Source organism: Lagenorhynchus albirostris, chromosome X (genome assembly GCF_949774975.1).
Source record: "Lagenorhynchus albirostris chromosome X, mLagAlb1.1, whole genome shotgun sequence".
In the NCBI taxonomy this organism is placed as follows: Eukaryota; Metazoa; Chordata; class Mammalia; order Artiodactyla; family Delphinidae; genus Lagenorhynchus; species Lagenorhynchus albirostris.
The window spans coordinates 1,731,801-1,864,888 of record NC_083116.1 but is presented as its reverse complement, the minus strand read 5'-3'; the positions used below and the strand labels follow the sequence as shown (position 1 = coordinate 1,864,888).

The 133,088-nt window shown below is 59.3% G+C and overlaps 9 protein-coding genes, 1 non-coding gene and 1 pseudogene across 24 annotated transcripts in view; 7 read left to right on the top strand and 4 right to left on the bottom strand.

Annotated features, from left to right (window-relative positions):
- Positions 1-1,055, top strand: part of DUSP9 (dual specificity phosphatase 9) — a 2,652-nt gene extending 1,597 nt beyond the window's left edge. The window contains exons 2-3 of the mRNA XM_060138166.1: positions 24-473; positions 730-1,055. Of these exons, the coding sequence (XP_059994149.1) occupies positions 24-473; positions 730-1,055 (776 nt within the window). The remainder of the gene's footprint in view (positions 1-23; positions 474-729) is intronic.
- Positions 1,056-13,606: 12,551 nt separating this feature from the next.
- Positions 13,607-20,591, bottom strand: PNCK (pregnancy up-regulated nonubiquitous CaM kinase). 5 transcript variants are annotated; one of them, XM_060138668.1, is made up of 13 exons: positions 20,515-20,591; positions 19,521-19,631; positions 16,488-16,557; positions 16,141-16,272; positions 15,843-15,917; positions 15,632-15,770; positions 15,367-15,490; positions 15,114-15,189; positions 14,906-15,018; positions 14,737-14,815; positions 14,558-14,645; positions 14,266-14,405; positions 13,607-13,930 (listed from the first exon to the last, which is right to left on the bottom strand). In XM_060138668.1, the coding sequence occupies exons 2-12, from the start codon at positions 19,561-19,563 to the stop codon at positions 14,268-14,270; spliced, it is 1,077 nt and encodes a 358-aa protein (XP_059994651.1). In that variant the 5' UTR covers positions 19,564-19,631; positions 20,515-20,591; the 3' UTR covers positions 13,607-13,930; positions 14,266-14,267. The 5 variants fall into 5 exon arrangements, with proteins under 5 accessions (XP_059994651.1, XP_059994656.1, XP_059994655.1 ...); XM_060138673.1 differs by lacking the exons at positions 19,521-19,631; positions 20,515-20,591 and adding an exon at positions 18,317-18,345; XM_060138672.1 differs by lacking the exons at positions 19,521-19,631; positions 20,515-20,591 and adding an exon at positions 17,305-17,349.
- Positions 20,592-25,424: 4,833 nt separating this feature from the next.
- On the top strand, positions 25,425-25,538 carry LOC132514153 (small nucleolar RNA SNORA57). The gene has a single exon (XR_009538645.1). It is a non-coding gene; the product is annotated as a small nucleolar RNA SNORA57 (small nucleolar RNA).
- Positions 25,539-29,902: 4,364 nt separating this feature from the next.
- SLC6A8 (solute carrier family 6 member 8) lies at positions 29,903-38,852 on the top strand. Of its 2 annotated transcripts, XM_060138667.1 has the most exons (14): positions 29,903-30,224; positions 31,696-31,827; positions 32,913-33,162; positions 33,586-33,718; positions 34,710-34,844; positions 34,936-35,039; positions 35,128-35,252; positions 35,892-36,004; positions 36,137-36,274; positions 36,354-36,456; positions 36,548-36,648; positions 36,738-36,908; positions 37,315-37,458; positions 38,295-38,852. In XM_060138667.1, exons 1-13 carry the CDS (start codon positions 29,963-29,965, stop codon positions 37,453-37,455), a joined length of 1,908 nt encoding a protein of 635 aa, XP_059994650.1. In that variant the 5' UTR covers positions 29,903-29,962; the 3' UTR covers positions 37,456-37,458; positions 38,295-38,852. The 2 variants fall into 2 exon arrangements, with proteins under 2 accessions (XP_059994650.1, XP_059994649.1); XM_060138666.1 differs by having other exon boundaries at positions 29,904-30,224; positions 37,315-38,852.
- Positions 38,853-43,110: 4,258 nt separating this feature from the next.
- Positions 43,111-68,350, bottom strand: BCAP31 (B cell receptor associated protein 31). Of its 4 annotated transcripts, none has more exons than XM_060138527.1 (8): positions 68,253-68,350; positions 67,153-67,287; positions 65,594-65,694; positions 61,104-61,251; positions 46,526-46,661; positions 45,529-45,649; positions 44,646-44,746; positions 43,111-43,467 (listed from the first exon to the last, which is right to left on the bottom strand). In XM_060138527.1, the coding sequence occupies exons 2-8, from the start codon at positions 67,242-67,244 to the stop codon at positions 43,429-43,431; spliced, it is 738 nt and encodes a 245-aa protein (XP_059994510.1). In that variant the 5' UTR covers positions 67,245-67,287; positions 68,253-68,350; the 3' UTR covers positions 43,111-43,428. The 4 variants fall into 4 exon arrangements, with proteins under 4 accessions (XP_059994510.1, XP_059994508.1, XP_059994511.1 ...); XM_060138525.1 differs by lacking the exon at positions 68,253-68,350 and adding an exon at positions 67,802-67,990; XM_060138528.1 differs by lacking the exon at positions 68,253-68,350 and adding an exon at positions 67,878-67,981.
- On the bottom strand, positions 62,650-62,750 carry LOC132514131 (U6 spliceosomal RNA; annotated as a pseudogene).
- On the top strand, positions 68,330-86,294 carry ABCD1 (ATP binding cassette subfamily D member 1). 2 transcript variants are annotated; one of them, XM_060138524.1, is made up of 10 exons: positions 68,368-69,995; positions 72,788-72,968; positions 77,841-77,983; positions 78,074-78,242; positions 78,760-78,854; positions 81,641-81,786; positions 82,230-82,375; positions 84,548-84,632; positions 84,954-85,079; positions 85,179-86,294. In XM_060138524.1, the coding sequence occupies exons 1-10, from the start codon at positions 69,087-69,089 to the stop codon at positions 85,384-85,386; spliced, it is 2,208 nt and encodes a 735-aa protein (XP_059994507.1). In that variant the 5' UTR covers positions 68,368-69,086; the 3' UTR covers positions 85,387-86,294. The 2 variants fall into 2 exon arrangements, with proteins under 2 accessions (XP_059994506.1, XP_059994507.1); XM_060138523.1 differs by lacking the exon at positions 78,760-78,854 and having other exon boundaries at positions 68,330-69,995; positions 81,641-82,375.
- An 11,235-nt stretch (positions 86,295-97,529) lies between these two features.
- PLXNB3 (plexin B3) lies at positions 97,530-111,657 on the top strand. Its single transcript, XM_060137827.1, has 35 exons — positions 97,530-97,601; positions 99,061-100,104; positions 100,522-100,701; positions 101,315-101,443; positions 101,529-101,629; positions 102,089-102,218; positions 102,391-102,547; positions 102,636-102,744; positions 102,824-102,938; positions 103,051-103,176; positions 103,271-103,387; positions 103,696-103,789; positions 103,872-104,041; positions 104,287-104,438; positions 104,717-104,822; positions 105,537-105,667; positions 105,921-106,097; positions 106,212-106,404; positions 106,526-106,756; positions 106,842-107,003; positions 107,085-107,236; positions 107,400-107,500; positions 107,579-107,802; positions 107,919-108,097; positions 108,360-108,426; positions 108,690-109,017; positions 109,129-109,232; positions 109,319-109,457; positions 109,779-109,957; positions 110,079-110,239; positions 110,443-110,590; positions 110,739-110,803; positions 110,872-110,947; positions 111,069-111,143; positions 111,427-111,657. Exons 1-35 carry the CDS (start codon positions 97,530-97,532, stop codon positions 111,529-111,531), a joined length of 5,799 nt encoding a protein of 1,932 aa, XP_059993810.1. The 3' UTR covers positions 111,532-111,657.
- Positions 111,658-113,305: 1,648 nt separating this feature from the next.
- On the top strand, positions 113,306-117,891 carry SRPK3 (SRSF protein kinase 3). 2 transcript variants are annotated; one of them, XM_060138553.1, is made up of 15 exons: positions 113,306-113,414; positions 113,500-113,630; positions 113,765-113,873; positions 114,004-114,091; positions 114,390-114,477; positions 115,028-115,134; positions 115,216-115,381; positions 115,485-115,510; positions 115,927-116,056; positions 116,140-116,379; positions 116,471-116,571; positions 116,872-116,979; positions 117,051-117,120; positions 117,201-117,293; positions 117,434-117,891. In XM_060138553.1, exons 1-15 carry the CDS (start codon positions 113,362-113,364, stop codon positions 117,616-117,618), a joined length of 1,695 nt encoding a protein of 564 aa, XP_059994536.1. In that variant the 5' UTR covers positions 113,306-113,361; the 3' UTR covers positions 117,619-117,891. The 2 variants fall into 2 exon arrangements, with proteins under 2 accessions (XP_059994536.1, XP_059994535.1); XM_060138552.1 differs by having other exon boundaries at positions 117,051-117,293.
- Positions 117,892-117,926: 35 nt separating this feature from the next.
- IDH3G (isocitrate dehydrogenase (NAD(+)) 3 non-catalytic subunit gamma) lies at positions 117,927-126,146 on the bottom strand. Of its 3 annotated transcripts, XM_060138554.1 has the most exons (13): positions 125,992-126,145; positions 122,398-122,436; positions 122,037-122,048; positions 121,681-121,778; positions 121,243-121,355; positions 120,054-120,114; positions 119,824-119,956; positions 119,561-119,694; positions 119,199-119,301; positions 118,961-119,107; positions 118,529-118,623; positions 118,386-118,446; positions 117,927-118,132 (listed from the first exon to the last, which is right to left on the bottom strand). In XM_060138554.1, the coding sequence occupies exons 1-13, from the start codon at positions 126,070-126,072 to the stop codon at positions 118,031-118,033; spliced, it is 1,179 nt and encodes a 392-aa protein (XP_059994537.1). In that variant the 5' UTR covers positions 126,073-126,145; the 3' UTR covers positions 117,927-118,030. The 3 variants fall into 3 exon arrangements, with proteins under 3 accessions (XP_059994537.1, XP_059994538.1, XP_059994539.1); XM_060138555.1 differs by lacking the exon at positions 122,037-122,048; XM_060138556.1 differs by lacking the exons at positions 118,961-119,107; positions 122,037-122,048 and having other exon boundaries at positions 125,992-126,146.
- Positions 126,147-126,360: 214 nt separating this feature from the next.
- SSR4 (signal sequence receptor subunit 4) lies at positions 126,361-130,260 on the top strand. Of its 3 annotated transcripts, none has more exons than XM_060138557.1 (6): positions 126,362-126,520; positions 128,366-128,484; positions 129,270-129,344; positions 129,499-129,588; positions 129,846-129,911; positions 130,105-130,260. In XM_060138557.1, exons 1-6 carry the CDS (start codon positions 126,454-126,456, stop codon positions 130,207-130,209), a joined length of 522 nt encoding a protein of 173 aa, XP_059994540.1. In that variant the 5' UTR covers positions 126,362-126,453; the 3' UTR covers positions 130,210-130,260. The 3 variants fall into 3 exon arrangements, with proteins under 3 accessions (XP_059994542.1, XP_059994540.1, XP_059994541.1); XM_060138558.1 differs by having other exon boundaries at positions 126,370-126,520; positions 128,369-128,484; XM_060138559.1 differs by lacking the exon at positions 129,499-129,588 and having other exon boundaries at positions 126,361-126,520.
- Positions 130,261-133,088: the final 2,828 nt, after the last annotated feature.

The following is a 133,088-nucleotide window of genomic DNA, read 5'->3' as shown; positions in this document are numbered from 1 at the left end:
ATCCTCCCCTTGTCCCCTCCCAGGTGGCTTCAGCAGATTCCAGGCCGAGTGCCCTCACCTATGTGAGACCAGCCTTGACAGCCGTGGGGGCCCAAGCACAGCTCCGGTGCCCAGCCCAGTGGTGGGGCTCGGTGGCCTGTGCCTGGGCTCCGACTGCTCCGACGCGGAATCCGAGCCTGACCGAGACTCCATGAGCTGTGGCCTGGATTCGGAGGGTGCCACGCCCCCCCCAGCAGGGCTGCTGCCATCCTTCCCGGTCCAGATCCTGCCCAACCTCTACCTGGGCAGTGCCCGGGATTCGGCCAACGTGGAGAGCTTGGCCAAGCTGGGCATCCGCTACATCCTCAATGTCACCCCAAACCTGCCTAACCTCTTCGAGAAGAACGGCGACTTTCACTACAAGCAGATCCCCATCTCGGACCACTGGAGCCAGAACTTGTCCCAGTTCTTTCCGGAGGCCATCGCGTTCATTGGTGAGGCCGCTCTGCACTCCCCCCTCCCTCCCCAGCCCCGGCCCTGGCTGCTGGCCTCTCCCACGTCTTCCCTGTCCCTCACCTGGGCTCCTCCAGGCTCAGCTGCCTCCCCAGAGCCCCGAGCCGGGATGGCCCTGCGGGGGCCGGGCACCACTGGAGCAGCTCCCCAGCTCGGAGGATGGGGCGGGGACTGCCAGGGACCCCCCGGAAGGCCACCACCCGCACCTCACGCGGGCCCCCCTCTGCCCCCACCTAGACGAGGCCTTGTCCCAGAACTGCGGGGTGCTCGTTCACTGCCTGGCCGGCGTCAGCCGCTCCGTCACCGTCACCGTGGCCTACCTCATGCAGAAGCGCCACCTCTCGCTCAACGACGCCTACGACCTGGTCAAGCGGAAGAAGTCCAACATCTCGCCCAACTTCAACTTCATGGGGCAGCTGCTGGACTTCGAGCGCAGCCTGCGTCTGGAGGAGCGGCGCGCCCGGGATGGGGGCAGCGGGGGGCAGGAGTCGGCCGCCTCCGACCCGCCCTCCTTCTTCACCACGCCGACCAGCGATGGCGTCTTTGAGCTGGACGCCACATAGGGCCCCGGGCCGTCCCCCAGCGGGTGCGCCCAGCCCAGCCACCCGCGTGCTGGGGAAGAGGAGGGAGGGGGCTCGGCCTGGGGGGGCGGGGAGAGCACAATACCTCATGTGGAGCTGTGGGACGAGGCAGGAGCCGGGAGCCCCTCCAGGGTGGCGGTGGGGACAGGCCTGTCCTACCCACTTGAAACATCCACAGGAATCCTATTAAACGTGCCTATGGGCCGGGCCTGGGGCCGCCAGCCTGACCCGCGCTGCTTGTGGGCGGAACCCCGCTCCAGAACCTGCCTCTTCTGCGACTGTTCCTTTTTCCTTCGGGGGGGTGGGGTGGGGATTCCCATCCCCAGAGACCATTCCAGGTGGCTGCACTCGGCCGAGCTGGCCGGGCGCCGAGCCCCCTGCGGCTTCCCTTTCGGGAGGGCCGTGGGCCCGTTCCGGCCACCTCGTCTGCCACAGGGACCCACTCCCTGTCCCATCCCTCTTCCCAAATGGCTACTTATGGGGAGGGGTGCACCGCCGACACCAGCATAGTCACCCACTGCTCCTCCGCAGAGGGCTTGGGCTTCCTGGGACTGGGGGCCTCCCTGGGGACATGGCCTTGGAGGCGCAGCGGCCACCCAGCGTCCGCAGGGACAGCCCCTTTCTGGGTGGCTCCTTGCTGGGCAGCACTAGAGGGGAGGGCGCCGGCCTGGGAGCCGCTGGGCGGCTCCCGGCCGCACATCTGGCGCCCTGACTGTTTATCCACTTGACATTTGAAAAGATGCTTTTCTTCCTCTTCCCCCAGATGTCCTGACAGGATCACTGGGGCTCTTTGTGACTGAGGGTGGTCAAACTGCCGCCAGAGGAGATGGGGTCTCAAAGCAAGAGCTGGGGTGGGGGAGGGGAAGAAGCAGGCCTGGATTTTGCTGCTGTGGGTCCCACACGGCCGTGGTGGGTTTGGGGGGCGGGGAAGGGGCCGAGCTGCACACACACACAGTCATTCATTGCAGTACATACCCCTCATGGGCGGCGTGTGTGCGTGTGTGTGCGTGTGTCTATGTGTCAACACTCACACACACACCAGCCCGCTTACGGACCCGGCCCAGGGCCAGCAGTCCCTGCAGCAGGGCCATCTCACCCTTGGGAATGCACACCACGGCTGCTTTCCTTAATTGTTCCTGAATAAATGGTTTCTGTAAGATCCTAAACAGCAGGAAGCAGCTTCCTGAGCACCTTGGAGAGTTTGGGGGAGAAGGCAGGGAGCAAGACCTGGGGAGTGGGTGTGCTGGGCTGCTCGGGCACTCACGCACCACCCGCCCCCATGTCACTTCCCACCTGGCATCCACACTGCCTGTCGGCCCAACCTCTGGCTGAGCCGCCCATTCACTCATTGAGCTCCTACTCTGTGCCCCATGGTTCAGGACCAGGACCCTGTGAAGCAGCAGAGAGGGGAGCAGGGACCCAGAAGTGACCATGGGGGGTTGGTAGCTGAGCCCTGAGAGCGCAGAGTCCAACCCAAGCCCCAGTGTGAGGAGATGGAGCTGCAGAAGGACCCAAGCTGGTGAGGGACACGGGAAAACTACACATCCAAGCATGTGTCCCTCCGGCTGACACTGTGGAATTTGGCCTCCAAAGGCTGGGTTGGGGGCAGGGAGAGCCTGCGGAGGCCACTGGGCCACCTGCAGTGACCTGCTCCTTCCAGCCTCCCAGCCTCAGCTCTGGCCGCCTCCAGTGCCTTCTGCGCACTAGCCGGGGCGGTCGCTCTAAAGACATGATTCCCGGTGATGGAGACACGGCAGGAAGTGACAGGAAGCTGGAGGGTGGGTGGAGACAAGCACAGTGTGAGAATGCAGTGGAGGCCTCGCGAGCAATGTGGACCACGCGTCCAGAGCAACCCTCCTGGTCCAGAACCTCTAAAACATAGGATGAAGTCTAAAAACATTTTTGAATGAATGGCTGAGCTCGTGGGAAAATAAGAGAAAGTCTCCAAGGTCAGAAACAATGAGGATACTTGAGATGGGGAAATAGTCCTGGATTCTCCAGGTGGGCCCTAAATGCCATCATATGCATCTTTATAAGGGAAAGAGAGAGGCGGGAGAGTGAGATGAGATGTGGTGATGGACATGGGTCGGAGCCAGAGAGATCTGAAGATACTACACTGCATGGAGGTTCTCCCAGGACAAGGCAGCTCATGAAGGCCAGCAGCTTCTCTGCCTAGGTTTGCAGGTGGCTAAGTCAATTTGGAGTGGTGGGTAATATCCACACCAGGGGGCATTGTCAACTGAAGTAACTTCTCAGGGGCAGACAACAGGGAAGGGCCAACAGCTCAGTTCTACTAGACAGGTTGTGCAAGTGGTTCATTGGGACAAGCATATTCCTGCCTAGCTGGAGAAAGGAGAGGTCCCAAGCCATCCACACTCTCCTGACTGCCTTGAGGCTGTGCACAGGTATGTAGGAGACTCAAAAGGGTCAGTGGAAAAAACCCCGGGAAGGCCTGAAAATAACCTGAAGATTGAAAGAACTCCCCCTCCCACACACAGATCCATCAGCAGAGCACACAAGCCTTAGTGGCTTGAGATGTTTGAGCACAGTTTCTGTCCAATCATTGTCTGGCCTCTAAGCTAGGCAGATACGGGGGCAGCCCCTAGAGAACCAGGCTTAAATTTTAAACTGGACTATTTCTTTTTTAACTCAGCAGAGACACCACTGACTGCACAGTGTGGGGCGGGGAGGGGACAGATTTCACTGACTTAGCCCAGAATAGTCACACAACAAAGAAACAAACAAGTTAAAACACACACACACACACACACACACACACACACACTCCAAAACAACTACTTCTAAGGGGAAAGGGAATATGAGAATCCAGAGTTGATGAAAAATATTATCTAAAATGTTCAATTTTCGGACTTCCCTGGTGGCACAGTGGTTAAGGATCCACCTGCCAACGCAGGGGACACGGGTTGGAGCCCTGGTTTGGGAAGATCCCACAGGCCGTGGAGCTACTAAGCCCATGCGCCACAACTATTGAGCCTGCACTCTAGATCCCGCGAGCCACAACTACTGAAGCCTCCGCACCTAGAGCCCATGCTCCACAATAAGAGAAGCCACCGCAATGAGAAGCCCACGCACCACAATGAAGAGTAGCCCCCGCTCGCCACAACTAGAGAAAGCCCGAGCACAGCAACAAAGACCCAATGCAGACAAAAATAAGTTAATTCACTAATTAATTTTTAAAAACTATGAAATGGTTTTTAAAAAATAAAATAAAATGTTCAGTTTTCAGCAAAAAAAAATTACAAGACATGCAAAGAAACAGCAAAGTGTGACCCACATTAGGGAAAACAGTCAATAGAAACTGTTTGTCTCTGGGGACTTCCTTGGTGGTCCAGTGGCTAAGACTCCACGCTCCCAATACAGGGGGCCCGGGTTCAATCCCTGGTCAGGGAACTAGATCCCATACGCTGCAACTAAAGATCCTGCATGCCGCAAAGAAGATCCTGCACGTAGCAACAAAGATCCCGCATGCCACGGCTAAGACCCGGCGCAGCCAAATAAATAAATAAATATTTTTTTAAAAAAGAAAGAAAGAAAAGAAACTGTCTCTGAGTGTTCCCAGATGTTGGAATTAACAGATGAAAACTTCAAAGCACTTATTATAATTACGTTCAAAGTGCTAACAGAAACCATGTTTAAAGAGTTAAAGGGAAATGGGACTTCCCTGGTGGTCCAGTGGTAAAGAATCTGCCTTCCAATGCAGGGGACACGGGTTCGATCCCTGGTCAGGGAACTAAGATCCCCTATGCCGCGGGGCAACTAAGCCCACGTGCCACAACTACTGAGCTAGTGCGCCTCAACAAGAGAGCCCGCGTGCCGCAAACTACACAGCCCACACACCCTGGAGCCCATGCGCCACAACTAGAGAGAGAAAACCCGCACACCACAACTAGAGAGAAGCCCGCACGCCACAATGCAGAGCCCGTGCCACAATGAAAGATCCTGCATGCCTCAACAAAGATCCTACATGCCGCAACTAAGACCCCGTGCAGCCAAAAATAAAGAAAGTAAATAAATATTTTTAAAGAGTTAAAGGAAAGTAGGACAACAAAGAATCAATAGATAGAGATTCTCAACAGAAATTATGAAAGGATAACTAAATGGAAACAATGGATTTAAAGAGTACAATAACTGAAATGAAAAGTCCTCTAGAAGTATTAAAGAGTAAGTTCCAGATGTCATAAGGAATTATTACTGAACTTGAAAATAGATCAATAATATAAATTATACAATCTGGAGAAAAGAGAGAAAAATGATTGAGCTTCGGAGACCTGTGGAACAACATCAAACATTCTAAAATATGTGTAATGGGAGGTTTTGAAGAAGAGGACAGAAAGGCTCAGAATAAATATTTGAAGAAGCAATGACAGAAATGTCCAAAATTTTATGAGAAACATTAATCAGGTCCAAGAAGTTCAATGAACCCCGAATAAGATAAAAACAAAGAGAGTGAGTCATAGACACTTCACAAATTGTTGAAAGCCAAAGATAGAAAATTTTGAAAGCAATAGGAGAAAAATGACCCACTTAGAAGAAAACCACAATAAAATTCACATCAGAAACAATGAAGGCCAAAGACAGTGAAATGACATAATCAAAGAGCTGAAAGAAAAAAACACTGTCCATCAAAAATTCTATATCTAGCAAAACTATCCTTTAAAAAAACTGAAGGTTTAAAAAAGACATTTCCAGATAAACAAAGACTAGGAGAATTCATTGCTAGTATACTTCTTTACAAGAAATACTAAAAGAAGTCCTTCAGGCTGACACCAGTTAGTGACTTGAATTCACAAGAAGAAATGAAGAGCAGCAAAAATGATTAATATCTGGGTTAATATAAGTGTCTCTCTTAATATATTTTTCCTTATTTCTTCTCAACTTCTTTAGAAGACATAAGATTGTATAAAGCAATAGCTATAACACTGTATGGTTGAGTTTATATTATAACATATATAGATGTAATATACATGACATTAATAGCACAAAAGAGGAAGGAAGGAATGGAGCTATACTGGAGCAAAGTCTCTACAGTTTACCGAAAATTGTATGAGTACTAATAGGAAGTAGATTGTGATTAGTTAAGATCCGTATCGTAATGCAATTGTTCTTTGTGGGGTTTTTTAATATTTATTTTATTTATTTATTTTCCTTATTTTTTTGGCTGTATCAGGTCTTAGTTGCTGCACACAGGATCTTTGTTGAGGGATGCGAGATCTTTTTCGTTACAGCGCACAGTCCGCTCGGGTTTCTCTCTAGTTGTGGCCTGTGGGTTTTCTCTCTCTAGTTGTGGTGCATAGGCTCCAGGGCGCGTGGGCTCTGTAGTTGTGGCACGTGGGCTCCAGAGCGCATGGGCCCTGTAGTTTGCGGCACGTTGGCTCTCTCGTTGAGGCGTGTGAGCTCAGTAGTTGTGGTGTGCGGGCTTAGTTGCCCTGCAGCATGTGGGATCTTAGCTCCCCGACCAGAGATCGAACCCACGTTCCCTGCATTGGAAGGAGGATTCTTTACCACTAGACCACCAGGGGAGTCCCTGTAATGCAACTGTAATTCAAAAATATATAGTTAAAAAATCAGCAGCAGAAATAAAATGGTACACTAAAAAATATTTAACACAAGAGAAGGCAGTCAAGGAGGAAGAGAGGAACGAAAAGACAGGCAATATAGAGAAACCAATAGCAAAATGGCAAATGTAAATCCAACCATATCAATCACTACATTAAATACGCAGGGTCTAAACACCCCAATCAAAAATCAGAGATTCAAAAAAGCAAGATTCAGCTAGCTATATATTGTTTACGAGAGAAATTTATCTTTAAATGCCTAGACCAACAACAACAAGAAAAGGTCTCAAATCAATGGCCAAATGACATACCTTAATAAACTAGAAAAAGAAAAGCAAACTAAATGCAAAGCAAGCAGATGGAAGATTAGTGCAGAAATGAATGAAATAGAAAAGAGGAAAACAATACAGAAGATCAGTGAAAAGTTGGTTCTTTGAAAAGACCAGCAAAGTTGATCTTACTTAGACTGATCAAGAAAAAAAGATTACCTGTTCTTTTCTCTGGCGGTCCAGTGGTTAGGACTCAGTGCTTTCACTGCCGTGGGCCAGGGCCCAATCCCTGGTAGGGGAACTAAGACTCCACAAACTGCACAACACGGCCAAAAGAAAAAAAAAAAAGAAAAAGATTACCAAGATCAAGAATGAAAAGAGAGGGGCTTCCCTGGTGGCGCAGTGGTTGAGAGTCCGCCTGCCAATGCAGGGGACAAGGGTTCGTGCCCCGGTCCAGGAAGATCCCACATGCCACGGAGCGGCTTGGCCCGTGCGCCATGGCCGCTGAGCCTGAGCGTCCGGAGCCTGTGCTCCGCAACGGGAGAGGCCACAACAGTGAGAGGCCCGCACACCGTAAAAAAAAAAAAAAAAAAAAAAAAAAAAAAAAAAAAGAATGAAAAGGGGGGGCTTCCCTGGTGGCGCAGTGGTTAAGAATCCGCCTGCCAATGCAGGGGACGCGGGTTTGAGCCCTGGTCCAGGAAGATCCCACATGCCACGGAGCGACTAAGCCCTGGTCCAGGAAGATCCCACATGCCACGGAGCGACTAAGCCCGTGCGCCACAACTACTGAGCCTGCGAGCCACAACTACTGAGCCCACGCGCCTAGGGCCCGTGTTCCACAACAAGAGAAGCCACCGCAATGAGAAACCCACACACCGCGACAAAGAGTAGCCCCCACTCGCTGCACCTAGAGAAAGCCCGCGCACAGCAACAAGACCCAACACAGCCAAAAATAAATAAATAAATTTAAAAATAATAATACTGTAAAAAAAACAAAAGAAAGAAAGAAAAAAAGATTACCTGTGAATTCTCTGGCGGTCCAGTAGTTAGGACTCAGTGCTTTCACTGCCATGGGCCCGGGTTCAATCCCTGGTTGGGGAACTAAGACCCCACAAGCTGCACAGCACGGTCAAAAAAAAAAAAAAGATTACCAAGATCAAGAATGAAATGAGGGGACTTCCCTGGTGGCACAGTGGTTAAGAATCTGCCTGCCAATGCAGGGGACATGGGTTCGAGCCCTGTGCCGGGAAGATCCCACATGCTGCGGAGCAACTAAGCCTGTGCACCACAACTACTGAACCTGCACTCTAGATCCAGCAAGCCACAACTACTGAAGCCCGCGTGCCACAACTACTGAGCCCACGTGCCACAACTACTGAGCCCAAGTGCCTAGAGCCCGTGCTCCACAACAAGAGAAGCCACTGCAATGAGAAGCCCGCGCACTGCAATGAAGAGTAGCCTCCTCTCGCCACAACTAGAGGAAGCCCGCACACAGCAAAAAAGACCCAATGCAGCCATAAATAAATAAATTTATTTTTTTTCAAAAAGAATGAAAAGAGGGACATTGCTACTGACCCATAAAAATGTTAAGGGTTATAAGGCAATGTTTTGAACAAGTTTATGCCAGCAAATTAGACAATTCAGATGAAATGGGCAAACTCCTGGAAAGACAAAAATGACCTCAATTGACTTTAAAAGAAAGAAAATCTGAATAGACTTATAACAAGCAAATAAGTTGAATTTGTAATTGAAAATCTTCCCACAAAGAAAATCCAAACCCAGAAGTCTTCACTGGTGAATTCTATCAAATAATGCAACTGAAAACGTATGTCCACACAAAAACTTGCACAGAAATAATCATAGCACACAATAGCCAAAAGGTGGAAACAACCCAAATGTCCATCAGTGGATGCATGGATAGATAAAACATGGTCTATCCATACAATGGAACATCGTTCAGCTATAAAAATGAATGAGGCACTGATACATGCTACAACATGGATGAACCTTGAAAACATTATGCTTAATGAAATAAGCCAGACACAAAGAGCCACATACTGTGATTCCATTTATATAAAATAGCAGAATAGGGAAGTCCACAGAGACAGAAGGTAGATTAGTGGTTGCCAGGGGCTGGGGGGTGGGGGCCGGATGGGGAGTTACTGCTAACGGGTACAGGGTTTTCCCTTGGGGTGATGAAAATATTCTGGAATTAGATCGTGATCACGTAAACTGTAAACACAGATCTTCCTCAACTTCTGATGGGGTTACATCCCAATAAACCCATCATAAGTTGAAAATATCCTAAGTCGAAAATGCATGTAATACACTTAACTTACCGAACATCATAGCTTAGCCTAGCCTACCTTCAGCATGCTCAGAACAGCCATATTAGCCTACAGTTCGACAAAATCACCTAACACAAAGCCTATTTTATCATAAAGTGTTGAGTATGTCACGTACTTGAATACTGTGCTGAAAGTGAAAACCAGAATGGCTGTCTGGGTATAGAAGGGTCATAAGTGTATCCATCGTTTACCCTCGTGATCAAGTGGCTGAGTGAGAGCTTCGGGTGGCTGCCACGGCCCAGCATCACAAGAGAGGACTGCAGCACATATTACTAACCTGGAGAAAGATCAAAATCCAAGATCCGAAGCACAGTTTCTACTGAACGCGTACTGCTTTTGCACCGTTGTAAAAGTCAAAAAATCGTAAGTCAAACCATTGTAAGTCAGGGACATTTGTATACCAAAACAACAATAAATTGTACATTTTAAAGGGTGAGGTTTATGGCGTGTGAATTATATCTCAGTAAAAAAATTTAAGTTTGAAAGAAAAAGAATTGAACAAGATATGACAGGCAAGTATTCACGAAAAGAAAGATATAGTTGCTATGCTACTATCACTGTATAAGTCGACTATAAGGCAAAAGCATTACTAGTATTAATGCATGTTGCTCCATTTTGACCAAATGTGCAACTTACAAAATACGTAGCAATCCTAAACTCATCTGCACTTAATAACCTAACTTAAAAATACATAAGGCAGGGGCTTCCCTGGTGGCGCATTGGTTGAGAGTCCACCTGCCGATGCAGGGGCTGCGGGTTCGTGCCCCGATCCAGGAAGATCCCACATGCCGCGGAGCGGCTGGGCCCGTGAGCCATGGCCGCTGAGCCTGCGCGTCCGGAGCCTGTGCTCCGCAACGGGAGAGGCCACAACAGTGAGAGGCCCGCGTACAGGAAAAAAAAAAAAACAACATAAGGCAATAATTGAAAGAACTAGAAGGATAAACTGAGAAAAAACAACTGGGCCTCTACTCGGGACATCACTTGAGGCAGGCTGGGCTCCCTGGCATGAGGGGAACTATTGAAATCTCTCTCGGGCTTGGGTGGGGCGGCATCTAGAGATGAGATTTTTGTATTCATCAAGAGGGGCCAGATACGGTTGAAAAATACTTGGAAACTGTCTTAAAGCAAAAATCTCATCTGCCCACCATCCTCCCTACAGCCCTCCAGTGGCTCCCCAGTGCCGTCTTGAGAAAGTTCACCTTTCTGGGCAATCTCTAACCACTTGTCCCAACAACCCTCAATCAACCAAATCGGGTTATTCGGTTTTTTCCCAAACACTCCGTACTTCGTGTCTTGCCCACCTGAAGAGACAGGGATGGAGACAGGGGTGCCTGGGCGGAGGTGGGGTTGGACGGAGAACATGGCTACCATGGGCCCTGAATAGGCCTGCTTCTCTCCTAGACTCCCTCACAGTCCCCCTGCTCAGTCCACCACGACCAATGTCCATCTTTCCAGTCCCTCTTCAGCTCCCTCCGTCAGCACATCTCTCTCACTTGCCCTCCAACATGGCCCCCAGACGTGCCCCTGCCGTCAGCCCAGGCCCTCACACTGAATCGCAGAGGGGTTCGCCCCATCAGCCAGGTTCCCGTTTCACAGGGAATTGACTCAATGATCTAGAGGCACAGGGAGTGTCAAAGGCAACAACACCACCTGCAAGGCTGCGCTCAGCAAGAGAAGGGTGGAGAAGAGCTCCCCTGCCTTCTCCCCAAGTCCCCACACGGCCTTCCTGTTCCCAGCGAGCCCTCCTCACTTACACAGAGACCGGCAGGAGGCAGAGCCCAAGGCTGCGTGGCCTTGGCTCAGTTATGCGGCCTCTATGCCCCGCCTCCTAGTATCCAAAGTGGGGATGACGATGATGAGAGTCGCTACCTCAGAGTCGAGGCTGGAGTTGATACGGGTGCCTGGCACACAGTAAGTGCTCAATAAACACTCACCACTGGGCCTTCCCTGGCGGTGCAGTGGTTAAGACTCCGCGCTTCCACTGCAGGGGGCAGGGTTTCAATCCGTGGTCTGGAACTAGATCCCGCATGCCACAGATTCGCTCCAGGACAGAGCGTGTGGCCCACCCTGTGTGACCCAGAATGAGGGAGACAGCTTCTTGTGATGCCCACAGGGCTCCCCCCTCAAACCCAGTCTGGTCCCTGACACCTGGGAAGGCCAGTCCTCTGGCCCCGGCTCCAGACTCAACAGCAGCTCAGCACCTCCCCAGCCCGGACAAGGGCGCTCTCAGGCCCCCACGCCGCCAGCGGCTCATCGCAGCTCAAAGACCGAGGCCCAGCTCTCACCTCACCAGGCTCCAGTCTGACCCGTCCCTCCGGCGCAGCCTCAGTACCGGAGCACCTGCTCTTCCCTGAGCCCGAAATGCTCCCACGGCCTGGGTCACCCAAAGCTTTCTTCTCGCAAACTGCCCCCCCCCAGATGGGAAGGGCTCGGAGGGATGAACGGCGACGCCGCTGCCCGACCTGGGGGTCCCCGTCTCCCTGCTCCCAGATGGGCAGGATAGGCCTCTCCCCCAGGCTAGGACGTCCCTGGGGCAGGATTTGGGAGGGGGGAGGAGAAATGGTTTTGAGCAGCTGCCCCAGGTGCTGAAGGATCAACAGGTGGCTGATGGACGTGGAAAATGTGACTGTGGCGCCTCCTGCTGGCGGAAGATCAAATTGCGCCCTGTGTCACTGCGGCCGGAGCTGGGGCCGGACTCTGACTCCGCAGCGAGGACGTGGCTGCAGCCTGGGCTGGAAGAGCTGGCTGTCTCCGAAGGAGTGTGGTTGCTTCTGGAAGGCTGGCTCTGGCACTCCTGATCAGGCCTCCCTGAGCAGCCAGCTGCTACCTTCCCCGGGCGGATCATTCCCACCGCCTGAGTAAGCCCACTCCCTCCACTGCAGGACCTCCTGCGTGACGGTGGGCACCTTGGCCGGTGGGCTCGGCGCCTGGCACAGAGTAGAGGCCCAATCAATGTTGATGGCAAAGCGAGAAAACGTGAGTGTGCTGGGAGGCCAACGTGAACAACCAAAAGAGGGGAGGAGAGCCAGAGAAGGGGACGTCTGAGGTGGCAGGACAGGAGATGACAAGGCCCCGCGTGGGGGGCTAAGGGGAGGCAGGACAGGTCGTTGGAGGTGAAGAGGCCAAGCTGTAGAGACCGGGCCAAGGTTATGGCAGCCTGAGGTCCCCCGGGCTATGGACAGAGAAAGGGGAGCTGGCGTGGTGGGACCACATTGTGTGACACCAAAGCCTAGAGCAAAGGATGGCCTAGAATTGGCCGTGGGGACAGAGGGGGAAGCTGCCTACCCCTCGGGACTTGCCCCGGGCTCAGGGGCCTGCGCGGCTGTGCACGGAAGGGGGTGGGAGGATACTGGGAGGAGAACTCCGGAGAGGGACTTGTGCGTGGCTACCCTCCTCAGCGGAAGCCCGGCCCCTGCTCCAGCCCCACCCCCGAGACCCAGGCCAGCCCTGCTCTGGGCCTCGCCATCTCCCTTCAGATCCCAAAGGTCGACGTGGAGAGGTGTCTTCTCCAGCAGGCTCTGCGATGAAGGCTGGAAGGGACCAGTGGGCAGGGGTGACGGTGGGACAAAGGGGTGGCCAGCTCAGCCAGAACCGTGAGGGTGTTGCTTCTGCCCTGACCGGGGCCGAGGAGAGGCCCTAGGAGCCTTCCCCTCATGGGCGCAGGACAAAAGCCAAGCGGAGCCAGTAAAGGCCTGGTGCCCAGCAAGGCCGGGCTCTGGAGCCCTACCCGATCCAGAATGGGGGTGTGAGGGGCAGGGGCTGCACAGACCAGAACACCAGCCACCGTTCTTCACACCGGAAGCCACGACCCACCCAGCCCGGGGTCCCCAGGGCCTGGAGCCCAGCGGTGCCAAAGCCACGACCCAGCACAGAGATTGAGGCCCCAGCAGCGCCCCCTCCTGGACGAGGGGCCCCTCCTCCAGCCTCAGAGACGGGCTGCAGAGCCTTTCGGTGCAAGGCGTGCTCTGGGAATGCTCTGTCCGGCCACGGCCACGGGAAGCAGGGGAAGGAAGGGAGACGGAGGGGGGGCGGGGAGGGGGGTGAAGACAGCCCGGAACTCTGGTTGCCCTCCTGGCTACAGCACCCGGGGCTCCACTCGCCCCTGAGCCCGGCCCAGGGCCCCAGAGCCACACGCAGGCCAACCTCGAGGGTGGCAGAGCTGGCCAGCTCGGCTGCCTCTTGCCGGCACGTCGGGGAGTGGGGACAGGAAGTTCTTGGACAACCCGGAGCTTGTCTGCTGTGATGGGGGGAGCAGAAGTTCGGGTGGTGACGGGCGAGGTGGCCTGCCTCCTTGGTTTCCTTCCCAGCCCTCATCCCTCCCCCCAGCTCACCACTGCCCATTGCTCTGTCTGTCTTTATTGATTTGGGGAAGACTGGAGGGAGGTTGGAGGGCCACGACACAAGCAGGACCACCCACAGTCAGCAAAGCACAGAACAGCACGGGAAGGACAGCCCCTGGGCCTCTTGGTCTCTAGACGGGGTGTGGCAGCGACAGGGGAGGGAAATCTGTGGACGTGCCCCAACAGCGCCCACCCCAGTGCCCTGCACCACACCCACAGGGCTCAAGCTCTACCGCAGAGGTGCCCTGGGGCGGGAGGGGGAGGTGGGGGGGACTGAAAGGGTCCATTGGAAGGGAGTCTGGGGGTCCGTGCGCTCAGCCTGGGGTGGAGAAGAAGAGAGAAGCACAGGGAAGGGGGCAGTCAGGAGGCGCCCCTGGCCTGCCCTGCACCCCCTGCTCCCGGCCCAGGCTCTCAGCAGAGGTGCTCACTGGGCCCCTCGAGGACCCTCACGCCAGCGGCACGGCCTGCCCCCCACCTCTCTGTCTCATCCACTTCTTGGGGACCCCGGCTCCTCCCCTCTTTCGGTGCTCTCCGCCCTCAGCCCGCTACTCTGTGGGGCCCACCCTGCTGAGCTCTTGGCCACACGGGGCCTGCCACCCCCTGAGCTCAGCGAGGAGCCAGGTCCCCGCGGGCGCAGGGCTCACCCCCACGCACCTGAGTGTCACCACTTGGGGGGCTGGCCAGTGCGGAGGCCCGGGTGGCCGTGGCTCATCACCCTCCGTCCCGAGGCGTCCTCCCCCTCCGGGGTCTGCCCCAGCTTGCGGATGTGGCGCAGGAAGGAGGTAGCATTGAACGCTCGCTGCAGGGAGAGGGGTGTCAGGCCGTGTCCCGGCCCTGGTCCCAAGACTTCGAGGACCGTAAAGACCACTGGCAGCCCAGACCATCCTCGTGAGGCTGACGGACGGGGCGGGCAGCCTCGAGCCGGGTCCCCAGGCCCCTCCCCACACTGACCTTCCAGTGGGTCCGGGCAAAATTCTTCTGGATCTGCTCACTAACTGAGCCCAGGATGTCCTTGTCAAAGGCTGTATCCCCGGAGATCCTAGGGCAAGGCCAAAGGTCAGTGAGGGGTGGGGGTCTCTGAGGGTGTGGACCCTCTGGTCCCAGGACAGCTCAGCAGGGGTCCCGCTCACCAAAGATGCTGTAAGGCCTGCTGGCAGGTGAACCTTTTCTGGGGATCTCGCTCCAGAAGGTGCCGGATGAAGTCTTTGGCTGGGACAGGGAAACCAGGTCAGCCCGCCCCATCCCCACGGCCCCACGGCCCTCCCCGCTCCCTGAGCTTGGGGTCAGCCTCAAGTTCACCTGATTCTGAGATGTCATCCCAAAAGGGAGAGTCAAACTCGTAGCTGGCCCTCAGGATCTGGCTGAAGAGTTCGGGGTCGCTCTCATCATAGAAGGGGGGGTACCCACACAGCCTGGCACCCACAGATGAATCACCCAGCTGTCCAAACCTCCCCGACCCAGCAGGGGGCAGGCAGGCAGAAGAAGAGCCTTCCCAGTGGTCACTCACAGGATGTAGGAGATGACACCCAGGGCCCACACATCTACGGCCTTCCCGTAGGGTTTCTGCTCCAAGAGCTCCGGGGCTGGGGGCCAGAGACAGACAGACGCACGCCCGCGCACACGCACAGCACGCCTTCAGTGCTGCCGGGCTCAGCCTAGTGCACCCCAGGAGTGGCCCACCGCCTGCCCTGCCCCTGGCACCTCGGCTCCCACAGGGTACCCCGGCCCCCGGCGAGCCTCGGGGCGCCCCCCTCACTTACCCACATAGCCCGGGGTCCCACAGGCGGTGCCTAGCATGTTGCCAGCCTGGATTTTGGAGAGGCCAAAGTCAGAGACCATGATCTTGGAGTCCTCGAAGGGCGTGGCATAGAGGAGGTTTTCAGGCTGTGACACACCGATGTCAGAGAGAACACCAGCTCAGCCGTGGCGTGGTCCCCGGGGCTGGGCGCCCGCAAGTCCCCCAGACCCGTGGTGCACAGGGACGCGGGGCAAGGCCTGGGTGGGCGGGCAGGAGGGCAGAGGCACCTTGAGGTCTCGGTGCACGATGCCCAGGCTGTGCAGGTAGGAGACGGCACCAAGGACCTGCCCCACCAGGTGGCTGGCGTCCTTCTCCGTGTACGAGCCGCGCTCCATGATGCGATCGAACAGCTCGCCCCCCGTCACCCTGGGGGGGCAGGGGCTCAGCTGACCCGGCCCCCCGGCCCCGCCCACCCCCGCCTGACCCCGCCCTCCTCACAGCTCCATGGCCAGATAGAGGTGGGAAGGGCTCTCGTGGACGTCCTCCAGAGCCACGATGTTGGGGTGGCTGACCCTGCAACGGCAAGAAAAAGCCCCTTACGGGCCGCCACGGCCCCCTCTGGACCCCCAGGGAAGCCCTTCACCCTCTTCTCTTCCTCCCGCCCCTGCCCCCTACCCTACCATGGGCCGCCCCTGCCGGTCCAGCAAGGCAGAGCCCCCGGCCAGGCCTTTCTGGGGACACGGAGGAGGCAGGGCGCTCCACCCCAGGAGGCTCCCAGCCACTGCGAGGCGCACACCTGCGGAGCACCGCGATCTCGTTCTCCACCAGGGCCTCCTTGCCTCGAAGGGCCTTCTTGGGGATGCACTTGAGGGCGACAAGGTGTGAGGAGCCCCGCTCCTGGGCCAGCACCACCTCGGAGAAAGCGCCCCTGCGGCAGAGGGGGAGGCAGGAAGGGAGGGGAAAGGCGAGGAGGAGGGCGGGGCGCGAGAGCAGAGGCGGGGAGGGAGAAGGGCCCCCTTAGCCGAAGGAGATGGGGAAGCCCTCCCCGTCCCATGCCACCCATCCCCCCACACAGATACACACATTCACTCTCACACGCGCGCGCGCGCGCGCACACACACACACACACACACACACACTCACGAGCCGAGCTTCTCCCGGATCTCATAGACGCTGCTGATGTCCTCCGTCTGTTTCTTGAGCAGCAGCATGTCTGGGGGTGCAGGGAGAGGTGGAGGGAAGCTCCCTGAGCGAGGGGCAGCCCCGTCCCCCAAAACCCAGATCCGGCAGTGCCTCAGCCACCCTCAGCCACAGCCCCACTCAGGAACACAGGTCCCACACACCCTCCCCCAGCCCGTTACATCTCGCCCCTCCCCCACTGTCCAGGTCCGCACTCCCAGGTGGACGCCTCCAGCGAGGCCGCCGCATAAACTCCTCCCCCTCCCAGATACGGCCACGATCCGACGCCCCGCGACCTAGCACCCCGACGACGATCAGCGCCCAGAGACCCCCTCTCCGCCCCCACACAACCTAGTCAGCCGCGATTGGCCGCCTTCCAGAAGGCTCCGTGCCCCCCCCCCGGCCCCTCCAGGCTCACTCCCATCCGCAGCGCCCAGAGGCGCCCCCGGTCGCCCCCAAGCCTAGACCTGCCACCCACGGCCCAGCGCCCACAGGCACGCGCCCCCCAGGCCACCGACCCGCCCTAGATGCACCTGCGACCCCCGCGCACAGCCGCCCGCCACGGCCACCCACGCGGCCGCCCGGCTCAGCCCAGCCCTCGGCGCCTCGCGGCGGGAGGGACTCGGCAGCCCGGGCCTCCCGCGTCCCGAGCTGCGTGAGCCGCGCGCGTGCCGGCCGGGGGCGCGCCGGGCGTGACAGGTGTGCGCCGGGCCTGCCGTGGCCCGGGACACTGCACGCCCCCGCCAGCGCGCGCCCGCGCCCCGGAGCGCCGGGTGCGGACCTGGAGCCGAGGCGAAGCCGCAGCGTCGCCTAGCGCAGTAGCCACCGCGCCGAGCCCCCCGCCCGCGCCCCGGCGGCCCCGCCCCCCTCCGCGCGCGCCCCCGCCGCCCGCTGGCGGCCGAGCACGCGGTGGCCGAGCGCGGCCGCGGCACTGCAGGGCGCCTTGTAAGGCAATCGGCCGGCGCCGGCCGCCCCCGCCTCTCTCCTTTGTCATTCGTGCGGGTTCCCGCCGGCTCCAGCTCCTCCCGGCGGCCTGACTGGGCCGGCCCCAGGGCCTTTGCACCACCGGTGTCCTTCACACAGAAGTCTCTTCACCCCCATGTTGACCTGGCTCTCTGGGTGCCTTCGGGTCTCTGCTCTAATGTCCTCTCCGCAGACAGGGCATCCAGGCCACTTGACCTAAAACAGCCTCCTTCCCTAGCCCCAGCCCTGCCACTGCCACTTCTGCCACCTTGGCCTGAACCCCCATCAGCACTCAGTTGGAGGACAGCAAAAGCCTCCTCGCTGGGCTCCCCCTGCCCTCTGCCTGCACCCTTAACCTCTCCAACCGGCAGTTTCTTCCCCACCGAGCAGCCAGAGCTTCCTTTTATTGAGATCATGTCACCCCTGAGCTCCAAACCCTCCCACGGCTCTTCGTGTCACTCCAAACCAAAGCATGAGTCCTTACAGGGGCTTAAGAGTTCTGCGTGATTGGTCCCTCTTCCCCATCATTGCTTTGGCCCCTCTCCACCCACTCCCCCACCCCCTTGCTCAAGCAGCTCCAGCCACACTGGCCTCTTAACTGGTCCTCAAGCACACCACACATGCACCCGCCCCAGGGCCTTTGCACTCACTGCCTCTCTGCCTGGAACACTCTTCACTCAGGTATCTGTTTGGCTTGCTCCCTCACTCCATCAGGTCTCAACTCAAATGTCACCTCTTCAAAGAGGCCTCAGCTGTCCCCCTCCAACACATTCTATATAGTAATCACCCCGCCTGCCCTGTCTGAAGCGCCTGCACCTCTGCAAAATCACCTTCTTTGGCTTGTCTTCCTCAGCAAAGCATCCACTCCCAGGGAGTGTCTCTGTCAACTTGGCCCAGGAGAATCACTCAGGAAATAAGTGCTTGGTGAATGAATCCAATCCTTCATCCAACAATTAGTGGATTTGTCCCATCCAGTCTCATCTCGGTTCTGGTGCCCCTCCCAGGGAGTCCAGGTCCCACCAAGGATGGGGGCAACAGGTGTCCTGGCTGTTACCAAGAGTACATCCACACAGGCCATTGTTGGAGGGGCTCCATGGAATCTCAGGGCCCGGGAGTAACCTGCTGGCTCTATCTTTGCAGGGGTCTATAGGCCCCCGGCCTGACACAAAGTCTTCAAGAGGGTCTACGGGGCAGGCAAAGGTTTTTAAAAATCATCTCTCCAGACCTCAGCTCCTACATGTCCTCTGTTCAAAATGGCGGGTCTGAGAAGGCCCCCTCAGGTTCCCTTTCCCAACCACCCCTCCCAGTTCCTTCGAGAAGGCTCCAGGGGCCTCAGCACTCGGAAGCATGGGCCCCACTCCCAACTGCTCAAATCTGTGAACAGGGTTTCCTAGATCTTACATCTAAAAGAGAAAAAAAGATAGGAATGGAACCGACAGTGAACCCCATCTCATGCTGGCGGTAAGTCCTATTTGTTTATGGACACTTGGACAAATTGACACAAACCAAAGCCCCATCTTATTTGCTTGTTTCATAATTATGCATCCACATGTCGAATCCACTGCCCTGTGGTCACAGGTCCTAACAAGAAATGTAATTGGTGTTTTGGAGAAGTACGATGATGCATGAGTAATAAAAGGCTTCCCACGTGGAGAAGGACAGCAAAGGAGACTGCTCTGGGGGGCAGCAGATGGAAAGTGGAGGCAGGAGGAAAAGGACCCACTTCCAAAGTGAGCCTGTGGCATCAAAATCAGGAAGTGGAAGTGTAAAAAGTGATCTCACAGTTTTTGTTTTAAATCAGTATTTACAATACACTGGAAATGACACCCTTCACGACTGTTGAAACATCCGTTGAAATACTGTAGATGTCAACTTCAAAAAACACATGTGTGTGTGTTAGAGGGTGGTGGATGCAGAGCTTTTCAAAATCCTTTCAGGGGATGCCTTACAGAAAAATGAACGCAAAGTGGATCACAGACCTAAATGTAAAATGCCAAACTTCTAGAAGAAAACATAGGAGAAAATCTGTCTTACCTTGGGCTTGGTGATGAGTTTGGGGATGCAATATGAAAAGCATGGTCCATTAAAGAAGAAATGATAAATTGGACTGTATCACAATGTGACATGTTAGCTCTGTAAACAACACTGTTAAGAGAATGAGAGAAAACGAGAGAGAATGAGAAGACAAGCCACAGCTTGGGGAGAAATCTTTGCAAAACACATATCTGATATAGGACTGGCACCTAAACTATATAAGGAATTCCTAAAACTCAATAACAACACAAACAACCCAATTTAAAAATGGGCCAAAGCAATCAGAGAAGAAAAAGAACTAAAAGGAATACAAATTGGAAAAGAAGAAGTAAAACTGTCACGGTTTGCAGATGACATGATACTATACATAGAAAATCCTAAAGATGCCACCAGAAAACTACTAGAGCTAATCAATGAATTTGGTAAAGTTGCAGGATACAAAATTAATGCACAGAAATCACTTGCATTCCTATACACTAACAACAAAAGATCAGAAAGAGAAATTAAGGAAACAATCCCATTCACCATTGCAACAAAAAGAATAAAATACCTAGGAATAAACCTACCTAAGTAGGTAAAAGACCTGTATGCAGAAAACTATAAGACACTGATGAAAGAAATCAAAGATGACACAAACAGATGGAGAGAAATACCATGTTCTTGGATTGGAAGAATCAATATTGTGAAAATGACTATACTACCCAAAGCAATCTACAGATTTCATGCAATCTCTATCAAATTACCAGTGGCATTTTTTTACAGAACTAGAACAAAATATCTTAAAATTTGTGTGGAGACACAAAAGACCCCAAATAGCCAAAGCAGTCTTGAGGGAAAAAAACGGAGCTGGAGGAATCAGACTCCCTGACTTCAGACTATACTACAAAGCTACAGTAATCAAGACAGTATGGTGCTGGCACAAAAACAGAAATACAGATCAATGGGACAGGATAGAAAGCCCAGAGGTAAACCCACGCACATATGGTCACCTTACCTTTGATAAAGGAGGCACGAATATACAATGGAGAAAAGACAGCCTCTTCAATAAGTGGTGCTGGGAAAACTGGACAGCTACATGTAAAAGAATGAAATTAGAACACTCCCTAACACCACGAACAAAAATAAACTCAAAGTGGATTAAAGACCTAAATGTAAGACCGGACACTATAAAACTCTTAGAGGAAAACACGGGCAGAACACTCTATGACATAAATCACAGCAAGACCTTTTTTGATCCCCCTCCTAGAGTAATGGAAATAAAAACAAAAATAAAAAAATGGGACCTAATGTAACTTAAAAGCTTTTGCAAAGCAAAGGAAACTACAAACAAGATGAAAAGACAACCCTCAGAATGGGAGAAAATATTTGCAAATGAATCAACCAACAAAGGATCAATCTCCAAAATATATAAACAGCTCATACAGCTCCATATTAAAAAAACAAACAACCGAATCCAAAAATGGGCAGAAGACCTAAATAGACATTTCTCCAAAGAGGACATACAGATGGCCAAGAAGCACATGAAAAGCTGCCCAACATCACTAATTATTAGACAAATGCAAATCAAAACTACAATGAGGTATCACCCCACACCAGTTAGAATAGGCATCATCAGAAAATCTACAAACAACAAATGCTGGAGAGGGTGTGGAGAAAAGGGAACCCTCTTGCACTGTTGGTGGGAATGTAAATTGATACAGCCACTATGGAGAACAGTATGGAGGTTCCTTAAAAAACTAAAAATAGAATTACCATACAACCCAGCAATCCCACTACTGGGCATATACTCAGAGAAAACCATAATTCAAAAAGACACATGCACCCCAGTGTTCATTGCAGCACTATTTACAATAGCCAGGTCATGGAAGCAACCTAAATGCCCATTGACAGATGAATGGATAAAGATGATGTGGTACATATATACAATGGAATATTACTCAGCCATAAAAAGGAACAAAATTGGGCCATTTGTAGAGACGTGGATGGGTCTAGAGACTGTCATACAGAGTGAAGTAAGTCAGAAAGAGAAAAACAAATGTCGTGTATTAATGCATATATGTGGAACCTAGAAAAATGGTACAGATGAACTGGTTTGCAGGGCACAAACAGAGACACAGATGTAGAGAACAAATGTACGGACACCAAGGCATGAAAGTGGCGGAGGGGGGCTGGTGGTCGGATGAATTGGGAGATTGGGATTGACATATATGCACTAATATGTATAAAATGGATAACTAATAAGAACCTGTTGTATAAAAAAATAAATAAAATAAAATTCAAAAAAAAATTTTTTTAAAAAGGGGGCCAAAGATCTGAACAGATACCTGACCAAAGAAGAAATACAGAGAGCAAATAAGCATATGAAAAGAGGTTTAACATCATATGTCATTAGGGAATTGCAAATTAAAACAACGATGAGACACCACTACACACCTCTGAGAATGGCCAAAATCTGGACCACTGACAACACCAAATGCTGGCGAGGATGTGGAGCTACGGGAACTCTCATTCATTGCTGGAGGGAATGCAAAATGGTGCGGCCAGTTTGGCTGTTTCTTACAAAACTAAACATACTCTTACCATACAGCAACCGCGCTCCTTGGTATTTTACTCAAAGGATTTGAAATTTTATGTCCACAGAAAAACGAGCACAAAATGTTCATAGCAGCTTTTTCAGAATGGGCAAAAACTGGAGCAACCAAGATGTCCTTCATTAGGTGAATGTGTTCGTTTCTGCTGCTCAAAATGTGCATTTTAAAGAGATGGCAGAGCTATGGGCTCCTGGAGAAGAACAGGTAGAGCATTTGTATCTCAAAGGCCTGAGGAGCAAAAGGCAAGTTCCTTCTAGGATGACTTTGTTCCCTTAAGGCCAGAAAAAAAAATTGTTTTCCCTCCGTACTTACAAGCCTCTTAAGATAAGGAGGGGAGGTTTGAGGAGTGGTAAAGGCTGGTGGGATGTGGATTCTTTCTGGAGCTCCACCTCTGATCCTGTACAGACTAGAGTTATAAAACAAGGAGGTTTTTTTTTCCTCAAAGAATTGAGTGGCCACCTCAGTGATATCAAAAGACTGACACACTCATTCACCTCATTCACCTATGTTGGAATGTTTTACTTGCCCTCATCTAGCTTAGGAGAGAAGGCCTCCTTCACCCCAAATTCCTATCAGCGATGGTTAGTTTAGTCAGACCAGTGGCCTCCCATTTTGGTAATTTATTTATAAACACTTTTGAGGATCCTCCCTGGGTTTAAGAAGCTCTCTGATCGTGGCCCTCGAGGCTGGCCTACAGCTTCACGTGGTCCCATTTCTAAAGGTAGCCTGACGAGAGCAGCTCCGCCAGGGACCTCTGCGTCCCAGGCAGCGGGGTTCACTTGAGAAACAACCTGGGGTGGAGGGGAGACCCCCTCTGGCTTGGGATTGAGGCAGGCTCCCACGGGCAAGAGCAATCATTTTTCTTGGCGGGTGCCTTCTCCGTGAGGGTCTCCAGCTTGGACTATTGTCTGGAATTCAGTGAGCAAGTTCCTTCCCAGCAGGGGGACGGGGCACTGAGGGACGGGGCACTGAGGGACGGGGCACTGAGGGACGGGGCACTGAGAGACGGGGCACCCAGGGACGGGGCACTCAGGGACGGGGCACTCAGGGACGGGGCACTGAGGGACGGGGCACTCAGGCATGAGCAGAGCTGATGTGTGAAGGTCCCACTTCCTAGCAAGCAGCTGCGGGGGGGCACGCTGAATTGCTTGGTCTTATCATACACGATTGGGAGGACGCGGGGCCTGAGCCATCAGTCAGCACAGACTAGGCGGCCCCCATAGCTGGTAAGAAAATAACCTTCCTACCGTCCGCGTCAAGGTTACCAGAGGCTCTTTACCGAAAGCTCAGTCTCTGTGCACCGGTGCCCAATCAAATCTTGGAGACAGAGTTTTGGGGGAAGTAGAAAAGGAGAGCTTTACTGCTCTGCCAGACAAAGGGGGGCACAGCGGGCTCCTGCCTCGAAAAGCTATGTGTCCCCCGCCCACGAGGATTTGAGGAGGGGTTTTATAACAACGGTTCAAAGTCAGGGTTCCTGACAAGATCGGGGTGTGCGTAGGGCTTTCACTCCCTTAATCTCGCCTCAGGTGGTGTGTCCTGATCTGGAGGAGCTTCTCGGGTCCCTTTAATCTCGTCTCAGGTGGTTTCTTGGCCGCTTCTCCCTTGATCAGCAACTGTTCAGCTCTGCCCTTTGGAACCCAGGGAAGGTCACGGAGGCTGGACTCTTGCCTACAAGAAACGGGGGACAAAAGTGCCTCCGTGCCCGGGAGCCCCACAGGGCCCGCTCACTTTCAGCTCCTCCAGAGAAAGGACCAGGTGTCCTTGGGGAGCCAGGGAGGGTCCCGGGCCCCAACAGTCTTAGGTCCTCTCGGCCATCATTGGTTTGGGGGCTCAGAGTCCCCATCGGGACTGGGGGTGGTCCCACTTCCGGTGGCCCTCTCGTTTGCATGTCAGGCAGGATCCCAGTGGACTTTTCCCATACAGGGAGCATTTGTCCTTCCAGTGGCCGTCTTGGCCACACTTAAAACAGATCCTTTCCTGGCGAGACGGTGGCCCTGATCCAGGCTTCCTGGATCCTGTCCCCGTCATGGGCTTCTGTAAGGGAGGGTAACCCTGAGGTGGTGCAGGGGTTAGGGCTGCCGCCAATAACTGTGCTTTTCGCTGAATCCTTTTTACCTCTTCAACCTTATCTCTATTGTTGAATACTCCAAAGGCCAAATCCGTGGGCTGATTCAGGGGTGTTTGGGGTCCCATAGCTGTCCAGATGTGGCGTTAGGGGTAAACAGGCCGGAAGACTGTCCCTCCTCAGAATTGGTGGGGGGGGCCGGGTAGGAGTTCCTGGTTGTGGACCTCGGGGAGGTGGTCTCATAAGGGGATCACCTAAAACATCAGGCTCCCGTGGGGGAAGAAGGCACTTTGAAGGGATGTGAGCCAGGCACACCCGGCAGGAGTTCTTTAGACCTGGATCTTAGAACAGGGTCATGAACATTTGAACATATGGGACTCCCACCCCATCTACCTTTCCTTTACAGAACAGGTCCAGCTGCAAGACGGTATTGTCATTCAATGACCCATTTTCTGGCCAGATCTCTTGGTCCCCTAGTTTGTACGGGGCCATGCAATATTGCAAAAGAAAATTAATTATTTTTCTTAAACCATCCTGTCTACATTTTCCCCAGCTATCTAATATGCATCTTAGTGGGGAGCTCTTTGGGAGTGGGAGGGTTGTCCCAACTATTCTGGAGAAGGGGTGGAGAGCAACAGGAACTGGGCCATCGCCCTCTTTTTGGCCTTTTATGGTCAGCCTGGGAACTGTCGTGGCACCTGTGGGGTGTCATTTAGCATGTTAATGCATTACAATGAGGCTCGAGGTCTACTGGAAGTGAGTCTTCCACCATCTTGGGCCTAACTGGCTCTAACCAGTTTTTGTCGGATCCTGTTTTTCTCAATGGCTCCTCAGGCGTGGGCCATGGCTAGTGACTTTGTTCCCAAGAGGACAGGATGGGAAGGGGGAAGATTAAATTCAAAGTGGAGACACCTGGTGAACAAACAGGACCTCAGCCAGGTGACCCAGGTCGACACGGACAGTGGGAGTCGTGTTCAAAGCACGGAGTCTTGCTGGGATGTGATGAGAAGGGCACTTCGCCTCCGTGGTCCTCCTCTCAGTAAGCATCACCCTGTCTACTCATGACAGAAAACACCAGAAAAACCCTGAGGGGTCCTGCAGGACCTTCGCCACAACACCAAAAACGAGGACAGTCACGGCCCAGAGGAGCCTAAGAAGACACAACGCCGATGCAGTGTGGGATCATGGGGCAGAAAAAAGAGGTGAGGGGAAAGTCAAGGACATATGAATAAGACTCTGGACTTTAACCCTCCTTTTGTTGGCAGGGATCAGGCGTGTGGTCTTGGGCCACGTAATGTAAGGACTCTGGCCCCCTCGGTGTCATGTCTTCAGTACTGGCAGCTTCCAAGCTCCAGGACACAGGGCAAAAAAAAAAAAAAAAGACTCTGGATTTTAGCTGCTGATCATGTATAATATTGGTTGATTATTTTAACAAAGGGACCACACGATGGAGAGTGTTAGTAACGGGAAGCTGTGTGTAGGTGTGTGGGGACTCTCACTCCTATCTCTGCAGTTTGTGCATCTAAAGCTATTCTGTTAGAAAAAGTTTATTTAAAACATAAAAACGGGGACTTCCCTGGCGGTCCAGTGGTTAAGACTCCGCGCTTCCAATGCAGGGGGTGCGGCCTCGATCCCTGGTCGGGGAGCTAAGATCCCACACGCCTCGCGGCTAAAAATCCAAAACATAAAAAAAAAAACAAAACCAGAAGCAATATTGTAATAAATTCAATAAAACTTTAAAATGGTCCGCATCCAAAAAAATCTTAAAAAAGAAAAACATAGAAAACGAATTTCAGAACCCTGTTGGGGGTTCTGCGTGGATGAACACAGCTGGCGGACCAGGGGTGCTGTGCAGGGGCCGCGGTGAGCAGGCCCCGGGCCTCTCAGGTTGCCCGCCCCCCAGCCTCCCGGGCAGCCTGCGCCTTTCTCCCCTTCCCAGCGGTTGGAAGCACAAAGCCCTTCAAGGTAGACTCCAGCCGTCCCTTTGTTCCCAGCTAATTCTAATTGCAAAGCTCCCCAAGCCTGGCAGCCTCCAAAGAGGCCCCCCCACCCCCACACCCATCTCCAGCTGCGAGGTCCTCTAGGCATAACCAGTCGACCCGGGGCCGGATGCCCTCCCACCTCGCCCACTCCGAGGTCCACGGTCGCTGCAGGCACTGGGTCCAATCCCCAGCCCAAATCCCCAGGCCTCCCTGGACAATGGGAGCCCTCCCTCCCTGCCCCCCTTCCAGCTCTCCCCTCCCCTTCCTCCTCAGCTCCTACTCTCACCCCCAGCCTAACTGTGGCTTCTGCCTGGGCAACGCTTTGCTTCTCACCGGGGAGCGGCGGTAGGGCACACCCACCCCCTCGTGCACGTGCTTGGGAACCAGCCTCGAAGGGCCATCAATACCGGGGCCCGGCGCGGGGCAGCCTCCTGCCCTCAGCTGAGGGTCTGCCGCAGGGGTAGGGGGTGTTGGCAAATACACCTTTGCGAAGCCCTGAGAACCCACCGAGGGCTGGAAACCCCTCTGCCTCTGTTGGAACACTGTAGACGTCCCTATCAGTTGAGACACTCCTAAGGACTGCTCGGGTCAACACATCAGAGGCCAGAGTTCCGACCCCAGCTCCCACTTTGAGAAACTCCTGCCTGATCATCCCGCCAGAGGCGAGGATGTGTTCGTGAACCTCATGCATCTCCAAAGCCCAGCTCACCCCGTCTGGACACGGGAGGCGGTGCAGCTTGTGTGCAGGGGTCGAGGGCTCCCGAGTCTCCCTCTTTAGCCTCCTGGGCCAGGTGGCGGGTGAGCTGAATCCCACAGGATCGGAAGGAGGTGCGGGGAGGCGCAGCGCCCTCCAGCTCTGGAGAGCCCGTGGGCCAGCTCGTGCCTGATCGCAAACGCCTTGGAGGAGATTGTAGGCTGATCTTCAGCAGAGAGGAAAGCACAGGGAAGAGCGTATAGGGGAGGAACCGGTCAGATCTCTGCTGCTGAGAGAAGCACGTGGTGCCCGGGCCACAGGAGGAGACCACACGGGGGCTGGGGAGGCAGGGGGTGGTCTCATCGCCCACTGGGGCAGACTGGCGAGGGGGAGGGAGCGAGGGTGTGGCCCTGTCGCACCCCCAGATGCGGAGGCCCGTGCTCCGAGCGGCTGGTGGTCCCTGGAGCGGCAGTAGCCGCTCTCTGCAGCCGGCTGGCCCTTCGCAGCTCTCTTCAGCCACCTCCAGCGAAGCCACCTCGCTCTTAGCAGCCTCTGAGCCCACAGAGACAATGGCAGCCGCAGGTGGCAGTTCCCCCCGCCCCGGTCCTGCCACTGGCCTTGGAACATGTCCCCTCCCGTCCTGGGCACGGCAGCCGAGGTCCCCACCCTTGCTTCTCAAGCTCCCTCGGCCTTGCTCGGTTCACCCTCTGCCGTCTTCAAAAGTGCCATTCCCAAAGTGCAATCAGCTCACCACGTCCTTCCCCAGCCCCTGCCTTCTCTCCCCACCGAGCTCCTCGGACAGGCAAGTTCTTAAATTCTTGAGTCTCCTGCCCCCGGCCACGGCCTCACTTCCCTGAGCTTCCCCTGGCGCCATCCGGCCTCTCCATCGAAGCCAGCCCTCACCCAGGTCACCGCCAGCTAATGAACGCCCTCCCCTTGCAGGCGTCACACCCTCGGCCGCAAGCACGCCCTGCCCCTTCCCCTCCACTTACTCCACCGGATCCTCTTTCCCCTCTCAGACTGCATAGGGGTGCCTGCGGTTCACTGGGCCAGGCCCCTTCCCCCTGTCCTCGCCCTGAGGGTGGCCCCTGCTTCCCCAGGCCATCTACGGGTCACTCGTAGGCTGGGCCAGGGAAGACTCGAGATTGGGTCTCCCGAGGAGCACCGGGACCCCGCCCCCTCGAGGGTCCCCGAGCCCCCAGTGCCCCCGCTCCACCTAAACACTGGAGACCCCGCCTGTCTCCCACACAGGCCCGTTAAGGCTTGCCCCTCCCTCACCTAACAGGTTCAAGCTGGCTCAGGCCGGAACTGCTTTTCTTCCTAAAGCCGCCCGGATGGCTGAGGGTTTAGCTTAACGGGATGAGCCATCTGGGGACTGCAGCGTGGCGACTGGGGAGCCTGGGACTGGGGTCAGGGGTGGGGGCGGGCACACTTCACATCTCCAGCCGGGATAATGACCCCTTCCTTCCCCATCCTATGGCTACTCTTGGCCCTGGGAAATTCCGAACAGGCTGCTCAGCTGCTGATGGGGAAGCAGCTGAACAACCTTGCCCTTGCCGGGGAGGCCTGCAGGTCCCTGGGGAGAGAAGCACAGAGGGTGCGGAGCTGGGCCCTCTTAGCTGAGGCCTCTGGGGGAGGGTCTGTGCACCTACCAAGCACCAGGGGGCAGCCTTACCCTACTCCTGCCAGAGTCTCACATAAGTCAGGCAGGGGTAGGGGTGGCAGGAATCCCTACCACCCTCCACTTTGGTGAAAAGGTGTAGCATTGTCCCTCGGTTGGGCAGGCTCCCCTCTGCCTGCTTAGGAGACTCACGGAGACCTGTCACTCCAAGAGCTGGGACCCTGACCCCCAGCTACCAGTGCTGTGTCCCTCAGGGAGGGCCGAATGGCAGGAGACAGGGTCTTGGCAAAGCCCCACAGCACACACCTGGAAGCATACCCACACCCCCGCCCCAGCCGTTCCATGATTTGGCCAGCTGGGCCCAGCCCTGCAGGAGGCGGAAGCACCCTGCACCCCCTCTGGTGCAGGGGAGCCGGAAAGCTGTAGGCCTTGGTACCCAACAGTGGCCCAAGCTGCAGCTGGGAGTCAGAGAAGGGACCGAGATGGGACAGGCTGGAAGGAGGAGGAGGGAAGAGGTGGGGCAAGGATGTCGAGAAGGCAGCCAGGGTAGTGGCTGGCCTAGAACCGGGAAGGGCAGGTTAGGAGGGTCGACGTGAACCAGGCCCGGGTGAACCTGGGGTCAGGGGCGGTTCGGCTCCTGGGAAGGAGGTGCTGGCCGGCGCCCCAGGTAGCAGCCATCCAGCTTCCCGCTGGAGCGGCGTCGCCTCCTCGGGAGGAGGGCGGGAGGAGGTGGGCGGAGTGACGAGGAGGGCAGGCGGGAGGGAGGGACGGAGGAGGGGGAGGGGGAGCAGTCCAGTCGTGGGGGTGGGGCGACAGTGACATCATCCCGAAGTCGGTTCTTAAACGGCAGCCGGTCGGACCGGGGAGGAGAGGCAGGATCGCAGCGCAGTGGCGAGTCGCTGAGCCCGCCGCGGCCCCGAGAGCGGCTGGAGCCGCCGCCGCCGCCGCCGCCGCCAGGAAGGAGGGGCGAGCGCGCCTAGGCCGCCGCCGGGAGAGCCGCGGGCGAGCCGAGCAGCCGCGCGGGTCCGGGCCGGGGCGGGGGGCGCGGGCCGTAGGCCCCTGCTCCGGCCGCAGCTTGCAGACAGTGGGCTCCGGTGGGCTCCGGCTGCCACCCGCGCCCCGTTAGGCTGAGCCTCGGGCCGGCCGAACAACCGCCGCCGCCGCCGCCGCCGCCGCCGCCGCCACCGCGGGAGCTGCGGGCAGGAGCCTCGGGAGCCGCCGCCGCCGCCCGGCCGGGCCCCGCCGCCGCCCGCGCGCCCCCGGGCCCCCGACACACATGAGATTCTTCAGGCTCACTTTCAAGTGCTTCGTGGACTGCTTCTGACCGCGCCGCCCCCGCCGTCCCGCACCCCGCCCGCCGCCCGCCCGCCGCCCCGACCCCCGGTCCGGCCGCCCCCGGCCCCCGGCGGGCCCACGCCTTCGGGCCCCCCCCAGTGCCGCCAGCGCCCCCGCCGCCCGCCCGCTCCCGCGGGGCGCCGCGCCCCCGGCCATGGCGAAGAAGAGCGCCAAGAACGGCATCTACAGCGTGTCCGGCGACGAGAAGAAGGGCCCCCTGATCGCGCCCGGGCCCGACGGGGCCCCGGCCAAGGCCGACGGCCCCGCGGGCCTGGGGGCGCCTGGCGGCCACCTGGCCGTGCCGCCGCGCGAGACCTGGACGCGCCAGATGGACTTCATCATGTCCTGCGTGGGCTTCGCCGTGGGCCTGGGCAACGTGTGGCGCTTCCCCTACCTGTGCTACAAGAACGGCGGAGGTGAGCGCGGGCCCCTCCCCCGCCTGCCGCCGGCCCCGCCGGGGCGCCCGTGCGAAGTCCAGGGGGTGGGGAGGCCCCCCCGGGACGGCCGGGGGCGGCCCCTCGCCCGCCGTCGCCGCGCGGTGGCCCAGCCGGGCGGTCTCCGCCCCCCCCCCCCCCCGGCCGGTCATGTGCCTGGCAGCGTGTGGGGGGAGGGGGCCGGCGAGCCTCCTGCCGAAAACGCCGAGCTGCCCCCACAGACTCTGGGCCCGAAGTGATTGGCCACCGAGGTGGCAAGACGAGGCCTCCCCCTTGGGGGGGCTTCCAGAGGTGAGGAGCCCTGGCTGCCCCCACAGGTCAGGCACACAAGTGGCACATTGTGTGGGCCCCCCACGTGTGCACACACGAACACACACACAATGGGCCACTCTGTCCCTCCCTCTGCTTTCCCCTCCCTTCCCTCCTCTCTTCTCTTCCCCTCTCTCCCCTTCCCTCCCCTCCCCTCCCTCCCCTCTAGCCTGGGCCTGGAACACTGGGTGCCTGAGCCAGGCTTGGGAAGCCTGCAGCCTGGGCCGCCTGGCGCCGCCGCTGGACACACTGCATGCACACCCCATGCCCGCCCCAGCCCAGCTTAGCAACAGCGATGGGCACGCGTGTGTCCTGTGACTGCAAAGCAGCACCAGGGTTGGTGGGAAGCCGCAGGGACTAGATGACGGACGGGTGGGAAACTGAGGCCCAGAGAGAAGGCCTTTGCCCAAGGTCACAAGCAAGAAGGATGCTGAGACCTGAAGCCAAGCTCAGCTTTTGAGTAGTGGAGAGTGCCGAGCGGGGGCAAGGGTAGGGGGCCTGGAGAGGAGAAGGGCTCCCCCACCCCCAGCCTGAAGTCCCTGCCAGCCTCCCCCAACCTTGTCTCCTGTCCTTGCTCATATGCCCTTTCAGACACCCTCCACTCTGCCCACTGGCAGACGACTGCTACCCACCTACCCACCCACCCGCTCCCCTGCACCTTCACACTTGCAGGAAAGAGTCTGGGTGCCGGCACAGTCCAGGGCTCCCTTCCCCTCGCCCAAGCTCAGCACGTCCCCGGGCCTGAGCACCGGCCACGGAGTGGCTTGTGTCCACAAGTGCATGTGTCCTCCGTGCCCGTTAGTTAGGTCACCGTAGGTGAGTAGGGGCAGAAGCCTTGTAGGGGACCCCCAGCCCAGGAAACAGGGCTCTAAGGCCCAGGGGCTGCCGTAGGCCCCTCGACACTCCACCTCCCCAAGACTGTTCACCTTGGGCCCCTGAGTCAGCAGCCACCCCTTGCACTGATTCACTCAGTGGGAAGTTATGATGGGCTCTGGGCGGAGCCTGAATCTGGGGCTCCACCCGCCTCCCAGGGCTTCTGAAAGCCAGGCTGGCTGGCCTGGCCTGGCTGAGGAGTTTGGGTCAAGTCCCCACCTGGCTAAGGGGCCACCCTGTGCAAGTGGCCACCTTGAGCTTCATCCCCCAGGTGTGTTCCTCATTCCCTACATCCTGATCGCCCTGGTCGGAGGAATCCCCATTTTCTTCTTGGAGATCTCGCTGGGCCAGTTCATGAAGGCCGGCAGCATCAACGTGTGGAACATCTGCCCCCTGTTCAAAGGTGAGCAGCCCCAGCTAGCCCCTCTCACCCTCTCCCTCCGGGACCTCTCCCCTTTCCCGCCACTGGGGCAAAGCTGGTACCCACTTGAGAAACCTCAAGTCTGAGCATCTCCTGTCTGAGCACCAGGCCTGGGATGCCCCCCAAGCTGTGAGGGAGAACCTGGAGGACATGCAGACCACCTGGCTGACCTTGGGGAGGTGGAGACTAGAGTGGGGGATGGACCTCTCCACCAGGGCGAGAAAGCCCAGTCCCAGCAGCACCCGGGACAGGCCCTGCCGAGTATACTTGGCTCGCTGGGGCTGAAAAGAGGGTGGCTGGGCATGAGACGCGATGGCAGGAGAAGCCAGAGGGCCAGCCTAAGGAGCTGGGACGGGAGCCATTGAAAGTTCAGGGTCTGAAGGGAAGGACCAGTGGGCAGGGTTACCACCAAGCCCCTTCTGTGTGTGAGCAGTGTTCCCCCATCAGCTTAAGGCCCTAGGAGGTAGGTCCTACTGTTACCGTCCTCGTTGGCTGGGGCACAGAGAGGTGAAGTAAGTGACTGGCCAAGGTTGCCTCCTGAGAGGGTGACTGTCTCCCACGCTGCCCCAGGTCCCCAGAAAACCCCCAGCTGCTGGTACGGAAGGCCATTGGGTGGGGGGCAGGTGGAGGCATGGCCTTCCTTCAACCGTCATGGTGGCAGTGGGACCCAGAAGGGGACAGGTATGTGAGACTAGGGAAACAAGAGGACTTGACTCTCAGACCGGGGCAGGATGTGTGCTCTGCTTTGGGGCTGGGGAGGATGCAGGAGGTGAAGCAGGGCGGGGGCAGGGAGCAGGGGCTGATTTGGGGGGACAGATTGAGGAGTTAGCCTAGCGCTGGGGACACAGTGCAAGGGAGACTCCAAGGGGACTTGGAGAGGTCTGGTTGGACAGCAACAGAGAAGGATTTAGTTGCACGGATGGCGGAGGAGGGGGAGGACGGCAGATGCAGGGAGCAGGATGTTGGGGTCCAGCAGGGACCGCTGGCAGTGCCTGGCCATGTAGATAGTGGGGACGATGGGGAACTGGCCAGAAAAGAGCCTGCATGGAAACTCTGCTCTTCTCCAGGCCTGGGCTACGCCTCCATGGTGATCGTCTTCTATTGCAACACCTACTACATCATGGTGCTGGCCTGGGGCTTCTATTATTTGGTGAAGTCCTTCACCACCACGCTGCCCTGGGCCACGTGTGGCCATACCTGGAACACTCCCGACTGTGTGGAGATCTTCCGCCACGAAGACTGTGCCAATGCCACCCTGGCCAACCTCACTTGTGACCAGCTTGCTGACCGCCGGTCCCCTGTCATCGAGTTCTGGGAGTGAGTCAGGCACCTCTGGGCCAGGCCCCGCCTGTCTCTCTGGTCTCCCACACGTAGCTCAAGTCTGCATGTGTGTGCGTGTGCACGCGCGCGTGTGTCGGGGCCCGCCCTGGGGGGATGAGGCCAGGGATGCGGAGCGGGCGGTGCCTGCCCACCTAGGGAGGGAAGCGGGGGGCTGCTGCTGGGCCTGCTGGGGACGGCGTGGGGCCGGACCGCCAGGGGCTCCAAGGCTCCGGGGACACAGACTGCAGCGACTCCAGGCTGCAGGCTTGGCCCGGGCTGGCCAGGTGCATGGGGGAGACCGGCTGGACGCAAGGGCTGAGGCAGCGGGGGTGGGGGGAGGGCGGGAGGCGCCACCCCAGGGACACCCCCAGTCTCCTGGCCGTTTGGTGTCACAGACCTCATGGGCTTTCCCTCCCCCAGGAACAAAGTCTTGCGGCTCTCCGGGGGCCTGGAGGTTCCGGGGGCCCTCAACTGGGAGGTGACCCTGTGTCTGCTGGCCTGCTGGGTGCTGGTCTACTTCTGTGTCTGGAAGGGGGTCAAGTCAACAGGAAAGGTACAGCCGGGGTGACGGCAGGCCTGGGGGCAGCACTGCCTGGGGGGGTGTGGGTGTCTGCCAGCGACCACTGCTGCCACGAGAGGGAGGAGACGGCACCAGGGCCAGAGCCCGAGGAGGGGCAGGGACTTCAGTCCGGACCACTTGATCCCCAACCCTGGCTGGAGAGTCCTCTCCACCCTGCGCCTCCAGGCCCGGCAGCCTTCCCTCCCGAGTGGAGGTGGAGTGGCCCCGGCAGCGGCTGCCCCTTCCCTGGGGTGGGGGGCATCCCTGGCTCGCTTTTCCTGTCTTGCCTTCCCTCCCTTCCAGTTCCTCTCGGTTCTGGCTCTGCGTCAGCTTTTGACCTTCTCGGTCTGTCTCTCTCACCTGCCTGTCTGCCCTCGGGGACCCAGCGGGGAGCGTGGACCCATCCCTCCCTCAGGGGCTCCCTGTCAGGTTGTGGGCACAACTGTGTGAACAGACACACAATAAGACAGCCTGCCGGTGGTTGCGGGACACGCAGGACACGGCCAGGTCTCTGGAGGGCGGGAGCGTTCCAGCAGGGTCCGCAGAGCAGCCGCTTGGCGCTGCTTGCGTGGGAGGCAGAGGCCTTTGCTGCCGTCTTGATCTTGCCTCTGTCTCTGGCTAGGTGAGTTCTAATCCCCGGCACCAAGGACCCCCGCCTCTCTGCAGACCAGGACCTGGAGTCGGCACGGGAGGCGTGGGACCTGCGTGCGGGCTGCGGCCTCGCTCCCTGCCAGGGGAGGGCCCTGCCTCTCCCTCCCTCTGCAGCTGACCTGTGCTCGCCGTGGGGCTGCTGGTGCCCCAGCCAAGCACCCAGCTTCCTTTGGGAGGAGTCATGGCTCTGATGAGTAGAAGGGGGTGCCACTGGGTGGCCTCCCTCCTCACCACTGAGCACACTGGCCAGCAGGGACGGTGGCCTTCCTGGCAGCCCTGCGCAGGCGGGGGAGGTGGGTGCCACAGGACCCCTCTGAGCACCCCCGTCCCCCAGGTCGTGTATTTCACCGCTACATTCCCCTACGTGGTCCTCGTTGTGCTGCTCGTGCGTGGAGTGCTGCTGCCTGGAGCCGTGGACGGCATCATCTACTATCTCAAGCCTGACTGGTCGAAGCTGGCGTCCCCTCAGGTGAGGCGGAGGTCGGGTGGGGGGACACTGTGCGGGAGCAGGCTGGCCTAGCAGCGCTCCTCACACCTGCTCTCCCCTCGCTCATCTCCAGGTATGGATAGATGCCGGGACCCAGATTTTCTTTTCTTACGCCATTGGCCTGGGGGCCCTCACGGCCCTGGGCAGCTACAATCGCTTCAACAACAACTGCTACAAGTAGGCACTACAGCCCTGCCACCCCTGCCCTGCCTGCCCGTGGGCAGCAGGCAGTCTCACCAGCCCACACGGTCCCCTCTGCCCCCAGGGATGCCATCATCCTCGCACTCATCAACAGCGGGACCAGCTTCTTTGCTGGCTTCGTGGTCTTCTCCATCCTGGGCTTCATGGCCACAGAGCAGGGCGTGCACATCTCCAAGGTGGCGGAATCAGGTAAAGACGCCCCAAGCCCCAGCCCGGCCTCCGGAGCAGCGGCAGCTGCTGTCGTAAGGGACCGTGTACGCGAACGCACACAGAATGACGTTCTGAGAAATGAGAACAATTCAAACTCAATTTGTCACATCACTCTGGGCCAGGAGGCCTGGCTGAGCAGCTGCGAGGCACAGCTGTGCAGCCACCTCAGGCCAGGCCACGTGGAGCCCCGAGCCCCCATCCATCTGTATCCAGGGGCCTCGGGGTATGTCCTCACACTTGCCTGAGTGTTGTAGAGGGAAAGCTCGGCCTTCTCTGGGTCAGTGGTGATCTGCGACCACAGTAGCTGCCGGAACCCAGGTACAGAAGGCTGAGCCAGACACGCCACTCACGAGTACAGGTCTACCAAGGGCTTGCGGGGACCTTCCAGCCCCTGGTATGGCGCGCGCGCGTGCAGACACACGCACACGCACACGCGCACACGCACACACACACACGAGGGCCCGAGTGGCCCGGCAGTGTCTTGACAGAAGTGGAAAGGCCCTTGGCCACAGGGTGCCCTGGCATCGTCCAGTCCTCTGGTACCGTGGTGCAGGGTGGAGGGGGACAGGTCGTGGGTGGGGGGCTCCAGGTGTCCACACCCTGCCCCTTCCCCCTCAGGGCCTGGCCTGGCTTTCATCGCCTATCCCCGGGCCGTCACGCTGATGCCTGTGGCCCCGCTCTGGGCTGCTCTGTTCTTCTTCATGCTGCTGCTGCTTGGCCTTGACAGCCAGGTTTGAGAGGGGGGACGCAAGAGAGGGGGCTGGGAGGTGGGGGGGAGGGGGACTGGCGAGCAGAGGGCACACTGGGCGACGGGAGATGGCAGGTGGGTGGGGAGGGGCACGGCCTGAGTTGCCCGGCCACAGTTTGTAGGTGTGGAAGGCTTCATCACCGGCCTGCTGGACCTCCTCCCGGCCTCCTACTACTTCCGTTTCCAAAGAGAGATCTCCGTGGCCCTCTGCTGCGCCCTCTGCTTTGTCATTGATCTCTCCATGGTGACCGATGTGAGTGGGGGCAGGGTGAGGGATGCCCCTGGCCTCAGGCTGCCGGCTGCCACCTTCCCTGACCTGGCTCCATCCCCAGGGCGGGATGTATGTCTTCCAGCTGTTTGACTACTACTCAGCCAGCGGCACCACCCTGCTCTGGCAGGCCTTCTGGGAGTGCGTGGTGATCGCCTGGGTGTACGGTAGGTCTGGGCCGACAGGCAAGCCGGGGGTGCGGCACGGTCAGGGGTGGTACATCTCTAGCCCTGGCCCTCCGGCCTCACGTTACCCCAGGAGCCGACCGCTTCATGGACGACGTGGCCTGCATGATCGGGTACCGACCTTGCCCCTGGATGAAATGGTGCTGGTCTTTCTTCACCCCGCTGGTGTGCATGGTAAGGGCCGGGAGAGGCTGGGCAGGGCGAGGGACACCGAGGGCCCGCAGTGGTGGCTGCCGGCTGAGCGCGAGGCTTCTCGCCCGCAGGGCATCTTCATCTTCAACACGGTGTACTACAAGCCGCTGGTCTACAACAACACCTACGTGTACCCGTGGTGGGGCGAGGCCATGGGCTGGGGCTTCGCGCTCTCCTCCATGCTGTGTGTGCCCCTCCACCTCCTGGGCTGCCTCCTCAGGGCCAAGGGGACCGTGGCTGAGGTCAGTTCCCCGCGCCCCGTCTCCCGCACACCATCCCTCCCTCCCGTTGGGTGGAGACGTGACCTCCAGAGCGCCCTGCCCCTTCTCCCACCTGCCTGCCGGGAGGGACAGACCGTTGTGCCGGAGCCTCTGGGCCAGCTCGGAGGGGGGTGTACGGGAGGAGAGTTGGCCCTCCAGGGCCTCGCTCAGGTGGTGGCGGCGGAGGAGAGGCCTGTCCCTAGCCTCTGTTCTAGCAGCCACTCGGCCCTCCACTGAACCCCTATTTCCCTAGCGTAGGGAGCGGGGCCTGGTCAGGAGGGGCGCGGCCCCGGGCCCCAGGTTGGTGGCAGGTGGCGGGAAGCGGAGAGAGGCCAGGGACAAGCAGGTGCCCCTCCCCAGGGACTCAAGGTGTCCCTCTCTCCCGCAGCGCTGGCAGCACCTGACGCAGCCCGTCTGGGGCCTCCACCACTTGGAGTACAGAGCTCAGGACTCGGATGTCAGGGGCCTGACCACCCTGACCCCAGTGTCTGAGAGCAGCAAGGTGGTGGTGGTGGAGAGCGTCATGTGACAGGTGCCCCGGCTCACATCACCAGCTCACCCTCTCGTAGCCATAGCAGCCCCTGCTCTAGCCCCCCACCCCCCCAGGGGGCTTGCCTTTCCCTGACACCTATGGGGTCTGCCTGGGGGGGGAGGGGAGGAAGCACCAGAGTGCTTATAACTAAAATAACTTTTTCCATTTTTAATAAAATGCCAAAAATATCACAACCCACCAAAAATAGATGCCTCCCCCACCCCCCTTAACCAAGCTGGTGCACACGCTGCTTCCCAAGCCCTGCCGCCCGCCCTCCAGTGCCCGCTACCGTCATGTCTCACCTGACCCCACCAGGCCCTGCCTGCCTCTCTCCAGGCTCTGCCCAGCACACCCCTGGGTGGCCCCTCACCCCAGGGGCAGCAGTGGCAGCTCGGGGAACAGGGGGACTGGAGAGCAGAGGGGGCAGGCGAGGGGGGCGGGCAGCAGAACCAAGGCGAATATTTCAGCTGGGCTAGACCCCTCTCCCCGTCCCTTCTCTAGAAGCTTAGAGAGCCAGCCAGCAAGGGAACCTTCAGTTCCTGAGCCAGTTGCCACCAGTAGCAGTTGTGTGAGCTTGAGTGCATGTGTGCGTGAGTACATAGGGTATAGACATAGATCTCTGTTTCTTAGCCAAGGTGAATACCAGGTGTAAATTGTGCCTGTGGGCAAATGAGGCTTGTATTTTGCACATTTTATAAAAACTTGAGATTTCTGCTTGTATATTTCTAAGAGAAACACCCCAACGTCCCTCTCCTTGCCACGCCCCATCCCTTTCAGCCCCTCTTACACCTCTGCCCCAGCCAAGGAGTGTGAATTTATAGATCTCATTTTCATAGGCAAAACAGAAGCTTCAAGCTGTCAAGTGTGTGAGTCTGTCATGTGGGTATGCACGTGTAGTCCCTGGCCCCAGACTGGGGTGGGAAAAGTGCATGTTGGGGACCTCAGTGGGTGTCTGCACACTCCCCGCTCTACCCACAGGTCGGCAGGGTGAGCCGACGCAGGGTTCTGCGGGGGGGATCCAGACCTGGGGCTGCTCACCCAGCATGCTCAGGCTGACCCACACCCTGCGCCCTGGGCCGGGCGCCCCTTCGGCAGGGATCTGAGGTGGGCATCCGTCCCCCGCCCCAGGGATCCTGCGCGCGGCTCCCACCTGCGAGCTTAAGGCTGACGCACTTTCCACGTCTCAAGTCCTCCGCGTAGCAGCTTCACTTAACCCACGTCTGTGTCACGTCCAATCCCGAGACAGCCGAGGGGGCCCTAGAAAGGCTTCCCTCACACCCTGACGTGGGCTGGAGGGGTGGGGGGCGGGTGAGGGCGGCGGTCCAGCGGGGACACCCTTACTGTGCTCAAAAGCCACTGCAAACATAGCAATAAAAACATGTCATTTTCCAAAAGCTGGCTCCTGCCCCCACTCTGTTTGTCAGGTGCCAGAGCTGCGGGTGGAGGCCTCCCCGCCGCGAGCAGCTTCCTTGGGCAAGTATTCGCCCTGAGGGTCTCTGCACCCGGCACTGTTCTGGGATCTTGGAACGGAACAGGGAAGGAATCCGAATCCGGCAGGAAGCCTTTTCCCCACGGAGCTGACATACTTGGGGAGCAAGGATATCGGCGTGCTAAAGAGGAGCACGCCGAGCGGGGAAGGTGGGTGTGAAGTCCGGGCGCTGAGGTTTGCAAAGGCTGCCCAAATGCTGCACTGAACAGGTGCTCTTCCGAGGGCAGGCGAGGGAGAAGGCTGGGGAGGAGGCTCCGATAGAGCCCCCGGAAGGAAGGTGGAGATCACTGGGTGGGACCAGGGCACTAGCAGTGCAGGTGAGAAGTCTCTGGGTTAGGGACCTGTTTGCGAGGCAGAGCCAACAGGCTTTTGGATGGCTGGGATGCCAGGGACGATGGCAGTTGCCAGGTCCTGCACCAGGGAGACGAGGAGGTTTGGAGGGGACGGTGGTGTCAACTGAGTAGAAATGTCCAGTAGGCAGGTGGACAAGGAGTTTGAAGTTCTGGAAAGAGTCTGGGCTGGAGACAGAATTTTGGAAATTCTCATTACATAAAGATGGCCCCGAGCCTGGAATGAGCTCCCCAAGGCCGGGGCGGGGGGGGGGCCACGGGCAGCTGGAGAGGGAGACGTGGCCCAAGCACTTGAGTGGCCCTGGGACACTCAAGAGGTGGCAGAGGGCTTCCCTGGTGGCGCAGTGGTTGAGAGTCCGCCTGCCGATGCAGGGGACACGGGTTCGTGCCCGGGTCCGGGAGGACCCCACATGCCGCGGAGCGGCTGGGCCCGTGAGCCGTGGCCGCTGAGCCTGTGCGTCCGGAGCCTGTGCTCCGCAACGGGAGAGGCCGCGAAAGTGAGAGGCCCGCGTACCGCAAAAAAAAAAAAAGGTGGCAGAGAAGAGGGGGGACCGGCTGCAGAGTCTGAGGAGGCTCGGGAGGGGCCCTCGAGTGCCAGACGGGTCCTGGAACACGTGAGGACCCCCCCAACCCCGGCCTGGGCGTCAGGGAGGAGGGAGCAATGGGCTCTGTCGGGTGCTGCCCACCGTCACGGGAAGTGAGGCCCGAGATCGCCAGCTGCGTTTGGCGACAAGATAGGTGACAAAATCGCGGAGACCTGGATGAGAGAGGTCTGGTGTGGGAGGAAGGGCCAAAGTCTGATTGGAGTGGTATTAGAAAAGGAGTGGAAGCAACCCAAGTGTCCACCGACAGAGGAACAGATGAAAACAATGTGATCCATCCACACGATGGAAAATCAGCCTTAAAAAGGAAGGAAATTCTGACACCTGCGACAACACGGATGAACCTCAGACATTACGCTCAGTGGAAGGGAAGCCAATCACAAAGAGACATAGTGTGTGACTCCACTTCTATGATGGCCCTAGAGGAATCAAATTCAGAGACAGAAAGCAGAACGGTGGGTACCAGCAGATGGGGGGAGAGGGAAGGGGAGTTAATGTTTAGTGGCGAGAGAGGCCACACACAGTGTAAGTGTACTTCATGTCACTCAATGATAATCCTAAAAATGGTTAAAGCAGAGTTTGAGATTACACACACTTTAGCCCAGTGTAAGGGAAGGGGTGGGGAAGACCTGGAGAAAGTGAACCCATTCAGGTCCTTGGCTCCATCCCGAGTGATAGGAGGAGGAGCATGACGAGGCATAGACATGGGGTGGCCAGGACCAGCCCGGTCATCATCTGAGGCAGGCCTGGGGTGGGGGTCAAGGTTGGGAACCTGCTGCCCACTCTGAATGCCAGCCTGGGCAGAAGGGAGGGGGTGGCCCTTCAGAGAAAAGTGACAACTTGCTCCTCTTCAGTCCCTCCCAGGCCAGTCCCTCTCTTTAGCAAGGCACAGTCCCCTTAGAGAGGAGGGGGCTTTAGCCCTCAACTGTACAGCCGGAGATGGGCTCCGCCTGTGACACGGCCATCAGCCCATGCTCTCATGATCACCAAGAAGAACCCAGAGAGCACAGGTCACTGCAGAGCTTGGGAAGGAACATCGGCCAAGCAGGCCCAACCCCAACTCGACCTGGGCCTTTGCTAGCGTGGAGAGGCGCCTCGGCGGTGCGACGGTGGCCCGGGCCCTGCAGGCCCAACACCTGACGACCGTTCTTCTGACCCAACCCGTCCCACCCTTCTCTTAAAAGACTTTTCACCCTACAAACCTCTGCTCTCGCCACGCCCACAACTCCAAGAACCCCGTGTGCTGGCAGCTCCCCAAACCTGCAGCCTGGCTCTCCTGAGCAGGCCCCTCACATGGTGCCCAGCCCCCACCCTGCATCCGCTCCTCCATCAACAGTCCCTGCCTCCCCTGCGGCTGGGCCTGCTGTCACCCCCAGGCCCTCGCTACTCCCCACCCTGACTCATACCAACTCCTTAACGTCTCCGTTCCCCCGACCACCGCCATGCCTTGGCTCAGATCCTCATCACCTCTTACCAAATGGCCTCCAAGCCACCTGCCACAGGCCAAGAAAGACTCAGAAAACATCAACAGCACAAAAAAGGGAACTTAGGGAATTCCCTGGCGGTCCAGTTGTTGGGACTCTGTGCTCCACCACAGGGGGGCCGGGTTCGACCCCTGGTCGGGGAACTAGGGTCCCACAAGCCATGCGGTACAGCCAGATAAATTAATTTTAAAAATTTAAAAAAAAAACAAAAAAGGGAACTTGACAGAGGTCATGCTGCTTGGCCAGGGCCCTGAGAGCAGTAGGCTGGCCCCATTCACTTGGGAATCTGTCCGTCCAGTAGGGGCTGAGAACCCAGTGACCAGCAGCCTAGCAGGGGAGACAGGCAAGGAAATGGAACAGCCCAGACCCGTGGAGCCCACGGGGTTACCAGAGCTGGAGGCAAGACAGGGGATACTGTCGGGCACAGTCCCACTCGGAATGGAGGCTGCCGGAGGAAAACAGCCCTCAGGATGGGCCAGAGGGGGCCGGTTTCCTCAGGCAGCCCTCCAGTGTAGGCTGGGCGAGCACCTGGCTTTTCACCTGCCAGTCTGCTGCCCCTGCCACTGTCTCTTCCCGTCCCCAGCCCGGGGCCTGATGCCAAGGGGGTTCAGGGACCACCTGGGACTGAACAGGGAAGAACCTAGAGGCACACTGTTTGGACTTTGGCCTGTAGAAGTTCAGAGAAGAGCGAGCTCAGGGAGGCCGAGGTTGTCAGGGAACGCTTCCTGGAAAAGTGGGACTGGCCCTCAGCCTCGGCCTAGCAACCAGAGGGCGTCACCTGTGGGCTCCCTCCCCGGCAAACACCACCTAGAAGGCTGCCCAGAAAGGGGTGGCATTCCTCATGAGAACGTGGGGAAACGACAGCCCTGAAGGGAGCCACCAGCCTGCGCCTGGCAGGAGGAGCAGGTGTGCAAGGCTGGGTGTCAGCACCATCTTCAGGGGCCCCTTAATTCCGAGAGAAAACACCTCCGACCTTACCCCAATTCCCCTCGCCCAGCCCTCAGGGCCAGCAGAGGATGAGCACTACGGCCTGCCCAATGGCGGCCACCTGCCAAAGCCAGCCCACGGGGCCACCAAGGGGGAGCCCGCTGCCAGAGCAGGCTGTCCGATCAGGGCGGTGCACCTACATGTTCACGGGCCGCAGGTGGCAGAGGAGCACTTTACCCGCCCGGAGGCCCTCCCCACTGCCTCGCTCTGCCCTGGGCCAGTCGCAGGTCACTGCCAAGGGCAAGTCTCCTCTCTTGCCAGCATTAGTCAGAGGTCATCCTGCAAACCTTCGGGAGGGGGTGGGGCAGGGAGTGACTGGTGGCATTCTGCCATGCTCTATCTGTCCTAAATGTGATGAACAGGACCCAGAGGAGGCAGGCGAGTCTGCCACCCGGAAGCCCCAGCGGTTTACCTTGCCTCTCAAGCTTCCCCGGGCCCAGCAGCCAACCCCCAGGAAGACCGACAGGATGGACACACCCCACGTGGCCATAAAGCGGGGCCTGGCCTAGGGAGCAGGAGGCAGAGTGGCAGAGAGGGCAAGTGTGAGCCTGCACCCAGCCTGGGATGAGGGAGCCTTTAGGGGTTTGAACAAATGGAGACAAAATGTCTGGAAGGCCTCCAGGGCAAAGACTGGAGCGGGGGTCTCTGTCCGAGCTGCCTGCCGCCACCTTCCCAGCCACTCCAGAGAAAGGGATCACAAGGAGGTCTCCCTGCGGCCTCAGTTATACGCACGCACCACGGACACAACACAACAACGTTTATTTTGCCCCAAGAGAAATTCTACTCTTTCTGCTCCACCTGCCCTCCTGCAGGACCAGAGAAAAGGGGCCTTGGAGCCCCGAGCATCAATGCGCAACACAAAGGGGCTTAACCCAGCGGGAAGCAAGACCTGCCACAGCCTTACTCATCCTGGGTGGGAACTGAGTTCCCTACAGAATGCTGGGAGAGCGTGAACTGCAAGCGGCATGAGGGAACGGAAGCGGAAGGGAGCGAGCCGAAGTACCGAGGGAGACCAGGCTCTCGGGAAGCAGCCAGCCACGGGCGGGGAGCAGGGGCCCTCACTCCTCCTTCTTGTCCGTGGGGCCATCTACCTCCGCCTGCAAAGGGGACAGAAATTGCAAAGCAGTGGGTTGGCAGGCATACTCCTCCCCTTCGCCTTCCAGCCCCTCCACCCCAGAGGCCCAGTGGGGTGCCCCTTTCTGAAGATGCCAGGCGGTCAGATGAGCAAGGAACATCTCTCCCCACGCCCCCAACAGCAGCACCTCACAGTCTGCCAGGGTGGGAGTGGCCCCACTCCACGAGGGCTGTAACCCTAACTCCAGCCGGGCGGGGGCGTGGGGCGAGGGGGCGAGGGGAGACAAGCCTCTGCTGTCGCTCTTTTCTCAGAGCACCAACCCCGCAGCACCACCTTCTCCTGGGCCTCACTCACACCCACCCTCGTGCCCACGGCTGCCTCCGAACTTGAGTCCCTTCCAAGTCCCAGTTCAGGCTCTTCCCAACTCTGCACACCTTCCACAGGTCCTGCCAGTGAGCCCGCCCTGCACTGAAGCTGTTGGTCCCCCTTTGGGGGCTGGGCCCTCCTTCTCCACCTTCCACGGTGCCCAAACTCAGGCCGCCAAGCACTGAATCAAACCATCAGAACTTAGGGGTGTTTTCCTAGCCCTCATGCCCAATTTCCAGGCCACCTGAGCTTCCAGACGCAGGTAGCCTGGGGACTCAGACCGGGCCTGCGGGCGGAGGTGGTGGCAATGACTCGGACCTACTGGGTGGGAGCTGGCTGTGATGTCCCCAGCTCTCGGCCTCACATCACCCCGCAGCCCCTACGGAGGGAAGGCCAGCAGCCAGCAGTGGAATTTCCCCTGCACGTCTCTGGCCGGTACTTGATGGGGCCCTTCAGTAAACCACACCATGGACCAGGGGTACGTGTAAGGGAAGGAGCTCTTCTCAAGGGCACTGATGCTGGGCACAAGGCTGGGCAGGCCCACAATGCAGAGGGCTGACCCGACTGCCAAGGCGACCTTAGTAAGTGGCTGCCATCTGCCAGGCCACACCCCTCCTGCTCCAGAAGGGGTTCCGGCTGTTGGGCCCATGCTGGCCCCAGACTCAGCGGCAACAAAGGAAAAAAGGGGGACTGGGAGAGAAAGCAGCCAGCTTGCTGCCGAGGCCCCTCAAAGGGGACACGTTGGCCCTGAGGCTAAGCGAGTGGGAGGTCTGCTCTGCACCTGCACAGGGTGCGGGGGGCTCGGTTCCAACAGAGCGAGCTGAGCGTGCTGACCTGCAACTTCGCGTGCTCCTCCAACAGGCGGTCGTACTCCTTGGTCAGGCCCTCAGACTGCTTCCGCATGGCCAGAGCCTCATTTTCAGCTTTCTCCAGTTCTGGGGATGATGCAAGTGGTGAAGGAAGGAAAATTAAAAGATGAGGATTAGGGAGAAAAACACCATTTGCTGTAGACAGCAGATGCAGCCGCCCCAAATCTGTCCCCAGTGAGGGTGTCTGGGAGACCACTCCTCTCAAGAAAGCTCCTCTGCCAGCTGCCTTGAAAGCCTCCAAAAGTGGGGAAGCGCTGGCCAACAAAGCTGGGAGAACACTGAGGATCGCCCCCCAACCCCTTTAATGGAGGGACCCTGCATGGCTCTCAGCAGGGGTGACCGCAGGGAGGCTGACAGCATGGGGTAAACATCTTGAAAAGGTTGGGGGTAAGAGCAGGAGGCAGGGAGCAGAACCCCAGCCTCAAAGCTGAGAACGAGAGGTGTGTCGAGAGAGGCCTTCAGGAAGGGAGCAGATGGAAACATCTCAAGCAGCTCTGATGCAGCCTTTCCTTCCCCACCCACCAGGCCCCTGGTGACAAGGCACACAGCGCCACTCCCCATGCCTGGTGCTGGATGAGATGCTCTGGAGATAGCCCATGGGCCTCTGGGGTTCCTGGGCCCTCCTCGGTTGGACCCTGAGTGCACTGCTAAACCACTAAGCCCCACCGGCTGGGGTCAAGCCCGGCTGTGTTTGGGCTGGACGAGCAAGGAGCCATTTGTTTGTTTTCACGCAGCTCCTGAGCCTGCGTGTGAGCTTGTTATTAATACTTTGGCAAGAGAGGTGTGGCAGCCACTGGCAGAGGCTCCCGAGCTCTGGGGGCCGCGGGCAACCCGACGACAGTGCTCACTTTGCTTGTTGACAGCCAGCTCGTCCTTCAGCCTCTGCAGATCAGCCTTCAGGCTCCTGTTCTCTTCCTCCACCTTCACTTCAGCGTCCCTGCCATCCAACTTGACTCCACCGGCAGCTTCCTAGGAACAGTGCCAAGGGCCTGGGTTACTCAGGAGGGAGGAGGGAGGAGGGAAGGAGGGAAGGAGTCCAGCTCCGTCCTCCCCACTGAGCTGTGATTCCTCAAGCTGCCCTGGGCACTTGCCCCTTCGGAAATGTCAGCACAGAACTGGGCCACTGCTTGTTCCCAGCCACCAGGCAAAGCCCAGGCCAGCAGGGCCACCTGCTACAGCTCCCAAGCCACACGCCCTGCCTGCCCTGGCCCCCAGCCCTGCCTCCTTTCTCGGCAGCTCCTCCAAGTTGACCAGTCCATCCAACGACTCCATTTGCTGTCATCTGGGGATTGCTGCCAGTGACCCCCAACTGACCAATGCCATCGCTTCCTCTCCCCAAGCTCCACAGCTCACTCCAGCCGAGGAGCCCCCAACTCACCCCTGCCCATCCAACTCTATCCTGCCTATGAATCCAAGTCCATCCGTCTCCTTCCCAGCTTGGCTCACACCTCACCTCCTCTGACAAGCCTTCTAGGACTGCCCCGCCTCGTCCCCAGATGATAGCAATCCTCAGGGGACCAAGATTGGTCCTATCCTATCTTGTGTTCTTCTGTGCTAACTTGCCCAATGCGCACAGCACAGGGCTCGGCTCCTTAGGGAGTCAGTTTATCAGGGAAGAGTCTGGCCTGGATGCACAGCGGGTAGAGGCAAGAGAGCAGCAAGGGCGCCCCCCTTCCCATCGCGTCCCCCAGACCCCTCCAGTACCCACCCCCTTCGTCCCTCCACCCAACTCCTCCGCTTTTCAGACAACAGCAGTGTTGCACGTTTCCCAGCCTGATAGGCTAACGGCAGCTGCTGTGGCCCATAAAGAATGTCACGTGGGGGGGTCGGGAAGGCCAAACTCACCTTCTTTAGCTGGTCATTCTCTTCCATGTACTTCTTGGCCGCTTCACTAGCGCTCTCTGCCTGCTTTTTAAAGGCTTCATTGGAGGCCAGCAGCGTGGCCTGCTGGGAGATAAGAGTCACCAGGCGTCTAAGCAAGCTGTAATTGTTTACAAAAAGAAGGGAGAAGTGAGCAAAAGAAAGAGGGAAAGATGGCTAGCATGAACTTCTTTCGTTTGCTCCCACCCCATACCTGCCAGCAGCCTAGACCTGTCCTTCTGGATTGCCAGGGAGGCAAAGCAAACGTGAGGGGAAAGATGGAGCCAGGAGCTGTCCTCTGCCACCAGAAGGATTACTAGTGCCCCCAAAAGGCCGCTCACAGCCCTGGGGCTCTCCTCCAGCCCAGAAGGCACAGGAAGCAGGAGCCTGATAGGACACAAGGGGCCACGCCTAGATACAGCCTAAAGGCCTCGAACCCGGCACTTTACAGGGCAGGGCCTGGACGTGCCAAAGCAGCCATGCTGCCACTTTCCTCGCTGCGAGGCTGGGCTCGCCTTGATAAACAAGGGCAGCCCAGGACTTCCCTGGTGGTCCAGTGGTTAAGACTCCGTGCTTCCAATGCAGGGGGCGTGGATCTCAGTTCCCTGGTTGGGGAACTGAGATCCCACATGCCATGCAGCAAAACAAACAAACACACCACACAAGAGCAGCCAGTGCTGTGGGGGCTTCCAAAGGGCCGGCCGAATCCTCCAGCCCGCCTTGTGAGACAGTTGCTGCCACTGCCCCCGTTTCACAGAGGGGATGTGGAGGCTCAGCATGCTGAAGCAACTGGTCAAGAGCCAGAGACGAATGTGGCTGGAATCCGCACTCCTGCCTGTCTGACCCCAAGGCCTGAGCTGCCAACCACTACATGTTCTTGATTTCCAGGGAACCACTAGCTGGGCCAAATGAGAGAGATGGAAACAACCCTTCTCTCCTCACCCCCTTCCCAAATGCAGTCTACAGGCAGCTGCCAGACCACACCTGTTAGAAAACATCACCACCTTGAGGTTTCCCCAGGCAAGGGGGACAGAAAATGAAAAATCAGGGCCCAGGCACACATCTCAGGTTCAGGCCAGCCACGAGAGGCAAGCACGTGGCAGCTGAGCACACGCTGCTCCATTTCCCGACAGCCACCCTGCCCTGAGATGTTAGCTGGCAGAAGAGAGGATGGGAGGACTCACAGTGGGGGGCAGTGGGGGCACTTCCCCACATGTCTGGGACGGGCCTGGCCAGCCACTGCCCCGAGGAGGGTGCAGAATAGGCAGGCCCCAGGGACGAGGGGAGGACTCAGCATGTGTAGGGCGTTTCCACAACAAAGTGCTCGCTCAGAGGAGACAAAGCAGCTGAAGCCGCCTGCTCCGAGCCGTCTTCCCTGGCCTTTGCAGGGCTCCTGTGGACACCTGCTGCTCATCAGGCCCCAGGGGACGAGGGGACTAGGGAGGGATGGGAGAGCAAACAAGGCGCCCAGCTCTCCCTGGCCAGGCCCTGGCAGAGCCCCTGCTGGGAATGAGCCCGGATAGGGAGCGGCTCGCAGGGGCTGTGAGACACCCATCACGCTTCCTGGTTTAGGGAGCGGCTCCAGGGGCCCCTGTCAGGACCGGGAGAGCCAGGCTACTGGTTCCTGGCAGGAAGGGAGAGTTTCCAGTGACATGTGCTCTCTAAAATTAGCGACCAAGACCTCGTGGCCCAGGGCTCAGGTTTCCCTGTCTCAGCCGCAACTGCCCACCAGCCTGCCCCCCACCGGGCTGAAGCCCTGGAGGTGGAGGGGGCTCCCGAGTGCCCCAGGAGCCAGAGAGAAGCAATGTGCCTGAGTCACACAGGCAGAGTGGCAGTCACTGGGGGAGCCCAGAAAGAAAGGCAAGTCTGACTAAGCCCCAAGCTCGCAAGCACAGGGCGCTCAGGCAGCTCTGAGCAGATCCTGACGACGTGGAGGAGGCTGCTCCTCCCAGCCGGAGACTGGGTTGGGGGGGAGGGCACATGTGCCACCTGGCAGACCCAGCCAGCAAAGATGGAGCAGACAAGCCCAAAGGTGATGCTCCCCCTTCGCCTGCCCCCCCCACCCGACGAGGCTGGGCAGGCGGCTGACATGGGGCAGGACTCCAGCAGCACCGTGAGCCACCACAGCTGTCGCCCCAGTTACCCAGGGAGGCCAGGCCCAGGATGGTGGTGGCAGCGAGGACCACAGCAGTACAGCAGGGGCCGAGCTCTCCTCGGTGCTGTCCCAGCCCATCCCCACTTATGGAGAACCAGGGTTGCCAACAAGAGCCCGGGCAAACACGCAGTACCCAGCGCCAAGAGCTGTCCAGGGGGCCTCCCGCCACCTCAACCCGCTCAGCCCCCTGCCTGCCCTCAGGGTCTCCCACTCAGTGCAGGGCAAGAGCGTCTAGGGTAGATGCCCCTCCCCGACCACGTGTCTTTCACAACATCCATCCACGCCATCCATCCCCTTCCTCTCCCTTCCTGTTAGACCTGTTCCTCCAACCCAGCCCCAGACGATTCTGGGTAATTCCTCCCTCCAGGAACCTCGCCCCTCAAGGCTCTGCCTTCCTCCAGCCCAAGCCCCTCCTCTCTTCCTCCATTCCTCAACCACCAACAACCTATATCCTGCCCTGGCCATGCCACCAGCATGATCACCGGTGCCCTAACCGCCCAATCCAAGGAGCACCCTGGAGTCCTTGGGGCACTCGTTCTGTAGCACTTGGCACAGCTGACGGGTCACCCCCTTGGAACTCTCCCCTACCCTTGCCTCAAGCAACCCTCACCGCCCACCAATCCCACCCCCGACAGGGGTTTATCTCAGCCAGATCCTGACACCCAGCTGCCGACTCACCAGTGGCTCCTGCATGGCCCCGAGACACGCCTGACTCAGCCCATCCATGACAGGCCAACTGCTCCTGCACCGCGCCATGGTGGACGCCGTCACTGAGCTACCCAAGCTCTTGGGCCTGCACGCCACCTTGGGCCCCAGACATCCCTGTGGCCTCACTGCTTCTTTCCTGGGTGACTTTAATAGCTCCTAAGTGGCCTCCTCCCTACCCTCCACCATACAGCTTTGCAATCCATGCCCCCAAGGAAAGCCAGTGATCTTTCTCCAAGACAATCTGATCATGTCACTCCTCTGCTTCCATCGCTCTGACGCACGCCCACTGTTCTGGCTGGCACACAGCCCTCTGCGAGCTGGCTCTTGTCCCCTCACCACCCGCATGGCCCTCTGCTCTACTAACACCAAACCACTGGCTGCTCTTGAACACGCCAGTCCTCACTTGCCTCATCTCCTGTCACTGCACGTCAGCCCACCAGTCTGCAGGGGTGTCTCCCCTTCTCTTTGAGAACTCTCGCTGATGACTCAAGACCCAGCTCCAGGGGACTTCCCTGGTGGCGCGGTGGTTAAGAATCCACCTGCCAATGCAGGGGACACGGGTTCGAGCCCTGGTCCAGGAAGATCCCACATGCCGTGGAGCAACTGAGCCCGTGCGCCACAACTACTGAGCCTGTGCTCTAGAGCCCATGAGCCACAGCTACTGAGCCCGCGTGCTACAACTACTGAAGCCCACGAGCCTAGAGCCTGTGCTCCACAACAAGAGAAGCCACCGCAATGAGAAGCCCGCGCACCATAACAAAGAGGAGTGCCCGCTCACCGCAACTAGAGAAAGCCCACCTGCAACAACGAAGACCCGATGCAGCCAAAAATAAATTAAAAATAAATAAAATTTAAAAATAAAAAAGGGGACATTTTAAAAAATCCGCCTGCCAGTGCAGGGGACGTGGGTTCAATCCCTGGTGCGGGAAGATCCCACGTGCCACGGAGCAACTAAGCCCGTGCACCACAACTACTGAAGCCCGCGAGCCACAACTACTGAAGCCCGTGAGCCACAACTACTGAAGCCCACGAGCCACAACTACTGAAGCCCACGCGCCTAGGGCCCGTGCTCTGCAACGAGAAGCCACCGCAATGAGAAGCCCGTGCACCGAAACGAAGAGTAGCCCCCCGCTCGCCACAACTAGAGAGAAGCCCATGTGCAGCAACGATAGACGCAATGCAGCCAAAATAAATAAAGACCTAGCTCCATTACCACTCTCCCCTCAAAGCCTCTCCTGAACCTCCCAGGTCCCCCTTCCACATGTTCCCACACCAGCCCCTGTGCCCCCTCATCTGGTTGCACGGTTCTTCCTCTCTTCTCCTCCCAATCATCTCCCCGCATCACACTGTCACTTGCTCCTCAACTGGCTGCCCAGCCACAAATGCCTTCAGACCAGGGAATGCACCTTCAACCTCTACACGCCCCCCACCTGGTCCACTGGGAAGGGACCCTGCAGATGACTCCCCCCCCGTCCCCCATGTGTGTGATGCCACACCTCAGGCCAGGACAGAATGTGAGTCTGGGGCCCTGGCTCTCCCCAAACTCAGCCTTCCCTCGGCCCAGCCGCACAGAGGGGGACACAGGCAGACACGGGCGGGGCTTGCCAGTCAGTTGAGCAACAGGGTGACGAGAAACAGCAGCAGGAAGGCGCCATGTCAGACCCGTGTTGATGAGCCAGCCAGGCTTGTGACTGCAGCGGTAGCTGAATAGGCACTTGGGAAAACACTCATCACCAAAGCTGGGGGCAAAGCCCAGTGCCCCGGCCCAAGTCCAAAGGGTGCCCCTGCAGGGCCCCCGGCTAAGCCAAGAGCAGCATTCCCTAGCACGGCCGACCGGGCCTGCCCAGGAGCTGGCCTTCTAGAACTTCTTAGTGCCCCTCACACATTAGGCCCCATGCTCTTGTGCCTGTCCCCAATTCACCCAAGATCCAGCTCCAACACTCCCCGAGAGCCTCCACCCTCTCCCAGGCACATCAATGTGCCCTTTTTGTGTCTGTCCCCTCAGTGTTCTGAGTCTCCACCGAGACCCAGGACAGAGCAGGGCATACGGTGGAAGGTGCTGAGCTTCAGAATCTCCAAATTTCAACAGCCCAGAGATGTCAGCCTAGAGAGAAGGCTGATGGACTGCTGTTCCCACTCCTGCTGGCCATCCTCCACCGTGCTCGGCTGCACTGTCCAAGTACTGTTATGCAGGTAACTATTTCTAGCCATTTCTGGACAATAGGTGAGAAGCCACAAGCTGAAGGGATTTCCCAAAGGTTCAGGGCTGGTAGAGGGGCCACGGTCTGGGTTAAATGCACCCAGCGACTGGGAGAGAAGTCAGTGCACGAACCGTAAGAGAATCCAGATGTGCCCTTGGCAGACAAACGTCATCCCCAAATACCTGAATTCAACTGGGCTTTCTCGGTAAGATGTTTCTGGACGCTGAGTGGGGCTTTCATGCTTTTATAAAACGTTGAGTAAACAAGGATCGGCAGGAGAAACAGAGCCAACCATATCAAGCTATGGAGACGTGGTTTCACATGTGCTTTACACCGATCCTGTCTCCCTCCTGTGGGCGAACAGGGGGAGGCAGACTTGGACTTTACAGGAAGTGGGACGAGAGCAAGGAGGAGGGTCCTCCCAAGTCCCAAAAGGAATATTCTATGCTTGTGGCCCCCCCTTGCCAATCCTGCCCACTAGCATTTACCAGGCATCTCCCAGGTGCCACACCCTCGGGTCACTCAGCCCTCAGGGCCCCGCAGCGAGACAGGTGGGCAGGCAACTCCCCTCACCCTGCTGCCCTGGGGAAGCGGGAAGCTGGTGTCACAGCGCCACCTGTTGACTCTCCAGGCTGACTACAGCTCTGCCTCTGGCACCGCTCCACAGGGTGGCAGGTGGACTCCGGGTGAACTCGGCCCAGCTCGCCAGCAAAAAAAACACTGAGGAGGCAGCGGCGCGGCGGCGTGGGGAGGTGGCCACCGTGGTGAGGAGCCAAAAGCCAGGTGCTGCCCCAGCAAAAACTTTGGACAAAGCAGACCAGTAATAACAGGGTGGAAGCCGCCCCAGGAAACTCTCACCCTACAGAGTCTGGAGTCATGAAAATAAGGAGGCAGCAGAATGGGAAGAAGGAGAGTTTACTCAGAAAGATCCAGGGAAAATCTTTCAAGGGCTGCCCCCATCCATCTCAGGAGTACATCTCAGCACACATGCTCGGCCTTCCTCTTAGCCCTTGAGTTCGGACAAAATGGGAGGGGGCCAGGGTCGAGGAAAGGCCAAGGCCCTGCAGCAACTCCAGCTTAAGCCCAGGTGGTGCCTATCTACCCTGGGGACAGCAAGGCCAGCTAGAGGGAGCGGGGACGGGGGGCCCTCTAGAGCTGAAGAGAACCAGCGAACAGGAGCGAGCCTGTCACGTTGCCTTCTTGACACCAGGGAGCAGAGGGATTCTGTATAAACTGGGGGACAGAGAGCAACCAAAAGAGGCCAGACAACCTAGACAGATGTTCCAACGCTAAAATATGCTGGTGGCCCCCTGGCTACTTCAAGGGGATGGGAAGGAGGGAGCTGTCGACCCCCAGATGTGCCCCACGTGGTACTCCAGTCCAAAGGCAACAAGGCAGTGTCACCAGCAGGCGGTGGCGATGTGCTGTGGAAAAAGCCCAGGAAATAGGCCTGGCCCGGGCTGGGGAACCAACAAAGCAAAGAACGAGAGGTGGCATTGGCTACGCCGTCCAATACAGAGGCCACCAGAGGTCCTTTCAGTTCAAATAAATTAAAATTACATTAAATGAAAAATCCAGCTCCTCAGTCACACCAGCCCCATTTGTTCACAGCGAGAGTGTCTCCAGCCTGCAGGCAATTGGTCACATGGCGCTGGGCTGGAGGAGCCAATCGCCCTTCCCATCTCCAGCCCTGCTCTCCGCTCACCCTACCCTCTGACTTCAGAGAAAGGGGCCCTCCTGGAACATCAGGCTTCCGATGACCTTGGAATCAGGAAGACTGAACCCCTGTAGTTTGGCACCCTGCCACCAAAGAGGTCATTCACCATTTGCCTTTAGAGTATGAAGAGAATTCTTCGGCCAAAATCCAGTAGCTGAGCAAACAATCCATATTTTAAAAGAAGCCAATGCGTGTCAGATGGTCTTCCATGGCCTCTTCGTAGCAACTCCCCCCGCATTAACACGGTCCCCCCTTTATCAGAGCCCCCTCCTGGGCCCAGCACCCACAGGACACCAGCACACTAGTAGCTGGGGTGAGTTTGGCTGGGGGAGGGGGGGACTAGAAATCAACGGACTTATCGAAAAGGCTCTTACCCAGTGCTGAGCTGTGAAGCACTACTGTATTTGTAGTCTTAGAAAATGATGGCAGGGCTTCCCTGGTGGCACAGTGGTTAAGAATCCACCTGCCAATGCAGGGGACACGGGTTCGAGCCCTGGTCCGGGAAGATCCCACGAGCCACAGAGCAACGAAGCCCGTGCGCCACAACTACTGAGCCTGCGCTCTAGAGCCCGCGAGCCACAACTACTGAAGCCTGCGCGCCTACAGCCCGTGTTCCACAAGAGAAGCCACTGCAATGAGAAGCCCGCGCACCGCAACAAAGAGTAGCCCCCGCTTGCCGTAACTAGAGAAAGCCCGCGCGCTGCAACAATGACCCAATGCGGCCAAAAATAAATACATTAATTAATTTAAAAAAAAAGAAAGAAAATGATGGCAGCTGATGGATGGATCGTCGGATCAAGAGGAAACAAAGGTCAAAAATCCCTTTACCTGGCCTTCTAAGGTCAGTCCTCCACTTAAATCACTTTATCTTTGGGTAGGCCCTGAGCATCAGATTTTAAAAACCCCTTAGGTTCCCTTATCTAGACACAGATTTAAACAAACAGTAAAAAAGCATAAACAAAACCTGCAAAGTAATCTGGGAAACGTGAGCAATCACTCCTGAGTTGGTTACTAAGGAGTTACTGTAAGGTTCTTGTAATAAGCAAGATGCTAGTATGCTTACAGTTTTTTAATAAAGTCCCTCTCTTTTCCAAGCGATAATCCAAAATATTATTTTGCCTGTAAACATAATATTTGGGATTCGTTTCAAAATAATCCAGAGAATAATGGGGAAGGGGGCAACCAAATGAGACTGGCCAGGGAGACACTCATGTTGAAGCTGAGTGACACCACAGGGGGTTGGCTCTTCTATGCTGCCTCCAGTGCTGAGAACCGGATGCCCAGGGCCCTGAGGATTCCTTGGCTTGGCCGCCTCCAACCCTTATTTGGCCTCTCCCTGGGGCAGCCCTCCCCCCACCCTCTGCTCTGGCTGCAGTACCCGTCCTCTCTGTCCTTCTGTCCCACTCTGCTCTCCCGCCCCCACTCTCCCCACCCTGTGCCCAGCCTGGAATGTAAGACCCCTGAAGGCCAACACCAGCTTTCTCTTCAACTTCCTACCCAGGCCCAGCACAGCCTACCACGTGAGTGGGAAAAATCCCATGAAACTCTCTCACTACTTGGGGTGATGCCGGTAACAACTACCATTTATTAAGCACTCCCCACGTGCCAGGCATGATGCTGAGAACATAACCCAAGTCACCTCCACCCTCACACCAAGTGCTCGAAAGAGGCATCCTCAACCCCTGCGCAACAGGTAAGGAAAAAGGCTTCGGAGAGTTAAGTGACTTACCCGAGATCACACAGCTAGACAGTAACAGACCCAGAATCCAAACCCAGCCAATTCCAAAGTCCACTCTCACTACGCCCATCTGTCTCTCAGGACCACCATGGGCTGTTATACTCCCTTGGGCAAGGGAAGAAAGCGCCCCGTGGCCACTGCAGGCGGCAGAGCCCAGGCTGGACGTTCATCCTCGCCTGCTGGACCCACGTGGCCTCCGTGGACACGGTGGCTCTGGCTTGCCTCGCCATCAACACAAGCCCCAGCGGCCGCCTGGGCACCAACTATCTGCAGAGCTGAACGCTGGCAGCAAGCAGGGCTGACCCAAAAGCAAAGAAAGCAGAGCAGAACGTCCCGCTCACCCCAGAGGGTCTGGATGGATTCCGCCTCACCAGCAGTTTAAAGGGCACGATCACCTTCCAGGAGACAACCCAGCCCCCAAGTCACTGGTGGTTAAGCAGAGGAACTTTGTAGCAAAGCACGGGCAGCTCCATCTGGACTGACTGTGGTGACACAACCCAGCCCCAGAGAGGTAGGCAGAAAACAAGAGCTAACTGTGGACCAAGTTCAGGTCACTACAGATCGAGGGGCCTCACGCACAACGGTGGACCTTCCTGGGTCTGGATGGCGACCACTACTTGGGTCCTGACCAGTAACATTTTAGCAAAAGTGGAGAAAACAGAGCACTGCTCTCAGAACATGCAAAACTCAGCCCAGCAAGAGCTGCTGTGCAGCCACACCTGTAGCTCCAGAGGGATGCCCGCCAGAGGCGCTCCCAGAGCAGGGAAGTAGGCACTAAGGCAACGGATGAGCAAGAGCCCGCGAGACAGAGCCCGCGCTGCCGAGTCCACACTAAACAGTGCCCTGCGCCACACCCATCACAGACCAGAGGCCCGCTACGCAATGCTGGGACCAACGGCATCCACATCCACATCCTCGGGGCACCCAGACACGTGTCTTCACGAGCACCGCCCCCACCCCCCGGCGTTCCTGCTGCCAGAGCTCAGGAGACCTGAAGAGCTGGGCATCCAATCTAAAACACTCGACACAGCAGTTCGATGAGTTCAACCTGGACATGGGCCTGAAGCTGTCCCTGTGTGCCCAGGACACTCCATTCAGTCCCTAAGGTGAAGGTGGCACAGAGCCAACCAGACTAAAGGGGGTGAGCCCAGGTCCCCACGCTGCCCCTCACAGGCCGCTGGGGCCCTTGGAGGACAGCTCTGTAAGCCAGCCCACAGCACAGCACGGGCCTTGCACGGCAGAATCAGGAGGGAAAGCCCAAATAAGCATGAAGAGGAGGTCTTGACTAGACAAGCAGACAAGAGTTGGGGGGTTCCAGGCAAAGGCCACAGAAATACTCAGGGAAGGGGACCCACGAGGCTGGTTCACGACACGGGGCAGCCGAAGCAGAGACTGCAGAGGGCTGCAGGATGTAGGTTTCAAGCCTTGATGCCAAAGGTGCTCTGAAGGCACTGGAAGCAGGGGGTGGTGGAGTCGGTTTTACATGCCAGAAAGGTCACTTGGCTGGGGCAGGGTGGACAGGCTGGGAGACCAAAGCCAGCGGCAGGAAGCCTACTTGGGATGATGCAGCCCCACTGTGGCAGCACTTCCCCGGGGAACGAGGAAGAGAGGCTCAGGAGGTGAGATCCCTGGCTGTGGAGTGGGGACAGAGTTCCAGTTTTGCAGATGAAGAGTTCTGGAGGCTGCCTGTACAATAGTGCGCACGGGCCCAACACTACTGAGCCGTACACTTAAAAATGGTTCAGATGACCCGTTTGATGTTAATGCATTTTATCGCAATTTAAAAAAGGAAAACACAGGAGCAGGGGATCACATGGGACAAAAAAAAAGAGGCAGAGCACCCCCAGGTTTCTAAGTAGAGACAGCTGTTCTCAGACTTTGGGGCCCAGCCCACAGAGAAAGGAGCGTGAGGACATGGGAAGGTAGCAAGCTGCCCGACGTCAGGGCGACCACGAAGCAGACGCAAGACAAAAGCCCAGACCCTGCCCCCTGCCCCTCCCCAGCAGACTGTTGCAGGGAAGTACAGACTTGTTTAAGGACGTGATGCGTCCTTTAAGCCTGGGGCCCCTGTTTTCAATCATGAGGGCTGCTCAAGGTTCCCCCCAGGTGCTTTTTTTTTTGGCCGCCCTGCACAGCCTGTGGGATCTTAGTTCCCCAATCGGGATTGAACCCGGGCCCTCAGCAGCGAAAGCGCAGAGTCCTAACCACTGGACAGCTAGGGAATTCTCCCCCAATGTGCTCTTGACCCCAGCCCCATGAGGAACCAGCGCCACCCCCAGCCTCTCTTCTGAGCATTGCTCTCTGCCTCTGTGGTCCCCTCACCCACTAACCTGCTGTCTCTCCCCCTGTCTTGCCTCTCCCTGCATCTGCTTTCATTCCCCTCCATCTCACTTCCAGGGAGCGGCCAGCACCTCCCTGTCGCCCATTCCTCGACCCCTTGGTGCAGTCATCGCCCTCCTCTCCCCCGGCTTCTTCGTTCCTTCCAGCAGGCCTCACCGGCTCCCTTCCTTCCACGCGGGTGGGTGTGCAGCCTTCCTCTGGGTGCTGCCACTCTGTGGGCGCCCACAGGAGAACCCACCACCACCTCAACCTCAGAGGCTTGGCATCCCCACTAGTTCCTCCCCTTTCTTCCACCAGCACCTCTGAAACCAGGTTCAGGCCACCAGTATGTCTCAGTTCGGCGACCTCTGACTTGGTCCCCCTGCTTGCAGGCTCTCCTGCTCTACTCCACCCCAGGCGCCAAGTATGAACACGCAACTCTGACCACGGCGCAGCGCCACTGGAAAAACTCAGTGCTGTACCACACAGAGTTCGGGTACAAACCCTGAAACTGGCATTCAAAACCCTCCACCCTCTCTCTGGCCACTCCTGACCCATCCACCCTGATCCACGTGCTCTTTTCCAAACAGCCTACAGGGGTTCAGGGACTGAGCCAGTACCTGCAAGTGAGACTTGCACAAATACAGATGAGAAAGAGACAGACAGTAAGAGGGGCAGAGACACTTTGAAGAGTACCAGGCGGTCTAGCTGAGAGGCACGCAAAGTGACAATTGAGAGGGGTTTTCCCTGTTTATGATATCAGAAAAATGGGGAGATCGGCCTGATGTTCACCAGCGGGGAATTGGTAGACACCTAAGAATGCTGGCAACAGATGGGGTGTCCTAGAACAATGTTAATGACAAACTCAATGGAAGACCCATGTTCCCACGTGGTAGTTACAACCTGACCCTGTTTTGAAGAAGCATGTGGCTGCTGAGGTCCCATCACTTCAAGACTGAATTCTCAGCTCTGCTGATGACTAGTTCTGGGAACTGGGGTCTCTGAACCCCAGTTGTTTCTTCACAGAGCTACTATAAAAATTAATGTGTGCCTGGCATACTGAACGCTTAACAAGTGGTAGCTGCTATTAGGCATAGAAAAGTCTAGAAAAATATTTAACAAACGTATGTGTCGACAGTGGTTATGATAGCATTTTAGAGGATGTATTTTCTCATGTTTATTTAAAGCCTCAACTTCCTCCAAAGGTTTTAGACTACCAGATTACTTAATAATCCCCAGATGTACAAATGGAGCTAAGAGATTAAAGTCGTTGGACTCCTAAAACTTAGACTAATAAGACTGATGTACAGATCGTGTACTTGATCCAGGCACCTTCCTACCAAAATCCAGGGGAAAAAAGCAGCCCACTATCCAGTCTATGGTCTGAGGCAGGCTATACACCAACAATCTGGCACCAATTGCTCACTCCGATGCACACTAGCTGGCATCTGAACAGAGGGTCGGAACTCGGCGTGAGCTCGGGCTGGCCACTTAGAACCTGTGCAACTCAGGCCGCTCCATCTCTCTTGGGCTGCCCTTTTCCATTTATAAAGGCCCACTGAATTATGAAGAATTATTAAAGTCCTTACTGACTTCAAGCAGAACCAGAACCCAAACAGCTCACACGCACACAGGCGAGGCCACCTGGCCATCCAGTCTTCACGATAAGCTTTTGTTTTCTTTCTTTCTTTTTTTTTTTTTGGCCATGCTGCGCGGCTTGTGGGAATCTTAGTTCCCTGACCAGGGATTGAACCCAGGCCCTCGGCAGTGAAAGCGCAGAGTCCTAACCACTGGACGGCCAGAGAATTCACACGTAATCTTTTTTCTTCTTGGATGGTTAATGTCATGCAAATAGAGAAGTTCCTCAAGGGCCACGGCCGCCATACAGGATCTGACCCCTAGACTAGGGAGGAGTATATCATCTCAGAAAATTCTAGAAACAATTAAACAGCTCATTTGTGGGCAACTGATGAATCCACACTGATCCTTGGGGTCACTGTTTCCTTTTCTAAGAAGTCACACAAGACCAACCTCACATCCTTTTTTTGATCAGCTACTGGCCAGGAGGGACACGGGAGGGTATGGCAGGCACAGCAAGCTAAGATGGACAGGCAACAGATGTATGGCTGCTGGAACAACCAGGCCCAAGAAGTTACTATGCCCGACATGTTTTAAAGGGAATTCGATGAAGCCTTCCTTACACGCCTGTCAAATGGAGAGGTCAGAGCAAAGTGAGGGAGGCAGCTGACACGACAGAGCACAGAGTGGGATTGTGAGGGAGCATGGGACCTGTGGGCCCAAATCTCACTCTCCTCTCTCAGTCTCTGCGCGTCCCTTCAGGAACAGCCGAGGTATAAATGAGGACTGCTCTTCTTTGAATTCACCTGTTTGGGTTAGGAGACTGCCAACTACTCTGTACCCTGACGGTGGTGGTGGTGTTATCCCACTCTGCATTTGTCAAACACTCACAGAACCAGATGCCCATTTGTGCTATATGTCAATTTTTTAAAGTCAACTGCAGGAATTAAGCTGGAACACCTCGCTTCACAGTGTCGCAGAGAGGACAGAGCTGAGCACACACTCACTCGTCTGGTACACCTGGTTACCCACTGTCCCCTGGCCTTGTCAGATAATACCTGCCCTGGAGATCTCCTTCTGGAAGAGATCACAAAAGCAGAGCAGTCAGGAGAGTCTCAGTCCACAAGATCATACTTCTTTTTTGGAGCTTCCTGAAACCCTAAAACTCTAAGCTATGTGTCCAACTCCTCCCAGCCTTCTCAGTTCCTGACTCTCAGAAGTTGGAAGACAGCAGCCTTGCAGATCACTCCTGTGATCAAATGTATCCCCCTGAAAAGCCCTTTCCAGCTCCACCACCCGGCACTTTCCAACTATGGAAAGTGACTTTTTTTCTGCAACACTGAAACCCAGTCATTCCAATGCCCAAGAATCCATACACTGACCCTACTTCTCAGTAACCTCACGGTAGGCTCTTCCCAATAACTCCGGAAGCCCTTGGCCCCCAGGCTCCAATAGGCCTCATGCTCCTGTGACAGACAGGTCTACATCTGGGAAGGCCCTGGGGACAGGGTCGGTCTCAGCCCCTTCGTGCCATTTCTGCCCACTCTTCTCAGGACAGGACCCCATACACAAAAAGCCCCTGTTCAACTGGTCCCTTTTTTTTTTCTTTTTTGCAGTACGCGGGCCTCTCACTATTGTGGCCTCTCCCGTTGCGGAGCACAGCCTCCAGAGGCGCAGGCTCAGCGGCCATGGCTCACGGGCCCAACCGCTCCGCGGCATGTGGGATCTTCCCGGACCGGGGCACAAACCCGCGTCCCCGGCATCGGCAGGCGGACTCTCAACCACTGCGCCACCAGGGAAGCCCTCAACTGGTCCCTTTTAAGCTGGGCTCCAAAGAGCCTCTCCCAGAAGAGGGTAACGCCTGTCATTTACTTCACTCTGTGTACAGAAAGCGAGCTGGTGATAAGACATTTGTCCTAAAAGAACGTGTTGCAGATTACGGCAGAGCCAGAACGTGGTCTTCTGACTTTCTAGTCAGCCCGCTCCCACCCTCCATGCTGCCTCCGGAGGTCAGGAGAAAAATCAGAGGCCTCTGGGGAAACTGTGTGGTTCCCCTAACACAGAAAGGGCCTCCAGTTCAAGGCCACAGACTGAGGAGGCAGTCATGGGCTAGGTCCCTTCACAGTCCCCCAGCCCTCCCCACTCACAAGGACAGCAGTAAGGAGAAGCCAGCAATGTAGAGGTTCCTCTGGGCACGGAAAAGCTTCATGTGGAAGTGTTCCACAGCCCCGGGGTTGTTCTGGAGGTTCACCTTCTCCGTCACGTCGTCGTACTTTCGAATCTCGCGAACAGCATCTGTGGCGGAGCAGAGAAGAGATACGGGCATTTAGCTCCCGCTCAGACTAGGCTGGCCTGTCCAGGTAAGACAGGCGGCATGAGCTGGGGCAGTCTTGCTTCCCTCGAATCTGTCTCCCCTGCTATCCCCCTTCTGTACACACCTTGGGGGATGCCTTGTCAGAAGCGCTGCCCTTGGACCTACTCTCTCCTCCAGCTTTTCTCACGTCACCCCCGGACCCATTCTACACAGGCCATGAGCCTGCTCTCCGCGTCAAGATGCTCATCGAATCTGAGACATCGCCAGCAACAGAGGCAGCTCCCCTTTCCCATGGTGCCCCCAATGTTTGGTTCTGTTTATCTCAAACTGGGCTGGTCATGGGCCATCTAACTGATAAGCCGGGGTACTCCTGTTTATGGAAATGCCCGCTAGGGAGGCATGAGCTGCCTAGGAGTCAAGACCTGAAGCATGCGTGCTAGAGATTCAAGGGTTTTCATTTCTAAGCTTTATAACCCATTTTATTATTTAAACTGTTTTATTCTGATTACAAGAGAAATTCACACTTATCAAAGGTTCAAACATAGCAGAAATGCAGAAGGAGTAAGAATCCCATAACATAATCACCTCCAGCAGGACCTGCTACATGTGGCCAGCTTAGCTAAAAAGCAGTCATTTTCAGTCCCATTACCTGATGTCATTCTCTTTGCAATACACACATCTGAAATTACCCCAATTACAGGTTTATTGTCCATCTCCCCCAAATTAGACTACAAACGCCACGAGAGCAGAAATCTTTTCTATTACACCCCTAGGGCCTAGCATAGTGCTAGGCGCACAGGGGGCACACAAACACCTGCTGAATGGTGAACAGCCTCTGCTCTGGAGAGCTGCTGCTGGCCACACAGCGCTCTGGTTCACCCGTGTATTCACATCTATGTGTTTGTGGAATAGAAATGGAACCATCACACAGCGAGGGGGAAGGGTAAGCTGGGACGAAGTGAGAGAGTGGCATGGACATATACACACTACTAAAAGTACAACAGCTAGTGGGAAGCAGCCGCCTGCATAGCACAGGGAGACCAGCTCGGTGCTTTGTGACCACCTAGGGGGCGGGATGGGGGGGTGTGATAGGGAGGGTGGGAGGGAGACGCAAGAGGGAGGGGATATGGAGATATATGTATACGTATAGCTGATTCACTTTGTTATACAGCAGAAACTAACATAACAATGTAAAGCAATTATACTCCAATAAAGACGTTAAAAAAATAAGAAAAAAAAAGAAGAAATGGAACCATCCCATACCTACCGCTTTTCTCCCTCAACCCTGAAATCTTTTTTCTTGAGGTACACTGATTTGTAACATTATGTAAATTTCATGTGTACAACATTTCTACTTTTGTATACCCTACAATGTGCTAAAAAACATGGAATGCTTCATGAATCTGTGTGCCATCCTTGTGCAGGAGGCATGCTAATCATCTCTCTTTCCAATTTTAGGATATGTGCTGCCAAAGTGAACATCTGAGACATCTTTTTAAGTCAGTACGTAAAGAGCTACCTAAAGAGAGCTCTTAATGGACCCCCATGGGAGAGGGTTAAAGTATCACTGTATGGCTATTGTCTGGTTCTTAATTTCTGGTTTGAGACTGCTTGTTTTTTAAGCTGATCTTACATTATAAAAATCTGTCCTCCTTTACTGGTGTTTTTGTGTTACATCTGTACCATGAAGCAAGCCCTCTTTCAACACTGTTGGCAGGGATATAAACCAGGACAACAATGCTTTTTATGGACTGCGTGTTCCTGGCCCCAAAAATTCCTAAGTTGGCATCCTAACCCCCAACCAGATGGTATTAGGAAGACGGGCCACTGGGAAGTGAGCACGAGGCCCTCATGAATGGGATTAGTGCCCTTATAAAATAGACCCCAGAGAGCTCCCTTGTCCCTTCTTCCATGTGAGGACATGGCAAGAAGACAGCCACCTATGAACCAGGAAGAGAGCCCTCACCAGACACTGAATCTGCCAGCACCTTAATCTTGGACTTGCTGCCTCCAGAACTTTGAGAAATAAATGTCTTTTGTTTAAGCCACTCGGTCTATGGTCTACGCGATAGCAGCCCAAACTAAGACATAAAATTTTAAATGTTCATGCCCTTGGGTTCATCCATTCCACCTCTATGAATTTACCCTACAGAAAGTTTTGCATATATGTGCAATGATATGAGGATACCTATAAAGAAGGAATTACACTATAACCATATGATAAAATACTACCCAATCTTTAAAAAGAATGAGACTGCTATAAGAAAAAAAGCCTAAGATACAGTAAGTGGAAAAAGCACAATCCAAAACAGTGTGTACTGTGATCTGAATCCAAGCCAAAAGGGTATGTACTAGTTTAATAAAGACGGCAGCATAGAAAATGCCTGTGGAAACATACCATAAACTTTTAACAATACTCACCTGTGAGACATGGGATTATGGGGGACTTTACCTTTCTAGGTTGAATTTGTGAACTTTTAAAGATGTGTTATTTTTGTGATTTAAACAAACAAAAACCATGTTTTCCTACACTGTCTTCTGCATCCAGAAACCCCAGCACCTCCAGGACCACCTCTGGCTGATGGCAGAGAGCAGACCCGGGGATGGGGGCGTTGGGCCAAACTAGCCCAAGTCACGCAGCAGAGTGCTGCCCTCTATCTCAGGCCTCCAGCCCAGGGTAGTTGACCCTGGACCCTCATTAAGCCCACTCCCCCAGTGAGATGTGCCCTAGGCCCCTCCCAGTGATGGCTAGGGGCCAGCCAGGCCTGCAGCTTCTAGCTGGTTATGTTATGTCATCAGTATTTGCTACTAGCTAACAACTTATTTAGGTAGGCCTCTCTAGATTATGCTTCTTACCCTTAGGATAGAAAGCAGCCTATCATCATAGCAGGACGTCTCTCTAGAACATCCAGGTAGTTCCCTGACCCCCAAAAAAGAAGAATGGCACCTTTGCCAACTACTGCCTTCTGCAAAGGGCCCCCCCGGCCCACTCTGCCATACTAGGAGAGTTCGTGGAGTCTGGTTTGCAGAGGGGCAAGGCCCCAAGTGAACACCCTCAGCACGGTCCCTCCCCACCCCAATTCTTGCCCCCAGCCCACACCCAAAAGCAAAAGCGCACACACCCAATTCCAAAACCCTGCAGCCTGGCCTCTCCTGCTCACGGGAAGACACGCATAATCCCTACCTGTTCTGGACTCAGAGGCTGCTCAGGGAGAGAACCCTGATTGGAAAGAGCCGCCTCTTGGGGCCTTACCAAGTACCTCAAGAACAGTGAGGTCTGTGCGCAGCTGGCACCCACCCTCCACGGCTGGGAATGGATAGGCTGCACCTCACCTGTCCAGAGGCAGTCCTGCCTGAACCTATCCCATCAGGCCCCGAGACATCAGGAAGGGGACACGCCTAATGCTGCAGCTGGTGGGTGGAGCCCTGCACATTCCCCTGAACTATGGCTCCCTGGCCTCCCACCCCCTGCCACATTTCTGCTGGGGACTCAGGGAGACAGAAGTGCTCTGAGTCTAAGCAGGCATCGCACCTTGGAGACAGGACCACTGTCTATGGCAGAGGTGAGCCAATACTTTGGAGACCAAGCAGGGGGATGTACTGATCACTTACGCAGCAAAAGGCACATTTAACAGACAGATGAGAGCTATACTGATTCCTCGGGTCTCCAAACAATCATGCCACCACCTGGCCTCAGGCCCCACCCCTGTTCATCTTTCAAGCCCCTGCTGGTGTGTACCTCAATGCAGGGTTTATAGAACTTCAGAACTGGAAGGACTTCGAGGAACCTGAAGTCTGACCCAGATCCAGAGAGGTCTGGGATTTGCCCCCTAGATATGCTATCAGACCTCTTGCCCCCCGTATACTTCAGGACATGGCGGCTTCTTTCCCAGCTTGGCTCCCTATCTATTTGGTAGCTCAGTCCCCTATCTGAGGCCTGTTTCAGGCACTGAGGAAGAGACTGACGCTGCTAAGTGCCCAAGGAGCAGCACTACTTGGACCAAGGTCAGCATGAGCCACTTAGCTTCTCTTGGTTTCAGCTCTGGAAGGGCGTGAGGAGCTGCCTGAGACATGAGGTGGTCATCGCCAGGTACACAAAGGCCGCCGGTCAAAGTGAGGGCCCTGCCAGCAGCCAGCATCGCCGTCTTTGTGCATGAAAGGAGCCTCCTCCCCCAAGAGAAAGACAGGCGCCCTTCAGTGGTCTGTCTCTGAGAAGCCAAAGCTGTACACTGCTTACGGAACATGGCACGGGGCTTTGCAGCAGAGGCTACTTTGGTCAAAGGGTCTAGGTCAGGTAGCTGCCCTCAGCCACAGCTCACTCACCAATGAGCAGCAGCACAAGGATGACAACGAGAACCACAAAGAAGGTGTTGCCATAGGTCACTACCAAGTGCACGAGGCGGGACTTGAAAATCTTCTGCCATCTGTGAAGAAAACAAAAAGGCTAAGGCCTGAAGAGAAAGAACGCACGCCGGGGATCCAGGGCCCTGTGAACAGAAATACAGTTTTGCACTCGTCTCCAGCGGCTGAATATCCCATACAGATTCAGCCTCAGCCACTTGCAATTCTCCAATTTATGGCATCCATTCAAGAGTGTTAAAAAGAAAAAAGAGATACATGTCCGTGTATAGAAATTTCTAGAAAACCAGTCTTAAACACTGGTAGGCTCTGGGGAGGGAAATGGGAAACTTACTTTCCCCTCTGTAGTATCAAAATGCTTGCCACGTACACATTTCTTTAAACTGTTTTCCCCCGTTGACCAATCGTGGTTCACCTAGACTCCCACCACCCTACATTACCATGAAGCAGACCGCAGACCTCTCTTCGTTTCCCTCCATGAATACCTCAGGATACAGCTCTATCAGAGAAGAGCCTTCCAAAATACTAATCACGATGCCATCACCAGACCTCAAAAATATCAACAAGATCTCTCATCATCAGAACTCCAGAGCCAGAACTCCAAAGTCCAACTGAGACAATTATTTTTAGTTGGTTTGTTTGAATCCTGACAAGATTCTGATTCTGCATTTAGTTGGTAAGTATCTTAAGTCTCTCTTATTCTATAGGCTCCCTCTTCCCTTGCTCTTTTTTCTTTCCCAGTTTACTGTCTGCAGAAAACAGACTGTTTGTCCTACAAAGCTTCCCAGATTGCAGCTCCAAGGGGGCCTCTGTTCTGCATCTCCTGTGAACTGTACAAGGTGACTCACATCTCGCTTTTGTCAAGAATATTCCTTAAGCAATGTTGTATACTTTCTATCACATCACAACAAGGCCTTCACTTTTTCATTAAAAAAGAGCTTTTAAAAAAACATCCATAAAAACACAGCCTCATCTGTAATGCCCCAATTTAAGTCCAAACGTGTTCATATAATAAGTGTAATTAAAATTAATTTCCAGTTAACTTTCTACAGGTCCTCTGTTCATTGAAAAGAAACATGGCTCCAGCCTTCATAGGCTGAGTAATGCTCATGAGGGCACTACGCAATGCCAGTGAGACTAGTTAAGAGAACAGAAGTCACCAAATCAATGGCAACGTGACCCCGTGATGCAAGTTTTGCAGATCCCACAATGCCATCCCCTGAACGCCAGGGCCCCTGAGGGGGTGGCAGGAGGGCATCATTCCCAGAACCATAACTAGGTCTTCTCCCCTCTGGGACATTCTGAAGACCAGAAGGCAGGGCGCACAGGAAAGGAACTCGGCAAGATGTGACAGAGCAGAACTGTGGGGAAGGTTGGCGATAATCAACGCAACCCTTGCCACCCCTACCCCAGACAGGTTCTACCTGTTTCCATCCGGCCTCAGTTCCAGGGCCCACCAACTCTGCAGGGATAAGCTGCGGAGCAACTCTCCCTGGCTCGCCTGCGCGCTCCACGGGCCATACCTTTTGGGAGAAATGAAGGGAATGCAGAGAAGCAGCACAGCGAAGACCTCTGCATACAGGAAGGTGGCGACTGCAGTCCACTGCAGACTCATCGTGTTGCTAGCAGCTTTCCAACGGGGAGATGTGAGCCTGTTCCTGCGGGAGCACAGAAAAAACGGGAGTCGTGACAGCTGGGCGGCCCCCGCACCCGACCTCAGAGCCTTCCAAGGCCTGGCTGACACGGGCTCGAGCCCCGGCAGTCTGGGCGCTAACACACCCAGAGCCGCCTTTTCGGACAATTCCTTCCCGGTGGAGTCCGGGAGGCTCCTCCCGCCTGCGGAACCGGGGCAGCGTCTGGAATCGGAAACCCGGGGAGCCCGGAGGCCGTCCTCGCAGCCCCGCGGGCCCGGGCCCGCCCCGCCCGCCGAGGGGAGCGCTGCGCCAGACGCTCCCGCCCCCCACACCCCAGCCCCCGTCTCCATAACGCCCTCGCGCTTTCTCCCGAAGCTGCGGCGCTCCCGTCCCCCGGGGAAGCCAAGGGGCCCTGGCGCCCGCGGCCCTCCCATCGGGGCCCACAGAGAACCAGCAGCCCCTCCCGGGGTAGGAGCGGGGCTCCAAGGTCTCCCGACCACTGCGTCCGCCTCCGAAGGGGCGGAAGGGCTCGGGGTACCTCAGAAAGCCCCAGAGAGCGACTCCTAGAGAACGGGAGTCGGGGCCAAGGGCAAACGCGGGTCTCGACCCTGCACCTCACGGCCCCATCCAGAGAAACTTCTAGAAAACTGTCTCCTCAAAAGCCGGAGGAGCCCCTCCCGGCCGCCCGGGTCGGCCACGGCGTCCACCCCGCTCCAGAGAAACCCCGACGTGGCCCCGACCCGGCACGCCCTCCCAAGCCCCACCCCGGCGGCTCCTCCGGATGGACTCGGCCGTCGCCCCCCGCCCCCGGAGACGGCTCCACCCGCCGCCGCCCCGACTTCCCTCTGCCCGGCCCTGCCCTCGCACTCCCAGCTCGGCACTGGCCCCGCGCCCCGGGCCTCGCCGCGCTGCCCGCCGTTCACCCCTCGTCGAGGAGCCGGGGCACCTCGGCGACCCCGGAACCCGGCCGGGAGCGCGGGCTCGCTCACCGAGTTTCCCACAGTCAACCGTCACGCCCCGTCGCCGCCGAACTCTCCCACCTCAACCTCGGCCCCGCCCCTTCCCCGCAGCCGGAACCGGAAGCGCCCGCCGGGTCCCGCCCCGCCCCCAACCGCCGCGAGGCCCCGGAGGCCCCTCCCAAGGCGGTTTTCCGCCCCGCCCCCGAGCCGAGGCTCCGACGCCCAGGACTGGGGAAGAAGCTGCGCCTCGGGCGCGCGGGGAGTCGGGGCGAGGCCTTGGCGGGAAGGCGAGGTGCAGCTTCTCTAGCCCGCGCGGTCCTCCCCCGTCTCTGTGGTCCGGGGAGGGGGCGGGGCCCAACCGTGGGGCGAGAACGGGGTGGGGCGCCCCGCGCCCTGGCTCCGCCTCCCACCCCTCCTCCGCCTCCTCCCCTTCCCCCGAGTTCCCCCTGGGGAAGAGTGGGTGGGTAGGTGGGGATTCCCGGCGGGTGGCGGAGTCACAGTCGCTTCAGCCAGGCTGCGGAGCGGACGGACGCGCCCGGTGCCCCGGGGGAGGAGGAGGTGGAGAGGAAAAGACGCCCTCTCTGCCCGAGACCTCTGGAGGCTCTGACCCCAGGGGCCAGGGGACTGACAAGTTCCTCCACCTCGGCTGCCTGAAGAGGCCGCGACCCTGGAGGCCCCTGAGCCCACCGCACCAGGGGGCCCAGCACCACCCGGGTGGCCTAAAGCGACAGTATCTGGGACCACTGCGAGGTTTCCAGTTGCCTAGACAACGAGCCTGGGGTCAGAGCCTCCACCCTTCCAGCCACCTGCCTCCTCTGCTGCCTCAGGCACCAGTCCCAGACCCGTGAGTCCAGCCCAGGTGACATGACGGTGCTCTCGACCCCCCGGCCCTCGCGGGTGACCATGCTGAAGCGCACAGCTGTGGTCCTGGCCCTCACGGCCTATGGGGCCCACAAAATCTACCCCCTGGTGCGGCAGTGCCTGGCTCCGGCCAGGGGCCCTCAGACGCCGGCTGGGGAGTCCGCGCAGGAAGCTTCCGGGGCCACGGTGGGCGCAGCGGCCAAGGCCGGTGTCAACCGGGCGTTCCTCCAGCGACTCCTGCGGCTCCTGCGGCTGCTCTTCCCCAGGCTCCTGTGCCGGGAGACGGGGCTGCTGGCGCTGCACTCAGCCGCCCTGGTGAGCCGGACTTTCCTGTCGGTGTATGTGGCCCGCCTGGACGGCCGGCTGGCCCGCTGCATCGTGCGCAAGGACCCCCGGGCCTTCGGCTGGCAGCTCCTGCAGTGGCTCCTCATCGCGCTCCCCGCCACCTTCATCAACAGTGCCATCCGCTACCTAGAGGGCCGACTGGCCCTGGCGTTCCGCAGCCGGCTGGTGGCCCACGCCTACAGCCTCTACTTCTCCCAGCAGACCTACTACCGGGTCAGCAACATGGACGGGCGGCTCCGCAACCCGGACCAGTCCCTGACGGAGGATGTGGTGGCCTTTGCCGCCTCCGTGGCCCACCTCTACTCCAACCTGACCAAGCCGCTCCTGGACGTGGCTGTGACCACCTATACCCTGGTTCGAGTGGCCCGCTCCCGCGGGGCCGGCACAGCCTGGCCCTCGGCCATCGCTGGCCTTGTGGTGTTCCTCACGGCCAACGTGCTGCAAGCCTTCTCGCCCAAGTTCGGGGAGCTGGTGGCAGAGGAGGCGCGGCGGAAGGGGGAGTTGCGCTACATGCACTCCCGGGTGGTGGCCAACTCGGAGGAGATTGCCTTCTATGGGGGCCACGAGGTGGGGCAGCTTGGGGCACCGGAAAGCGTGTAGCTGGGGGCTCAGGGGCCGGAGAGCCAGGGCTGCCTATGGCTGATGCCAGAGGTGTGGGCCAACCAGGGCCTTGGGCAGCTCAGATGGCACAGTAATGAAGAGGCAGGAAGGCTGGGTGGGGACTGCCCTGGGCCACTTCTGCTTCTTCTCCGCCTCACTTGTCTTGGCCTTAGGGCTGTGGACCCTAGCGATTTGAGGCTAGAGTTCCCTGGTTGCCCCATTCTTCTAGCCAACAGAGAGGAGGCTCCTGCCATGTGGGGACGTGGCCTTATGCCTGGACCCCCAGACCCTTTGAAGGCTGGCCTCTGGCCCAGCTGGCCGGCTGGGCAGGCGGGCAGTATGGGCATGACTCAGCCCAAGCGGAGGTTAACGAGCAGCGTGCAGCGTGCCGGCCGCAGCGGTGGTGGAGCTCAGCGCTCCAGGTCAAGGCTTCCCCCATCTGGAGCCCGAAGGCCCGCCTGGCTGTGGGCTTGGCCGCCTCTCCGAGGCGCCGGCCCAGGATGCTGGGCCCAGGCCGCCACTGCGGCAGGACGCACTTCCTGCCTGCCCGGCGGCCACCCTGCCCCCAGCGTGGCCGCCCTTCCGCCTGGGTCCCAGTCGTGCAGCTTCCCGGCAGGCCGGCTGGGGGGGGGGGGCTGGGCCAGCTACGGCCAGCCTAGGAAAGGTTACTCCAGGCCAATGCTCCCTTTATCTCGCCTCGGCCCCTCCCCTTCCTCGCGCCTGGGGTTGCGGCTGCCTCTGGCTAGGCTCTCTGCAACTCTGGTTTCAGTTCCCAGTGTTTCTCGGGGGAGGGGCACAATGGCATCCATCTCGTGAAGGCCCATGTGTCGTCCCCGGGTCAGGTGGCCTTGTGCCCCAGACCTTGTCTCACTGGCTGCGCATCACATCAGGCAGATAGGCAGGCTTGTCTCTGATTTTTAAAAAGGGTTTATTCCCGAGCAGATAGGGGGCATCCCGGGCATGGGCTGGGCTCCAGATTGGAGAAACAGTGCCTGGTCTGCAGCTGCAACCCCCTCTCCTCCTCTCCTGTCCTCTGGGCCGCAGGGCCTTGGCAGGCAGCCGTGGCCTTGGGTGAGGCACTTGGCACGTTCCCCGTAGCTACATTGTCAGCTCCTGCCAGCTCCCAGCACGAGCCTGGATTGCCTGGGTGCTCATTTCAGGAACAGGAGATGGGCTTGAGGCAAAGCCACTGAGCGGTGCTGCAGACCTGGGTGGTGGGGGGTAGAAGAGAGATCACTGGCTCCTTGAAGGACTTCCTCTGGGCTAGCTTCAGCAAATCGCATGCTCACCGGGAGGATTCACCGGCCAGGGCGGGAGGGACCTTGTGAGCGTCCACAGCCTGTCTGTTAGGGCCTCAGCCAAAGGTCTGAAAGCAGTGTGGAGTGATGGGCCTTCACGGGTGGGTTGATTGCCCTTACTGTATAGGCAGGTGGCTCAACCCAGTCCCATAGGCAGACGTCCCCATGCCCAGGCACAGATCAACAGGCTAGGGCGGAGGTGACTGGCTGGAGGGCAGACAGCAGGGTATTCTGCTGTTGCTGGGATCTCGAGGAGGCTTATTATTTAGACACGCACATACAAACACACAACCTCTTATTGGCTTGTGCCTAGGTAGACCTTTCTTCATAAGTGGAAGCATGAAGCATCGTTTACAAGAATTTGGTCCTCCTAATGGCTCAGCCAATGTGATCCAAATTCCATACCTCTTGCTTCCTCCAGGCTGGGTGAGCTGGGGCAGGTCACTTTGCCTATCTGGGCTGCAATGGACATAAGAATACACACACAGTGGGACGTGGTGAGAATCAAATGGAGAGTCAGCTGTGAAACCACTTGGCGGAGGAAACGGTTCCAGGCTGGGCAGCTGTTGTCGGTCAGGGGTGGGAAGGCGGGGCTCGGGCATGTGCCCCCCCCACACAAGAAATCTATGCCCCAGTGGCCACCTTGCTGTGACTGCTTCCTGACCACTCCAGCCCCCCGCCCGTCTACCTGCTGCTGTCACAGGGAGCCTCTTTCTCTCCCACTCCCTCTCCTCCTCTCTCTTCTCCAGGCCCTGCATAGGTCCCTCTCCTGAGATGGCAGGTAGTGGCCAGTGCAGGAGGGGGAGGGCAGGGGAGGCCCACTCTCTGCTGAGCGGGTGGGCCAGAGTCCTCAGCTGGCTTGGGCATGGGGCTGTCCACTGAGGGCGATGCCTGCACGAGCTGGCTTGGGAGTGTGCCCTGCAGGTTCTGGTGGGAGAATGCAGTGCAAGTGTGTCACCCAGAGGAACTATGGGAAAGTAGAGGGAGGTGGGGCCTAAGCAGGTAGAGGTTATTGAACCAAGTTCTTCAAAACCAACAACCGCCTTTTGCTTTCCTGTGCTGTCCTTCGCTTAGTTCAGGGTAGCCCCCCAGCAGTTGCCCAAAGAAACAGGCAAGGTGGCTGCCCTCAGCCCATGTCGAGAAGCTGTCCAGGGCAAAGAGGGGTGTGGTGAGCACTCCAACTGAAGAGGTAACGGAAAGGAGATGAGCGTGGGCCTCAGGAGGTGGGGGGGTGAGCCCCTTCACTGCCGCTGTACCCCAATGCTGTGATGTCGATCCCATACCTCCCCCGAGTTTGAGACCTGTCCCCTGTAAACGTGGCCCGGTCCTAACCCCCGGCTCTCAGCCTTGTCGTGCTCATCATACAGCATGGCCTGTGTGAGCGACACTTGGGGACTCTCGCTGTCCCCCCTGTGGGACTGACCGCCAGGCCTCTGGGTCTCCGGTGCCCGATCCCTGCAGGTGGAGCTGGCCCTGCTGCAGCACTCCTACCAGGACCTGGCTTCGCAGATCAACCTCATTCTGCTGGAACGCCTGTGGTACGTCATGCTGGAGCAGTTCCTCATGAAGTACGTGTGGAGCGCCTCGGGACTGCTCATGGTGGCAGTCCCCATCATCACCGCCACCGGACACGCGGAGTCAGGTGAGTGGGGGCCTGTCCTCCTGCACCGCTGGGCTAGGCTTGGGGGGCCCCAGTGCTCAGCCGGCCCACCTGACTTTTCTACTTCTGGGGTCGGGGGGCACCCGGCAGGTCACACTCTCCCGGAGCTCCTCGCTGCCTGCCACCCTGTGTGCGGCTCCCCTTTACAGCATCTCATGCTTCTTGGTCCCACTTGGCCAGGCCCAGGGACTGCAAGTCAGGAACAGCCTTCACCAGGCGCGTGCACCCTTGCGCATCTGGCCCTGCCCTCGGCTCATCTTGGAAGTGGGAGGGTGGGGAAGTACGTCGAGGGAGCCCCTTCCTGGCTTGGGCTTTGGCTTTCCCACCCACGCCTACAATAGCTCTTGCAGGTTGTCGAGGGCAGAGCCCCCTTCCCCAAGGCCTTGGGGGGACTGGGAAGGATTCGCATTTTGTTCCTCTACTGGTTTGCAAGGAATTCATTCTGTTTGCAGTCTTTTCATGGTTGCCCTTCGAAGGTTAACGTGCTCACTTGAGAACAGTCTGGGTTAATCAGTAGCTCCTCCTCCTGTGGGCCCTTACTTAGAACACGTGGGCTGGAGGGCCAGCCCGCCTGACGTGCTGATGTCCCCAGCAACGGGTTTGCCGTTGCTTTATCCGGTTGGTGCGTGTTCAGATTCACCTGTGAGTTTCTGCTTTCTTGGCTTCCCAGCCCTTCCCCGCGGCCCAGTGACCCTCCTTCAGACAGCCGTCCTTCAGAAGTCCTTACTGTGACGCTTTCATCATGGAGCTTCGAGATGATTTTCTTGTCTGAAAATGTCTTTATATTATCCTCCCCCTACCCCCGAACTGAAGTTCAGTTGGGTGAGGGAGTTGAGACGGACGGTCGGTTTCTCTCAGCCCATTGACAACATCCCGTTGCCTCCGTTGGAAAATTTGTTACCAGCTTAACTGCTCTCAGCAGCCTGCGTGGTCTCCCTGGTTAGACTTTTCTCTTTTTCTGCAGTCTCTTTAGGAAGCGTTTGCCTGTGTGTTTCTGTCTATTCTGCTTGAGACTTGTTGTATGGCCGTTGAATACTCAGATTGTTCCATCGTTCTGGAAAGTTCTCAGCTGTTACCTTTTCAAATATTGCCTTTCTCATTCTTTTTACTCTTTCCTTCTGGAACTCTCACGATGTGTTGGGCTTCTCACTCCTTTGTGACTGTCCGTCTCTCTTCACTTTTCCCCATCTAGCACTGTCTATGCTGAATTCTGGGAGTTTTCCTCAGATTTTCCTGCTCACACATTTGCTAGTTTTCTCTTCGGCTGCATCTAATTTGAATTTTCTTTTTTTTTGGCCACACTGCGCGGCATGAGGGATCTTAGCTCCCCGACCAGGGATCGAACCCGTGCCCCCTGCATTGGAAGCACAGAGCCTTAACTACTGAACCGCCAGGGAAGTCCCTAATTTGAATTGTTTTTTATTTCAATGGCTATTTCTGTAAAGTTCTGCCGGCGGCCATATTAATCATGCTCGTTCCATGGTTTCTGAGCAGCTATTCGGTTGTCTGAATTCTTGGGGGTCTAAGCCAGCTTCATCTTCCGTCTGCCGGTCTTCTTTGCTCGTGGTCGTTGTGGGTTCTGCAGCCTAACTAGAGGGTAGGATTCCCCTGCGCACATTTGCTTTAGTTTTAGCCAAGCGGCTGCCCAGTAATGAACCAGTTGGAGGCCACTTTCATGTTAACTTCTCTGCTTGGGGGAGGAGGGGTCCCCGCACTTGCAGGTGATATTAATTTGCAGCCCAGACACATAATTACAAATTCTTAGAGGAGACCTTTTGGTCCTTGCACCTAGAGCCCTATCTTCTCCGTCTCTGGGGATGTCACAGGAGCACCTGGCTACTGGCTTCTCTTCTCACTCCTGGGAATTTCCCTTGCTTTCCTGCAAGCACAGCTCTGATTTAAAAGGTGTTGCATTTTATGCAGTTTGGTAGTAAGAGGGTTTTCAGATCTATGTAAAGAGGGAGAGCCTGAAGTGCGTGTCTCAGAACCAGAAGTCTCTCTGATTCTCTCCCTATTGGTGTCTCTCCCTTGGGGCTTCCGTACCCTCAGCTGTCTGTCCCTCTCTGGGTGACCCCCAAGAGGAAAGATCTAATTGAGGGGGTAGTTGCTTCCACCAATGGACCTACACTAAGGGTGGCCTTGATTTAGGCCAGGAGCATGGGAACGGACCCAGGAGGAAACCCAGCCGTGGTTTCTGTGAGGAAGTGCCTGGCACAGGGCACAGCTCAGCCTGTCTAGTCCCCGAGGCCTCTCCCTCCTCTGAAGGCCTAGGACTTTTTGGCGCCTCTGCTGTGTCGGGCTCTGTCCCCACCCTCATGGCCCTTATAGCCAGTCCCCTGTGAACACGTGGACCGCTCCCATCCCCCTGGCTCACTCCGCTTGTCTCACTGGCCTGCTTCCGCCTCAGGCCCTTTGCTCCTCCTGGCTCTGCCAGGAATGCTCTTTCCTCTGCCACCCCGTGGCCCCTCCCTCCCTCTATGGGAGCTTTGCTCACAGGCACCCTCTAGGTGAGCCCACCGCCCTGCCTTTCTCTCCCCCTCCCCTGCCTCGCTGCTCTTCAAAGTGCTGAACAGCCGTCTACTCCATGTCTGCGGCTGCCTTATAGAGGCTCTGCCACTTTAAACTCAAGGAGGCCAGAGGTTTGTCTGTTTTGTCCCTGCTGTGTCCCCAGTAACTGGAGACTGAGAGCGCTGGGAACCGGGTGAGGAGGCCAGTGATTATCCACAGGGAAAGATACCTTTGCCTTTCTGGCCTGCCGGCATGGCGGCCTGGCCAGGAAGAGCTGTCAGGTGTCTGGCTCTGGGGTACTCATCTTAGCCCCCAAGGCTCCGAGGAGAGCTGCAGAGGGTTATGCTGTCTCCAGGGAGGGGCCCACTGTTGCCAGGGCCCCCGCGCAGACCCTTTCCCTTTGTGCGCAGTCCCTTTCCAGCTCTCAGGATGTCCGGGGAGGAGGGTTTGTGTCCCCCCTGCCTAGGGACCTTAGACTGTCAGAATCACCACTGCCCTCCCCCGCCCAGTTCCCTGGACTCCTGGTGCTCTAGCCAGCTGTCTGGCCCTATCCACCCCACACTGCACCTGCCCTGACCTGACTCCCTGGCCCTTCCCAGCCCACCCCCACCATCACATCCTTGAGGCTCCAACCTCAGATCCATTTATGCCCCTGGATAGAGTTAGCCCTCAGAGTTGGCCTCCCCCTTGCTCCCCATCACCATTTCCAGAACATTCCTTGTGTAAAAACCTTGCCCCTCTAGGGGGTCCAACGGTCAAGACCATTGACAAGAAAGGGTTGAAGTGAGTGACCACGGGGTCTCAACTGAGACAGAAAGGAACAAAGCAAGTCAAGACAGGAGCAGGCTCTCAGGGAGAAATAGTAGCATTGAGGACGGCCACAGAATACAGCAGCAAGGGGAGAGATGAGGGCGACACGGGGTAGACCGGAGGTCTGAAAGGGGATATTCCTGTTTGAGAGGCTCGGGAGGGGCTGCCGTTGTAGTACAGGACACAACATCTGCGTTACTGAGACATAATTAACGTACCATACAGTTCGGCCTTTTTAATGGGTACAATTCAGTGGTTTTTGATGTAGTCACAAAGTTGTGCAACCATCACCACTATCTAAGTCTAGAACATTGTCACCACCCCAGCAAGAAAGCCCAGACCCACTAGTGGTCTAGTGGTCACTTCCCACCCCACCTGGCAGCCCCCAGCGACCACTAATCTGCCTGTTGCTATGGGTTTGCGTCTTCCGGACAGTTCACATAAATGGAATCACACAATATGTGGCCTTGTGTATCTGGCTTCTTTTACTTAGCATCATGTTTTTACGTTTCATCCATGCTTTAGGATTAATCAGTACTTTATTCCTTCTTATGGCTGGATAACGTTCCATTGTGTGTACATAGCTTCCACGTCGTGTTTATCCACTCATCCATCGGTAGACGTTTGGGTTGTTTCCATCTTTCGGCTCTTAGGAATAACTGCTACACATACTCATTTATCATTTTTTGTGTGGACCTCCGTCTTCACTCTTGGATATATGTACACCTGGGAGTGGAATTGCTGGGTCATTTGGTAACCCTCTGTTTAACATTTGGACGAACTGCCAAGCTTGTCTTCTGCAGCAGCTGCGCATCGTTCACCGCCACCAGCGGCGTCTCATGGCGCCAGCTGCCCCGCTTCCTCACCAGCACTTTTACTGTCTTTTCGGCTGTAGCCACATCGTGCTGAGTGTGAAGTGGTGTCTCATTGCAGCTTTGCTTTTGTATTTCGCTGGTGACCAATAAGCATCTTTTCGTACGCTTCTTGGCCATTTGTATATCTTGCAGAGGAAATGTTTATTCAGGTCCTTTGCGCATTGATTAATTGAGTCGTTTGTCTCTTTATTGTTGAATCGAAAAAGTTCTTTATGTATTCTGGGACCTGGGACCTGGGCCCTTAGCAGATATATGATCTGCAGATATTTTCTTCCAGTCTGTAGGTTGTGTTTTCACCTTCTGGATGACTTACTTTGGTGCCCCAAACTTTTTACTTTTGTCGAAGCTCCCTTACCTGTTTTGCTTTTGTCACTTGTGCTCTCTGGTGTCGTATTTAAGGAGCCACACCTAATCCCAGGGCACGAAGGTTTACCCCTGCTTTCTTCGAAGAGTTGTGTGGTCTTAGCTCTTCCGTGCAGGCCGCTGCGGTGCTGCACTCTGAGTGAGTTTCTGTGTGTGGTGTGCGGTAGGGGTCCTTCTTCTGCATGTGGATGCCCGGTTGTCCAAGCACCATTGGCTGGACCGACTTGCTCTCTCCCCCAGTGGGTCAGTTATGATTTTCCACTGTCCTCGCCACTCCCCACCCCACTGTGCTCCGCAGACTCGGAGGTGGCAAAGAAGGCGGCCCTGGAGGCGAGGGAGGAGGAGCTGGTGAGCGAGCGCACGGAAGCTTTCACTATCGCCCGCAACCTCCTCACAGCTGCCGCGGACGCCATCGAGCGGGTCATGGTGTCCTACAAGGAGGTAACCCCCCGCCCAGCCCCCGCCCCTACCATCTCCCCTCCCTCTCCGCCCCCACTGGCGGGGGCTGAGCCACGGTCGCCCTCCCTGCAGGTGACAGAGTTGGCTGGCTACACAGCCCGGGTCCACGAGATGTTCCAGGTATTTGAAGACGTCCAGCACTGCCGTTTCAAGAGGCCTGGGGAGCCAGAGGACACTCAGGCAGGGTCCGGGGCCGTGGTGAGGTCTGGTGTCCGTGTGGAGGGGTCCCTGCAGATCCGAGGTAAGGGAGCCCTCCCCAAAGAGGCCGCCCTGGTCCCGGCCCTCCCACAGCAGGCTGCCCGGCGCCCCACGGAGGGCTTCCTGGGCACGTTGCGGCCCCCACAGCCCTCCCTCTCAGAGCGGCCACCGCTGGCCACCGTGCTCACGTGCCCAGTCCCTTCCAGGTGCCCCGGTCAGGGTTTCCCTTTGCGAGAGAGGGGGGCGCAGCTCCAGTAGGGGCTGGGGCGCTGGGGAAGAGGCCCCAGGCGTCGCAGCCGCCTTTCAGGTGGTGTGGCGTTGAGGGGCTGCAGGGGCGGACGCCACACTTGGGCTCCAGAGGCCAGGGAACCGGCTTTGCCCCTCCGCCGCCCAGAGCACAGCAAGGGGGCTGTAGTCAGCTGGTGGGCAGCCGCACTGTATTCCCAAGGGCCCCTGGGCCACACAGTGGCGTGCCGTCACGGGTGGGGGTCCATGGCGCCCAGCGGCAGGTGGCAGGAGAGCTCTGCTCCCTCTCTCCCTTCCTCACGTTCTCTCTCCAGGCCAAGTGGTGGATGTGGAGCAGGGGATCGTGTGTGAGAACATCCCCATCGTCACGCCCACGGGGGAGGTAGTGGTGGCCAGCCTCAACATCAGGGTAGGTCGAAGGGCGGAGGGGAGCCCCAACCTGGCAGCACGGGCAGGGCCGAGCCCAGCTCTGGGGCCCGGGGCCTGGCCTTCTGCACCCACCTCAGCCCTCAGCATCCAGCCTGGCCAGCCTGCCCGCACTGCCAGTAGCCATTGACCCCAGGTCTATGTGGCAGGCAGGCTAAGCTCAAGGTGAAAGACCAGCGTGTCTCTGACTGACTGTTAGTTCTGGGGCAGTGGAGTCAGAGCTGATTAAGAGGGCTGGGCTGGAGTCACCCAAAGGTTCCTGGCCCTATCATTGGCAGCACCCCACGCCCGCCCCTATCCCTGAGTAGCCCAGGACTTGGGGACTCTGGTCCAATTCCAGCTGTGATGAAAGAGATTCTCTTCCACTGACCCGGGCTTGAGGTCCCACAGATTTGCTGTGAGAGGCCCCCAGGGCGGGTGTGTGCCGGGTGCAGCCTGGCCCACTGGGAGGGCTCTCAGCCATTACGCAAGCTGTCTGTGGAGAGGATGCCCTGTGTCCCCAGCCGGAGCTTTGGACAGGGTCAGGGAGTGATAGAGTGAAGGGGAGTCCTGGGTGCAGTAGTCATTCATTCATTCATTCATTCATTCAACTAATGTTCCCTGAGCTCCAGGCTGGACACTGTAAACCCCAGGTAAATCAGGGGAACCCCAAAGCGTTACAGAGATCCCGGATTTGGGACTTCCCTGGTGGTCCAGCGGTTAAGACTCCACGCTTTCACTGCCAAAGGGTGCAGGTTTGATCCCTGGTCAGGGAACTAAGATCCCACATGCCGCCCAGTGTGGCCAAATTAAACTTTAATAAAAAAGAGAAAAGATCCATGGTTAGATGGCTGTCCCGGGTGCAGCGAGGGCCACAGGAAAGGCAGAGTAGAGGTCTGCATCCCTGGGGGAGTAGAGGTCACGTGAAGCCTCACCCAGGGCAGGGACGAGGAGCCAGGGGCTTCGGGCCCAGGTCCTGCAGGGGCCACGCGTGCCCCGCTGAGGAGCCAGGGCAGCGGAAGCCACGGCCAGGCAGGGAATAGGCAGGAAGGGCCAGTGCCTAGAGCACCTTTCCTTGATCTGCTGAGAGGGGGCCTGAGAGCCAGCTGGAGGCTGGACGCAGGCCAGTGGTGTGATCCCCGTCACCCCGGGCAGTAGTCACCCTTGGGGTGTGGGGCTGCCACTGACGGCCGGTTCCTGCAGGGTGAATGGCTTCCAGGCAGGCCCAGTGGAAGCCCAGCTGGGCAAAGCTCAGAGGCCATGGTGAGCAGGGGCGTGGCTGGTTAGGGAGCAAGGTCAGGCGAGGAACGGGTGACCAGGGGCTGAGCAAGAGCTCTGTCCTGGCAGAGCCGCTGGTGGAGCTGGGCTCCGGGGCTGGGAGATGTTGGGGGCGGTCAGAGAGATGCACGGAAGGAGACAAGGGAGGCAGCCGTGGAGCTGGCTGGGGCCACGCAGCTCCCCCGGAGCCAGACACACAGAGGAGCCGGGCCCTGACCGACCAGCCCTCCCACATTTGCACGGAGGTAGGCCTGGGCCCTGCCCGGGGGAGTTTACAGCCTAACGAAGGAGGAACAGCAAACGAGGGGCTCAGCCAACAGAAGTTCACATCAGGGTGTCTAGGCCTCTCCCGGCTTCTGGTGTTTTGCCTTCATCTTTTTTTTTTTTTCTGGGCCGCGTTGGGTCTTTGTTGCTGCGCGTGGGCTTTTCTCTAGTTGCTGCGAGCGGGGGCTACTCTTCGTTGCCGTGCGTGGGCTTCTCATTGCGGTGGCTTCTCTTGTTGTGGAGCACCAACGCTAGGCGTGCGGGCTCAGCAGTTACGGTACTTGGGCTCAGTAGTTGTGGCGCACGGGCTTAGTTGCTCCGCGGCATGTGGCATCTTCCCCGACCAGGGCTCGAAACCCTGTTCCCTTCATTGGCAGGCGGACTCTTAACCACTGCGCCACCAGGGAAGCCCCTGCCTCCATCTTCACATGGCACTCTCCCTGTGCACGTGTCTCTGTGTCCAAATGTCTCCTGTTTATAAGGACACCAGGTCACACTGGATTAGGGGCCCACCTCACTCCTTATCTAAATTTCATTATATCCGCAAAGACTCTATTTCCAAGTAAGGCCACATTCTGAGGTCCTGGGAGTTAGGACTCGAACACAGGACTCTTTGAGGGGACACGGCTCAACCCATGGCACTGACCGAGATAAACCAGATGGATGTGCGTATCCGCCACACTCTGGGATCTCGCGAGGACTGCACTGGCTGGAAGGCCCTTAGTGTTGCTGTGATGTCACACATGGCGGGGGGCAGCGGAAGCTGTACCCCGCGTGCCTTGACTCCGTGCCTCATGCTCTCCCCCACCCCGAGGATGGCGGGCTCCCTGCCATCTGCATGCTCCCCACCTGCTCGGGCGGCCTTTTTCCTATAGCAGGTGTTTCCAGAACACCAGTGGACATGATGTAATCGGCTCATGGCGGGCCTCAGGCGCTTGACGCTTGGCTTCCAGGTGAAGCGGGCTGCAGCTGCCATTGACCTTCTGGGGCGCGTACCCGTTTGCTGGACTGTGGCAGAACAGGCCCTCCTCCTGCTGGCCCCCTGCTCTCTGGGGACAAGGCAGTGCCTGAAACAGGCAGCCGGTTAGGGCTCCGGATACCAGAGCTCACCCTCGGGGCCCTGCCATTCCTCACCAAGAGATGGAGCATGGCATGTGCTGGGTGCGGGGGCCTCTCCGAGGCTGTCAGGCAGGCCGTGGGTAAGGGGAGGGAGGCCCGGGCCGGCTTCCACGGCTGCTGCCTCTACAGGTGGAAGAGGGCATGCACCTGCTCATCACGGGCCCCAACGGCTGCGGCAAGAGCTCTCTGTTCCGTATCCTGGGCGGTCTCTGGCCCACCTATGGTGGCGTGCTCTACAAGCCCCCACCCCAGCGCATGTTCTACGTCCCCCAGAGGTGAGCGGTGGGGTGCTGGGGCCACCGGCGGCTGGGCGGGGGTGGGGGAAGAGGGAGAGAGCCAGGGTCCCCACGTCCGCCCCCACCCCTTCTGACCTGCGGAACCTGACGTCCCGGAGATGGCAGGGCCTGAGGCCTGGGCAGAGGACGGCAAGGTGCTGCCACCCCGCCCCGCCCGCCCAACAGCTTCACAGCTGGGGGTGCGTGTGCATGCGTGAGTGCGTGTGGGCGAGTACCGGCATGTGTGCCGTGATGCGTGTGTGCAACCTGAGTGTGCGTGCGTGTGTGAGTGGGTGGGCGCGGCACTCTGTGCGGCAGTGTCTGCGGCCTTCCGGTCAGCCCCCCTCGGGCAGGCAGGGCCCATGCGGAGCCTGCTCGGGAGCAGGGCATCGGCAGGGAAGCCGGGCCGCCCTTCCCTCGGTGGACACGTGGCTCTCCCGCAGACCCTACATGTCTGTAGGCTCCTTGCGCGACCAAGTGATCTACCCAGACTCTGTGGAGGACATGCGAAGGAAGGGCTTTTCAGAGCAGCACCTGGAAGCCATTCTGGACATCGTGCACCTGCACCACATCCTGCAGCGGGAAGGAGGTAGGGGAAGGGGCATCCCACTCATCAGTGCCATACGGGACGCCGTCGATCGATCGTCCTTTGTCCCAAGACTCAGCTGGGGAACCTGCTGCTGCCCCTGCCCGTGCCTCCCTCCTGGCCCCCGAGGGATAGTCCCCGAGGGACTGCCCCAGCCAACGTTCGCGAGTCCGAAGTGCTACGTGGCCTGGGGAGCCCCCCCCCCCGGGGAGGACCGACAGGAAGCGCGCGGCCCCAGACCGCCCGAGTGCACTGCACTCGGGAAGGGAGCCAGGCCTGGCGGGGGCCATCCGACGGGGCACCCTCTCCAGGCTCTGGGCTCTGTGGCAGGCAGGGCCTCTTGGGCCAGGCAGGGAAGGAACAGGTCAGTTATGCATTTCAGCGAGAGGGCAGAGCACGGGTGTGGGCAGGGCAGCCTGGAGCGTGCGGAGCAGAGGTGGAGGGGACGCCTGCCCACCCACGTGTCTGGCTCGAGCCTGGGAGGTGTGTCTCCTGGGAAGAGACCGCAGGAGGGAGGGACAGGCCGATGGCCAGAGAACGCATCGCCTGGGGACTTCTCAGCTTGGTCTTTAATTGCCCATCGTGCCCAGAGGGGCGGAAGAAGAGAGTGCGGCCCAGCTGCCAGAGTTTGGATTTTTATACTGAAAGCTGAGTGGCAGAGGTCCGAGCCCTGCCTAGGCTACCAAGGGGCAGCTTGACCTTGAGCAAAACCTGACCTCTTGAGATGCTTTCCACCTGTAGAAGGGGCCAGGTACCAGTCTCAACCTCAGTGCCGGCAGTAAATGAAAGAGCGCCTTTCAGGACCCGTGGGGGCTCTGCAGGACATGGCGGGTGACTCGTGAGAGTCCCTCCCAGGTGTCGCCACCTGGGCAGAAAGGGGGCCACAGGCAGTGGATTCAGTGGGGCTGTTCCTCCCGGGCCTGCCCTGGTCGCCACGGTCCCTGCAAAGCTTCATCCCCAGCTTCCCCCTGGCCTGGTCGGGCCTCTTTCGCTCGCCCTGGGAGTGTACCCCTCCTCCTGGGCTGCACACACCCCTGAGTGCCTGGGGCCCCTGAGGCCGAGCCCCACTCCACAAAGGCGCCCAGGTCACTCTGCTATGTGTGGCTTCCTTTCCCAAGGTCACCTCACGGTCCAAGGTGGCTGCTGTGGCCATAGGATGGAGAAAGTGGCAGGGGCGGGCTTGGGGTGCAAATCATAGAGGGATTTACAGAAAGTTCCTTTAAAGAAAGTTCCAGAAGCTGCCACGTGTGTTAACACACTTATACCCCATTGGCCACAATTCAGTCCTGTGGTTAAACCTCTCATCAAAGCAAGCTGGGGGATTTTGTCTCTTTTGTGTGTGGCCACGTGCCCTGCCAAAACCTCTAGTTTTCTGGAAAGGCAGTGGAGGGAGCAGGCGAGGAGGCGTTTCTGATGAATCGCCCACTCGCCTCCTGAGATGCACAGGCCTGGCGCTTGTGGGTGAGAAGCCTTCCGGAGAGCCCATCGCAGCCATCCTTGGGGCTCTGCCATGACTGTTTGATGCCCACTGGCACCCCATTAGCACCCCGTTAGGTCCTGTGTGAGTTCGCTGGCGTCACAGACTGGGTGGGGCAAACGACAGAGACGTGTCGTCTCCCAGTTGTGCAGGCCGGGAGGCCAAGATCCAGGGCTGTGGGCAGGGGCAGTTCCTTCTGGGGACCGTGAGGGAGGGTCTGTTCCAGGCCTCTCTCCTGGGCTTGTAGTTGCCGTCTGCTCCTTGTGTCTTCACGCCGTCACTCCTCTGTGCGTGTCTGCGTCTCCAAATGTCCCCTTTTTATAAGGACACCAGTCCCATCGGATGAGGACCCACCCCCGTGAGCTCACTTTAACTCGCTCACCTCTGTAAAGACCCTGTCTCCAAATGCAGTGGCATTCTCATGTCCTGCGGGTGAGGACTCCCATGTGTCTTTTCTTGGAGGGGATGTAATTCTGCTCCCAACTCTTTTGAACTATTCCGGTGTCCCCACAGACGGACAGGTACCCAGAGCACACGTCCCCAGCGGACAGCCTTTCTCCGAGTCACGTGCGCTGCTGTGTTCCGCTATTGTTGGTGGCCCGGCCCCTCCCACCACAGCCACTGCGCCTGGGCCCGGGCCCTCTGCCCGTGCTGCCCGGCCCTTGTTGAACTGAACAGCGACCTTTGTCTCCTGCCAGGTTGGGAGGCCGTGTGTGACTGGAAGGACGTTCTGTCCGGGGGCGAGAAGCAGAGAGTTGGCATGGCCCGCATGTTCTACCACAGGTGAGCCACTCTGTCCTGTGTGGTTGGGCTCCCTCGGGCACTGGAGGTCCTCCGAGCCAGCGGCAGAGACAAGGGTGCTGCCTGAGTGCTCCCAGGAGCCTGCTCGGCATCTGTGCTCCCTGGGAGCTCCTTAAACGGGGAGGGCAGCGCCACCAGGAGGCCTTGCCCTGCCCCCCCAGGGCCCAGCAGGGATGGGATCGAAAGGACATGGGGTCAGCACGCAGATCAGGCTTCCCGCCCCCACTGGGGGCTGGGGCCGGCCCGGGCTGTTGGGGCTGTTGGAGGGTCCACAGGCTCACCCACTCAGCCCCCACCCCCAAGGCCCAAGTACGCCCTCCTGGATGAATGTACCAGTGCCGTGAGCATCGACGTGGAAGGCAAGATCTTCCAGGCGGCCAAGGATGCAGGCATTGCCCTGCTCTCCATCACCCACCGACCCTCCCTGTGGTAGGTGCCCTCACTTCTGGCGAGCGACGCGCCCGTGGCTTTGCAGCTGGGGAGGGGGCGGTGCTGCCAAACAACCTCCCTCTCCCTCTCCTGGGACAGGAAGTACCACACACACCTACTACAGTTCGACGGGGAGGGTGGCTGGAAGTTCGAGAAGCTGGACTCGGCCGCCCGCCTGAGCCTGACCGAGGAGAAGCAGCGGCTTGAGCAGCAGCTGGCGGGCATCCCCAAGATGCAGCGGCGCCTCCAGGAGCTCTGCGAGATCCTGGGCCAAGGCCCTGGAGTCCTCCAGGCCGCTGCCACCTGACACACGGCCCTGGCTCTTAGCCCTTGGCCCACGCCCCACACCAAGCCCTCGGATCACGTGAAGGAAACGGAGCGCCTGCCCACCAAGCCTTCCCCCCCACCGCCCCGCTGCAGGCCCACCCTGCATGCTTTGCCGTCCTCCCAGGCCTCCCAGAGGACAGCCAGCGAAACCCGTGCCCACTTCCCAGCCCCACCAGACTGGGACCTGGGCAAGTAGAAGGGGAGAGGGGCCAGAGGCGCGGCCCCGCTCACAGCACCAGCCTGTGCCCAGGAGCCTTGGTGTTGGCGGCGCAGCGCCTCCTAAGTCTGGAGTCCCCCCATTCCCTCCTCTGCGGTCCCTTGGAGACATCACAGACGGTCCATCTCTCTATTGCCATCATCCCAGTGGCCCGCCAAGGCTCCCGTCCCCCGGAACACCCTCACTGCCATAAAGACGGCCAAGTGGGCCCCGCGATGAGGCAGGGCCCGTCATCTGTGCCCCTTCTCCCCACCAGTCATCCCAAAGAGCCTTCGGGAGAAAGAATTGCACAACGTTTCCTACCGAGCAATGACGAGAATGTAGTCCCTGTCCGCCTCCGTCCCCAGCCCTCCCTCCTTCAAGCTAATTTATTGGATTCCCCTTTGCAGCCCTCCGTATCGTCAACATGAGCACCCTGCTAGCGGGAGAGGTGGCCTGGGCCGCCAGCCAGCCCGCTACCCCACCGGCCTACACTGCCAACCGCCAGGGCGTGGGTGGGGGCGGGGACGCTGGGGCTGCCAGTTCAGTGCCAAAGAGGGGTCAGTGGGGAAGCTGTCTCTGCAAAGACTGCCCCCACCCGAGGGGGAGACCCCGCCACCGCGCCGCCGTGTGCCTTTCGGGTCGGGGAACCTCCCTCAGTTCCTCAGTAAAAACCTCCTGTGGAAAGTGCAGTCCTGCCTCCCAGCGTCTTTGTCCCTCGGGGCTTGGGGGAGAGGCGGGACAGGCAGCAGTGGCCTGCGTCGAGGGGAGGAGCCTTGATCCCACCCCCAGGCGAAGATGCTGCCCTGCGCGTCCTCCGGCAGACACAGCCGTGGGCAGGCGGCATCAGCAACGTCTCTCGAAAAGGATGGCTGAGCCGGAAGGGGACTCTGGACCCAGCCCGACCTTGTGCCAGGGTGGAGAGGAGAGGACCGAGGTCCAGTCCACCCGTGACGAGCTCCAAGAGAGATGCTGAGAGAAAACCAGTGAGCTGCCAAACGGGCTGGCAGGGTACACGGAGGAGGAAGAGTCCCGAGCCAGCCAGGCAAGGAGCAGCGGGGACACAGTGCTTCCAGACCTCCTAGGAGGGGGAACGCTTGTGCCGAGGCCCAGGGGTAAATCAGGAGCAAGATGCAGGGGGCAGGGAGGGGCCTCACTTCCAGAGCCTGGCCTTCAGAAGCAGCGAGAAGCCACTGAAGGGTTTTCAGCAGGATGGAAACAACATGGGATTCATGCTTAAAGGAGGCTGCGTGAAGGGTTGCTTGGAGGGAGGCACGAGCACTGCGCTTGGCTCACACACTGCTGCTGGGACAGAGGTGGGGCAGCCATCGTGGGGAGCAGTGTGGCAGGTCCTGGAAAGCTAGGCAGAGTTCCCGTGTGACCCAGCACTTCCACTCGGAGATGTGGACCCAAGAGAATGGAAAATAGATGTTCAATCAAAACCTTATAGGTGGGGCTTCCCTGGTGGCGCAGTGGTTAAGAATCCGCCTGCCAATGCAGGGGACACGGGTTCGAGCCCTGGTCCGGGAAGATCCCACATGCCACGAAGCAACTAAGCCCGTGCGCCACAACTACTGAGCCTACGCTCTAGGGCCCACGAGCCACAACTACTGAGCCCGCGTGCCACAACCAATGAAGCCCACGCGCCTAGAGCCCGTGCTCTGCAACAAGAGAAGCCACCGCAATGAGAAGCCTGTGCACCACGACGAAGAGTAGCCCCCACTTGCCGTAACTAGAGAAAGCCCGCGCGCAGCAACGAAGACCCAATGCAGCCAAAACTAATAGATAAATAAATTTTTTTAAAAAAACCTCATACATGAACATTATTAACAGTACTATTGATGGTAACCAAAAGTGGAAACAACTCGAATGTCCATCAACAGATGAATGGACAAGCAAAATGTGGTCTGTCCGTACAATGGAGTATTATTCAGCTTGACAAAGAAAGCAGACCAGTGGGTACCAGGGGCTGGATAGTGACTGCTGAATGGGGTCAAGGTTTCCTTTTGGGGTAATGAGAATGTTCTGGAACTACAGAGGTGATGGTGGCACAATACTGTCAGTATGCTAACTACCAACAAACTGTGCACTTTAAAAGGGTTAATTTTGTGTTATGTGAATTTCGCCTCAAAAAATAGATAATAGGTGATGGATACATTGATCATAAAGAGGTAGAAGTGATCGATGATTGATAGATAATAAAGAGAGATGATAGACTGGTGATGATGATAGATAGATGGATGGATGGATCACAGGTAAAGAGATAGACATAGACGAAGGAGCACACCGCTTGACGCAACCCAGGCCAGACGTGCTGAGGCCTGAAATCCCAGATGCACTAGAGAGAATAGAAGAAAGTCATGCGGGGGGTACCTCAGACTCTGGGGGAGGGGACGGGTGGAGTGAGAGTCAAGGTGACCCCTGGGTTCTGGCTTGGGTGGCCGGTTGGGCGATGGCATCCATTGCGGAAGAAGGGACAGGTCGGGGAGAAGGTGCTGCCTGATTAGTGCTTGCTGGGCCCAGGCCCTTGGCCCCAGCGGAAATGATGAGTAAGCGCTAGGAGGGTGTGGCTGGCTGAGAGCTCCAGACTGGGCGTGGTCCGAGGGTGCATTGGCCAGCAGAGAGGCAGCTGGTGGTTGAAGAGACGCATGGACGCGAGGTGCTTGGTCTCTCATCTGGGGGACGGGAGATAGACGGCGTTTTCTCTGAGTTTTTTTTTTTTTAATTTATTTTTGGCTGTGTTGGGTCTTCGTTGCTGCGCACAGGCTTTCTCTAGTTGCGGCGAGTGGGGGCTACTCTTCGTTACGATGTGCAGGCTTCTCATTGCGGTGGCTTCTCTTGTTGTGGAGCACGGGCTCTAGGCATGTGGGCTCAGTAGTTGTAGCACTCAGGCTCAGTAGTCGTGGCTCACAGGCTGTAGAGCACAGGCTCAGTAGTTGTGGCGCACGGGCTTAGTTGCTCCGCGGCATGTGGGATCTTCCCGGACCAGGGCTCGAACCCGTGTCCCCTGCATTGGCAGGCGATTCTTAAGCACTGCACCACCAGGGAAGTCCCTTAGCTGAGTTTTGAGGTTAGGATTTGTTCCTGATCCAGGACAAGTGGCAATTTGGAGGGTTAGGAGGTGTTCCTCCATCTCTTCCCAAGATTGTGCAAGCCGTCCCTACCTGATAATAAATCCTTTTTTTTTTCAACTTACAAAGCTAGAATGGTTCTGTGGTCTGCCACCAAACCCTAACTGATACAAATGGAAACAGACATACCCAGCGAATACCATTCAAAAGGGAGTTAGTGGAGAGAAATTAACATCAGACAAAGTACACCTCACGGCACAAATCATTATTAGGAATAAAAGGGGTTGCTGCCCAATGATTAAAGAAATAATCCATTCAGAAGCATTCACCATTCTGAATGTGTGTGTAGCTGCCTAATGACAGAGCCTCAAATGTACATCAAACAAAAAAGTAGCAGTGGGCTTCCCTGGTGGCGCAGTGGTTGAGAGTCCGCCTGCCGATGCAGGGGACGCGGGTTCGTGCCCCGGTCCGGGAAGATCCCACATGCCGCGGAGCGGCTGGGCCCGTGAGCCATGGCCACTGAGCCTGCGCGTCCGGAGCCTGTGCTCCGCAACGGGAGAGGCCACAACAGTGAGAGGCCCGCGTACCACAAAAAAAAAAAAAAAAAAAAAGTAGCAGTAAAAGGAAAAATTAATAAATTAGTAAATTCACCACAGTAAATCACACTACCTCTCACTCCAATAGGTAGCTCAAGCAGACAAAAATAGGAAGAATATAGCACAAACTGAACACACTTGATTAACAGACATCCCAAAACTAGAGACTACACACTTCAAGTTCACCTTGAACACTTAATAAAACCCACATGTTTGCAGCCACAAAACAAATCTCAGCAAATGCTAGAAGAATGGGTATCATACAGATCGTGTTCTCAAACTGCAATAGAATAAAATCATAAATGATAATAAAGCTAAAATTAAGTCCTCCCATATGTTTGAAAATTTAAATCTACAAATTTAAATTTAAAAATACACTTCCCAATAACTGATTGGTCCAAGAAGAAATATAATGAAAATCTAAAAAAATGTTAGAACTGAACAACAATGAAAACGCGACATTTGAAAACGTGTGGAGTGTAGCTCAAGCAGTACTTAAGAGTAAATGTATAGCCTTAAAAAAGTAAGCTGAGCCCCAACCCAGGAAGTTAGAAAAACCACAGTAGAATAAACCCAAAGAAAGTAGAAGGAAGGAAATCACAAAGCCAGCAGAAATTAATGAAATAGAAAAAACAAAGATCAAGAAAACCAAAAGTTGATTCTTTGAAATTAGTAAAATAGACACAAGGCTCTGGCAAGAATGAAAGGAGAGGAAAAGAGGGGTAAAACCATGGATACCATAGCCCTTTCCAACGTAATGGCCTAACAAGGTCACTCTTGGGCACACCCTAGAGAATGTCCTTCACAAATACCCCAGATTACACGTACAGGTCGTTCACAGGCAGCATTGTTTATAATAAGCAAAAGCCAGAAAAAACCCAGGTGTCCATTAACAGGTGAATAAACAAACTATGTTGCAGTCATATGATGGAAAACCATTCAGCCAATGTAATATGGAACTAAAGCAACAGGCTACAGAAAAATACATCCAGTATGATTCCATTTATATAAATTCTAAAAATATAAAATATATTGTTTAGAGATGATGCATATATGGGACAAGTAAGAAAAGTAAGGAAAGGCTAGTGGTTGCTTATGTCAAGGGAGGAACAGGGTATATGGGGGCTTCAGAGTCATTGGGAATATTGTCTTCTGGTTGACAGTAGGGACACGTGTAGCAACAAAGGATACAACAAACAGAGTAAAAAGGCCTCCCACAGAACGGGAGAAAATATAAGTCACATATCTGATACAGGGTTAATACCCAGAATATACAAAGAACTCCTACAACTCAACAACAACAAATCCAATTACCTGATTTAAAACTGTGCAAAGGGACTTCTCTGGTGGCACAGTGGTTAAGAATCCGCCTGCCAATGCAGGGGACACAGGTTCGATCTTCCCTGGTCTGGGAAGATCCCACGTGCCGTGGAGCAAAGAAGCCCATGCGCCACAACTACTGAGCCTGCGCTCTAGAGCCCACGAGCCACAACTACTGAACCCGCGTGCTACAATTACTGAAGCCCGCAAGCCTGGAGCCCATGCTCCGCAACAAGAGAAGCCACCACAATGAGAAGCCCACGCACCGCAACGAAGAGTAGCCCCCGCTCGCCGCAACTAGAGAAAGCCTGTGCGTGGCAACGAAGACCCAACGCAGCCAAAGATAAAATAAATTAATTTTAAAAAAAGATTTAAAAAATGTGCAAAGGCCTTGAATAGACATTACCCCGAAGATGATATACAAGTGGCCAACAAGCATATGAAAACATGCTCAACATCACTAATCATCAAGAAATGTAAATCAAAACCACAATAAATTACCTGACACCCATTAGAATGGTTACTATTTTTTTAAAAAAACCCAAAAATACCCAGAAAACATCAAATAGTGTCAAGAATGTGGAGAAATTAGAAGTCTTGTGCACTGTTGGTGGGATTGTAAAATGGTGCAACTGCCATAGAAAATGGTGAGGAAGTTCCTCAGAAAATTAAGTATAGAACTACCATGCGATCCAGCAATCCCACTTCTGAGTATGTATCTAAAAGAATCGAAAGCAGAGCTATTTACACATCCACGTTCATGGCAGCACCATTCGCGACAGTCAAGAGGTAGAAGCAACCTCAGTGTCCATTGACTGATGAAAGGATGACCAAAATGTGGTCTATACACAAAATGGAATATTATTCCTCCTTAAAAGGAAGGAAATCCTGCCAGATGCTACAACATGGGTGACCCTTGATGACACTATGTTATGTGAAATAAGTCAGTCACAAAAGACGAATATTGCATGATTCCACCTATGTGAGGTCCCTAGAATAGCCAAATTTATAGACACAGAAAGTAGAAGGGTGGGTGCCAGGGGCTGGGGAAAAGCAGAGCTGCTTAATGGATATAGCATTTCAGTTTTGCAAGATGAGAAAGTTCTGGAGATCCGTTTCACAACAATGTGAGTGTACCTAGCACTGCTTAACTGTACACTTAAAAATGGTTAAGATGGTAAACTTTATGTTATGTATTTTTTTTTTATGTTATGTATTTTTGACCACAATAAAAAAAATTGACTCAAGAAGAAACAGAAAACCTGAACAGGCCCATAATTACTAAAGAAATCGGCAATGTAATTTAAAATGTATGGATAGAGGGGCTGGTGGCTGCAAAAACAAGGAAGGCCTAGATAGTTTTACAGATGTATTCCATCAAGCCTTTAAGGAACTGATAACCCTCGTCTTAGATAAATCGTTCCAGGGAACAGAAAAAGAGGACATGCTCCAAAAACAACAACAAAACCAATCCAGCCAATACACCACGACAAAGTTGAGTTTAGCCCAGAAAATGCAAGGGTGGGTTAACATTAGATAATCAATTAACACAACTGAACACATTAACTGATGAGAGGAGGAACATTCTGTCATCAACTCAGTGCTTTTTCTGAATGCATTTGATAAAATTCAACATATAGCAAACTAGGACTGGAAGGGACCTGGCTTAATCTCATAAAGGTGTCTGTAAACACCCTCTGCAAACATCTTAATTAATGATGAAACCTTAAGAATATTCTCTTTGCTTCCATTCAACCTTGTACTGTCCAGGGAAGTAAAGTGAGAAAAAGAAACTGTAGTTAAAAGGACTGGAAAAGAAGAAACAAAACAGTCATTCCTCCCAGATGGCATGACTGTGTAAGTAGAAAACCAAAAAGAATCCACAGGGGACTTCCCTGGTGGCACAGTGGATAAGACTGTGAACTCCCAGTGCAGGGGGCCTGGGTTTGATCCCTGGTCAGGGAACCATATCCCACACGCATGCCGCAACTAAGAGCTCACGTGCCGCAACTAAGGAGCTGGCAAGCCGCAACTAAGGAGCCCGCCTGCCACAACTGACACCCAGCGCAACCAAATAAATAAATAAATTTTTTAAAAAAGTCACCTTCCTTGGAAAAACATAAAAAGAATCCACAAAAAGAATCCACAAAGAATTATTAGCCCTAATACAAGCATTTATGAGGTTGCTTGAGACAAAATGCATACGCCAAAGTCAATTCTGTTTCCTTTGTTGTACACCGGAAACTAACACAATGTTGTAAATCAACTGTGCTTCAATTTTTTAAAAAGTCAGTTGTGTTTCTATGTACCAGCAGCACAATCAGAAAGTGAATTAAGAAGAAGATAGCATTTATAATGCCATAAAAAAGCAAGTCCTGGGACTTCCCTGGTGGTCCAGTGGCTAAGACTCTGCACTCCCAATGCAGGGGGCCTGGGTTCGATCCCTGGTCAGGGAACTAGATCCCGCATGCCGCTTCTAAAAGATCCCCCATGCCACAACAAAGATCCCTCACGCGGCAACTAAGACCCGACGCAGCCAAACAAATAATAAATAAGTAAATATTTTTTAAAAAGCAAGTCCCTAGTGACAGCTCTACCAAACACGTGATGTTCAAGTCCTTAGGGGAAAATGTACTGAAAGGATCTTAATAACTAGAGAGAGCTGCTATGCTCAGAGATGGGGAAATGATATTTTAGAGATGACTAGTCTTCAAAGGGATTCAAAATTCAACAAAATCTCCATTTACCTCTTCAAAAAAATCCCAAGGGTGTTTCCTGGAACTTGACAAGCTGTTTTTGAAACTTCTAAGGAAAACTAAAGGGCCTAGAATAGGTGGCAGAATTTTGAAAGATGATGACCCCCTCCCGGTATCAAGGCTTGCTTTTAAAGCTGTAGTAAGTAAAGCAGGGATAGACAGAGAACTACATTCAACATCCTGCCATAAACCATAACGGAAAAGAATATAAAAAAGAATCTATATATGTGTATAACTGAGTCACTTTTCTGAACAGCAGAAATTAACACAACATTGTAAATCAACTATACTTCAGTTAAAACATTAAAATAAAAAATAAGACGGGGGGACTTCCCTGGTGGCACAGTGGTTAAGAATCCACCTGCCAACGCAGGGGACACGGGTTTGAGCCCTGGTCCAGGAAGATCCCACGGGCCGCGGAGCAACTAAGCCCGCACGCCGCAACTACTGAGCCTGCGCTCTAGAGCCCGCAAGCCACAACTACTGAGCCCGCGTGCTACAACTACTGAAGCCCACGCGCCTACGGCCCGTGCTCCGCAACAAGAGAAGCCATCACAATGAGAAGCCCGCGCACCGCAACGAAGAGCAGCCCCCGCTCGCCGCAACCAGAGAAAAGCCCACGCGCAGCAATGAAGACCCAACGCAGCCAAAACGAAGTCCAGCAAGGCATCACCATTTCACACCCATTGTATTGACCGAAAGTACGAAACACAAAGTAAAAGTACTAAGTCCAAGTACTGGTGAAGATGAGGAGAAACAGAAATAAATGTCTATACAGTGGCAGTGGGAGTGTCGTGTGGGCCACCAGCTTGGAAAGCGATTCCTCCACCCCTGGCAAACTCGGAGCGCACGTGCCCTATGACCCGGCGAGTCCCCTTCCGGCATCTAGAGAACCCCGCCCTCAGCAAGGCCGCCTCCCCACCCCTCGCAGGGATACTGACGGAAGGATCCCATGCAGCTGGACGAATGGGCCATCCACATGGATCGGCACAGATACATCTCCAAAGGCCAGCTGCGAGGGGAAGGAGCCATTGGCAGAAGGAAAACAACACGATTCCCTTTGTGTAAGATGTTAAAACTCACAAAGCTTGCAAAGGTTCTTCACCGTTGCCACTGACTTCAGACTAGGGGCTGCCTGTCTTCTGCCTGGGACCGGTGCACACGGCCCTTGCAGGCCATACACATACATACTTATTAAAAATTGTGTTGCCTGGAGACAGATTTATTTTCTTCTGTGGAAAGGTAGGACAAATGTTCCCAGCGCTGGGACTGAAGGCGTCTGTCTTTCCCGAAGCCACCAAGGACACGTGTGTGCTGGGGTGGAGGCTGAGGAGGGACACGGTGGAGGGGAGGGGCCCAGCTGGCCATGGGGGGGGGCAGTCCTTCCAGTCTTAGTGTTCAGAGACCCTACCCCATCACTCTCCCGACAGCCTGCCTCTCCCGGAGCTTCCCTGGCCCCTTCTTGGGCATTTGGCCTTCCCCCTTGGGGGAGGGGGGTGTAGCCCTCCGGATCTGCTAGGCCTTCAGGTTCTGGGTCGCTCGCCTCCCCTGACGCCCCTCGTCTCCCAGTTCCCTCTTGTGACTCCCACCCACCCCCAGTGCTCTTCACCCCGAGCCAAGCTTCTTACGCTAAGACCCCACCAGCTGCATTGGCCACCTCCTCCTGCCTTGTGGGCCCCTCAGTCCTCCCCTCCACTGGCACCCGTGCTCCATAGGGAGTGATGCCCCAGCAGAAAGAGCCCAGAGATCTCCTGGATCCTTCTGCGTTCGCCACCTACACCCTGTCCACCGCCACGTCTCCTGGGTCCTGCTCCCCCTCTCCACACCTACAGCCCCCCCTGACCCAGGTTTCCCCCATGCTCTCCACCCCTGGGCCACCAGCTTGCGCTTGTTCAAATGCAAAGCCGTTTGCCAGCCCTCCGCAGCCTCGAAGCTCACCTCGACCAACTTGTGCTCCAGGTAGGAGAAAATGCCCTGTGGGCGTGTCACCTGCAGGCTTGGCCTCGGCCAGTCCCCATCTCCCTTCCTGCCCAATGCCTGCTGCCCTTCATGGTTCAGGGCCTCGTGCCTGATGGTTAAGGGCAGGGACCCGCGGTTGACTCTTAGCCTTACCACTTACTAGCCCTGTGACTTTGTGCAAGTTTCCTAACCTTGCGAGCCTCAGTCTCCCCACCCGTGAACCAGGGGAAATAACTGCACCCGCTCTGGGGTCATTGGAAGGACTGAATGAGTTCACGTCCACAGAACACTTAGACCAGCCCTGGTACATTGGAGGATGACAGTAGGAGTAGCACGGTGTGGTTCAAGGTCAACTTAAACTTCATTTCCTCTGTGATGCTCTCCATGATGCCCTGAGCGGCCCTAGACTTGACTCCCCCTCCTTGGTGACCCACAGTGCCCTCCACAAATGGCTGTCCTGGCAGCGGGGTCTCATCTGTTGGCAAGTAGTTCTGCCCCTGAGACCCAGGAGACTCTTGGGGCAGGTGGCTGTGGGCTTCGTCTCTGAACAGTGCCAGTGCCAGGGCCAAGTCTGGCGCTCAGTCAGGGCACTTCATGGAAGGCTATGGAATGCCCGCCTGCCCCCACCTCCCCATGGGAGGGCACCGCCCCCTCTCACCTCCTCCGGGCAGGTGCGCGGCCGGCCCTCTGCCATGCCCACCGAGGCCGGCAGAGGGCAGCAGTGCCCTGCCCTGCGCCGTCGGGCAAAGGGGTGGGCGCGGAGGGGCTGGGCCTCCCGGGGCACCCAGGACAACTCGGGCTGGGAGCCATTGCATTGTGGGGAGGGAGACTGGGGCTCCTCCGGGACGCACTCCTGGCACCGCCAGCTGCTCCTCGGCCCGGCCGGCGGCCCGCTCAGGTAGGCAGGAGCCGGGGCGGGCTAGGGCGCGGGGTGCAGGGGCCGCCGGGTCGGGGTGGGGGGCGCCGCCTGGGAGCCAGGAGAAGCCAGGGGTCCACAGGCCGACTAGCCCGAATCAGGCAAAAGCGCTTAGGTGCCAGGCAAGTCCTGCGACGACACCTCCTGATGCCTGGGGGCACGGATCCCCCCAGTCCTGGCCAACGGGTGGCCCTGGCGCTGGGAGGTAGGGCTGCGGCTGCTGCCCCCAAATGTGAGAGCTGGCGCCTCTGGCCACGGGGCAGGGCACGGGGTAGGGAAGCGGCCCGCCTGGCTCCCCGCTCCTACAGCCACCCAACTGGCCCAGCCAGGTGGCAGCGAGCCCTGTGGCTGTCACCTCACCCTGGAGCCTGCCTGCTGCTACCGCACCCTGCGGAGGAAACGGGGAGACTGACTCAAGCACACCTGTTCCCGCACCTCGGGTCACGGCCTGAGCCCTGCCGCCTGGTGTGCGGACGGTGCCCTCTGAGGGAGGCAGAGGAGCCGGCTGCCGGCTGCCACTCCCTTCCCCACCCCACACGTGAAGGGGGAGATCCAGACCCATCCTGGGATGGTATTTCCCCGAGCGAGCGGGAGGGGGACAGCCTGCGACCAGTTGCCAAGTCTGAAGCTAAGGGCTGGGCGGGCTAAGGGCTGGGCGGGCTAAGGGCTGGGCTCCCACCCCCTCCTGTGCATCCTCTATGCCTCCGCGTGAGGGGAGAAGGTCTCCCAGGCGGGCTGCCTTGGCCAGTCTCTCCCCTGCCCCCCGCCTGGACAAACGCAGGCATTGAGGGTCAGGACTCCCCTCCAGCCAGGCGCCAAGGCTACCGAGGGTGAGGCCTGCTATGCAGGGGCGCAGGGCCCTGGCCCTCGCAGGGGGGCTCCGTGGCCCACTCTGCGCCCTTCACAGGGACCCCGGGGGGACACGGGGAGGAGCACGCTGGCTGGCACGGGGCGGGAGTGGGGGACTGGCTGTGTGGGTCTCATTTTTCCGGCTGAAGGAAACCCTGTCCCTTTGTCCCCAGATCCCAGGGGGTGTCTCTCTGGGGGTGGGGAGTGGCAGGGAGCCCCCTGGTCAGAACAGCCTGGATGGGGATAGGAACACCAGATAGCGGGTCCCTGGCCTGGGCCTCTGGACAGAGGGGACATTGTTGGCGTGGAGGCAGGGCTGCCTTGGCCCGGCCACTATTGACAAAGCTGCCAGCTGTGGTGGAGCCCGGCTGCCAGGCCTCGGCCCCCCTGGCCTCCCTCCTCCCCCGGGGTTGAGTGTGAATGGAACCAAGCCTTGCCTGTCTCCCTCCTCCTCAGGACGATGCCCCCCACAGCCATCCTGTGCCCGTCACCACTGCCCCGGGAGACGCCTCTGCTGCTGCTCTTCGCTGCGGTAAGTGCCTGAGTCCTGCGTCCCCAGAGACCCCCCTCTGGGGCAGGGAAGGCAGGTGAGGAGCGCGGAGGAGCCTGGAGCCTGGGCTCCCACGCGCTGCGCCTCCAGCTGTGGGCCGTCTGCCCCTCACCCGCCGCAGACACTGCCACCGATACCAGGGTCCAGAGGAAACGGCCCTGTCCCCAGGCCAGGCCTGACCTTCCTGTCTGTATTCCCAAGATAAGGGCCCAGGGGCGTCCTCGGAGCTCTCCCCACAGCTGACACGCGCCCACACACCCAGCTGTGCGGGACCTTGGCTCAACTCAGGACCTGGCTTCTACCCCGTCCTTGTGGCTCTGTGCCGGGGTCAGGAGGAGAGAGGCGTGAGGGGCCATCACGGCCCAGGGATTCGTGGCGCGTGTCACCTGGGCACTGCAGGAGGCTGCTGGGCAGCGGGTGCTAAGGCCCCTGGCCGGGAGGTGAGCTGGAAGGCGCAGCAGAACCCGGGATCGGAGCCTCCTCTGGAGGCTAGGGCCCTGCCCTTCCCTCAGGGCTCAGCCTTGGGCCCCAAATGGGTGGGGAAGGGAGTCCATGCCCAGCTCTGGCTAGGACTTTCTTTCAAGTTCTCCTCTCCCCTCCCGCCCTCTCTGGCTGTCCTCTTCTCACTCCACCCGCCCCCCCCACATTAACCCTCCCCGTGCCAGTCCCGGTGGACCCTGGCTGCCGGGGCTGATGGGGCAAGGGACAGGCCTCCCCCAACCCCCTGCACCCTGGGTTGTCTCTTGGTGCCCCCCAACTCCCCCATCCCCGCTCTGAGCACCCCCAGCTCAGTCTGGGGCCCTCCCAGCCCTCTGTTCTCCTCTGCCTCGGCCCTGGCCACCGGCCCCTTGCTTTCTCTGGGGCAGGCAGCGGGGTGTCTGGCTCTCTCCTCTCTTCCGCTGGCTTCCCAGGGCAGCTTTCCTCTCCCACCCTCGCTGGCCCTCAGGCCCTGGTCTCCGGGCTCCTGTCCCCTTTCCCCTCGCCCTCCACCGTCCTCCGCCGCCGCCCGGGGAAAGGCGCTCCCCACCCTCCGCGCTGCTCTCCTTTCTGTGGTCTCTCCTCTCTCTGCCACTCAGTCCTGTTGGTGTTCCTGTGGCTTTTCAGGATCTGCCCCCTTCCACAATCTAGATGCATCTAAAGTAGACGAAGGAAATTCCTCGCGCATGCGTGCACCCCGCCCCCACCTCCTGGGGACTCTCCGTGTCCACCCCCACCCCACCCCCCCACCCCACGCCCCGTCCCTGTCTCCCTCTGACTCTTTCCCTCTGCGCTTCCCCTGCTGCTCCCTGCCCCCGCTTTCTGCTGCTGTCTCTCTGCCTCTCCGTCCTTCTTTCCCCCCTTTCTGTCTCTGTCTCTCCTGGATTCTCCTTTTCCTCCTGCCCCCTCATCCTCCATTCCCACAGCCGCCCTGACTCATGCCTTCCTGCCTGGCCTCCCCCAGGGCCCTGCGATGGCGCCCCGGCCTCCACTGGGCGCCTGCCTGCTGCTCGTGCTGCCGCTGCTGTGCCCACCGCTCACCCTGACGTGGGCACACCGCTTCCCAGCGCCCAATACCACCCTCAACCGCTTGGCGCTGGCCCCAGGCCGGGGCGCGCTCTACGTGGGCGCGGTGAACCGCCTTTTCCAGCTCAGCCCCGCGCTGCGGCTCGAGTCGGTGGCCGTCACAGGCCCGGTCCTCGACAGCCCCGACTGCGTGCCCTTCCGGGAGCCGGCCGAGTGCCCGCAGGCCCGGCTCACCGACAACGCCAACCAACTGCTGCTGGTGAGCGGCCGGGCCCGGGAGCTGGTGGCCTGCGGGCAGGTGCGGCAGGGAGTGTGTGAGAAGCGGCGCCTCGAGGATGTGGCGCAGCTGCTGTACCGGGCCGAGGACCCCGGCGACGGGCAGTTCGTGGCTGCCAACGCCGTGGGCGTGGCTACGGTGGGCCTGGTGGTGCCCGGGCCAGGCCAGGACCTCCTGCTGGTGGCCAGGGGCCTGGCGGGCAAGCTGTCGGGCGGGGTGCCACCCCTGACCGTGCGCCAGCTGGCTGGGCCACAGCCCTTCTCCAGCGAGGGCCTGGGCCGCTTGGTGGTGGGCGACCTCTCCGACTACAACAACAGCTACGTGGCGGCCCTCGCTGACGCTCGCTCGGCCTACTTCGTCTTCCGCCGCCGTGGGGCCCGGGCACAGGCCGAGTACCGCTCCTACGTGGCTCGGGTCTGCCTGGGGGATGCCAACCTCTACTCCTACGTGGAGGTGCCCCTCACCTGCCGGGGCCACGGCCTCATCCAGGCCGCCTCCCTCGCCCCAGGCGCCTTACTGGGAGCGTTTGCTGCCGGCCCGAGGGGGGCGCAGGCGGCCCTGTGCGCCTTTCCCCTGGCCGACCTGGACGCGACCATGGAGCGGGCCCGGCGCCTTTGCTACACCACGGGCGGCCGGGGCCCCGGCGGCACGGAGGAAGCCACCGTGGAGTACGGCGTCACATCGCGCTGCGTCACCCTGCCGCCCGTGAGTGGCTGGGCCCGGGCCTCACCCCTGCCCTCTCACCTGAGGCTTTCCGCACCGCCACCTGGCAGCGGCTCCTGCCTCTCCCGCGGCCTCGTGTTGCCCGGCCTGCCACCCCGGCCCTGTCCCTCTGTGGACCTGCAGCATCTCTCTGACCAGGGCCGGGGCTGCCACACGTAGTCCTGGCCGAGGGCAGCTGGACGCTCTCATGTGACAATCGCCTGTGACCTCTGCTTTAGAGGATGTCAAGGAGGGGCCCGCTTGTCTGAGTCTCCTTGGCCAGTCTCTCCCTCTCTGCGGTGCAACCTTGAGCCCTTCTTGCCTGCTGCCTTGCCATCCTGGGCTGACTGCAGATCTGGGCCCAGGGAAGGTACCTCGTGCCTCTTCCAGGAATTGAATCCCCCCTCTCCGCCCCTGCAGGACTCCCCCGAGTCATACCCCTGTGGCGACGAACACACCCCGAGCCCCATTGCGGGCCGCCAGCCCCTGGAGGCGGGGCCTCTGCTGCAGCTCAGAAACTCCATCAGCGCAGTCGCAGCCCTCCAGGCAGACGGACACACGATAGCGTTCCTGGGGGACGTCCAGGGCCAGCTGCATAAAGTAAGGGCCTGATGAAGGCAGGGCGGGCCTCGGCCAGACCCCCGGTCCCAGCCTCAATGCTGCCAGGCCGGGCCCGGCCTCAGTGGCCTGACTGGAGGCGCTCCTGCCCTGTGGTGGCTCACAGGAGCCCCGTGAGCCGCGGGTTCCTTCCACACCTCTCGGCCTGCACCCTGCTGGCAGGTCGGAAAGCCAGGCCACACACTGAGGGCTGCTTCCCAGATGTGTGGCTCAGGACGCCTCCCAGGCGGCCCCCACTTCTCCGGCCGATAAGAGGAGACTCTTGCCTTTTCTTGACCTGCTTGTCTCTCCACAACTGCCCTTCCTCCCCTGGCACCCAAGGGCCCCACCCAGGGTGGCTCTGCCCCCCTAGCTGGGTGAGGCTGAAGGGGGAGGCGACATGGGCAGGCTGGATGCCCGTGGGCCTGCCCCACCCTCCACGGCACAGCCTGGCCGCCCTGGGCCGGCAAGAAGGGGAGACAGCTCTGTGGGCCGGGATGCTCCCCGGGAACCCCAGCCGGGACAGCACCTCCTCCGAACGGTTAGCCTGCGGCCATCTTGAGAGCGGGCCTTGGCTCGGCGGGCTGGCCCAGCCCTGCCCTTGTCATCCCCCCAGGTCTTCGTCAATGGCACCCGAGGCCAGGTGTACCACTCACAACAAGTGGGGCCCCCGGGCTCGGCCATCAGCCCCGACCTGCTGGTGGACAGCAGCGGCAGCCACCTCTACGTGCTGACTTCCCAGCAGGTGAGGGCTGTCCCGGGGGTGGGGGGTGAGCACACGAGGCCCGACGCCCCGCAGCCACCACCTCCGTACCCCGCCGCCTGTCCAGGTGGACCGCTTACCCGTGGCAGCCTGCCCCCAGTTCCCCGACTGCAGCAGCTGCCTCCAGGCCCGGGACCCCCTGTGCGGCTGGTGCGTCCTGCAGGGCAGGTGAGTGGGGGCCGCTCCCGGAGCACTTCTAGGTGGGCCAGGAGGCCGGGTCGTGTCCCCGAGGTGGGATGCAGGGCCGTCGCTGAGTTCCCCCATCCTGCCCTGCGTGCCCAACCGAGAATCTGGTGGGCATCTCCTTCCCCCCACTGCCCAGCCTGTCCACTTCTCCTCCCCCCAGCCCCTTCTGGGCCAGGCCTCCGTCACCTCTCTCAGGTGTCCCCTGGCCCACTCCAGCTCCTCTCCAGCCCACGCTCCTCACAGCAGCCTCAGGAATCCCTCACGGCAACCCTAAGTCAGGTTCACGTGCTCATGCACTCGGCCCCTTCCTCTCTGAGCAGAGTCCCTTTCACCCCCACTGCTTGCTGCGCTCCAGCTGGGCCGTCCTCCCAAGCCCCTTGCCGCAAATCACCCAGGGAGCCTGAGTCCCACACAGGGACCCAACGGGCCCCTGCCCCACAGGTGTACCCGCAAGGGCCAATGCGGGCGGGCAGCCCAGCCCAACCAGTGGCTATGGAGCTACGAGGACGGCCGCTGCCTGCACATCCAGAGCCTGCTGCCGGCCCACCATCCCCGCCAGGAGCAGGGCCAGGTCAGATGCCTGCCGCCGCCTGCCGCCACCTGCCGGGGCGGGGGCTGCCCCGTCTTCCTCCTCTCCCGCTGCCTCCGCTCCCAGCCCTCCCTTGCCCTGGATCCCTCTCCCTCGGCGAGCTGGGCCCCCCAGGAGGCCCCCGCCTGCTGTGCTTTCCTCGCATGCGTCGCAGGTCACCTTGTCTGTGCCCCGGCTGCCCACCCTCACCGTGGACGAATACTTCCACTGTGCCTTTGGGAACTATGACAGCTTGGCTCACGTGGAAGGGACCCACGTGGCCTGCGTCACCCCTCCCCAAGACCAGCTGCCGCATAATCCTCCAGGCACAGGTGAGGGGCCCCCGGGGCGAGGGGCAAGGGGGGAGCCGGAGGGGCAGGAGCCACATGGCCGCCCCTGCCACCACCATATGCCCCCCAGAGCACATCACCTTGCCCCTGGCCCTGATGTTCGAGGACGTGGTCGTGGCTACCGCCAACTTCTCCTTCTACGACTGCGGTGCCGTGCAGGCCTTGGACGCGGCTGCCCCGTGAGTGCCGGGCCCAGCTGCTGGGTGGGGGTGGTGAGTCCCGATGGCGCCCCGCCTGAGCGTCCCCCCGTCCCCCCAGGTGCAGTGCTTGTGTGGGCAGCCGCTGGAGGTGCCACTGGTGCCCCCAGAGCAGCCGCTGTGTGTACGGGGAACGCTGCCCGGAGGGCGAGAGGACCATCTACAGTGCCCAACAGGTGGGCGGGCCCAGCCTGCTGGCTTCTCCTCACCTCCGCCGTGCGCCCGCCCTACCCCGGGCCCGCCTAGGCCCCTCGACTCCTGAAGCGCTAAGGGGTCTCCTTCCCCCAGGTGGACATCCAGGTGCGGGGCCCAGGGGCTTGTCCCCGGGTCGAGGGCCTGGTAGGCCCCCTCCTGGTGCCTGTGGGCTGGGAGAGCCGTTTGGCCCTGCGCGTGCGGAACCTTCAGCATTTCCGGGTGAGCATTCGGGTGGGTGGGGGACAGCGACAGTGGGGGAGGAGCAGTGGTAGCCGCTGACAGCGTCCAGGATGCTGACAGAGCCCACCCCCAGGGCCTGCCTGCCTCCTACCACTGCTGGCTGGAGCTGCCCGGAGAACTGCAGAGGCTGCCAGCCTCCCTGGAGGAGGTGGCCGGGGACGCCGGCCTCATCCACTGCCAGGCCCAGCAGGTGGGCAGCTGCCCCATAGCCTCACCTGCCACTGGACGCGCGGGCCCTCAGGGGCTCGCCCCCTTCAGCCTGTCGTCACTCAGGAGGCCTGCCGTGGGCAGGCCTGGGCGTGCACAGGAACGTGGCGCCCACAGCCCCTGCTGGGAGACGCGGCGGTGGCGGGGGGGGGGGGGGGGGGGGGGGGCCTGAACAATGGCACGCATTCTGGGAGGAGCGTCCTGGAGGAGGCGGGGGGGGGGGGGGGGGGGTGGGGAGCGGTCGGGGGTGTCCCGAGTTGGGTCGGGCCTGACCCCGCCCTCCACCCACAGTTCCAGCCCTCCATGGCCCAGCGGGAGCTCCCGGTGCCCATCTACGTCACCCGGGGCGAGGGCCAGAGGCTGGACAATGCCCGCACTCTTCATGGTGAGCCTGGGGGCGGCACAGCAGGCAGGGCGGGGTGTGCAGCTGGGGGAGGCGCCTCAGCGCACCGCCTGGCCTTCCCTAGTGACCCTGTACGACTGCGCGGTGGGCCACCCCGACTGCAGCCACTGCCAGGCGGCCAGCGGGAGCCTGGGCTGCCTGTGGTGCAGCCACGACCGGCCCACCTGCCGCTACGGGCCGCTGTGCCCGCCGGGGGCCGTGGAGCTGCTGTGTCCCGCACCCAGCATCAACGCGGTGAGCCCCCAGCCCTCCCCCACGGCCCAGCCTCTCACTCATCCGCCATCCCCCATCGCGGTCCGCCTGGCCCCGCCCTGCCCGCCACTGTCTCAGCTTTACCAGGGTCAGCGCAGCCCTGCCCCAGGCCCCCAAACCCTAGCAGCTGTGTCCCACCTCAGTCTGGTTGGCTGGCCAGGCACCCCCCGACACCGCAAAGGAGGAGCAGGTTGGGGGCATCCCATCACCACCCTTCCCTGTTGCAGATTGAGCCCCTGACCGGCCCCCCTGAGGGCGGCTTGGCCCTCACCATCCTGGGCTCCAACCTGGGCCGGGACTTTGCCGACGTGCAGGACGCCGTGAGCGTGGCTGGCCGGCCCTGCAGCCCTGACCCCTCTCTCTACCGCATCTCTGCCCGGTGAGGCATCCTGGCAGCCGGGGGCGGAGGGACGCCCTCCCAAGGAGGCCCTCAGAGACTGGCCGCCCAGAGAGAAGGGAGGCTCGCAGCCAAGAAACGTGGGCCCGGGTCAGATGCGCCGAAGGAAGATGAGGCCGGGGGAAGGGAGGGGGGGCTGGCAGCGAGAGGAGTGGAGGGGGTGGGCTCTGGGCAGCGGCTGGCAGGTGGCCTGTGGCTCCCGACAGGCGAGGGCCCGGCCCACGGGGGTCCTGAGCAGCTATCGGGCCTTCGCTCTGCAGAATTGTGTGTGTGACATCTCCTGCCCCCAACGGCACCGTGGGCCCAATCCAAGTGGCCGTTAAGAGTCGGCCACCGGGCATCTCAACCCAGCACTTCACCTACCAGGTCAGTGCCCACCCAGGGTGGTCCCCACAGAGGGGGCAGTAGAAAGAAGGGACAGGAGGGCAGTGACACCTACGTGAGGATTTCCAACCTGACCTAAGGTTAGTGGGAAGCGTCACCTCACGTCCAGGAGGGAAGCCACGCACGCGATCCGAGTGATCGTTCTGGCCACTGAGTGGACGGTGGGCTGTGGGCAGCGGCGGGATGGTGAGGACGCTGCCCACCGGCCGCTGTCCAGGAGGGAGGCAAGCAGCGGAAGCAGTGAGTGCAGCGGCCGCCGGATGGCCAGGGGGACCACTCGGGGACGCAGACCTGTCAGGACTTGCTGCCCACCCGGATGCCTGCGGGCAAGGGGATGGGGGAGAGCAGGGATGCCTCCAGGTGCCAGCCTGAGCCCTCGAGACTTGCTGGAGCCAGAGAGCCCGGGGTGGGAGCAGTGGGTGCAGGGGCAGGGGCAGCACCCCAAGGAGGTGACTGGATCTTAGGGCTTAGAGCTGCGGGGAGGGGGGCCTGGGAGGTGCAAGCCCCAGCAGAGGACGAGGAGACGCAGCGAGGAGAGAAGAGCACCCCCTGGTGGGGCAGGGCGGCTGGCAGGAGAGCTGCGGGGCTGCAGGAGCTGGGCACAGGGCTTCCGGAGGGAGAGCAGGGTCAGTCGTGGCCCAGGAGGCAGAGCTGAGAAGTGGGCCTCCACGTGCCCCAGCTTGCCCTGTCCCCCAGGACCCCGTCCTGCTGAGCCTGAGTCCCCAGTGGGGCCCCCAGGCAGGGGGCACCCAGCTCACCATCCATGGGCAGCACCTGCAGACGGGAGGCAACATCAGTGCCTTTGTGGGCAGCCAGCCCTGTCGTATGTGAGTCCCTCCTCCTGGCCCCAGCTGGTCGCTGTCAGCTGGGGATACTCCCTACGGGCCCCAGCGTCCCCTTGCGTACAATGCGGGCGATGAGCTCAGGGCTCCCCAAGGCCCCCGTGAAAGTCCCAGGTCCACGGCTGCCGTGCCCACCCCAGGGGTCTCTGCCCTTGGTGAGGGAGGCAAAGCAGGCCTCTGGTGGGGAGGCCGGGCTGAGGCTAGAGCCCAAGATGCCAGACACCTCCCCACCCTGCAGAAGGGAGCCAGTGTGTCCTGAGGCCATCGTGTGCCACACCACGCCCCAGGCCAGCCCAGGAGAAGCTGTGGTTCGAGTGGTCTTCGGCCGTGCCCAGCGCACGCTGCTCGCCAGCCCCTTCCACTACACCGCCGACCCCCAGCTCGTGGCGGCGGAGCCCAGCGTCAGCTTCCGGGGGTGAGGACCTGATCCACCTGGGGCAACCTGTGCACCCTGCCGGGAGGGCGGGCAGCCAGGACTGGACTGGGCTGCCCGCCGCCCCTGGTCCTGCTGAGTGCTATCCTGGCGCAGGGGCGGGCGGCTGATCCGAGTCAGGGGCACGGGCCTGGACGTGGTAGAGCGGCCCCTGCTGTCCGTGTGGCTGGAGGCCGCGGAGGAGACGGCTGTGGCGGTGCAGCCCCGGGACCCGACCCCCAGGGGGAGCTGTCGGGCCCCCGCCGCAGCGCCCCAGGCTTGCACCCAGCTTGAGGGGGGCCTGCTGCAGGTGAGGCCCCACCAGCAGGTGACGCCGTGCCCCGTGAGGGGGTGGGGCGGCCCCCACGTCCCTGGGAGCGAGTGGGCAGCCCTGGCTCACCCTGCCTCGTCCTGGCCCCGCCGCCTCACAGTGCTCCACCGTCTGCTCCATCAACTCGTCCAGCCTCCTCCTGTGCCGGAGCCCTGCAGTGCCGGACGGGGCCAGCCCTCGGCGCGTCTTCTTCGCCCTGGACAACGTGCATGTGGACTTCGCCCGCGCCAGTGGGGGCCAGGACTTCCTGTACCAGCCCAACCCCCGCCTGGCCCCGCTCAGCCGCGCCCGCCCCTACCGCCTCAAGCCAGGCCACATCCTGGACGTGGAGGTGAGGCCTTCTGCCGGCCGCCGCTGCGCGAGGGCTGCGGGCACCAGCTGGGTGGCTCGACTCAGGCCCCGGATCCGGCTTCCAGGGTGAGGGTCTCAACCTGGGCATCAGCAAGGAGGAGGTGCGCGTGCACATCGGCGACGGCGAGTGCCTGGTGAAGACTCTCACGCTCACCCACCTGTACTGCGAGCCGCCCGCGCGGGCCCCGCAGCCCACCAACGGCTCCAGACCCCTGCCGCAGTTCGTGGTGAGGCTGGGCCCCGGGTGCCGGGCTGGGCGGGCGGAGCGCTGCAGGCCGGCGCTCAAGAGCCCTGCGTCCCCACCGCAGGTGCAGATGGGCAACGTGCGGCTGCCACTGGGCCCCGTCCAGTACGAGGCTGAGCCCGCGCTCTCTGCCTTCCCCGTGGAGGCCCAGGCGGGCCTGGGCCTGGGCGTGGCCGTGCCGATCGCCGCCGTGCTCCTCCTGACCCTCGTGTACAGGTGAGGGGGCCGCCCTGCCACGCGTGCACCCGCGCCAACTCCCCTCCTCACCTTTGGAAAGGGTGGCCCACGGCGGGCCTCTGCACAGGCGGCCATCTTGGCTCAGTGGCCTCGGCCCAGGCAGTTCTGGTCCCATGGCTGACACCTGGCCCCTGGGCCGCAGGCACAAGAGCAAGCAGGCCCTGCGGGACTACCAGAAGGTTCTGGTGCAGCTGGAGAACCTGGAGATCGGCGTAGGCGACCAGTGCCGAAAGGAGTTCACAGGTCGGGAGAGGGCGGTGGGGAGGGGGGAGAGGGCGGACCTGGGCCTGAGCTCACACCTCGGTGGCTCCTGGCCTACAGACCTGATGACGGAGATGACTGACCTCAGCAGCGACCTGGAGGCCAGCGGGATCCCCTTCCTGGACTACCGCACATACGCCGAGCGCGTCTTCTTCCCCGGGCGCGGCAGCTGCCCGCTGCAGCCTGCCCTCGAGGGGCCCGGGGAAGAGGGCCGCCGCGCGCCGGTGCGCCAGGGCCTCATGCAGCTCTCCAACCTGCTCAACAGCAAGCCCTTCCTCCTTACGGTGAGGGCCGCGGGGCGGGGGGCGGGCCAGGCAGCAGGCGTGGGCTCAGGCGTGGGAGGATGTGTGGGGCGCAGGGCTTCCCGGGGTGGATGCCAGCAGCCCCTCCTCCCGCCTAGCTCATCCACACCCTGGAGGAGCAGCCCAGCTTCTCCCAGCGGGACCGCTGCCTCGTGGCCTCGCTGCTGTCCCTGGCGCTGCACGGCAAGCTCGAGTACCTGACCGACATCGTGAGGACGCTGCTCGGAGACCTGGCTGCCCATTACGTGCAGAAGAACCCCAAGCTCATGCTACGCAGGTTGGCCTTGGCCTGACCGGTCCCGGCAGCAGGGGAGCTGGCTCCGCCCAGCCCTGTCCTGGCGTGGGTGGGGCTGGGAAGCCCTGGGAGGCGGGCTGGGTCCCGAGCCGCTGGTGGGGAAGCAGATGGGCATCCTGAGCGGCGAGCCGGGCACAAAGGGTGGCCAGGCGGAGCAGCTCTGCCCTCCTGCTACCGCCTGCCTCAGCCTGGACACAGGGTGGCCCTGCAGCAGCCCCTCTGACCCGGGGCCTGCTCCCTGCAGGACGGAGACTATGGTGGAGAAGCTGCTCACCAACTGGGTGTCCATCTGTCTCTACACCTTCCTGAGGGTGAGGGCCCCTCTCCCCTCACGCCATTCTGGGGCTGCTGCCTCTGGCCTCACTGATCTGCGCCCCCATTCCGCCCAGGGGCCTCGGGCTCGAGGGCGGGGTGTCGGTGAGGGGCAGGCTACGAACATTTGCCCGGCTGGATGTGAAGCAGAGGCCGCTGGCGTTGCCTGCCGTCCATCTTCGCTCCGTGCAGCGGGCCGCCCCTCCCTGCCCGCACCGCCCACCGCCCCCCAGCTGACGCCAGCCCTTCCTGGTGGTTGCAGGAGGTAGCGGGTGAGCCGCTCTACGTGCTCCTGCGGGCCATCCAGTACCAGGTGGACAAGGGCCCTGTGGACGCCGTGACAGGCAAGGCAAAACGGACCCTGAACGACAGCCGCCTGCTGCGGGAGGACGTGGAATTCCGAACCCTGACGCTGACGGTGCTGGCTGGCCCGGGGGTTGGTGGGGCTGCGGCGGGCAGCATGGCGCAGCGCGTGCCTGCCCGGGTGCTCGACACGGACACAATCACCCAGGTCAAGGAGAAGGTGCTGGACCAAGTCTACAAGGGCACCCCCTTCTCCCAGAGGCCCTCAGTGCACGCCCTAGACCTCGGTGAGAACCTACCCCTCCCGCCCCGCCCGAGGCTCTTCTCACCTGTGGCCACTCGGCTCTGCCCTACGGGAACAGGCCGTGGGCTGACCGGCTTCCCTGGGTCCCCCCAAGAGTGGCGCTCAGGCCTGGCTGGTCACCTAACCCTGTCGGACGAGGACCTGACCTCAGTGACACAGAACCGCTGGAAGAGACTCAACACCCTGCAGCACTACAAGGTGCCGGGCAGGTGGGCGCTGGGGGCAGGCTCCCGCCTCGGGGTCAGCCAGGGAGGGAGCCCAGCCTCTGCTCCCCTCCCCGCCAGGTCCCGGATGGAGCCACGGTGAGGCTCATTCCCCAGCTGCACAACGGAGGCGCCGTCTCCCAGAGCCCGGCCCCGAGCTGCCCCTCTGGGCAGAGTGAGTCCCGTGGCCCAGGCGCACCAACCTGCCCCCGAGTTCGAGGTGGGCAGGCCGGAGTCCTGGTCATGCCGTCTGCCGTGTCCGGGTCTCCCCAAACCTCGCCAGCGGGGAAGCCACAACTCCAGGCTGAGCCAGGGGCCCGGGGTGGACGAGGGCGGCAGTGCGTCCGGGTCGGGGAGCTCCAGGGCCGTGGGGTGCTGGGCCGAGCGAGCCCCTGGGCTGCCACCCTGTCCTCCACATCTCTCTTACCCTGCGGCCCTCGGCGCCCCCCACCCTGCCCCACCTCACCAGGGAAGCAGGCTGGGCCTCCCGGCCGGCGGCATGACAGTGCAAAGGACTGAGGGCCGGCTTCTGTGCCCTCAGACGTCCCCGCGCTGGAGGACGGTGAGGACGGCGGGGTCCGCCTCTGGCACCTGGTGAAAGTCGCCGATGAGCCAGAAGCAGCGAAGGCGCGGCGCAGCAGCCTGAGGGAGCCGGAGCGGGAGCGGACGCGGGCCAAGGCCATTCCGGAGATCTACCTCACCCGCCTGCTGTCCATGAAGGTAGGTGGGCCGGGGAGCTGGGGTGACGGGGCGGCCCCACCCACTGAGGCAGGCCGCGGCTGGCCGCGGCTTCGAGGCGCACACGCCCTGCCCCCCCATACCGCCCACGCCTGCCTTCTAGGGCACACTGCAGAAGTTTGTGGACGACGCCTTCCAGGCCATCCTCAGCGTGAACCGGCCTGTGCCCATCGCTGTCAAGTACCTGTTTGACTTCCTGGACGAGCTGGCCGAGAAGCACGGCATTGAGGACCTGGAGACCTTACACATCTGGAAGACTAACAGGTGCCTCGCCTGCTGCCCCCGTGCAGAGAGGACGCTGCCAGGGCGGGGGCGGCAGGGCCGGGACAGAAGCCCAGGCCCGGCGGCCTTCGCCCTGGGTTCCCGGCTGCCCCCGCACGGACTCGCAGGCCAGCTCCCCGCACAGCTCAGGGCCGGGGACCAGGCTGGGGCAGCCTGCTCACACCGCGGCTGGCCCGTGTCCCCAGCCTGCTCTTGAGGTTCTGGGTGAACACCCTGAAGAACCCACAGCTCATCTTTGACGTGCGGGTGTCGGACAACGTGGACGCCGTCCTCACCGTCATTGCCCAGACCTTCATGGACTCCTGCACCATCTCGGAGCATAAAGTGGGCCGGGTGAGGGCAGAGGAAGAAAGCCTGGCGGGGGAGCCACGGGGGCTCGGAGAAGAGCCCTGGGTGGGGCTGGGGGGGCACGAGTGGCACAGTCAGAAAGCCAGGGCAGAGCTCCCCAGCTCCCGCTCACGCCCACCCCTGCCCAGAACAGGATTCCCCCGTGAACAAACTGCTCTACGCCCGGGAGATCCCTCGCTACAAGCAGATGGTGGAGAGGTAGGTGTCGGGGCATCACGGGTGAGGGAATGGGCGCTGCCTGCCCCTAACTCCGTCCCCTCCTCCAGGTACTACTCCGACATTCGCCAGAGCTCTCCGGCGAGCTACCAGGAGATGAACTCGGCCCTGGCCGAGCTCTCGGGGGTGAGGCCCGGCCCAGAGGGTGCACCCTTCCACACCTGGGGCGGGGGAGGGGGGCAGAGGGGAAGGGGAGGCTTGGCTCGAGGCCCGGGCTGGGGCCTCAACCCCCGCGTGCTACCCCTAGAATTACACCTCCGCTCCCCACTGTCTGGAAGCTCTGCAAGAACTCTACACCCACATCCACAGGTACTACGACCAGGTGAGGCCCGGGGCACTCTGGGGGGGAGGGGCATGCCTCCAGAGCCCGGAGCCCAGAGCCCAGAGGGAGGCCCCAGAAGTCTCCCTGGGGGCGAGAGGCAGTGTCCAGGCCCAATCTGGGCAGAGGAGAGGAAAGGCCCAGGTTGGGGAAGGGGCTCGGCATCCGTCCAGATTCCTCAGGGAGCTCTGGCTCCCCAGGCTGCTACTGAGATGGAGCCAGGGCAGGGCGGCCGGTGGGCCGAGGGCCAGGGCCTCAGGCGGGCCGGCCTCCTCTGCTCTGGTAGATCATCAGTGCCCTGGAGGAGGACCCTGTGGGCCAGAAGATGCAACTGGCCTGCCGCCTGCAGCAGGTTGCCGCCCTGGTGGAGAACAAGGTGACTGACCTGTGAGCTGGGCAGCAGCAGGGTCTGCCAGTTCAATGCCCTGGACGGAGCCTGGACGGAGCCGGTGACACAGGAGTGGCTGGCAGAGAGCGGGAGCGGCTCCCTGCTGCCTACCCGCCCCCCCCCCGCCCCCTCCGCTTCCCTCCTTCCCCGCCTGGGCTTCTAACTTATAACCATCCTTTCTCCCTCCCCCTTCCCCACTGTATTTATGTGTTTGCTGGAGCATCACATCTGGAAATAAAATAGAAATGTCTTTAGAAGAAGCCCAATGCCCAGCCCCACCTTCGCCTGTGAGTCTCTTCAGTGCCCCAGCACAGCCCTCCCCTCGGCCCAGGGCTACGACTTCTGCTACCTGAGAAAAAGAGGACTCCGAGGCCTTGCTCTCCTCCCTCCCCGACCCCTGCGGGAAAGGTGCCCCTGCCCTCAGGCCCCCAGCTATGCCACCCCATCCTCCCGGTCCTTTCCTCGGCACAGGGACGTAGAAGCAAGTGTCGCCAGTCACCGCCAGGCCCCCTCCGCTTCCCTCTGACTCTGACAGTCCCCAGCTGGCCTCCTGGCTCCCCTCTTCGCCCCCCAGCCCTCCTGGGAGCAGCCGGTGTTCTTTCTGAAGAGCCAAGGTGCCCACCGGCCTCTGCCGGAAGCCCACGGTAGTGCCCACAGGCTCGGGGGGCTCCTTGGCCGCCCAAGGCCTCCCCTCGTCTTCCCCACCCACACCAGCCACGGAGGTCTCCAGCCCATCCTGCTGCCTCCCTGGAGCCTTCCCCACCCACCCCCTTTCTGGGGACCCAATTCTTCCTCCTGGTCCCTTGGATGGGGTCCCAAGGTCACGAGCTCCAAGGGCTCTCTGCCTGACCCGGACATCTCTGCCACCAGCCCACTAGAGCTGTGGGCTTACTTGCTTCCCACTCGAGGACCCCTGAGGGCGGGGCCCGGAAGAGCAGCTCCCTACGCCTCCTACGTGGATATGTGCACGTGTTGGGAGCCAGTAAGCAAGGCAGGGCTGGGCCGCAGGGAGCCGGGAGAGACGGTGCAGCAGTAGAGTCCCAGGCGGGCCGTCCCCAGGCCGTCACTCAGGCCCAGCACCTGTGGTGGGAAGAGCTGCCCGCAGCTCACGCCCCTGACCTTTGCCTGGCCAGGGCCCCCAGCGACGCTACACTGAGGGACAGGAGGGCCCCAGCCTGTCTTGGGGATCAAGGAGCCATCGGAAAAGCGGGGACCCAGCAGAGAGGGGGCAGGGAATGAGGTACCCGTGGGAATGCAGGGATCGCCTCTGGGAAGGCTCCCCCAAGGGCCAAACAGGAAGCCAGAGAATGTTCCCAGAGTGTCACCGGCACCCTAGGGCATGTGAGAAGGGGTGAAAGCCCGGCCTGCCATGCCCGCAGTGCCCTTGTGTGGCTGTCCCCATCAGCGGGCTCTGGAGTACGGGGGGTTCAGTCTGACGACCAGGTCACCGCCACAGGCCCACTCAGCGGTCCCCTCTGCCAGCCCTGAGGCGCAGGGGCTCAGCCTGGGGCCCGGTTCGTCACATGCCAGCGTGGGCGTCCCCCTTGGCCCTGGGGTGCGAGGGAGCTCACTGTGGAGGATGCGTCACACCGTGTCGGTGGAGGGGTCCCCTCTGCCAGCCCCGGGGGGCGGGGGCCTCGTCCTGGGGGCCGGGCCCTCCAGGGCCGCCGCCGCCGCCCCCTCCCCGCTGCATACCTTGCCCACAGCCGAGCAGCTGGGAGGCTATTTATAAAGGCGGTGAGATCAGCGGCCGAGGCTATAAATGCGCAGGCCGCGGCCGGGCCCCACAGGAGCAGCCGCCCGGGCGCCGGAGCCGCGGGCAGCGCTGCCGGGATGAGCACCAGCGCGCTGGGCGGCGGCGGGGACAGTGGCAGCAGCAGCAGCAGGTAGGGCTCGGCCTGGGCGCCCGGGGCCGGGGCCCCTGGCGCCTCGCGCGCGCGCGCGCTCACCGCCCACCCACCCCACCCACAGCTCGCAGGCCTCCTGTGGGCTCGAGTCCTCAGGCTCCGAACGGGCCCCCGCCGCGCCGGCGGCACGGATACTACGGGGGCTACTGGGCTCCGACGACGAGGAGCAGGAGGATGCCAAGGACTACTGCAAGGGTGAGGCCTGCCTCGGCGCCGCCCGCGGGGAGGGGCCAGGGCCAGCCCACGTGGGCCGGGCGCCGGCGGGCCGCGCTGTCCCGGGCACGGGGAAGGCAACACCCCCACCGCGCCCGACGGGCTCCCTTCCCCAGGTGGCTACTACCCCGTGAAGATCGGGGACCTGTTCAATGGGCGGTACCACGTGGTGCGCAAGCTGGGCTGGGGCCACTTCTCCACCGTCTGGCTCTGCTGGGACATCCAGTGAGTGCCCCCTCCACCCCCCGAGGCCCCACGCCAGCTGGGGTCCCGCCCTTGGGCACCGCTGAGGCCACGGTGACGGCCCCGTGGGTCTGGCCGGTGCCGGCAGCCGACGCGGGTCTCGGTGTTGCAGGCGCAAGCGCTTCGTGGCCCTCAAAGTGGTGAAGAGCGCAGGGCATTACACGGAGACAGCTGTGGATGAGATCAAGCTCCTGAAATGTGTGAGGCGCCTCCCCTACCCGCTCCCAGCGCCCCAGGAGCTGCCCAGGGCCTGGCAATGTGGGTGCAAGGCCTGCCGGGGCTCCGCGGGGGTGGGGGCAGGGCTCCCGGAGGGGCAGGCTCCAGCTGGCTCCGTGGAGTGGGAGGACCCGAGGAGCGGGCAAGGGCGGGCCGGCAGCCTTTCTTCCAGCGGGGCCCAGCTGGGGCGGGAGGGAGGCCCCCACCCCGGAGGGGCCGCCCGGGGAGCAGCTGGCGAGGGGCAGGTTGCAGCCGTCTGTGGCCCCTTGGCTTTTGCTCCAGGTCCGAGACAGTGACCCCAGTGACCCCAAAAGAGAAACCATTGTCCAGCTCATCGACGACTTCAGGATCTCAGGGGTTAATGGAGTCCGTATCCTTCGTAGGCTGAGCAAGCAGTGTGGCAGCGCAGGGGCCAGCTGGCTCATGCCTTCCCAGCTCCTAGGGCCTCAGTTTGCTGATCTGCACAATGGGGGTTATCCCTTCCAGTGACACTGCGCAATATCTCCATCACCACTTTGGGGATTTGTGTTTCTGGGGGGGGGGCAGGGAGCGGATGACCAGGTTGGCACTGGCTATCCACGGGTGTTGCTGGCTTACCCCCAGGTGGGAGGGCCCACCTCTGTGGCAGTGCCTTCCCTTTCGGGGGGCTGTCCGTAGGCTCTTTGGCAGACTTGGGCGTAGGGCTGGGGATGGGCTGAGAAACCCGCCTATTCCTCCAGTGCCCTCCCCCTAGGGTGACCGTGGAAGGAACTGTCCCAGCTGGTACACCTAGAGTGACACCGGGATGGTAGCAATAGCGGGACCTCCCAGACCCAGCTCTGCGCTGCCTGAGGCTCGTTGCTCCCCCGCCCCAGCTGAGGGTGGGCGGGGCCTGTGCCCCAGCCGCTTGCCCACTGACCGCCCTTCACTGCCGGCCCAAGACGTGTGCATGGTACTGGAGGTCCTAGGCCACCAGCTCCTCAAGTGGATCATCAAGTCCAACTACCAGGGCCTGCCCGTGCCCTGCGTGAAGAGCATCGTGAGGCAGGTGAGCAGCAGGCGCCTGGCCGAAGAGCGCTGCGAGGCGGCCTGGGCGGCGCCGGGGGAGCTCAGGCGTGGCTCTCCCCAGGTGCTGCGCGGCCTGGATTACCTCCACACCAAGTGCAAGGTCATCCACACGGACATCAAGCCTGAAAACATCCTGCTGTGTGTGGGCGACGCCTACATCAGGCGCCTGGCTGCGGAGGCCACGGAGTGGCAGCGGTCAGGGGCCCCGCCCCCATCCCGGTCCACAGGTACCGAGAGCCTGCGCGGGGCGGGGCGGGGCCCGTGGCCTCAGCCCCTGCCTGAGTCTCGCTTCCTTTCTGTCACTCCATGCTCTGCCGGCCCCACCCCCAGTCAGCAGTGCCCCCCAGGAGGTGTTGGTAAGTGGGGGCGCCCCTCTTCCTGGGCCTCACCCTCCCCAGCACTCCTGCAGTGGCGCTTCCAAGCGGCTGGGTGGCCCGGATGCGGATGATACGCAGAGTGGGCCACGTGCCCCAAACTGCCCTGGGTGGCTGCTGGGCTCGCCCCCGTCTCAGTGGAAGGACACTGCATCCGAGGCTGGGAGGGGCCGGAGCTGCCCCTAGGGGAGGCTGGCACCCACAGGCAGGCCTGCTGGTTCCTCCCCAGCCTCAAGCTCTGGGGAGTGGCAGGCAGGAGGGGAGGCAGGGGGCGGGTGAGGGGGCACTGCCACGTCTGGTGTCCCTGGAGCCCCCGGGCCTGCAGGCCACGGGCAGAGGCTCGGGCTGCTCGGGGATGGGTGACGGGCACCCCGGAGTGACCCCGGCTCTAACGGCAGACCGGTAAGCTGTCCAAAAACAAGAGGAAGAAGATGAGGCGCAAACGAAACCAGCAGAAGCGGCTGCTGGAGGAGCGGCTTCGGGACCTGCAGAGGCTGGAGGCCATGGAGGCAGCCGCCCAGGCCGAGGGTGAGGGGCCAGGGGGGCGCAGGGCCGCCTGGCACGTGCCGCAGCGGCGTCTGCTCACACACCACCTCTGCCCGTCTCCCCAGACTCTGGCTCAAGACTAGAGGGGGGCAGCGGCTCCACCTCCTCTTCCGGCTGCCACCCTGGGGGGGCCGCGGCCGGCCCCTCCCCGGCCTCCTCCTCCCCTGCCCCCGGGGGCAGCCGCAGCCTCAGCCCCAGCTCCCAGACCTCAGGCTTCTCGGGCTCCCTCTTCTCCCCCGCCTCGTGCTCCATCCTCTCAGGCTCTTCCAACCAACGCGAGACCGGGGGCCTCCTGTCACCCAGCAGTAAGTCAGGCAGCGGCAGGCACAGGTGGGCGGGGCCGGGCAGGGCAGGTCCAGGCCAGCTCAGTCTCTCTCCCTCCTCTTGCTTCCCCAGCACCATTTGGTGCCTCCAACCTCCTGGTGAACCCCCTAGAGCCCCAAAATGCAGACAAGATCAAGATCAAGATCGCAGACCTGGGCAACGCCTGCTGGGTGGTACGAGCGGGCGCCCTGCTATGAAGGAGGCGGCACAGGCCTGAGCCGAAACCAGCACCGGCCCGCCTGGTCAGCAGAGCTGGGCCCACGGCAGGGGGTGGGGGGCCACAGGGAAGTGGCCAGCCTCAGCCTCAGGTCGTCTGGCCAGACCCTCGGGACACCCGGGGACGCTGAGGCTCAGAGTGAGCCCCACTGTGCTCCGCGGGTGCACGGCCCAGAGGAGGTGGGAGACGAGAGGGGGGCAGTGAGGGGAGGCCAGCCGTGGCCCCAGCTCCTCCCCAGGGCTCCCCTTGCCTGCAGCACAAGCACTTCACCGAGGACATCCAGACACGGCAGTACCGGGCCGTGGAGGTGCTGATCGGCGCCGAGTACGGGCCCCCGGCCGACATCTGGAGCACGGCGTGCATGGTACGTCCGTTTGGGCTACCCCCGCCCAGAGCTGGCCCACCGGCCGCAGCCTCACCCTCTCCCCCTTCCAGGCCTTCGAGCTGGCCACTGGCGACTACCTGTTCGAGCCACACTCCGGAGAAGACTACAGTCGTGACGAGGGTAGGGGGAGGCAGGCCCTGGGCTCGGCCTCGGGGTCTCCCGGCCGCCCGGCTTCCTCCCAGCCCCCTGTCTATTCACAGACCACATCGCCCACATCGTGGAGCTGCTGGGAGACATCCCCCCGGCCTTTGCCCTCTCGGGCCGCTATTCCCGGGAGTTCTTCAACCGGAGAGGTGGGGCCGAGCGGGCGCAGGCCACCTGGATGCAAGGGGTGGGGCAGGGACCTTGGGTTCTGAAATAGGGGGAGCAAGGGGTCCCAGATCAGAGTCCTCCCTGGTGGAGCCTGACCTAAGGCCCACCGGCCTGCCCCCAGGAGAGCTGCGGCACATCCACAACCTCAAGCACTGGGGCCTGTACGAGGTGCTCATGGAGAAGTACGAGTGGCCCCTGGAGCAGGCCACGCAGTTCAGCGCCTTCCTGCTGCCCATGATGGAGTACATCCCCGAAAAGCGGGCCAGCGCGGCCGACTGCCTCCAGCACCCTTGGCTCAATCCCTAGGCCCGGCTGGTGCTTTGGGCAGCGTGGGACGGTCCTGGCTGCCCCCGACCCCCAGCCCTCAGTGCCTTCAGGGAAAGCAGGACGGCTCCGCCCCACCCACCCTGCTGAGTGCCTCACACCGCCCGCCCGCCCTCTCACCCCCCCCCAGCAGGGCAGACAGATACCAGGGCCAGGCCTGCCTTTCAGAATTCGTTCTGCCCCCAACCCTCGCAGAGGGCCCTCTGAATGGGAAGCGCGCTGCCTGTTTTCTTAATAAAGTGTGACTGAAACACCGCGTCCTGGAGCGACAGAAGCGCGCGGCCAAGCGCTGGGGCAGAAGTGGGTTTATTCTGCGTCCGCCCACCGAGCCACTCAGGGTGCTGGGGGCGTGAAGGGGGTCTACAGGGGGGGCCGACACAGTCCCGGGGACGGCCTAGGCCTCCACGGCCCGGCCGTTGATGACGCGGATACGGCGGATGATGTCCTGGATGGCTTCTGATGTGGTGCCCTGGCCCCCGATGTCTGGGGTGTGCATCTGCAGGAGACGGGCAAGCTTGGGCACACAGCGGGGCCCAGCCAACACCTGCGCCCTAGCCTGCAGGCAGCCCAGGGCTGCCCACAGCGCCCCGTGGCCTGCAGGGGCTGGGAGCGCCACCAGGAGGGCAGCAATACCAGCTAAGGCCCCAAAGGCCCCCACTCTGCCTGATACACCCCCCCACCTTGGGGGCGGCACAGGTGCCAGGTCGCCATTTCCAGCCCCTCAACCCGGGCTGGGGTGGGAGCCTCACATTTTCATTGTCCATGGACGCCAAGACGGCCTTGCGGATGGAGGTGGCGTAGGAGTGGAGCCTGAGAACGAAGGGCAGACCTTGGTCCTCGCGGCCTGGGGCCCGGGCCGGGGGCCAGGGCCCGGCATCGAGAAGCCACTTACTTGAGGTGGTCGAGCATCATGCAGCTTGCCAGCAGCGTAGCCGTGGGGTTGGCGATGTTCCTGTTGGCGATGCTCTTGCCTGTGTTCCTCGTAGCCTGGAAGAGGCGAGACGCAAAGGAGGGGGCTGGCAAACACAAGCACATCGAGTGTACACTGCATTTGTGCAAAGCGTCCAGAACAGGCACATCCAGAGACAGAAAGCAGATGACTTTGGTGCCGGGGGCTGGGAAGGGGGAACAGAGAGTGACAGCCACAAGTACAAGATTTCTTCTGGGGGGATGGAAACGTTCTGGAATTAGAGAGTGGGGATGGTTGCACAACTCTGAATATCTTAGAAACCAATAAATCGTACACTTTCAATGGGTGACCTAGGAAGTTTGTGAGCTATAGTTCACAAAAGCCAGTGGCCCTGGCACTGCTGGTGGCACTCACCGTCTCAAACACGGCATACACGTGGCCGTAGTTGGCCCCAGCTACGAGGCCGGGGCCCCCAACCAACCCCGCGCAGACGTTGTTGACGATGTTGCCGTAGAGATTGGGCATCACCATGACATCGAACTGCTGGGGCCGGGACACCAGCTGTGGGGCAAGGAGGGGACGGCCAGCACCTGGAGCACAGGCAGCCCCGGGAGCCCAGGGCAGGGGCCACGCAGCATGGCAGCCTAACTACCTGCATGGTGGTGTTGTCCACGATCATATTCTCGAAGGTGATCTGGGGGTAACGGGCTGCCACCGCCTTGCAGCACTGGAGGAAGAGCCCATCGCCCAGTTTCCTAAGGGGGATGCAGGACACCAGCTTGGCCACTGCAACCGTCAGCTGGAGGGACGGGGCACGCAGACGCCACAGAAGGCTGGGTTCTAAACTACAACCAGTGCCGTCTGCGGGACGGGCAGAATCCCGTTCCACCTCCCCTAGGTGTGCACTGCGGTGAGGCCACAGCTGGGAAACGGGCAACAGGGCGTAGCCCCGGGCCCCGAGTCCCAGAGAGCAGGCCCCGGCAGCAGCGCGGCGGCGCGAGGCGGGGGGCATACATGATGTTGGCCTTGTGCACGGCCGTCACTTTCTTGCGCCCGCTCTCCCGGGCCAGCATGAAGGCATACTCGGCAATGCGCAGCGACCTGGCCTCGGTGATGATCTTCAGGCTCTCCACCACCCCTGCCACGCTCTGAGAAGGGGACGAGGGAGAAGAGGCCCACGGCCTGTCCGAGCCTGCCCTCTAGCACAAGGTTCCCCTCGGGCACGGCGTCCCCGACCAGCGCCCTAGCCGAGCTCACGCCCGCCAACACGCCCCCACCTCATGCTCCAGGCTGCTATACTCGCCCTCCGTGTTTTCCCGGACGATGAGGATATCTATGTCCCTGTGCCGCGTCACCACTCCCGGCAGGCTCTTACAGTGGATGACATTGGCGTAGAGGTCCAGGCTGGTGCTAGGGGCACAGAGGGCGAAGCAGCCGGCAAGTGCAACATCTCTCTGCTGGTACCCCCAGCCCTGCCAAGCCCCCAGCCCGTGCACTTGGCTCTCACCGAAGGATGTTGTTTCGGGATTTGTGGGATGGCGGCAGGTTATGGTTTGTTTCAATATTGCCTGCAGGACAGAAACAAGACCAGCAGGCTGGAGAGAGCACCCCAGGCTCAGCTGTACCACCATATCCCCCTTTCTGACCCAGGGGATGTGTGCCAAGGGTGACTCCAACAGAAGGACACAGCAGCTTCCGGCGGCAGAAGTGTTTCAGGGAACACTCTAGCGTAACTTGCAGCGTAAGCCCCATGGGGCAGAGGGGCATGTGTCTATGCGTTTGGTTCACTGATGGGCTCCTGGCACGTAGCATGCACTCAATAAATACTGAACGAATGAATGAATGAACAAGGGTTGGCATCTGGCCAGGTCTTGCTAGACCCTGGGTGGGGAATGGACAGAAAGTGACCACTCTTGCTTACTAACAGGCTGGTGGCTAGGCTGGCACCAGCAAGGGGACCTTGGCCACGGTTAGTGCCAGGCCCTGCGTCGAGGAAGCACAAGAGCTGCAGCTCAGAGGCAGGCAGGGGTTGCCTGGAAAAGACCACAGCTTTACCTTGGCTGGGACCAGGGCACCCAGAGGGCCAGCAGCTGCTGAGAGAAGGCAGTCAGAGAGTGCCAAGTAGAGGAGGGCTTTCTCAGGGCCACCAGGGCCGCCGGCCCTCCAACTCACACCCTGCCTGGACTTCCTTCACCCACAGTGCCTTGGGCACCCTGTAGTTAACATGGCTGCCCCTCCATGTGACTGCCAGGGCCTGGGGCTCTAACTGGGTTCATCTTTGCTCACTCACTCCTCACACAGAGCAGGTAATGGTCTAAAGTTTGCAGAATGAGTGATGGAAACAGTTTAAGGACCTGGAGCAAACCAAGGCAAACTCAGAAAGGGTAAAGCTCCCGTCTGTAACATGCACAGCTGTGCCAACTGGAACCCAGGCGGCAGGCAGAGGGTTACAATTGCATCTCTGTGACACGTGGTTTGTGAAGAAAGACTCTGAGGGTCAAAGCTGACTCCAGCAGAGAGGGCTGCCTCAGGAGGGAAGAAGGGGGTGGAAGGGGGCCCATCCCTGGACAGGCTCCCGCAGAGCCTAGTGCCACTGAGACCTCAGAATCGCAGCATCAGTGGGGCCCCAGGGACAAGTGTCAGCTTGGAGGTGAAAGGAATCACGTGCGGTGCCCCATCCTGGCCCCCGAGCTCACCCTTCAGGGCCACGCGGTTCCGCCGTATGGCCATGATAGCGTTTCGGATGTCCTCCTCGTCGGCATTGGAGCTCACGTGCACCTCTTCGAAGTCCACAGGCACACACGCATGCCTGGGGCAGAGCAGGGTCAGGGCGGCGGCCCCAGGCCTCCGTCTGGGAAGCCTGCCTGGACCACTGGGTGCAGAGGCCTCTCCCCTGCTGCTGCCCACCCTGCCCTGGCTCTGGCTGAGGGGAGACTGAGCCCACCTGCGCCAGCTGACAGGCATGCACTTACACTCCACAACACTGTCAGTGGGCCTGGTTCCACCCTCCCCGTGCCCGGGCCGGCCTGCTAGGATCGCAGACACTGGGACAAAAGGCCTCCCACCACTGGCTCACTGCCCCTCTTGGCACAAAGTTCTCAGGGTCCCCCTGGCTGGGCCCAGGGGCTCTGTACCTGAACACAGACTTGACGTGCAACATGAGCTCTGGCCCGATGCCATCCCCTGGGATCATGGTGACCGTGTGCCGCCCACCATACTTAGCCGACGGGGGCTAGAAGGACGGGGAGGCTTCAGTTCCCTTCCCCCCTCCAGCACTGACCCAGTGGGAAGGCCCACTGGGAGGCGCCAGCTTGGGGTACCACACCCCTACACCCTGCCCCACCCACCCCAGACAGGGCTGCTCACGGCGGGGGGCGCTCCTGGGTCGCGAGGACAACAGCAGAAACAGGCCCCGTCCCCGCCTGGACCCGGGTCAATCCCAAAGCAACTAAAAGCCCCAACCTAACAGGCAGATGAGAAAAACACTCACAATTGTTTGTTGCTAGAGGCGGGACAGGAAGGAAGAAGACACAGATCAGTCAAGGCTGGAGGAACAAGCTTTGCTGGGGAATGGGGCTGTTTCCCTGGGGCGCCGTCTAGCACGGTTCAGGGGAGAAGGGGTGGGCGAGCTCTGGAGACTGCACCTCAGGGGGAGAGACACAGAAGGGCAGGGAGCCCAGAGGCACGACACACGCGCGTGCACGCGCGCACACACACACACCTCTGCACCCACGCCTGCCTGTGAGTGCATCCACATGCACCTGTACACACACGCCTCCGCACACACACAGGCGGGCACACGTGAACATCAACACACGCACGTGCATGCACACACTCGGGTGGGTACTTACTGAGAAGCTCCTCCGGGGGGCTTCGTGGGCACCTAGAACCTGGCAAAGAGAACCCAGACGCTAGTGGTTGCCATCTAGCCCAGAAAGCCAATTTGGCAAAAGGGCCAGCCGAGCTCCTGGCAGGGAAGGCGAGCGTCCTCACCGCGCCCAGACAGGCCCTGCGCCTCCCCCGTGCACCGCTGTCTAGCGCACAGCAGCACACAGACCAGCCCGTCGGAGCACCGCGGACGGTCGCTACAACGCTTTACACCTCCTTCAGGTCCCTGGTCAGTTTTTTAAAAAATGTTTACATCCCCCTCCCCACCTTTTCTTGTTTCTGGTCTTCTTCAGCCAATTATTCCTGCTCAGTGATGTCTGTAACTTGGAGAAGTTGGCACGCCAAACGTAGTACAATAGGGAAATCGTGATAAACCACTGGGCCACCACGACCATCATTTACATCATTTTAAAGATCATGTTTTCTTGTTACAAAAGCAGCATATGGACAGAACACGAAGATTGGGAGGAAGAAGATAGCACCCAGCCCCGTCCACCCAGAGATAAGCACTGTTGGCACCATGCGGAACAGCACTCTAGAATCAGAAATCTAAAAACGCAACCATTTGCAGAAGAATAGCAGACGCCAATCTTTCAGAAGGCTTTCATGAAGGATTGCAAAACTGCTTTGTGGCCTACATGGATGACAGATGTCCCCACCCCCCACCTGAAACAGCCGCACTTGGTCACACCGGTGCCATGCCTGACAGCTTCAGAGCAAAAGCCACCCGAGTCAAATGGGACAGGTGCTCAGAGTGACCCATCTGGAGTCCCCACACTTTCCTGGAAGAAGCAGCCCATGTCCCAGCTCCCACCGCAGCGGGGCTACAGGCCCACACACTTTCCTCCCTGTTGTGCCCCGCCTAGGTGCCCTTCAATCCAGAGACAGGGGCAGGGCCAAGGTCCTCCTTATCGCTTGGGAATGCCCTGCCACTTGCCTGCTGGGGCAGCCAATGGCAGAGTCACTGTGGCCATTTTCCAAAGAGCCATGCCTTCCTGCTAGAAGTCTAGAAAGCTCACGCAGAGGCTGACCGCCCCATCTGGGTCTCCCCGGCTGGTTTTCACAAGGCTCCCCCTTGCACAGAACTCTGGCAGCACAGGGGTTAGGAAGGGGGTGACTAACAGGACAACAGGCCCTGGGGGTTTCTGCTGATCCATGGGGCCCCCGGGTCTGCAGTCTGACGCATACTTGGGGCTTTTCTGTTTTCCTTCTAGCAATTGTCAGTATCTGGATTCATCTTATCTGTAGGCTCTCAATACAAACTTGTGGATGGTGTCTGTATTGAGACTGCCTTTCCTCCAGGAAGCCTTCCCTGATGCCCTAAGGCTGCTGAGCTGTTGGTCCCCCGGGCTCCCAAAGCCCTACCCACCCCACTCCCTTCCCCTCAACCACAGTCTCACTAGGTTATCACTGCTGTGCTCCCTCTCCTACCCCTAAGCCCCTGAGAGTGGACACCATGTCTGTCTGATCCCCTACTGTCACCCCAAGACCGAGCAGAATGCCTGGTCCAGAGCTGGGACACAAAAAACATTTACTGAATGAATGAGCATATCAGAAAATGAAGGAAGATATGACGGGCTTTGAGGCTAGGTCGACCTCGGGCCAAATCCTCCATCTACTACTCTTGCTGGCAAATGGCTTAACCTTGCTGAGCTTCCCACCCTTACCTGAAATCCACAGAATAGAGGTGCCTACTTTATCTGACTGCTGGAAACATTAAGCAAGAAGAGGTATGCAAGCTGTTCAGTCGCTAGAAGAGCACACAGGGCTATGCAAAAGCATACGCCCCCCTTTACCCCACCAGCCCCTCAGGCCAGTGTTCAAGGCTGCTGGCCAGTGAGGGGATGCTGGGCTGACCCCTACAGCTCCGTGCAGTAACTCCTCCTGGGTTTCAGCCCTCTGAGGTCTACTGGCACCTGGCAGGTAACCTGGCTGTGCCGGTGAGCCAGCGCTCACACCAGGCCTGGCTCTGCATCTGCACAACCACACCCCACCAGACCCTGGACCCCATCACTACCACCAGGGCCGAACGTCTCTCTCACCTGGTCCCAATGCTAGATGTTCCATCCAGCTTTGGCCAAAGACCCGGAGAGCTCTCAGGAAAGTGACTTCCCTGACCTTGCTCTGGACACATTCAGGCACCTTCCTTCAGGAGGTTACAAAGGTTCTGTGAAGCTACCTATCAAAGGAGCCCAGTATGAGGCAGAATGGGATATATGCATTGGTCTCCAGCTTGTTCATCAAGCAGGAAGGTGGACTGTTACCCTCGTCCTTTGATAGTGCCACAGAAAGAAAGGAGTTCAGAATGGTACGTGTCCCAGCCTAAGGGCTCCCATGATCCACATTTTAGTGAGGGTTCTCTCATCAGCATGTTTCTGTTGGATCAAGTACCAATGGTGGCGGCATATTTTCCCACGAGGTCCCAATTAGTGGGACCAAAGATCTGGGCTTCATCTCTAAAGGTTCCCATACCCAGGACAACCAGTCTCAGGGCAAGGCATTGCCCAGCTAGCAACCTTTCACTGCCCCCCATCCCTGCCCCAATATAGACACAAGCACACACACAGGGGAAGTCAGGGAGGAGACAGATGTCCCCACCAAGATCCTGCAAGAGCCTAGCTGCCAGGGACCTCTGGAAAGCCTCTGGCGAGCAAGTGGGAGGAGTCAGCATTTTAAACATAATTTCATAAACCAGAAGCTGTTACAGGGCAGTCTTCCCCAGGGCTCAGAGGGGGGAAGCATGGCTGAAGACATGTCCACAAGTAGTGTCAGCAAAGTCACAGAGTTCTGGAAGGTCAGAGTTGGGTGGATCCTTTGAGACAGAGGAGAAACTGGAACCCAGAGAGGTCAGACCTCTCGTCCCTCAGGGCCAGTCCTGACTCGATGACGCTTCAGATGGCTTCCAACCCACACAGGGACTAAATTATCCTCATTCAAGCGTGTCAAGAGAGAGGAATCAGACCTGAATAACCAAGATCCTAAACAGAGAACAACGGAAGCAAAGCCCTCGCGGCCTCCCAACCCGCCAGCTTCAAGAATCCTAGCTCCTTCCCATTCCAGGCGCCTGCGGTGGGGGGGGGGGAGGCTCTGGGGCACCAGCAAAGGCCGATTCACCACCTCCACTGGGAGAGGTGGCAAAGCGGTCCACAAAAGGGAAACTTGAAGAGGCAGGGCGGCCAGGAACCGATTCCCAAGAGGGCAAGAGCGAGGCGGGCCGGCCACGTGACCGCCTTAGGGGAGGGGTTTCCCACAAGGACACTAGGGAGTTGACACTGCCCCCCGGGGTCCACTCTCCCCGCCCATTGGGAGCTCCCCCGCCACAAGATGCAGACCCCTGAGAAGCCAGACCAGAATCAACTTTGGCTAACCCCTTCAGTGACAGCGAAGGTGGCCAATCAACCCTGGCCCGCAGCGCTCTCCCCTCCCCTCACGGGACCCGCAGCCAATCGGGCCCCAGGACGCTCCGAGAGCGGCGGCCGCCGGCCTAACCCCGACGAGGTGCAAGCACCCCTCAGCGATCGCCGCGGCTGTTCCCGTGGCCCGCTCCTGCTTCTCACCTCCCAAGGACGGCAGAGGAGGGCCGGCCTGAGCACTGCCTTCACAGCGCCGCCCGCGGCCGTCGCCACCTTCAGCGCCATGATGAAAAGTGAGAACTGCCGCAGGTTCCGACTCGCAGATGCCGCTCTCGCGAGAGTTCGGCGGGGCGCGAAGTCCCGGGAGGGGGCGTGGTCCCGCAGTGCGCACGCACACGGCCGCGCCGGTTTTCACGCCCTCTTCGGCGCCGAGAGCGGCGCCGCCGCCGCCGCCGTCGCCATCGTCGTCGCCATCTTGCGGGGGAGGGCGGCCCGCTGGGCCCCTGGTCCGGGGAGGGGACACGTCAGTGCCGCTGGCGACGTCACAGGCCCGCCCGGCCCGCCGGCCCCTGATTGGCTGCTGCGGCCGCTTACGCGTCGCGCTTCCTCGTCTGCTCCTCGTGTTCAGGGGAGTCGCTCTCTTTTTCCCTCGGCAGAGAAGAGGCGATGGCGGCGCTGGCATCTCTCGGCGCCCTGGCGCTACTCCTGCTGTCCGGCCTCTCCTGCTGCTCAGGTAGCGGCCTGGCCGGAGCTCGTTTCTGGCGAGCCTCTCACCCACGACTGGTGGTGCGTGGGGGGAGGAGGGGTGCGGGCGAAGCGGGGGTCTGGGCTTTCTTCTTCAGAGAGGCAGGTGGTCTCTGGTCGCGGCAGCCGAGCCCACCACGCGCTCTTGCATCACACACGTTTACCAAGCAGCTGGGCTGCTGGGAGAAACAGCCTAGTCTGTCCCTCGTCTACTTCCGCGAGGAAGAGTCCCAGAGCCTCTCCCGTGCGCCTGGCCCCAGCTCCAGCAGGAAAAATGACACACGTCCCTGCTGCCACTCCAGGAGCTCCCGGTCCCGGAGGGGGGTCGGACAGGAGCAAAGCTCTGCAGCGCCGGGCGATCGGAGCGAGAAACTGGGCCGGTGGAGAGGAGCCACCTGACCCGGTGCGGTGGGGCCAGGCCTCTCCAGGAAGAGAGCTCTGAGTGAAGAGGGAGCAGGGACGGTCCAGGCAGAGGGGCCCGGAGTGCGGGCGAGTTAGAAAGGAACTGAAGAGGGAAAGATGAGTGGGCCTAGAGTGCCTAGATCAGGCGGTTGATTTGTTTCCCCCGAGGCCTTGCCATATCTTTATAGGGTTTTTCAGCGGAGTCAGATGGCTTCACGTTCTTGAGAGGTTGTTAACACTTAGTGGCAGGGCTGAGCTCAGACTGGAGTCCAGAAGTTTGTTTAGGAGGAGGTCCTTGCAGGAGCCCCCACCCCGGGCCTGGGGGCCTGGACTGGGTCAGGGCCACTTTCAGTGCATTCACTTTACCTGCCCTACCTCAGGCCAGCGCCCTTGATGCCTGCAGTGTTTCACCAGCCTAACTGGCCTCCCCGCCTGCACCCTGCTCACCTGCTCCTCAGGAACCCCCCCACGCTATAGTCAGTGATGCCTGGAAAGGACAGACCTAACTATAAAGCCCCTCTGTGCTCCCCCGTGGCCATAGGAAAAAGGTCAAGTCTAGCAGAGCGTGGAAGGATCTGGGGGATGTGGCTCCTGAGAACCGCCTCCCACCCACGTTCCCAGGCATCTTCCTCCCGCCATTCCAGTCCCACGGCCTCTGACTGCTTCAGCTTAAGTCACGGCCCTGCCCGGACACCACATTTGGAGAGCAGTGGACGCCTTGTGATTTAGGTGGCGCCTTTCCTTCCCTTTATCCTCTAGCAGTGTGGAGATGACTACGGCAGCATCCTTTTTCTCAGTGCAGCCCTGTTCAAGGGGACAAGTTATGCTTATGGACCCAGACCCTCTGCCATTTCTTTCCCTCCGGAAACACTGGGGCCAGTCCTGGTCTTCTGTCAACTGTCTGGGGCAGAGACCCTTTCCTTCATATCAAAAGCCCCATAGGTTGCCAGCAGCACCATGCTTTGTGTCTGCAGAAGATGCCTTCAGTAAACTGTCCAGAGCCATGCATGGCTCTGGATTGAGGTCAGCCTGGCCACCCCCTGGGCTTCTAGGGTGCTCCAGGGCAGACTGCATCCCTAAACCATTGCACGGCTTCCCTGTCTGCAGGTCCAGGCACAGACTCGAGTCGTGCAGTGAATTCATGCAGCACGCCCCCCCACACACACACACACACACTCACCTGTTCTGCCTGTACGTTGAGGTTCCACCTGTACAAAGCCTTCGTGTCTCCCTTCCCCTGCCTTCCTTCAAGACCACTGTAGTTCTGACTGATCATTTGAATCTGTCTCCCAGACCCCACCTGGCAGGGTGCAAAGGGCCCTTTGTGTGCTCAGCTGATGAGCTCTGGGAAGTGGGGTTAGGGTGGTCCCTTCTGGCCCTAACCCAGCAAGCACAAGCCAGGCCTTAGCCGTTCATCTCTGCCTCTCCGCAGCAGAGGCCTGTGTGGAGCCCCAGATCACCCCTTCTTACTATACCACCTCGGATGCTGTCATTTCTACTGAGACTGTCTTCATCGTGGAGATCTCCCTGACTTGCAAGAACAGGGTCCAGGTGAGGCAGCGGGGGTTCAGCCAGGAGGGTGCGGGGGCGAGAGGTGAGCAGTGAGGCTGAGACCTGGGGCCCTCACTGGCGGTGGATGGGGTGAGACCTGGGGGTCCGTGTGGACAGGGAGAATCAGGGTTTTGATTCCCAGGTGTAGGAGAGATCAGGGCACAGCCAGGCCAGATTCTAGCAGATATTTAAAGAACATTCCCCTCACCTGCCTGCTCTGCTGCATCTATGTGCGGTGATATAGACAGGCATCTTGCTGTGTGTGCAAAGAGTATACGTGTGAAGGGAGAGACAGCCAGGGTCAGCCCCCAGGCTTCTGCGTCCCTTTACTGGTTGCTCTTTGCCGAAGTGTGTGTCCACATGTGTGTTTCGTCATTTCAAGACCAAGCAGCCCTGGCCTCAGCCTCTGCAACCTAAAGGCCCAGAGAAGGAAGGAAGTTGTGCCTTTGTAGGTACAGTCTGCTTTAGGCAGCTCATTGGGTGTCCGCGACCGTGATACCCCCTTCCAGGGTCAGAGAAGAAACAAGAACACTTCACTCATCCCGCCCGTGTCCAGTTAACAGGCTTGCCGTGCGTTAGGGAGGCCAGGCATAGGGGAGATGTGGCCCCCAAGGAGGGAGACAGACGTGGAGAGTACCCCCGCCAGACACACCGCAGTCCCCGGCTGTGCCCGGCGGCCTCCATACCCACACACAGGCGGAGGGTGCTACTCCGGGTGGCAGAGCGGGGCCTCACCTGCAGCCAGAGAGGGGAGAAGGTGACTCTCCTTTTATCCCCTCCCCCAGAACATGGCTCTTTATGCTGACGTCAGTGGAAAACAGTTTCCTGTTACCCGGGGCCAGGACGTGGGCCGATACCAGGTAAGGGATGCTGTGGTGGTCACTTTCGCGGGAGGCCACCCGTTCACGGGTGTGGCTTGAAGGCCGGGCCAGCAGGGCTGGGGTTCTTGAATTCGATGCGCTGGCCGTGGCGCCATGTGCACTGCCCACCCCCTGCCGAACACACCCCACCCAGGTGTCCTGGAGCCTAGACCACAAGAGCGCCCACGCAGGCACCTACGAGGTCAGATTCTTTGACGAGGAGTCCTACAGCCTCCTGAGGAAGGTGAGTGTCCCCGAAGGCCACCCAGGCCTGCAGTAGGGGGGGCATAGCCGCTGCCCCAGCTGGCTCCACCCTGAGGTCCCCTCTCTGACTTGGAGCAGGACGGCCGGTGGGCGCCTTCCTGCTCACCCACCCTACCTGGCCCTGTGCCTTCCGTGTCGCTCCTTCACCCGCATTTCTCCTTCCACGACTCTGGCCGGTGTTCCTGCCTCTCCCACCCCACCCAGCATCACCCCCTGACCCCAGCACCTCCCTCACAGGCTCAGAGAAATAACGAGGACATTTCCATCATCCCACCTCTGTTCACGGTCAGCGTGGACCATCGGGTGAGTGGCCAGAAGGGGCTGGCCTGGCACAGGGGAAGGAGGGAGCCGGTGGCAAGCCTCGCGTTTTAGCGAGAGCTGGGGGCTGAGCCAAGTGGACCAGTGTGTCTTCGCGCCCCAGGAGGAGGGTGGCTGGAGCGGCCGGCCTTCTCGCCTGTCCCTCCCCCGAGAATGACTTTGGTCTCCTTTCTTGCAGGGCACCTGGAATGGGCCCTGGGTCTCCACCGAGGTACTGGCCGCTGCCATCGGCCTAGTGATCTACTACCTGGCCTTCAGCGCCAAGAGCCACATCCAGGCCTGAGGGTGATGCCCCCCCGCCCCCCTGCTTCTTTCAATAAACAGTTACCAGCTATCCCAAGCACCAGGACTGTGTCACACACACGGGCAGAGCTGGGTGGCCGGCATCCCTCCGCCTGCCTAGACGGCACAGGCACCGAGTGGGGCAGGTCTGGAGGTCCCCTTCCTCCTTGTGTACGTTTGCTTTACTCTTGGCCATTGTTAGCGCTCCCTTCTCAGCCCCCTAATACCCAGTGCCCACCGTCTCCCAGGGCTGCCTGCCTGGTTCCGGGCGGGGCACGGGGCTGTCTCTCCCCTCCGCCCCCCAATCTCTGGCAAAGAGTGGCCTTGTTCTCCTGCCTGGGCCCGCTTAGGGAAGGACCCTCTGACCACCTGCCATTTTGAGGGCAACTGCCCAGGGCAGGTGGCGTGGGGAGCTTCCCCGAAACCCAGCAGTCAGCAGTGCACGTAGCCACGGCCCCTCCTGGCCTTCGGAAGGGCCCTGGGCAGGAACCACACACTGAAGTACTTCCTGTGCTTTTCCTGGGGGGTGCTGCAGGCGTCCCTGTGGCGCTTATGCGGTCGAAGCTAGCACTCCAGGTAGCTGTCCAGGGGGGTGGTCCTTCCAAGCTCTCCGCTCCAGCGTGGTGCCTCCCAGGATGCTCTCACCTCTGGTGTCGGGTGGGGCACGGAGAAAGGCACAAGAGAGGACCTGGACCCCCAAGCCTCCCAGGAGCCCATCGTTAGCCCTTTCCAGCTCGGCTGTGTCCCTTCCCTCCAGCGAACCCGCTCTCTGAGCACTGATGTTCTCGAGAAACCGGGCGGGCGTCCCTGTGCAGGCTCCACGCTCCACGCTCCACGTCAGCCCGCAGCCCTCCCACCAGCCCAGCGTCCCTGCTGCCACCTGGTGACTGCAGAGGTGAGGGGCCCTAGGGTGACCTGGCTTCCTCCAGGCTGTCGTGAGGGGTCCTTGGGATCAGCGTCCAGGGAGGCTGCACCCCAAAGGAGGCCCAGAGCCTACGGGAGTGGGTGGGGCTCTCCTCTGGGCCTTGTCCTCCGCGGGAGTGTGGAGGGACTTGCCTGGGGACCTTCTCCAGGCTAGGGGACGCCAGCTGTTCCCTGCCCCGCACCCTCAGTCCAAGCGAAGCGGGTCAGCATGGGTGGCTGGCAGGAATAGGGAGGCTCTAGGGAAGAGCCCCGTCCTCGCTCCCAAAACGGGCACAACAGGAACCATGGGGCCCCTGAAGACCAGGCCAGGCGCGAGCTGCTGGCTGAGGCGCTTTCTGCATCCCAGACAGGGCTGGTGGGAGCTCGGGTGGCTCCTTTTAAGGGGGAAAGTGGCAGCTGGTGGCCACCCAGCGGCTCTTTTTGATCCCAGCTCCACCACTCCTGGTCCAGTGCGCCGGTTGCCAAGGGCTTCCAGATCTCCTGGTGTCAACATTGCCCGGAGCCAGTGAGAGCCAAGCCCCAGCACCGGCCTTCACACAGCCGAGGGACCCTCGGATCCGGGCCTGTCCTGGCCCCCACCCCAGAGCAAAAGCAAGGTGCCTCTAGCGCCATCACAGTGAGCCCCCAGCAGCCAGAGAGGGGTGCTCAGGGAGCAGGCGGCCTTAGTCTCCAACCGCAGCCAGTTTTCTGCGAGGGGCTGGGTCCTGGGAACCCATCCTTCACAGGGGCCTATGTGGAGTGTCCCCTCCCAAGGAACGGGGCCGGTCACGAGTTGATGTTCCTAGCCCCCCGCTCCAGAGGCCTCTGAGGGGCAAGAGGAAGGTGGTGTCTCGTGTTTGCCCCTTTTCATCAACAAGCCCTTTCCTCCCTTGAAGCCACTGGTGTTCTGTGTGACGTGCTGGGTCTTCCCTCCCAGCTGTTCAGACAGCAGGGCACTCCGCTTCTAGGAACACAGGCTCAGGTTTCTTGCTCACGCCAATCTCAGCAAGTTAGCAAAATTAACAAGAGGTCTACATTGCTCTTTCAAGAGAATTTTTAAACGTATCCTCACCCACTTAATGTGCTGGCAGCATCCTGTGTCTTTTCAGGAGACAGCGCCTACTCGAGGGCTCACCGCACAGACGGTACCCCTGGAGTTGCTGTCTTTGGGGCCTTGGCCCCAGCCAGGACTTAGCAGGGTTCCTGACACTGAGCAGATGCCCAGTGGTTTGCTGTGCTGAATGGAACCTCTGGGAGTTCCCGCAGCCGCCTGGTATTCATCTGGTCAAAAGACACTTCTTTGCATCTTCTGAGGGCTAGGCACTGTGGGGTCCCCAAACAGGGAAGGAAGCCTGTGCCTTCCCGAAGCGCTAGGGCACTCCCTGAGCTGCAGGGCAGGGAGAGGGTGGAACCACTTCTCTACGACTCTGACCAGAGCAGGGGTGTTGGCCTCATGCACATGCCGGCTCCAGGCTCAGTCGCCAGTCCTGAGACAGGTGTCTGCCATCCTTCCTGCACTGGGCACCACCCTTGTGACCGTGGCAGACCTCTGAAATGACTCTGGTGGCTCTGTCCCTCCTCCCAGAGTGCTGGAGGCTGACTTCAGAACACCTCGCTTTTGCTCAGCTTCCCCCTGACCCGCCCGGCCCCACGCCAGCCCCCGGTGCTGGAGAAGGAAGGAGAATGAACACGAGGAGGCCAGGAGTCACCCTCGAAGGCAGCTTGCTTTATTCTCACGATGCCGGCAGGGGGCGGGGGTGAGCAGCCTGTCAGCCTTCCATCTGAGGCTCTCTGAGCCGGGAAGGGCCCGCAGGCCAGCTCTCACTAATGCACAGGTCCCCGGGGGCTGCCTGGCCCACACTGGCAAAGTGGGGCGCAGGGCATCTTCTCCGGTCAGCCCACCTGGCAGGGCCCGCCTGTCACTCAGCTCCAGGCCGCTCCCTAGCTCTGCGTGGGTCGTGTCACCGAGGTCTGCTG

Excerpts from the sequence above, each read along its gene's own strand:
- PNCK (XM_060138668.1), bottom strand. The coding sequence starts at position 19,563 with ATGCTTTTCATATTGCATCCCCAAACTCATCACCAAGCCCAAG. Across the intron at positions 15,491-15,631 it reads TCGTGCACCGAGACCTCAAG|CCTGAAAACCTCCTCTATGC; the intron begins GTGCCTCTGCCC and ends GGTGTGTCACAG. Across the intron at positions 15,019-15,113 it reads GGTGTCATCTCCTACATCCT|GCTGTGTGGGTACCCCCCCT; the intron begins GTGAGTGACCAC and ends TGTGGGTGCCAG.
- SLC6A8 (XM_060138667.1), top strand. The coding sequence starts at position 29,963 with ATGGCGAAGAAGAGCGCCAAGAACGGCATCTACAGCGTGTCCGGCGAC. Across the intron at positions 36,005-36,136 it reads TGCTTGGCCTTGACAGCCAG|TTTGTAGGTGTGGAAGGCTT; the intron begins GTTTGAGAGGGG and ends GCCCGGCCACAG. Across the intron at positions 36,275-36,353 it reads ATCTCTCCATGGTGACCGAT|GGCGGGATGTATGTCTTCCA; the intron begins GTGAGTGGGGGC and ends CTCCATCCCCAG.
- BCAP31 (XM_060138527.1), bottom strand. The coding sequence starts at position 67,244 with ATGAGTCTGCAGTGGACTGCAGTCGCCACCTTCCTGTATGCAGAGGTC. Across the intron at positions 61,252-65,593 it reads CCTTGTGCTGCTGCTCATTG|ATGCTGTTCGCGAGATTCGA; the intron begins GTGAGTGAGCTG and ends GCTCCGCCACAG. Across the intron at positions 43,468-44,645 it reads AGGAGCACGCGAAGTTGCAG|GCGGAGGTAGATGGCCCCAC; the intron begins GTCAGCACGCTC and ends TCCCCTTTGCAG.
- ABCD1 (XM_060138523.1), top strand. The coding sequence starts at position 69,087 with ATGACGGTGCTCTCGACCCCCCGGCCCTCGCGGGTGACCATGCTGAAG. Across the intron at positions 77,984-78,073 it reads TCATGGTGTCCTACAAGGAG|GTGACAGAGTTGGCTGGCTA; the intron begins GTAACCCCCCGC and ends CCCTCCCTGCAG. Across the intron at positions 84,633-84,953 it reads GCCCGCATGTTCTACCACAG|GCCCAAGTACGCCCTCCTGG; the intron begins GTGAGCCACTCT and ends CCCACCCCCAAG.
- PLXNB3 (XM_060137827.1), top strand. The coding sequence starts at position 97,530 with ATGCCCCCCACAGCCATCCTGTGCCCGTCACCACTGCCCCGGGAGACG. Across the intron at positions 104,042-104,286 it reads CCGCACCCAGCATCAACGCG|ATTGAGCCCCTGACCGGCCC; the intron begins GTGAGCCCCCAG and ends TCCCTGTTGCAG. Across the intron at positions 108,098-108,359 it reads CCCAAGCTCATGCTACGCAG|GACGGAGACTATGGTGGAGA; the intron begins GTTGGCCTTGGC and ends TGCTCCCTGCAG.
- SRPK3 (XM_060138552.1), top strand. The coding sequence starts at position 113,362 with ATGAGCACCAGCGCGCTGGGCGGCGGCGGGGACAGTGGCAGCAGCAGC. Across the intron at positions 113,415-113,499 it reads AGTGGCAGCAGCAGCAGCAG|CTCGCAGGCCTCCTGTGGGC; the intron begins GTAGGGCTCGGC and ends CCCCACCCACAG. Across the intron at positions 113,631-113,764 it reads TGCCAAGGACTACTGCAAGG|GTGGCTACTACCCCGTGAAG; the intron begins GTGAGGCCTGCC and ends TCCCTTCCCCAG.
- IDH3G (XM_060138554.1), bottom strand. The coding sequence starts at position 126,072 with ATGGCGCTGAAGGTGGCGACGGCCGCGGGCGGCGCTGTGAAGGCAGTG. Across the intron at positions 121,356-121,680 it reads CACGTCAAGTCTGTGTTCAG|GCATGCGTGTGTGCCTGTGG; the intron begins GTACAGAGCCCC and ends GCTCTGCCCCAG. Across the intron at positions 118,447-118,528 it reads ATGATGCTCGACCACCTCAA|GCTCCACTCCTACGCCACCT; the intron begins GTAAGTGGCTTC and ends CTTCGTTCTCAG.
- SSR4 (XM_060138557.1), top strand. The coding sequence starts at position 126,454 with ATGGCGGCGCTGGCATCTCTCGGCGCCCTGGCGCTACTCCTGCTGTCC. Across the intron at positions 126,521-128,365 it reads CGGCCTCTCCTGCTGCTCAG|CAGAGGCCTGTGTGGAGCCC; the intron begins GTAGCGGCCTGG and ends GCCTCTCCGCAG. Across the intron at positions 129,345-129,498 it reads AGGACGTGGGCCGATACCAG|GTGTCCTGGAGCCTAGACCA; the intron begins GTAAGGGATGCT and ends CACCCCACCCAG.